Source organism: Daucus carota, chromosome 9 (assembly GCF_001625215.2).
Source record: "Daucus carota subsp. sativus chromosome 9, DH1 v3.0, whole genome shotgun sequence".
Taxonomy (NCBI): Eukaryota; Viridiplantae; Streptophyta; class Magnoliopsida; order Apiales; family Apiaceae; genus Daucus; species Daucus carota.
In genome coordinates, this window is record NC_030389.2 from 42412294 (window position 1) to 42553883 (window position 141590).

Here is a 141590-nt window from a genome sequence, read left to right on the forward strand (position 1 = left end):
AAATTGTTTTTATGGAAGCTCTAATAATTCCGACAACACCAAATCTGCTAAACTCGAAATTTGTGAATAAAATTATGCAATGATTCAAAAAAATATCGATTATTGAGTATTCTGGATTCTAAAATTGTATGTGTTTACTTTTTAAGGACAATAATATATTCTATATATATATCTTATTCACGTGTCTTGTGTTCAATATTTAACAATAAATAATAAAATTAGGAATATTACAATGCCTGAAAATCTAATAAATTTCATTTTTATGTTACTAAGGTATCACTATATTCTAAAAAATCTATAAATTTCATTTTTATGGCAAAAAAAAAAAGGTATCAATATATTCTAAAAAATTATACAGATTTTTGTTGAAAATATTAATATGATATTTAATTTTATAGTAAGTTATTCTTGAACACGTCTTCGATGAGGCCTTGCAACTCACATATATAGCGAATTTAGTTTTAACAAAATAAAAAAACTTTGATTAAAATAATTATAAGATATTAATATTTTTTGAAATATAAAATATATTTTCATTAGATTCTTTATAATGTTGAAACTAAATAATATATGACATGTTTTTTATTTAATCATATAATAATAAATTTCGGCGACGCCTGGCACCTTATTTATACCATAGATTTAATTTTAGCTAAGGTACTTTGATTAAAATAAAATATGATATATTTTTAACAAATAAAAATACACACTAATTTTCTAAAATTTTAATTTTTGTGGAACCTCTATGCATTTATCAAAATTCAAGAACACTCTGCTAAACTTGAAATTCATAAATAAAATTTTTGTTAAATAGTTCTACTCTAACAACTATTAGTATCATTAATATAATAACATGTACCTTATTTACTACCTTATCAAGACCAAGAAAAATTAGCAAAAAAATAATTGATACATTTATAAATATTATATATCAATATTTTAACAATAATTAACAAAGTAGAGTGCGAACTGATGTTAGCGGGCATAATTTTTAAAATTTCGCCTGTAAATGAAAACAAAAAAAGGGAGAAACACATCAACATATGTTTTGATCGGTGTATACCGAAGAATATTATGACAAATTATCTTTTATCCCTAAGATATAAGATGAACAAATCTTACAAAAGATAAGTCCATATCATTTATACTAAAAAGAAAAAATTTAAAAAAAGCCAAAACTATAAAAAATAATATAAATTAATTGATAAAACTTATAAGTACACCTAAAACATTTAAGAGAGAGCTAATAACAGATGATACATCCTAATAATTGCTATGTAAATGCTACTTGACACGCAAAACGAAAAAAAATTCAGTAAAGAAGGATCATATGTATCCTTTCATCATTTTCTATTTCTCAAGCAATGGCATTTCCAGCAGAACATGCTCAACTACCAGGACAATGACTGGGTCTGTTTTCTTTCTCGGCTTCCTGGTTTACAAAAGGCTCTCAATTTACCAGGTTTCCTCTCTTGCAGGCAGCTTGATTCCATTTGTATAACAGTCCAGAGAGGGAACCTAAAACAGCATGTTCCAGAATAGTTTTGATCAAGTCAGAGGCGTGCAACATACTTCCTAATAAATACTATACCCAGAGATAAATAGCTTTAGCACAATATCCAAATATGATGGCAGAACTCAATAGCGATATCACGGACATTGTAATAGGACATTATATGTGAGTCTATGCATAAACAAAAATACAACTATAGGCATGTAAGGCTTTGTAACTATGTGTACACACATTAACTAATTAACTCTCTATAATGAATATTGCTTACCTGAAAAGAAAGGTAAATAAGTACATATATTAAAAAGATACAGAGCCTTTACACTGTCCCCTGCTATTGAAAGTTGATTTTTGTAAGTTCTCAAACTTCTTTAATTAACATTTTGCATTTCAGGCCATAGTAACATATACAATGTTGTCTTTTTCAAGATCTTCGAAACATGTCTCAACCTCATCGCTAATCCAAAATTAACTTGACGTTCTTCGCTATACAAAGGCCAGATGAAGCCTCCTATATGGATGAATATCCTCTTGTACATTGCTAGTAATATCGGCATCCCAGATCCTGTTCCTTGTGTTTGCAGGATACATTAAATCCTAAATTTATTTGCAAAAGGTAGTGATATGCATAATGATTAATTTTTACTTTAAAATTTAAATGAGTAATAAACTGATCTGGGCAGTATCTTTTTAGATATCTGATAGGGCATGTCATATATGTAGATATCTAATAACATAACATGTCCACAATCTTTTAGCAGTACATAAATTAAATATAAGTCTATTTTGGATGGTATAGAATTTTAACCCAGAATTGGTTGTGCATTAGTTGTTCAATAGATGCACCTATCCATCTGTAAAAGCTTAATCATAGGTTCGCTTTTTATGCACTTGTGAAAAGAATGGTTCAGAACTAATGCAAGGAAAAAGGCTGAGATTATAAGTACAGAAAATTCCGAAGTTAACTCACCAGAGTCCCGATATGTATCACATTTAAGGCAAATGTCAAACTCATTAATGTAACTTTCACCTTGGAAAAATTAAGATTTAAATTATTAACGGTTTATTCAGGTTATATATAAGAGAGATTACTTAAGTTGTATTAGATGTTGGTCGAAGGATTCTATAACATGGACCCTCTGGCTAAAACTGCAGAACCCGAAAACATAGACAACAAAATGGCATTCCTGAATATCTAAATAAAATTTACCTTGTCTTGCATTAGATTAAGAAGAGCTTTCCTATTTCGGAGCCTCCTTGCTGAAGGAATGCCCTGGATATCCATAACATAAACGATGTAAGCACGTCTAAAACTTGATTTCTTGGAAAACATAATTCAGTTACTATCTCAAGCTTGTAGTCTTAAAAAGTTCCATAATCAAACATGTTTCTTAGAAAAGAACATCCTCCTACCCGAAATTAGAATTTCAGAAAGCCAGGATCATAAACTGAATGAACAGGACAACTGAATAAAAAAATTCCATATCTATATAATACATATATTTGCCTGAAAACTACAGAAATAGAATATCAATAAATGCTCAATATATGCACTTTTGAGAGTTCCAAAATATACTTATGAAAGGGACACATATAAAAAGAAGATAACACTCTTGATCAAAATGCAAAAAGTAATATCTTACAGGATTATAATTCTTTTATATTAATTACCCAACCAGGTGATAGGTTGATGATGACGATAATCATAATATACCTGATACAATAAAACTCTCAAAAAATTTTGGCAGCAAAATTCGAAAAGAAACATAATCCTGTAAGATATTAAAATCTGAATGTCAAATCCAAAATCGATATTTCATATATGGATTGCCACACATAACTGACCTGGTATTGCAGATTGTGTACTAATACTTGTTAAAGGAATATACATTTTAGTTGCATGAGAGTGAATTACAAAGATGAGTAATCATTATCCATCGAGTTGTTAGTGTACTAATACCTGCCGAATTAGTGCAAACAGGGCCTCTTGTGAAGGAGTTTTCGCTTCGGTTCTGCCTGAGATCACAAAAGGCTAAACTCATATCTGTCACCTAACATCCTTACTCGAATCTCACTGAAATAATCTTCTGCAGCCCAACCATCATTAGAAAGCAATAAGAGGCCAGTACAACCACATCCAAGCATGTTGTAAAACCAAACTCATCTCTAGCGATTATCAAATTCCAAAAAAATCATTAACATCCATAAAAAATATCCTAAAATAAAGCGGACACATAATATCATATATATACACACCCTATGTTATATGCACCACTATATGTTTAATATACATCTAAAAAAATAACAATAATGATGCCAGCAAATGATGGTTCAACAGTAAAACTAAATGTTTCAATTGTTTTCATCCATGCTGCTTCATCTTGAGTACACGGATATTAGTACCCATCGCTGAAAGTATAAAAGTGAAAGTACACCCACAATATCTAAGTGTATCGATGGACAAATATTTCAAAACTGCAAACCTGTAAGTTCCTATCGCATTAGTAAAGGCATGTCATTCATCACCTAATGGACCATGGCCAACCCAAAGCGCTAAAAAAATGTAAACAACACAAAGAACAAACAGTTTAGTTTAGGCATTTTAACAAACACTTTTTGGCGTCTCACTCACTGATACTTTCCCTTCAGATGCCTGTAACATCAACAAAAAAACACATAGTCAAAAGAGATGTTCAAAAACTAATCCATAGTTCTGTATCACTACACAAATCTTTCTCAAATTCCTTGGACATGAAATCAACAAAAATCTTGATAAGATATATAAAATAGGATGCGTAAGAGATATACCTCCATAATAACCATTGTTGACATGAAAGAGCCTGGAATTTGAATTTGATATCCATTAACATAACTGAAGCATTTTTTTTAGATCTGAAAGAGAATGAGAGAAGAAAATTATGGAAGGGTAGAAATACTAAAAATATTACCTTTCTCCATCGGTAGAACGATACAATTATACAAACATGGATGAATGAAACCACAACAGAGTGAAAACTGATGAGCATAATGTCAGCGCCAAAAATCATGGATGCAGTTCCTGTAATCATGGAATTTAACTGTCCAATTTTGAATTCACCGGATACACGATTACTATGATCAGTTCTGATATTTGTGTTTACCCGAATGAAAACGGGTAAACCCGCGGCAGCAGTAAACATAACTTTATTCAAGTCGGGTATGATCCATATTGAAATGGATTATCCAAGGTGCTTGGGAATTTACTTGTAAACCCCCGGGCAGTACTGATAAAAACAGGAAGGAAGGGCAGAAAGAGTAATTTGACAGATGCTTTGTATTCACAAATTAGGATTATATAGATATAGATATATTCAACCTCCCGGATCTCCACTAATTGATAGACCTCAGATTATGACGGAGAAAATTATGAAACCTTGATATATATAAACCCCAACTAGCTACACTATTTTACTATAACACCTTAGCTACCTTTAACAGGCTCATCATCCTCTCGTGAGAGTGTATACTCTAATACAATATTCACCTGCTTTAATTTAGTGCTTAAATGGTTTATCTGACCAAAGCCTTTGAACTTCCTTTAATGCCCATTTCGGCCTAAGTGAAGCCAAATTATCCTAATAATACGTTTTTATTAGTGCTTAAACACATTCTCTTGTCTCTTGTTGAAGAGTCACAACATCATCTTGAGTCACCATGTATAGATTAATTTCAGCAGTTATCTAATCTAATCAACACTCTTGGTTAAAATAATAAAACATGTTATTATTATTTTATTTCATTTGTTTATATTCATATTCTTGAATAATAATCAAATATAAGATTTTAATGTTATTGAATCAATTCATCTCATTATCCCCCAACCTCTAGGAATAACTTCACACATACTTCTCTCCTTGGGCTATATATACATTTTGATGCTAAAGTGGAAAATATAAAAAAAATTGGTTGAGTCAATTATCTTATTTAATATATAATATTAGAACAAAATTCCATGTAGTCCACATATTTACTGTAGTACCGTAGACCACTTATGCAACTATAGAATGGCATAAAAACATTGCAAAATATATGGACTATAATATTAAATAGATATATATTTGTATTTAACCATAACACTACATAATGGAAGGTTTAGAGTATTATTTTTATTCATATCAACATTTGTGAAATATATTATAATAACACCATAAAGCTAATATCTTAATAATTATATTTTAATATAATTTTTCTTATAACCAAATAATATATATTTTCAAAGACAAATCAAAAGATTATGTTTAAACAAATCCTTTATAATATTGTAAACCATGACATGGTATAGAGTTAGGCCCATAAAAACTTAAGAGCTCATTAAAGTTCTTATTCTGGGCTGCTACCTAATAAGGCCTTTCAGACCATAAAGTTCTTATTCTGGGCTGCTACCAACTAAGGCCTTTCAAACCATAAAGTTCTTATTCTGGGCTTCTACCAACTAAGGCCTTTCAGACCATAACCCTAATCCCTCTACCAACTAAGGCCTTTCAGACCATAACCCTAATCCCTCTTATATATTCCCTCGTTGATAGAGGGTTAGCGGCACACCCACACCCACCCTTCAGTTTCATAACTCTAGTTCTCTCAGTGTAAGTGTAGAATTTCATCACCAAATTCTTGATCACCTCTTAGATTACAAATTACAATATATAGTAGTCATCAACTTTATAATAAGATCTTGTCCAATGATATGATTTCCTATCAATGTAAGTTTTCACTTGTTATTTAAATGATTTCATGTACATGGTATAGATCTTAATATATGATAATATCCTCTATAATCATGTTGAAATTATTTTATCTCATCCTTACACCTATTGGGATATAGATCAATGTATTTATAATTTGTTTTCCTAAATCTCTTTCAGAATTAGATAATTTTTGAACAATTCTTATTATGGTGCTAATAATTAAGATTATGCTTTCAGATTTTGGATATACAAATATTGATCTTGATGTCCTTGAGTTGTTTTTGGATCTATATCTCAAACAATGAAGAAGATGCTCCAAGTTCACACTGGTGAGTGAAGATTTGACATCTTTAATAATATTTAATTTTTGTTTTCGATGCATTATCTTAAATTATTTTAATTATTTATTTTAAAATAAAATATAAGTAGTAATTTGAATTCAAAACTAAATAATTTTCAAAATCTAAAATGTTAGTTATAGACTTCTTGATTTTCTTTACTATACTACAATAATATGAATAAGAGATTTTTTATTTTCATAATGTGTTTTGAATAATCTATCGTGGTTCATGTTTCAGAGAGAACATTATGGAGAGAACCCTTAGAACCAAGCTTTTGATACACTGAATAAAGATTTATAAATAAAAACAAGCTTTCTATTTTATTAGAATAAAGATAGGGTCATTTGTTTGGTACATGCAATAATAAGAGGCTACAACCTTCTTTCTCCTCTTTTTATTGAAATCTCCAACACATGCAATATTATCATCGTCTCAAGAATATATGTCATTAGATTTTTTTAAAAATCAAGTATATTATGCAAACTCATGGTATTAAACATAACATGTAGATCCTCAGAATGTGTTTAGTTGCTATTAAAAAATTAAATGATGACGGACCGATGATTATGCCATTTATCATAGTAAAATCATTTTCCCATCGAGGCCAAATTGCTTATAATAATGGATGTTAAGTTATCAACAAGGACTAGCTATATATAAATTATGGGAAACTCTTTTAGACAATATGTGGGTATTGATTTTATATCCTTGAATTTTCTTTTAAATAAAGTAAAAAAGTTGAATTTAATTTGTAGACATGCCTTCATGGTCAGTTTTCTAAAATAAGATTTTATTTTGAGGGTGCATTTACCAATATAGTTAGAGATAACTATTATGTTTTAAAAGTATATTTCAGTATATAGTGAAATCAACAATGTGTAGGTTGTAGTGGGCGGATTGTGGTGGGAGCTGTAGCTACCCGTGCCCGTGTCCTATCAATTGAACCAACGGTCGGTATATTAAAATAGGAAAATCAATTATAATACAACCTCTCCTCCGGTAAATATATATATAATTTATAACGTTATTTTTAAAAGAGTTCTATTTATATTATATGTTGTGTTTATCTTTGCATAAGGTGGATTTTCTTTGGTCATCTATATTATTTTATTGACATTGAAAATTGATAGTTTACCTTTGAAATAATTATTGGGCCCCTCATTTCCTTTCAAATTATCCTGACACAGTTTATTGGTGAACAATGGTCATGTTAATTGTAATGTGATCATACCATGACTTACAATTTTACATGTTGTATACTTCTCAAAAGAGATTGCATATGATTACAGAAATAAATTTATGTCTTATCTCTACATATGCAGACAGCAACAATAATGATGACTTCACTTCCCAAATAGATTGACCAGCCCCTTAGAAGTGTGCAATTCTTCACTTCTATGAGGATATAAATCGGTCCACCACTTGATTCTACGACCTTCAGGAATCCCCAGCACTTCTATTGTACTCGGATAATTTATGCCTTGACTATACCAAAAGGAACAAGAAATGAACATTATACTAATATTTTTCTTGCACCTTGACAGAAATATTTGCAGCCCATACTTTGAAATATAACACCTTTCCAGCTTAACTTCCTTATAGATTTGAGATTCCGCACTAAAACTTCTGCTGTTTGCCAGTTCAAGTACTCAAGCCAGCCTAGATTTATGTAGCCAAGATTTTTACAATTTTTTCCAATTTCTTCGACAATCCTCGGGTGATGTAAATGTGGTGGTACATTGACTAGTGGTGCATAACACATTTTCTCGATGCCCCTCCAGCATCGCATGGCTCTCGACATCCCTTTACCTGTAATGTGTTGCGCACAGGGGAGATAAAGAAATTCGAGTTGTGGCCACCTGAAAATATGTTGAGGTGAGCATTAATACAGACTTCACTGATTACTAATCATCAAGAGGTACTTGTATTTGTAATACTTATGATAACAGTAAAGAGTTCCCAGAAAAAATGTCATGCTGAAACATTTTTCAGTTGCAGCAGGTAGCCTGGCTGAGACGCATGCAATTTGAATAGACTACTGAAAAGGCTGAGATTAAGAAAATTAAATGTTTGAATAGACCATCGGATCGGATGTTTTATACAATGGTGTACAAAACAACATGTTGTAAACTGCGGTAATTATTTAGTAATTTAATAAATTTACTAGTTTTGAAAGGTTTTGAAATAAAAGAATTAGCTTCGACATCTATAATTAAAATGTATAAAAGAACTGGTTGTAATAAAAAGAGTACAGAATAATTCACAACAAAAGAAGCAATCATTTGCTTTCAAATCTACATACAAATGGAAATACAGGGTGTCCACTTAATTAGGCATCTATATATATATAGAGAGAGAGTTGGGTTCAATGGAGACCAAAAACTTTGGAGTCCTTAGAGACAGACTACAAGATCTACCGTTCCTTTTTCTCTCATTCATATCATAAAGACCATAGCCCAAGTGCAAGGTTTTCACAACATTCTCATCTCATATAATTTTGTACTATTATTCCCGGAAAAAGGAATTTTTTACAAGTATTCTTCATGATTTTGGAGTGTAGCACACCAATGTATCCAAAAAGCATTATGATAGTTTCTTCGTTGCAGAAAAAAAATCCTATAATTCATCAATATGAACATAAGGAATTTAAATAAAATGATAATTATATGTTATATTGGGTTGACAAACCGTGTCAATTAGATAACTCAGGATTAAAATCCATAATATAAGAAAAACATCATATTATGCAAAAATAAATTGCATCTTCACATTGTAGTTAATTATTAAACTAAAATTTTGGGCTCCTGCACTTATAATATTAAGCTAATAATATATACTTTTTAATAGTTGTTTTAATGTAATGATTCTTTGACCATGTAATGTCGATCCTAATTTTTTTTATGTATCACTCCCAATATAACTATGGGATCGAGTATTTTATTTTAATACAGAAAACCACAAGCTTTTGATATTGAGTTTTGTCCGATTAGTAGCTAAAGTAGTCTCCATTGCATTCTTCTTGTTTATTTGATTATTGATATTAAAATAGTTCCGATATTTATATAAGTACATGGAAGGACAATACTACATACATGTAGATGTAGGTACATGGTAATGATGAACAACATTATAATACATAGTAGTTTTATAGCAAAACTCGCCTTTATCACCTACAAGGCTACAACTATATTAAAAAACACCTACAATATAAAATACTCAAAGAAATTTGTGTGTTACCACACTATTTATACTCAAAGAATCAAAGAAATTTGTGTGTTACCACACTATTTATACTCAAAGAAATTTGTGTGCAGACCCCTAGCACTGGTAAATAGCGTTTTGGTCACTCAACTGACCGGAAACTTGCAATTGGGTAATCCAACTCAAAAAGCTGTCAGTCACATCATCATACTCTTAAAAAATTTCATTCAGGTCACTGGCCGTTACACTCCGTTAAATATTTAACGGAAAGCTGACTAAGCATCGTGACTGGATTTAAATAAATCCACCGTGGCATGTACAGTCAGCTGAAGGTGGCATTTTGGTCACTCAACTGACTTCAAACTTGCAATCGGGTCATCAAACTCAAAAAACTTTCATTTTGGTCACTTATCATAATACCCGTTAAAAATTGAAAAAAGAAAGAATTAAAAGCTATCATGCAACATCTTTTTTTTCTTTCTTCAAAATTTCGAAACTTGTTAACAAATGAAACAAATACACACACATAAAATCAACAGTTTCACCCACAAAAACTTAATCTTTGTTTATCTTTTATCGTTTTATATATCTTATGGTCATTTTGGAAAAACTTCGTATTTATAAATCTATTGTCATTTTATAATATCTTTTGGTCATTGTGGAAAAGTCCATCAAAAATTTAATGAGTTTTTCCAAAATGGCCTCAAGATATATACAACGATAAGAGATAAACAAAGATTAAGTTTTTGTAAGTGAAGCTATTGATTTTATGTGTGTGTATTTGTTTCATTTGTTAATAAGTTTCGAATTTTCAAGAGAGAAAAAATGGAGCTACATGATAGTTTTTAATTCTTTCTTTTTTCAATTTTTAACAGATATTATAATAAGTGACCGAAATGAAATTTTATTGAGTTTGATGACTTGATTGCAAGTTTGAAGTCAGTTGAGTGACCAAAATGTCATTTCAGCTGATTGTACATGCCACGGTGGATTTATTTAAACCAAGTCACGACGCTTAGTCAGCTTTCCGTCAAATATTTAACGGAGTGTAACGGCCAGTGACCTGAATGAAAATTTTTAAGAGTATAATGATGTGACTGACAGCTTTTTGAGTTGGATGACCCAATTGCAAGTTACCGGTCAGTTGAGTGACCAAAACGCCATTTAACCCTTAGAAAGAATGCTTGCATCTGAACCTAGAAAGAATGCTTGCATCTGAACCAAAAGATAGACCTTCAGTTGAGGAGGTAAAATAAACTTTATTGTTGGAATTTCTCAATTTACCAGAGTTCTCTTAATGCATTTGGTGTTTTGATCTGTGTAGGCTGTTTAGCACGGGGAAATTGTTTGATTTAAAATAAGTATCTCATGAAAACCACTCTAACATGTCTGGTGGCTTATGAGCAGTACTTTCCTAAGAATACCAAACTTCTGCGGAAAGCAGGAGGCAATGAAGCAGGAGGGGTATGGGGAGCAGCTACCAATGGTAAATTGGTTTTTACAAAACGGGGCATGGGTGGCGCTAGACGCTAATAATGGGGATATCAGCATGGTTTGTAGCCAATGAACTATTATATAAAATAAGTTAGTTCATTACTATAGGCTTGTGTATGAAATAGTGGGGTTCTTTTTGTAATTATATAAGTGTAAAAACAGAATTTACTTATGTATATCACAATAGATGTTTTCTTTTGCGTGTATAGATTTAATTTTGTAGTTATCTAATTGACACTCTTGGTTAAGACAATAAAACAGGTAATTGTTTTTTTTATTTTTTTTATTATATTCATATTGTTGAATAATATATATATGTGTGTGTGTGTGTGTGAGAGAGAGAGAGAGAGAGAGATTTTTATGTTATTCAATTAGATTTATCTCATTATTTTCATCATTCTCTATGAATATTTTCAAAAATACTAATCTCATTTGCTTTCTTAGCTAGCTTGAGGTTGAAGGTTAGGTTGCATTTTCATGCTCAAGTGAAAAATTCAAACGATTTTTTATGATTGAGTCAAATACGTTTTTATTATGATTTTTTATTATTTTTATTATGATGAATATTCAAGTGAAAAATACATTTTTGTTAGTGTTCCAACACACATTCTCTTGTTAAAGAGTCACACCACCATCATCGAGTATCATCAAGTATAGATTGAGTTCAATAGTTATCTAATTGACACTCTTGGTTAAAGCAATAAAATATGTTATTACTATTTTATTTCATTTTTATCATATTTAAATTTATATTCTCAAATAATATTCATATATGAGATTTTTATTTTATTGATTCGATTTGTCTCATAATCTCCATTATCATCTAGGAATAACTTCACACATACTTCTTCCTTGGGCTATACATTTTGATGCTGAAGTGGAAAATTTTCTTAAAAAAATTGGTTGAGTCCATTATTTTATTTAATATATTATATTATATAGATATATGTTTGTATTTAACCATAATACTACATAATGGAAGGTTTAGAGTATTATTTATATTCATATCAACATTTGTGAGATATATAATAACACCATAAAGCTAATATCTTAATAAATATATTTTAATATATCTTTCTTGTAAACAAATAATATAAATTTTCAAAACTAAATCAAAATATAATGTTTAAATAAATCATTTATTAGATTGTGACATGGTATATAGAGCTAGGCCCATATAAAATTAAGAGCCCGTTAGAGTTCTTATTTGGGCTGCTGCCTGAGTAAGCCCAGTAAGACCTTCACACCATAACCCTAACCCTAGTCTCTCTCTTATAAAACCCCTAGTTGTCAGAGGGTTAGCCGCACACCCCCTACCCTCTGTATTTGATAAATCTAGATCTCTCATTTGAAGTGTATAATATCATTTTCAAATTCTTTCATCACCTCTTAGATTACAAATTTACAATAGCAGTCACCAATTTAGTAATGAGATCTTCTCCATTAATGACATGATTTTCTATCGGTGTAAGTATTCATTTGTTGTTTAGATAATTTCATGTACATGGCATAGATCTTGATATATGTTAATATGATATGTTGACATAATTCAGTTTCATCTTTGCACTTATTGGTATATAAATCAATATATTCATAATTTGTTTTTCCGAGTCTCTTTCGGAATTAAATAGTTTTTGAACAATTCTTATTATGATGCTAATAATTAAGATTTTGCTTTCAGATTTTGGATATACAAATATTGATCTTGATGTCCTTGAGTTGTTTTTGGGTATCTCAAACAATGAAGAAGATGCTCCAAGTTCACACTGGTAAGTGAAGATTTGACATCTTTAAAAATATTTAATTCTTGTTTTCGGTGCATTATCTTAAATTATTTTAATATGTGTTATTTATTTTAAAATAAAATATAAGTAGTAATTTGAATTCAAAACTAAATAATTTTCAATATCTAAAATGTTAGTTATAGACTTTTTGATTTTCTTTACTGTACTACAATAATATGAATAAGAGATTTTTTTTATTTCATAATGTGTTTTGAATAATCTATCGTGGTTCATGTTTCAAGAGAACATTAGGGAGAGAACCCTTAGAAACATTACCTCATTTCTAGTATTATTTAGGGTTCTGCAGCAGAACTTGAAATGGAAAAAAGTATTAGTGAGGGTTCTGCAGCAGAACTTCAAATGAAAAAAATGTCTTATTTATGTATAATATTTTAAAATTACTTTTGAACACACACAACGATACAAAAAATCATGTATTTTGATTTGAATCCTGAAAATTTATGAAAAATATAGGGTTCTGCAGCCGAACCTTAGTGGTTCCATGGTTCTATTTTAAGGACGGGTTCTCTCTCTTGAGCGCGACCTAATCTATTGTTGTGATAATAATTGATGTTTGCAATATTTCTATGTAAATAAATTTATATATATGTGTGTATTTTGTCTAAACAAGATATATCATTTTTGTAAGAAATTAATGGGCTTGTATTGTATCAGGATTTTTAATGACTTTTATTGACTTTTAAAATCTAGGTGTATTCAATTACAACTTTTAAATACTCTTTAAAAGTAAGGGGTATAGATTTTTAAAAAGTCTTTCAAAGTTTGAGGTATTGAATTACAACTTTTAAGGAGTTATTAAAAGTTAGTTGTTATTCAATATATCAATGACTTTGATGGAAAAATATAATTGATAGACTTTTAATGACTTTCTATGTAAAATTGCATATATTTTTTCAGAAAATTGTCAGGCCATACTTGAAAAGATTTGACATGACTTTATCTTCCCTCAATTAACCGGTCGCTCCAACCTAGGGTTCATCACCTAAAAACCAAGCAGAGCAGAAAACACCTAAAAACCAAGCAGAGCAGAAAAAACAGTGTGATCTGTGCGTGGATTTATCTACGGATGAGGAGGACCAGAAGTTGCAGTTTGATGCCAGATTCATGTTTGAAAATTCTACTGGAGATGCTAGTGCTGCACCAGATTTTTCGGAGGATGCTTATGAAATTCCTGACCCTGAATTTTATAATTTCGATGGCAACAAATCCCTTGAGAAATTTGAGATTGGTCAGGTCTGGGCTTTGTACTCTGATGAGGATGGCATGCCGAAGTACTATGGCCGGATAAAGAAAATTGATCTATTGCCACATTGTAAACTGCATGTGGCGTGGCTCAGTGTTTGTTCAACATCTAATGACATAATGCAGTGGAATGACAAAAAGATTCCAGTCACCTATGGGAGATTTCAGCTTAGAAAGTTGAAACCGAGTGAATACACCAGCACTGCTCCCGTTTCTCATCAAGTAAGAGCAAGAGTAGAAACAAGAGGTAAGAAAGAAGAATATGTCATACTTCCTAGAAAAGGAGAGATTTGTGATTCACAATTAACATTATGTTTATAAATATGATTCAGTAAACATTATTATAGTATATATAATACATCAATGATACCTTGTACTCGATAACTTGGGTATAGCAGAAGATCGAGAGGGTATAGCAAAAGGTCTAGAGGGTTTCAGAAAGGCTATTTATGATTTTAATAAAAGTCTATTAAAGTATTTCAAAGTCATGAATTTGTAAAAAAAAGTCTGTTAAAGTTTTTAAAAGTCATTGTCTCGGGAGTCATGAATTGTTTTTGAAAATCTTAAGAAGTCAAAGAGAGTCATTAAAAGTCTATAAAATCCATTAAAGTCATCCTCCCAAAATTTGTCATTAAAAGTCATGATACAATATATACCAGCCCCTAAGTATATTATCTCTATCTCTTATCCTTGTGTTTGGTCTATGGTATTAAATACAACATTTTATATTCAAGAGGTGGGGTTAAATGCTAAATTATATAATATTATCCAGAGGTCTAGCATATTATACACACCATAATTTGGTCATAGCATAATTGGTCTTACAATAATTACTAAGTTGTTCTATACAGTCTAAACCCGCAATAGACATTTGAAGCATGGGCCCTTCCCAGGGAAAAATGTAGTCTGTCAGCTGGACCTAAATATTTTTACTTTAAAAAGAGTGGGGTTATCTTTCTATTTCATGATGGTAAGACAATTCCTCAGATATCTATCTTTGTACGCAGATACGAAATGAAAAGGTAAAGAGATACTTAAGCTGCATGAAGAGGGAACTGCAGCCTGTTCCTTTCTCCCAAAAGTTCCCAAATGCAGATCGGCCTAGTGCTTCTTTTGTTAGAAAGAATGCTTGCATTTGAACCAAATGATAGACCTTCAATTGAAGAGGTAAAATAAAACTTATTGTTGGAATCTCCAATTTACCATTACTAGTGTTCTATACGTTAATGCATTTGGTGTTTTGATGAGAAATATATGTGCCACAAATGTGAGAAGAAGTATGCATTACTCTCTGACTTGAAGTCTCACAATAAGATCTGTGGTACAAGGGAGTACAAGTGCAATTGTGGATCTACCTTCTCTAGGTTAGGATTATACCACAAATCTCTCTTTAATTTATAGTTTTAATTCTTACCTGCTCATCCAGTTCTCATAAATGTTATTTTGTTAATTTTGTCTTGTTTGTGATTTATTGAACTCAAAGGTTTGTATTGGGCAGAGGAATTTATTTACCAAAGTCCTTCTTTAGAATTATATTTTGTTTGTGTTTGGATATAGATTAAAGATAATATAAACAATTAAATATAAAAATCATTTTCTAATGTTCAATATACCAAATTAATTCAAGGTCTTTGTATTCTCACCTTAGAAAAACGCAGCAAACCAACAATGTGTATAGGTTTGCTCTATATCTCATGTGTTATTTTGCTACATGTAGGGATATTTACTGGTTTTACATAATGTAGTGAAATCAGGTTCATACCTTTACTATTGGTGTGTATATATGAAAATAAATTCAATTTATAATATATATGTTTCATATTTATATTAGTTGGTATATGCATGCATTCGTCAAGTTTGGGTGATCCAAAGTGTAACTCCTTTTTGCAGGCGTGATAGTTTAATCAATCACCATTCAATATGCCAAGTGTTTGTGGGAGAGGTGGCTAGGCACACAACAAATGGCCCCCAAGCAGCAGCATGACTGCTGGAATACATGCAAATGCCAGTAATATGCCTCTTCATCCATTTTGGGAGCCAAAACTTAATATTCCTAGAGCCTATGAATATTCGGAGATTCATGGCTTTCCTAGCAACATAGAACCGTGCGTCATGTTTGATTTTGGCTTTGATGGTGGTGCAAAACCAAAACCAAGCTGGAATTTGAATTTGAAAGGAGAAAGATAACAAATACCTAATCTAGACGCAGACTTTGGACCGAGAGGCACCACTGTTGTTAATTATATTTGCAAATGGTTAACATGTCAATTCTATGTTGGCAAATTTGAGTTTCAGACAACACCGTCAGTTAACATGTCAATTCTATGTCATTCTAAAATTTATTAATTTATGATATCAATAAATTGTATAAACTGAATGATTTGTAATCTTAGCAGACAAGTCTTTGATGATAACAGAGTTGTGCTTGAATTAATCATGTCAGCAATAGGGGCGGACCGTAGTTCAGGCTACGGTGGGCTTTAGGCCGGGTGGTTTAACTACTTTTTAGAATTTTATTACTAATATTTGATCACAGATGAAGCCCAGCCCGGTCAAATTATCTTCTTTGAGCCCAACATGTCTCCGATAACAGTCCAAATGAAGAGAACTGCCAGAGTTATTTAACATTTTTCACTGTCAGTCCACACTGCACATATCTATTTTTACTTTAAAACTGTGAGGTCTTTCTCTTTAACTTCTGTCACTGTTAAATTTTAATAAAGTACTAGAAAAACTTGGGCTATCATTTAAAGTTGAGGCTATCATTTTTTCTGGGGAAAAAAATCTATTTCAGTTTTTTTTTTCTATTTTTTAAAGATCAAGCAAATATAAAAAGATGCATTTTAAAATATTAATTTTATGAATATGTTAAATTTGTGACATAATCATTATAAAATTAAATAAATGATGATCGCTTTAGTAAAAAATGTTTCTATAAAATACTTGGATGGGGTTAAATATTAATTTTGAATTAGTATTGTCAATAAACTTTATGTTCTGAATTTATATAGGAACAAGGAGTGTTAAATTTCTCAGTTTCTTTTGAACTTACTGTTTAAGAAAAAAAGTTCTACCCAAGCGACCAGAGAGTTCTAGATCCGCCCCTGTCAGCAATGGCATCGTCGTGTTTCGAGTTGTGTCAACATGATGACGATGTACATGACCTTAATTAGGATAAAACCCGTATAGTTTATAATTCATACAAGCCTATAACCCTTGCTATGCTCTCTGGTAGTTTAATAGTTATTAATTCATTATATGTGTTTAAATTTATAATTAATTTTAATATGGTGTTGGCGAGATTAGAACCTTAGAGTTACATCAGCATTCAACTGAAATGTAAAAATTTCATTATAAAGTTTCTCATCAATTTGTTTTTTTGATTAAAGGTTATAATGCATTGTGCCGAACTACAAACTAACGACCAAACTCTTACAAACCCTGTTCCGTAGGTTCGCCGAACTGATTAAATATCCGATTATTCAATTAATCATCCGCTTAATATATCCCCGATCAATCCAATTAATCCCCGATTAATCCTTTGTTCCGTGACTTCACCGATTAAGTCTGATTTCTACTTTTTACAACACTGTTTAGCATTAATAATATAGATTAAAGCTCGGGCTATAGTTGCCTTTTCCTTATGAAAAATGTTTGGTGCACATAATTGTGTACAAAATTTTGTACATAATGACATGTGATGGGTTTTAATTGGAACGGCCCCCTGTATTTATACCAACAACTCCAATTAAAACCTACCACATAATCTCCACATCATTATGTACAAATTTTTTGTACACAATTTTGTGCACCTAGCATTACTCTTTACTTATTTATATATTCGGATTTTCTGTGCCCATGAGCACACACTAACAACAACTTTTTACTTAGTTGGTGGATTTTGATCAGCTCCCATCTCATTAATAATAATGCCCCCCCACCTTCCCCCCCCCCCCCCCCTCCTGCGCATGCACAACAATCCCCACCAATCAAAACCCACCACCTATGCAAAAAATAGTTGTGAAAGACCCTTATACTCCCTCTGTCCCACAATACAAGTCTCTTATGAAAAAATTACGCATATTAAGAAAACATTAATTAGATAATATTTTCTCACTTGTACCCCTAATAAATGCATGAATGTAGACTATTATTCAACCTTCATTAATTGTTAGACAACTTTCAGGAAGGGTAATTTCGGAATAATGTCAATATATTTGCATTGGAAATTAAAAGTGGACAAGTATTATGGGGAAAAAAAATTCTTCCAAAAAGACTTGTATTGTGGGATGGCGGAGTATATTACATGATGGGTCCGGTTCAAAATTTAATGTAGGAAGTATCTTCATGTTACCTGCCAGCGAGCTCTAGCCCTTTTTCTTCAAAATAATTTAGTTTAGTTTTACAAATTGTGGATATGAGTTTTAATAGACTACTTATGTCTATATTTTCATTTTGTCATTAATTCATTGATCAAAGACCGCCTTTAAGATGTATATCTTTGGTCATATAGCACAAGCCTTCTTGTGTGAGATATATGTTTGGTCAGTTGGTTTTGATGAAAATTTTGACATATATATATATATATATATATATATATATATATATATATATATATATATATATATATATATAGAATGCTATCTTAAACCTATAAAGCTCTTCTAACTTCACCTCTTTCCATATATTTACCTCAAAACCTGTTCAACTTTTTTGAGTTTGTGTAAGAAAACATTGGTTGTGCTAGTAGGAAAGTATAAGAGAGCAAGCAAGGTCGGGTCCAGCTTTTTTGGTCCCACCAATGTGCCAAAAAAGCAACAAAAAAAAATTGCTATCCTCACTAATTATAGCTAGCTAGGGTTCGTGCTGCAAACCTTTCTAATGTATGCTGCTAAATTGTTTGACCTAGATATCACCTTAATGAGGTCTCCTCCCAAGATCTACATATATGATGTGATGATATTAGGTGCCATCAAGTACCAAAAGTTTCAGAAATGAATTACTAGGAGATCCGTTCTTCGTACATTAGGTTACGAAGTGTTGTTTTTCTTATGTATTTTTTTAAAAAATAGGTTAGACAAAAATTTATTATGGCGAATTGTATTCTTTTCTCACGAATAAATTTTTCTCAACATATTTAATTAATATATAGTACATCCAAATCTAGCTATGACCATTACTTGCTCAGCTTTCTAGCTACAAATCTTAATTGTTAATTGTTAAATCATGTTATACATTAAACACGGGAGACGTCTTGTTATCATAAACGGAAAGAGAAGATGGGCTACTGAAGAGACTGTCATGTTCGGGAAAACGGAAAGAAAAGATGGGCTAAGTTTATATATAGATCTTAGAATTCTAATGGCTCTCCACGAGAGAAGCCTACTTAATAATTTTCATGGTAGTTTTGTTAAATTGTTTCCAGATTTTGGCGGCAGAATCTCAACTTCTGCAATGCATTAAGCAACTGTTGTTTCCAAGTCAAAGAAACACTTATCATCAAGAATTATCGTCCATTTTATTGCGTTGGATTAGTTGATGTAGAAATCTTATATATCTTCTAACTGGAATCATCGGGATATGCAGGAAGTCAAATTAATAAAGCCTTTGTGCAACCTACTTGCATATTCTACGCACAACTCTGATATAAAGATGGAGGCGGCATGGGCAAATATATAATTATATACATCGAGGGATAGACGAGTACTCGAAAGAGATAATCAGGTGGAGATACATGTGGCTGAGCTCAAGAGGCGGATTCAAATCTTGGGGGCATTAAGCAAATTTTCAGAAAATACCTATACAGTTTTAAAATTTGTGGGGACATTTCTATAATTTTGTAAAATTTCAAAATAATAAAAATATATAAAAAAGAATTAGGGGAAAACGTGTCCTCCCAGAACTCTTCCTAGATCCGCCTTTGCTTAGCTTCCATGATTCTTGTAAGAGTACACTATTATTCTCTCCGTACATTTTTCTGACCGCACTACCATTTATTCAATTTTTCTGCATAATGTTATGTTTATGGAAATTTACAGTGGACTATGAGAACTATTGAGATAGTATGATAAATTCAATTTCTTATAGTAGCTCAAAGCTTGTTTCACTATTCTGTTAAACAGTTGTTAGATTTCGTTCACTTGAATTGAATGAGACGAGAACGGTACAGAAAACAGTGTATGATATAGTAATAACTAAGTATGAGTTCATTATAAAGATCGTAGGCAAAATGATGAATAGGAGGCGTGAAACGTTTCTATTATAATATGAGAATTAAATTTCTAGTTCAAATAGTATGGAATGAAATAATTGAATAATGAAAATTATAAAAAAAATTCTCGATTACTTCCTAAACTAGAGTACAGATTTTATTTGATTCTCCCTCCATTCTATCCACTTAAATGCAACCTAGTTTTTTTTTTAAATGCTCGGAAATTTCAATTAGCCAAACGGATAAAAGTAGCTCTTCAGGAACTTTCAACCTGATCTAACTATTTTCAAATGTCACCAATGAGACACTAGGCTAGAGCAAGTCCAATTATCCAATACTAGGGATTTATTTGAGAATGTTTTTAAATATTGTTGTGATAGACAAAAACAATGCTAGTAAAAAAAATGTTGTTGTAGAAATTATATAGTTGTTTAGTGATTTTTTTAGGTATTTGCATATTTTGAGTTATAATACAAAAATAATAATGCTTTTGATGAGGTTGGATCGCGAAACCTATGACAGCTTCCCGCAAACCGCAAAATCTGAAAAGTAACTTTTTGTAAATGCATGAGAGAACTTGCGTTTTCCTAAAAACAAGTTTTGAACTAAAATCCGTTGTTTAGAAAAATTGTTTTCAGATTTACCAAACAATATTTCACAGGCTTTTCCAGAAAAAACTGCTGCAATACCAAACAGCACCTAAAGCTAAAATAGCTGAATTCATTGCTATAATTGAAGACTAAAAATAGCTTTTAGTCTTAAATTACAACTAGTGCTCCAATGCTTAGTTTTATCAAATCTTACTAACTCTTTCGCCAAACTCTTTAATTTTAGTTCTTTAGATGATGTGGCAAGGATGGTTGTAACTATCTAAAACATAAGACAAACTGTCCACCATTTATAGGACTAAGTATAGCTATACAACCAACTGTAGCTAGGGATGAGTAGAAACCGAACCAAAAATTAAAACCTACCGAAAATCCCAAAAACTGAACGAAACCGCACCGAATAAAAACCACACCGACACATTGGTTTTCGTTTTCAAAAATTTTAAAACCGAATACAAACCGAACCGAACCGCAATAATATTTATATTTATTATTATTTTATATATTTAAATATAATATTTAGATTATATGAATTATGAAGTATATTTTGTTCTGGCTATTCTAATTTGCTTCAGTCTTTCAGGGTACTTCGAATTCTGAAGTGTACCTGAAATGTTTATTGATCTGCATTATGTTCTTTGGTACATATGTAGTTATGTACTATTGTACTCTAAAGTCTGACTACGGGTGCTTACTCTGTGTTTCTGCATCTTCTTCTAAGCTAACTCTAGTATGCAAGCATGCAGTAAGTCCATCTTCTCTAGTTTGATACTTTTAGAGTTTTAGTTAACTACTTCTTATAAGTTAATATTGTCCTGGATGATCAAATGATACTATAGTTAGGACCAGCACTGTCTTGCAAACCTGATCAAGAAGCATACTTTGTAGCCAAAAGTTAGAAGAGTGTTTTGAGTTATAGACTTTAATGCCTTTTGAATTGAATATTATGATGTTAACAATCTCTGGTGGGAGGTGGTCCAGAGATCATTGCCGGACTATTCATTGCGCTAGACTTTTAGTGCTCATGGTTTTCAAACCGAACCGCTCCATCTAAAACCGAAACCGCTCATATCTAAACCAAACCGCACCAATGATGTTTGGTTTGGTTTCGGTTTTCAATTTCTGAAACCGCACAATTATGGTTCCGGTTGCGGTTTTAGATGCAAACCGCACCACACACATCCCTAACTATAGCTATACACTGAACTTGCTCTTAGATGTAGATTTTAGAGACGAAATGCCCTCAATGTCATCCAGACTAAAAAAAAAGTAAATTGTTAACCATGCAACTCAAATGCTGCTCCTGTCATGGAGATCAACTTTTACAAGATGAAATGCAGGTACTCATATTGGATTAAAGTGCATCCCACCCATGTGCTGTAATATTTTTGTTAATTAGAAATACTTAAGTATTAAAGAAGTTTACACCCTTTTACTTTCTTCGTCTGACAAGTTTCTTATAACTGGTGCTACATATATTGCCAGTCTAATCAATGTTGTGAAAGCCAGGAAGAAGTGAAGTGATAAACCCAAAAACAATCATTTGGACCTCCTTTACAATGCCCCACCAGCGATTCCCATCATTGCCTATGCCAGGTTCTTGATCGTTCATAACTGCCTGCTGTCCATTGTTCTCGGCATGATTCTCATTCTCGGCTCCAGGCTGACCACCTATCATAAAAAGATATATTCAGATCAGAGTTTTGATTGGTGATATCCTCAACTCATCTGCAACGTATTATATCTGCAATAAGTAGAGCGGAAAGAGCATGCATGTAACTTTCTTTGGTTTGACAGGTTTAATTCAGTCAAATTAATACCAGTAGCCGGCCTAAGAATCAACCTCCTTGCTGGGATCCTAAAAAAGGTTGAGAGATCACACTTGTTGTTTGCAGAATTTTTTTAATATACTTTCACACCTAACCATTCATGAGTTTAATAGAGCTTTAAAAGGTTGAGAGACACACTTATTGGGTTTGTGTAAAATATATAAGTCAAGGTCTATTGGTTACGGAAACTTTAATGTCCATTTCCTTTAAACTAGCATAACTGTATTGCTTTTCTCAAGTAACAAAAGGACTATTGTAGATTATAGCATCCTCTTTCCTTGGAAGCAAAGAGAACCAATTTTATTGTTCATCTTCAAGAAATAAGAAGAAATCTATCCTTCACACTGCAAAATCACAGTACCCTTTTTTTCTAAAATACTAAAAGGAAGATACACTAAAACCAAGGCCTTTGGCCCAATGGTTGCGAGTTGCGACTCCACTCTCTCTTATGAGAGGTGGAAGGATCGAATCCTCTTTCGGCGATGCTAGAGTTAAATCCAAGGTCCCATTCTTGTAAAGCCGATGTGGGGGAGGCACACTCTTATTTGACAAATAATATCAATATAAATGTTTGGTGCGGCTTTGTTTACCCTTAACCTATTGGGCTTAGTCCCCTAACTATTGTAACTCTTCAAAAAGAAAAAGGACAATACACCATATGCTGGGATAATACTGAACAAGCAGGAACCTCGCATAGGTTTTAATCAGGATTGGTCGTAGTCATGCTTTCTGATAATATAGACATACCTGCCAAAGCAGCATCCCCATTGATGTTATCAGGCCTTCCAGCTGCCCTTGGAGGTTGAGGAGGTGCAGCTGCTCTCTGCATACCTTGTGACAGCCATCGAACCAATGGCGCAAGGGCTCCAGTTTGATACCTGCAGGCAACAAAAGTAAAGTATGTTATTACAATTCTTCTGGTGGGCAGGTGGGTGAGGTAAGGAGGATCTGGGACTAATAACTTACAGATATATAAGTGCAGCAAAAAACACAAGGAGGAAAAGCCTCTGTTTCGATCCATCTTGGTTGAATAGAAAGATTACAGCTGCCAGCTTTAAAATCAGAAACAAGTCAATCTGAAATGCAATCTGAAACCTTCTTACTACAACCTGTCTTTGTTGTCCGGGTTGTTGCTGCTGTTGTTCTTGTTGTCGTACTTGGCCTTGCTCCCCACCCATTTGTCCAGCCTCAGAAGTTGGTGCACCCCTGGAACACAAAATACAATATTTTTATAATGTTAGAGTTCTCCGTCCATGTAAAAAGCTCCATAATATTCCTATTACCTAATTTCAAATTGTTGAATATTAGTATAAATTACTAACAGCGTCCTGATACGAAAACAATAAAAGGATCTGTTATTTGTAGAGCTACTTTACTACAGACTTTAATCAAGTAGTTCTATCACCTTTTGAGAAATATATGCACATACGTATATGAGAAATTGAGAATGTCTTACGTTGGCACATTGTATGTGAAGGGAATAAGGGTGGTCGGTGGAAATGCCGACATGGGACCCATAAAAGGATATGTTGGAACAGCATAAAGGCCTCCTCTACGGTTCACTTGATCTTGAGCCTGCTGCAGAGGAGGGATAAGTACTGGGTACATAACTGGAAACATCTGCATACTTTCATTAGGTCCGGGGGAGCCACCTACAGGAGGCACCTGAGATAACAATTAAAAAAATACATTAGTACTACTCTACATAGCCGACAAAGTGAGATGGATTCATGAAGGTAATCCAGATTTACAAAGTACAGATGAGCCGGATTGCACCCAAATATAAAAGCAACACAAGGGACGGATTACATGTGTTCCATACTTCCATCATAAGTGAATTTAAGTAGCTAGTCATTTATTATTATTGTATAGCCATTAGTTCATTAATTTTACTATATTAAGTAGGATTTTTATTTGGTGTATATAATAATTATTTGTAGAATCGGGCCGATCCCAATTTGACTATATTCTTCTATATAAGGAGATTTGGTCATTTTTATTTCTCAGAGCATATTATAATACACTGTAAATGCTCTGAGCTTTATTTCACATGTTCCTCTGGAAATCATCTAACTCTTTCAGTTTTTTCATTTATATATTTAAAGAGATTACGAGCTATAAAACCTATAATAAAAAATTCTGGACAGCTACATGCCCACGCAGTGAAAACCAGAAAATAGATCGAAATAGTCATCTATACCAATTCACCAATATTTCTTAATGGGAATCATAAGGTTAAAATTTCTCATATTAATCAGACTAGCTTTGATTTTCACTGACTGTTTGGTGGCTAAAGACTAGCATATAATAGCTTTAGATTCTTTTAAATATGTCTTTCCCATTCCCTCAATAGACGCGGATGTTATGCTTAAATTATGCCGTCCACGACAAAAAAGTTATAAAACATTCATATTAATATAGATAAAAAAAACCACAGCGTGAAGTAAGCTATCTTATATATATATATCTTCCCTAAACCTTATAAATGCTTCAGAGACAAGTCAACCAACACCGAATGTCATATTAAAAGATCCCGTATATGTCGATTTCTGAAAACCTCTAGCACATTTACTTCATCATAAGAACCCATACAATTTTAAATCATCCTTTTAGATAATATATATATAAACATGTATACTATGATTCCGAATCTCTTACATATCATACAATTTGATGCTTCCGCTAAACTACTAAAATCAATTGCTTTAAGAAACCAAACACCCAACTCAAATTCCGATACTCACATCCTAAAAAAGAACCAACTAACAAACAAAATCCCACCTCAATATTCAATTTCCCCATCCTAAAAAACCAACTTCTTCAAGAACCAAAAAACCCAGCTCAAATTCCGATATCCCCAAACCCCATCTTGAAAAATCGAGACACCAAACTTAAATTCCAAAATTCAGATCACATTACTAAAACAATCATACGAAACAACCAATCAAGATTCCAGAACCCAGATCATATCATCATAAACCCAATTCACTACACAAAAATTAAAATTCTCAACTTTCAGAAATCATCACAAAACATACAAAAACCCAATTTTCTCAATCAATCAATCAATCAATTCTCCAACTTCAATCTAAAAACCTAATCTTGATCTATCGATACAAGTGATGTGTATGTGTGGTTTAATACACATATATGATGAGAATTGAAGATTAAAAAGCATGAAATAAAAGAGAAGTGAACCTGGGTTTGCTCATCAGCTGCAGCTTCTTCAATCCCTGCTTTCATTTTTTTCTTTTTCGATTCTCTCAGTTCGGGGAATGTCGTCTATACTTCCATATACATGTAATTTTTACGTTCTTCCCCCTTTTCTCAATTTTATATATACTTCCCGAAAAAAAAAATTATATATACTCTCTTTTTACATTTTCAATAATTTAAAATTTCTTACGATTTTTTAATATATTAATCTTTCCATCCCGACTATTTCTTTATCCTCTTCTTTTTAAATATCTCATCCATTTTTTTATATTTCAAAACTCATAAAATAAAATAAAATTTTATAATATAAAACGAAGAAATTCAATTATAATCAATTATGCACTATCATTACTAGATTTTAATTCGCACGATTCGTTTTTAATATTATATATATAATTTTATTTATAATTTAATTTATATTACAATAATATACATTTTTAATTAAAAATTATAATTTTTAAACAATTAATAAATATTTTGAGTTAATATATGTTTTTTCATATTTAATAAAAAAAATTATTGGACACGTTAAGTACAATTCTAGTATTAAAACCTTCAAAAATAATTACTTTTTGATGAAATGAATGATAATATATATTTATTACATATATAATAATTGATATTTAGATCGAGATTATTTTGCGGTGAAATAAAAAACCATCAAAATCTAAATTTTATTATTTATATTAAAAAATAATTACGCATCTATATTCTGATCATTTAGTTGTTAACGAAATGAATACTATAACAAGCATCTTTCTCATAAATAAATTTGAACACGGAATAAAAAAAATGTCTAATATTCACAAATTGAGGATCAAAAAATAATTTTTATAAAAATAAGAAATTCTAAATAATTTTGGATAGGCTTTTTAGTCAAAATTAGATGAGCAAATAAAAATGCTGAAGTAAAATTTATTAAAAAAAATTAAAATTATTACATGACATAACAGTATGAAAATATTTACCGATTTGTTTTTGTGGTCAATGGCAAAATTTGATATCTACATTTTATACTTGTATAACATAGATATTTTTAATATTAAAATTATTTAATATACAAAGAAAATTATTTAAAATACATCCGATTATTGTTTATTTTTTCAATCTGACCATTGTAAAACAAAAGTGTTGCATTTTAATTTCACTATGGAACATTTGAAGAGGCACATATAACTCAAGACATGCAATCACACCATCCCCAACCACACACACACCAAAAAAAACCTGAGCATATAACTACTCATCTAATTTACCGAATGACTTTAGGCAATACAAAGTGAAGCTGCAATTCTGAGAACATAGCAATAATATATTCAAAAAACAGTTATTTTTATTTTTATTTAGCAGTAGTTACATTGAAATTCAAAAGCCCCATCTGGACCAATTATTCAATAAATTATAGACTCAGCAATAAAATAACTGTAATGAACAGAATTCTGAAGTTTTAGAAAGAATATGTTTTCGACCCGAATAAAGTAGATAGCAGTAGCACTAATCTTTGATAAATCCTTGACCTTTACACCTGCTTTTGCCATCAAGTCTTTCCTCCAAATTTACGGCAGGAGGTAACTCAGCTGATCAGTCAATGATGAATTGATCATCTTGACTATCTCCTTCAACTCTAGTGTCACCATGCACTATGTCATTCACATGGTGCATGTTCTGCATCATTTGTGAAAGATAGTGATTGCTAGCTCCAGTATGATCAGGAATACCGGCCGAAGGACCAGTCCATTGTGAAACCATGCCAAGCAAATGGCCAGTAAGGTTCTGCTGTTCATGAAGGATCCTAGTCTGAATCTGGCTCATCTCAGCTCGGTGCTGATTTAGTGTCTCGTCAATCTTCTTCTTCCACTCTAATCTCCTCCTATTAATCCTCTCTTCCAACTCAGTCTCGTACATCAACTGTTCTTCTCTTCTTCTTCTGAATCTCTCTTCGCTCTCTTTCTCCATAGATTCCCATTCACTTGTTCTTTGTCTCCTTAACTTCTCCATATCATTAACCCTCTCTTGTCTTTCATTCTCCCTTTGTTCCCATTTCCTCTCACGCAGCTGCTCATTTTCAGCTCGCAAATGTTCTCTACGCTGTCTCTCACGCTCTCTCTCCACTTCACGCTGCTCAAACCGAGTTTCAGATTCTCGTAACTGTCCCAACTGATTCGCAAGAAACCCCCATGCCTTTTTATCTAATCCCTTCAGCACCTTCCGCTTCTTCCTCGTATCCGACCCCATTGGCTCAAGATCTTGATAAACAAACCCATTATCCCCATCTTCCTTCAAAAGCCCGCTATTACCACCATTAAAATTCTCCTCCCCTTCTTCCCCATCATACTCAAATTCCAAACCCAAAACACCATTCCCATCCATCCCGCCACCAAAATCGCCATCTTCACCCTGACCCAAATCCCCAAACGGCACAACATCCATCCCATGACTATTCCCATCAAACCCTTCACCATTCTCATTATTCCCAACCACCATCGAATCATTTCCAACAAAAACAGGTCCTACATCCCCAAAAATCTCCTTATACCTCAAAAAATTCGACCAATGTGTCAACCCCTCAACCCAATCAAACTCCTCACCCCCGGAATCACCACCAACCGATTCCGTCTTCTTAATCTTCTGCTTCACCAATGAATACTGATGCCTCATATTCTGCACTTTAGTACACACATCTTTCCAAGTCCATTGCCAAGGATACGAAATCGGGTCACGAATATGATGCACAGAATTCACATACAAAGAAATGGGCCTAAATTTTTTCTCCCTGGTTTTCATCTTAGCTAAACTTCCATCACATACCATCTCTCCATACTTGTCTATCAGAGTCCTCTCCTCTGCCTCACTCCATTTCTTTCTTCTCGAAGGAGGCATCAATAACAACTAAAGATACAAACTTTACATTCATTCACAACTCAAAACCAACAAATCAAATCAAAATCAACAACCCATATCAAATTCTACGAAAAAAAACGTCAATTACATACATACATATACAATCAAGATTCACTGAGTACTGACCTTGAGATCATGAAATTGTTAAAAATCTTTGATGGGGTGCTGCCAATTGACAAGAATAGAACTGGGTTTGCTCCAATTTTGTGTCTTGATTGCAAAGATTGGATTTTTATTTTTTTTTCTGTGTTCTATGTTTTTTACTGGAAGAGAATGAAAAGCAATTGGGTTTTTGGTGCTAGGGGAGTTTGGAGGCATTTATGGAATTGTACGTGGCAGGATGGTAATAACATTTCTCTGTCGATTAAAGGACCAATAAAATCGGGCCATTGCTGCACTAGATTCCTGGTGTCCTTTAATAAGTTTTCTTATTAAGCAAAAAAAAAAAAACAACAATTGAAAGAAAAAATACAACAATTGCAATACACAAATAAAAGTACTTTTCATGTGACCAAAGAAAAAACTACTTTTTAAACATTGAGATGATTCTATTATTAAAATATCATCAACTTTTGGATTTCAAGAATTCTTTTCATAATACTTAAAATATAAATATTATATTAGATAAAGGAGTATACAAAGTTGGTAACGGGATCTTTTGGTCAAGTGTGTTCAATTATAAAATATTATAAATTTAATAATACAGATATTGATTTTATTTTATATTTGAATAAATTCATAGATTTTAATAATTTTTTCACTATAAGAAAAATTTAATAAAACACAATTTTTTGCATATAATTTTGAGTCGATATCTCTAAAGCCTATGGACCACTTTGTGCTAATATTCAAATTTTCTCCTTAGAAAAAAATTAAGCATTTACTTGAGCACTTTCAAGACTTGTGGTTTGTTCTGCAAACATCTATCGGGTGGTGTCAAGTTTCTGCAACTTTTTAATGTCACAAAATTAACATGTTTACAAAGACAAAGACTACGACCCAGAGTTACCATCTTTTGGGAGGTCTTGGCGTCTTGCTTATCAAAATGGAGCACACACTAACATGATGCATGTGCACGGATCGGATGGCCCAAGTGGGGGTTTTATCCCTATTATTTCCGGACATTCGGGTTCGACTGTGACTCATCGAGAAGTATTACAAAAGATATTCATTTGTAAATCTTACAGAAGGCCACCTTACATGTTCACTGCTACAGAATATACCAAGGTAAATACACTTCAATGAACTATGTAACATACTTTTTTAAATCAGCAGTCAACAATGAAATTGAATATGGTAAAAAGAGTAGCTTTCCATAGCAGACTTTGAAATGGTCAGTCAACTAGGATGTGATTCATAATCTGCTCATTGCTCAATGTTTTTGTGACAATTGGAAGAACAAAGAAATACCACCTATAACATATGCTTAATCATCCATATTTTTTGTACAAATACAAAGTCTCCACAACACAATACCAGGTATGGCTATGGAGCTGCTGATACAGATCATGCTAGCATTATTTTTTATACAAAAAGCATCTGCACAGGAGAGCTCAGTAGCAAAACCTGGATGTCCAGCCATATGTGGAAACCTCACAATTCCTTATCCATTCGGAATTGGAACTGATTGTTCAGCAAACCAGACATTCACAATATTCTGTAACCACTCTATTAGTCCACCGAGAGCTTTCCTCAGTGAAAATGTTAAGCTGGAGGTGCTGAATATATCTCTAGAATTAGGCACAATCCAAGTGAACACTCCAGTGATCACAAATTGTGAGAAAAGAAGTAATGATCAACCATTGATGTCATCTGAGCCGTTTACGTTCTCAGACACTCAGAACCGGCTCACTGCCATAGGATGCGAGACTGTTGCTGTGATATCCCAAGAAGGGCTAAGTGTTGGGGGGTGCCTGACATTTTGCAATATTAGCTCTATAAAAAGAAATAATAGTTGTTTCGGATCCTGCTGTCAGACGAATATTCCCCCGTCTTTGAAGTTGATCAATGCATCTTTGAATAGCATTGATGGGAAAGAAGGATGCGGATTTGTATTTGTTGTAGATCAGAATTGGTTTGGGAGCAGAACGGATGTCTATGATGTGACAAATTTGGAACAAGTTCCGGCTGTGCTGGATTGGAGACCAACCGGGGCCTGTAACTCATTTGGACCGGTCAATTCCTCCACAAAAAGCTCTGTGTGTGGAAGAAACAGTTTATGCACTGATCAAGGCTTGTGTTCTTGTCGTGAAGGCTATGAAGGAAATCCTTATTTGCCAGATGGATGTCAAGGTAAGATTTTGCAATAAAATTGACAATTTTGCGTGTTCAATCATCTACTTCAATTATTACAGTCATAGGTAGTTTAATAATGTACTGAATTATAGTACTTGCTTCAATTAATTGTCCAACAAGTCTTAATTCACTTGCATCAGCTGATGAATCACATTGTCTGACAATATATATTAATGTCAGATATCAATGAGTGCGAAACATATGATTACAACAGATGTCAGCAGACCTGTACCAATACGCCAGGAAGCTATAGTTGTTCATGCATAAATGGATGGGTACCTGAAGGACAATACAACTGCATGAAGACTGATCCTTCCCTTGTTTCTTACAGAAGATTTTCTCCATCGATCTTGATAGGTACATGCTCAAACAATATCTTGAAATAGTTCATGGCTTCAATTAGTATACAGATTACACAGTTCATAGTGCAGTCAGCAGTGTCCCTTAAATATAACCGACAGGATATGTATAAATTTGGTACCTTGTAGGTCATTTAAAATGAATTTCAAAACAAGCTTGAGACATCCGGTTCATATCTCTGTCAATTTCAATTCAAGACAAATTATTTCCAAAAATAAATTATATCAAGTCCAGCAAAAATATTATAGTAGTCATAATGCAAAAATATCTTATGAATTATGGTTTTCTCAAAATTATCAGATTAGCCCTAAAGTATCTAAAGGTATTCACACGATCACAATAGAAATGGATTTTCATGATAAACCAAGTATTCTCATCGATTCTTCATCACTCTTCAATTAGAATGTTATCTCATTAAGGTTGCAGAAATGGATGATAAAGGTATCTAGTCAAGTAAGCGTGCATATGCTAGTAATCTATCCATCTATTGGTCTAGTTTCTTTCATAATTTTTCTGTACTCTTCTACATATCTAAATAACTCACCTATTTCATTAAGATTGGTATTGCAGTTACTTGTACCAGTCTAGGGGTGGTATTGGTACTGGCACCTATGTGTTTGTACAAAGTAATGAAGCGAAGACATAAACGTAAACTAAGGGAGAAGTTTTTCAAGAGAAATGGCGGTCTGTTATTACATCAACAAGTGTCTTCTACTGAAACTAATGTCGAGACAACCAAATTGTTTAGTTCAAAGGAGCTGGATAAAGCAACCAACCACTATAACGTGGATCGGATTCTTGGACAAGGAGGACAAGGTACTGTCTACAAAGGAATGTTGACGGATGGAAGAATAGTAGCAGTGAAAAAATCAAAGATAGAAGATGATAACAAACTTGCACATTTCATTAATGAGATTATAATTTTGTCACAAATAAACCACAGGAATGTTGTAAGGCTCCATGGATGCTGCTTGGAGACCGAGGTCCCTTTACTGGTTTACGAGTTCATACCTAATGGAACGCTTTTTCAGTATATCCATGACCATAATGAAGATTTTCCACTTACCTGGGATGTCCGTGTTCGTGTGGCCACAGAAGTTGCAGGAGCTCTTTCCTATCTACACTCTGCTGCAGCTATTCCAGTATACCACCGAGATATCAAGTCTTCAAACATACTTTTAGACGAAAAGTACAGGGCAAAAGTTGCAGACTTTGGAACTTCAAGATCATTTTCCATCGATCAATCCCACGTGACAACAAAAAAAGTACAGGGTACATTTGGCTACTTCGATCCTGAGTACTTCCGGTCAAGCCAGTTTACAGACAAAAGTGATGTTTATAGCTTTGGGGTAGTTCTTGTTGAGCTCCTGACAGGCCAAAAACCAATCATGGCACCTAGACCAGACGATGAAGGACGAAGCTTAGTAACATATTTTATATCAGCAATGGAAGAAAAACGTATACTAGATATTATTGATTTGCGAATAGCAAAAGATGGCGAAAAAGAAGAGCTGATAAAATTTGCTGAACTTGCATACAGATGCTTGCACTTGAAGGGTAGAAAAAGGCCTACAATGAAACAAGTTGCAGCCGAACTAGACAGTATTAGAATGTCACACGGGTCGGCTACTGCTCAACAGAACTATGAAGATGTCGGATATTCAGTAAGTGAACTCAATGAGGCTTGGGACAGAAGCTCAACGTATACATCTTCCACTGCATATATCAGCTTCACGGTTGATGCAGAGCCTCTTATTACAAAATAGTCATGTTAAACATAAAGGAGAAGTGATTGATCGCGACGACGAGGAAAAGTGTATTGATTCTGTTAATTTTTATATTGGATGGAATGTTAATCTTTGTGTATTCAGTTTAGATCCTTTAAAAATGTTGGTAGAGTTCTGCAGAGTTCAACCTAAATCCATGAGGTGTTTTTTTCGTATTTGTGCTAGATATATAAAAAATGAATACACTTTAGAGTAAGCATGCCATGGATACTTTTCAACAAACTAAGCCTGAGAAACTAACATACTGAACCTACTTTTGTAGAGTTACTGTAATGGCGCTGGTGGTTGAAATCTTCAAACTCTAAAAATCTAACCTATGTAACATTATGAAATGATATTGAAAGTAAAAAGTTCATATAAAATATCTCTTAAATGCACCGTGTAGCGTTCTATTATTATAAACCTAATATTATATGATGTAGTATTTTAAAATGATATTCACGATCATATTTTAGTATGTGATACTTACAACATTTTCGTGAAAAAACACTGTTTTGCATTACATAAAATATTACTCCATCTAATCCATTATATAAATTGTTTGTCTTTTTACCTACAACTTTAGTTGCTTTAATCATAATGCAAAAATTAAAATTTTTAAAATTTTTTTTTCTGAATAAAAATATAACATAAATATTTACTACGTTGAGTATTTGATGGAGTATATGTGTATCTTCCGAGACTTGTGTTTGTGAGGGTTCTTCTAGCTTAAACCCCATCAAGAAGAAACAACAAAGAACACATACCACGATGCATACCATTACTACTCCAACAAGTTCAAATTTGTTACCTTACTCCTCAACTTCACTACAAAAACCCCTTGTGAAAAAACCCAACAATCTTTTCATCTCTACACTCACCACAAACAAAACCATCACCAAGTTTCTTGCAAACCCATCCTATAGAAATCGAAATCGTAATCAAACTGTTCTTGCTTCGGCCTCCGGGCCACCGGAGGCCGAGCCAGAGCAAGAAGAGGGGGCTTTAGGGTCTGCTATTGAGGCTGTATCAGAAATTATGAGGGAGTGTAGTGGGGGGAGTCTTTCGGGTGAAGAATGTTATCGAATGGCGGAGAATTCGCCTAATTATGTGAAAATGTTGGTGGGTTCTGTTTGTGAATTGGGGTTTGATCAAAATTCTGGGGATTTTAAAGAAAGGGTTTTTGAAATGGGGGTGGAGAAAGGGGATAAGGGAATTGTGCCCTTTTTGGAGAGTTCTTTCGAGTTGTCGCTTCCGGCTGCTATGCATATTTCGAGGTTGTGTTTGTCTTCGAATCAGTCTCTTCCGAACCTGGTTGTCAAAGTAAAGTTTGATCATTTTCTGCAACTTTGTAGTGCTTTTTGTTTGGTTTTGTTACTGTTGTTGGCTAATGCTTTGTGTTATAGGTGAATTACTTGAAGGAAATGTTGTTTTCCGATGATGGTGATGAGGGCAGTGGTGATATTGGAAAAGATGCACGCAAGATGATGATGCGGTTATCGATATCTGTGGATGATGATGGTCTGCAACAAACATTGGCCTTCTTCGAAAAGGTTTCTGCTTTTCCTGAATTCTTAGTAGTTTGGTTGTAATGACTTTTATATAGCAGCTTTTAATAAGTAATTAAGAAGTCAACTTTGCAGTTTTCCGTTTTGTTGACTACTACTATGAATTTTCCTCCTAATTACTTTAGAAACAATAGGTGTTGCCGTGTTGGTATGTTGTCTGTTTTGTTCGATATCCGAAGGAAAGAAACGGATTTAACTTCTCTCTGTCAAAACCATGCTTGAAAACAGTATAGATACCTGTACCATGTGTTTGCATTCACCTCTGTACATAATTGCCAATCTCTGATACTTCTTGGCCAGAAGTGGTGGAACAACATTTAGTATTTTCTCTTTTGAATTGGCCAACAAGAAAACAGACTCCCATATGGCTTTTTCAGGACTGCAACCTCCCACTACCTGTCATGAGCAGATTATTAGAGAATATTATAGAGGGGAAGAGGATATAGAGAAAAGAAAGAAAATAGAATAAAAAACAATGATTAGGGAGATTCATAGAGAAGTCTAAGAGGGAGATACGAGAGATGGTGTAATCATTTTCAATTTGTTATATGCAAATTCTTATATAGGGGACTTGTGCAGTATAAATGACTCAAACCATAGACCAGATACTGGTGCCTATACTAGTACATGGTCCTAACACTATATAATTATGTAGTTCAGCTGTTATCAGTAGAGACTGCAACTATCCTGTTTCATTTGTGTGCTACTCTCACTTGTTTGCACACCTCAGATCCCCCTAACCAGTTTCCGGTAACTTGTCTTATTTCTGCCTCAAAAGGAATTGACCTATCATTTTGATGCAGCCCCCGACGTCCAAAAGGCTCTTTACTCATAGCATAAAATTTCATACATTTGTCCCTTTAAAATTTTTGGCATTATCTTGCCTTGGTTTTTCTTCCTTTCCTCGTGTAAAGTGTAAATATTGACTTGTGATGCAGACTCAAGCAAGACGGGGAGGTCTAAATATGCTAGGAGATAGAGATGCATCTTTTCAGCGCCTCATCCACTCATTTCCACGTATTCTATTGCTATCACTGGAAACTCGTTTGAAGCCAATTGTCGAATTTTTAAAAGATGTTGGTGTCCCTAAAAGAAAGTTGAGAAATGTTGTTCTCTTGTATCCACCTATAATGTTTCAAGATGTTGAAAAGGACATTAAATCATCTTTTTTCAAGGTAATTTTTTGTATATGCGTTGCTTTTGATGGGCTCTTTTCATATTTAAACTTTTTTAAGCATCCGGTGGTTAAGTTTGGTTCAGTTTCCCTTCTATGTTAGTTGTTCTTGCTTATTAGTCCTATCCTGAAGTGTCTTATGAAGTCCTAATGTCCTATCCTGAAGTTTGGTTGAGAAATGTTGTTCTCTTTATGTGTGGTTCGGTTTCATATCTTTGGTAGAAATGATACTTTAATTAACGATGTGCTGCATTAAAAAAATTCTAGATTCTGTCAAGTGTTTTGCATTTGGTAGACATATATGTGTATGTGTATATGTATATATACTCCCCCCCTGTCCCATAATAATAGTCGCTTTGATTTTTTGCACGTAATTTGAGGTGCAAAATACATGTACATCCACATATCATTTTTCAAATTTTCTTTTGTTAAATAGAACTATGTAGAGTATATTTCTCTTCAGAAAAAGAAAATCTGAAAACAAATATATGTGGAAGTATGTTCTTTTTACACCTCAAATCACGTGTAGAAAGTCAAAACAACTATTATTTTGGGACAGAGGGAGTATTATTTTATGTTATGGGCATTGTGAGTCATGGTTGCCTGAACTGTTGAACAAGTTCTCTATATGGTTTGAGGGCAATTAATGCAACCAATGCCGAGAGTATGAACCATGGAAATTTAAAAAATAATCAAGTCTATAGTGGAATTTAAATATGGGTAAAGCTTTGGACCCAAACATCCTTCAGCCCTAATTTTGCCTTTAAATGCATGGAAAATGAAATGGCATAGCCCATATGGGGGTATGGGATCTGAATATAATGATTCGTTCTAAATCCGGACACTTCTTTCTTATTGTTCTATCAAATAAGGGAAAATACAAGCGACTTGTTCCAGGAGCAGTGACCACAAACCAGTCCAGGGGCTAGCTTAAATTCCATGGTTATGTGAAAAAGACACTAAGGCAGTGCCTCTCACCCTGTAGTTTAAAGAATTTCCAATTTGCCTTTCAATTTAAGTATTTTTCATTGGGGTGATATAGATGTAATATTGTATGTTCCTGAAGGGAACATTTGTATTATTGAATTATGGTTACTTGTCCAATAGGTTAAACAGTAATTCTATATTGCACTGGATTTTACTGGTCCGGTAAAATACTAGTAGTTGATGCAAGCTAAGTTGTCAGTAATTATCATTTTTGAGGAAGCATCTGGGAGGAACACATTGAAGGGGAACCTTCATAAGTGTATTGCATGTTGTTAAGAGTGCTCTGCTAATGGTACCTTAAGATTTCATTCTGAGCTTGGAGAGCTTAACCTAAATTATTATAACTTAAATTCAACTTAAGCCACAAGGCATTGGCAATTGAGCTTTCTTGCTCAATTATGATTATGTAAACCTCATTAGGAGAGCAGATAGCACGGACGTATGGTCATTGTCCTCCTTAACTAACCTTTTGTCCCCTCTGGTGGAAATATACTCACAGCCTTCTGTTTATGCCGCTGATAACATGCTACAGTTTTTAGCTTTCTAAAATTGTAGCTTAGAGATAGTAATAGCATGTGTGGATGTATTGTTTGTATATGTGTCTATGTCTATATTGAGGTCAACAAGAAAGAGCTTTAATATTGCTGAAAGTCTGAAAGCTCTCTTCTATAGAGGACTTTGGTTCATCAAATCCATCTCAAGCACAACTAGAGCCGCTCCTGCTCCCAAATTTTCTGTCAGCTATCTTTGACATCCTGAAGCTTCATTATTATTATCCTCAACATATTCGCTGTTTGATAACTTAAATTGTACTCTTTCCTAACTTTCGTCAGTCAACTATCTTATTCAAGTCAGTTGTTTACATCCTTTATCCCTGCTTTGAATGTATAACATATAATTTAACATCTTCACTTATACTTCTTTCAGGTCAATGCAGGAAATAAAGTCTTGGGTAGGCTTCTACTCAAGTATCCTTGGGTACTTTCTTCAAGCATTCAGAGGAACTACACGGAAATTCATTCTTTCTTTGATACTAAAATGGTACTTACAAATGTTTGCGTGTGACATAAGCATCTTTGTTCATGCACGAAATGAATCATCTAGCTCCTATGTTAAACTTGAACTTTCTGTTAAAAATGTTTTTCTGGAGGACGAATAATGCTTGAACAAAAAGGATGCTTCCAGAGCAATAAAAGCTTGTACTATACACATTTGCGATTTGTGTCATAAGAAATTTTTATGATCCCTGTAAATGCCATGCAATTTTTCAGATTTATAATTATGAACCACAGAGAGCCCTTTCGTGGGATGAATATATCTTTTTACAAACCATATACCTTGGTCCTCACTACAGTGAAGCAAATGTATTGGGTTATTGACTACAATTTCAGATCTATTAATCAATATTGTCGTAGACAGGCCAGAGCTGTAATATTGATCTTATATCCTATATGGTAGCTTTCTTTTTATCTGGATCTTTTTTCTTTCATAAAACATCTACCTACGTATATCCATAACATCTATGCACAGGAAAATGGAAAATGTAAAATGCAAATAGACGCAGGCATGCATGTGTGTGCAATTGTCTGAGGGTACATGGTGCGCCTATGTAAACTAGTAAAGGAATTGCCACTATCCTAAAATGAATGAATCATAAGTACCAAAAAGGAATATACTAACTGCATCTTTAAGGAGTGATTTTGGAATGTATTTTACATATTGAGTAATTCAATGTTATTGATTTGCAAAAGCTATGTACTTGTGTTGTTTTTTAAATTCAAATTAATTGTATACATAAGTATATTGTGTCTTTGTAGGTACCAAAGTCTAGTGTTGACCTTGCGATCAAGAGTTGGCCACACCTCTTGGGTTGCTCAGTTGATAAGTTAAAGTTGATGGTAAAGCAGTTTGCTGAACTGGGTATTAGTGACAAAAAGTTGGGTCAAGTCATTGCTAAAAGTCCTCAACTACTGCTGCAGAAACCTCAAGAATTTCAACAGGTTCCTTGTTTTGTTACTAGACATGTCATAAATATCGTTATTGTCAAAGTTCTTGTTCTCATTTTTCTTTTCCTTCTCCTTTTATTTGTTATTTGTATTGTTGTTCTCGGTCTTGGTATTGCTATATTTGTTGTTCCTGTTCTCGAATTGGGCCTTGGCTTTGGTCTTATTCTTTTTCTCCCTCATATTTTTTTATATGTTCATTTTTTTTATGGTCTTGGTACTTTTTTGGGCTTTGCCTTGGTTCCTTCAGTCTTGGGTTTTTTCTCTTCCCAGCATCGATCTTGCTCTAGTTACTGGTTTTTAAATTTAGGCTTTGTATTATTCTTATACTCTGTTCTGGTTCTATTATATTTCCTGTTACCTTGTATTGGTCTTCCTTGGTTCACTTAAGTCTTGTTTTCCGTGTTTCTGTTTCTTTCTTTGGCTGTGGCCTTGTTCATGTTTCTTTGCATCTGGCTCGTGTTTGGGTCTTGTTTATTGATCTGTCTTCTTGGTTGACGTCTGGGTCCTAGACATTGTATTGATCTTGTTCACTTGCTTTAGTAATTATCTCTGATATAGAATAGTTTTGATGTTTTCCAGGTTGTAAATTATCTGAAAGAATCAGGACTTGATGAGGAAACTGTTGGTAGGGTACTTGGACGATGTCCTGAAATCTTTGCCACAGATGTTGACAGAGTTCTTAGGAAAAAGATTGAGTTCCTGAATAGCATTGGTGTTTCCGGGGTTTGTCTTCCCTATGTCATCAAAAAATACCCTGAGCTATATGTATGTGACATTGGCAAAGCCTTGCATCCCCGGTATTTATCTCAAGTTCACTAATCACTCATATTTTTTAATTTACTGTTCCATTGTTTAATTATTTAGTTGATGTACACAAAGTATGCTATAACTGCGTTAGGCTAAATTATTCCAAGGACAGATTTTAAGGATTATCACAATATAGAATTATTATTGGTGGTTATTCTTGAGATTTGCTTGAAGTTGCAAGAGATGCATGTTACTATTTGTCTCAATTTTTTTGCATTTATTACTATTGCAGGGTGATGTACTTGATGGAAATCGGGCTATCAAGAAAGGATGTTGCATCAATGGTGAGTAGATTCTCCCCACTTCTCGGCTATAGCATCAAAGAGGTTTTAAAGCCCAAGTCAGAATTTCTACTGAACACAATGAGAAAGCCTTTGAGCGAGGTTGTTAACTATCCAAGGTACTTCAGCTACTCGATGGAGAAGAAAATAGAACCCAGATATTGGGAACTAAGGAGTAGAAATGTGGAATGCAGCTTGAAAGATATGTTGAGCAAAAACGATGAGGAATTTGCTGCTGAATTTTTGAGTATCGAAAAAAATCCTGATCATGTAAGATAAATATAGTCACATCTTTGCAAATGTGACTTTGTAGCCACTTCTGAAATATGAATGAAATGGGTTAGGATGTGAAGTTGGCTCCTTGTTTCACAATAGTTAGCAAATCTAATGATAAGAGTAGGGTTTTTTTTTTTGAGTCCTAACTAGGGGTGAGCATTCGGTTCGGTTAACCGAAAACCGAACCGAATAACCGGAATTCTTTCGATTCGGTTAACCAAACTATATATTTCGGTTCGGTTTTCGGTAGTGAAAATTTTGAAATTCGGTTTTTCGGTTATTCGGTTTTTCCGCGGTTAACCGAAATACCGAATGGTTAACTGATTTTTTATTATTTAATAATATTTTATTAGTATTAATAATATATATTAATTATTACGGAGTGTGATTTTATTATTTGTTGTTATCTGGTGTATGGATTACAGAAGTGTGTCAATTTACATATCGATCTGCCCTCCTGCTTAGAGTAATACCAAACAAAGAGTTTAAAATGTCCTGCGTACTTTTAGCTTATTAATTACTTATGGCGCATGGATTATTATAAAAAAATATAAGTTATCGAAAAAAATACCAAAAACTCACTTAAAGCTAGAAGTTAGTTTGACGTTTCAGTGATTTAATTTTCTTAAACTTTTTTTTGATAAAAATTACTTATTAGACATAAGTTACTCATAAATCACTTTTTTTGTTATATTTTTAATAACTCATAAGTCATTAATAAGTCAAAATTATCCAAACATACATATACAATTTTTAGCTTATCACACAAATCGCGTTAAGTCATAAATTATAAACTCAGCCAAAGACTCTTACCGGCAAATGATAATCTTCAAGGATCTGTTTTTCTTCGGTTCTATTCCTATTAAACTATTCTTTATTCATGTCATTTGTTTGACATTTATAATTATCTCGACCACTTTTTTTTAAATAAGCAGACATCTCGGCCACATTTGAGTTCTACCGGAACATCAGCTTCCAAACTGTGTCCGGATGATTATAAAAATTTGCATACTTTCTCATACCCCATTTCTAATCCTAAACTATACATTTGTTTTAAATTATATCATATATAATTTTAAATTAATTTTTATCATAAATAAAATAGTTATGTGCGGTATATAATTAGCATGAAAATCATAAACATGACTTTAAAGTTTATAATATTTGTGAAGATTAATTGATATTAAAATTGTGAAATATTTGTGTTGATTTTTTATTATTTCTTTTTTTTATTTATAGTATTTGTTATATAAATATTGTTCATACTCCTTAGTTTGCATATTTGCAAAAATGTTTTGAATATATTCTTTATTTCTCAAGAAATTTTATTCATTCATAAATTTTATTTGTACTCTTTCAAAAATTTATTCATCAATAAATTTACTCATTCAGAAATTTGATTCAGATTTGATGTTTGATCTATATTATTTATTTTATTATAAAATAGCTAATATAATAATGACAAGATATAGGGGTATTATAGTAATTTAAAGTATATAATCAGGCTCATCAAACCCTACGTTGTGGTAGTGTATGTGTGAGTATATATACACACATAAGATTTGTAACGCCGCCACCAACATCATTCCTCATATGATACTTTCTTTCTATTCTCCCTTTTCTTTTTAATCTAAACTCTTTAATCCATCCCTTTTTGATTAGTTCCTCAATAGCACCACCACCAACAATCATACGATTAATATGTTACTGTGATGTTGTAATTTTTCCATTATTGATGTTTTCACAGATATGTTTTTGTTATGCTTGTAGTTGATAATTGTTACTTTGCCTGAATCAGGTACGTTTGTTATCATGTAAACTTATTCATCATATATCAAATACAGATGATTTGATGAATGGATATCATTTTCTTCGAACTAGATTAAAAATTATCTATATTAGACCTGAATGTGATCCAGATAACGCACACACATCTGAGAGAGGGATATATAATGTGTGTGTATTTTTATGATAATATTTGATTTGCTTCTGGGTTTTCGATCGATTGAGGTGTTTCTCAAATCTCGGATTTTTAATAAATCGAAATTCTGGATTGCGGTACAATCTAAGAAATTATAGTGGCTTGTATCAAGATTTTGATTTTGTATAATTCGATCTAAAGGTTATTTGATACATGTTTATGCATGTATAAATCAATTTGATTTGATATAATTTGTATATATATATCTATAAGGTGTTTAACTTGTTCATCAAAAATTTCGCTGCGAATTTCACATATCATTTTAATTTTTTTTCAATCTGTACAGTAATGTAATAATTCATATGTTCACAGGAAATAATGAAGAAAGTGCTCCAAAATATCAAGTCTTCCCAGAAGGTGATTGCGAGAATGTGGCGCGGGCACCCAAAGGGACGTGGGAAACCATAAGCAGCTATTTATAAGAGATTAAGCCCGAGTTTGTGGACTCGATACATTTTACAGCAGCTGCAAGGAGAAGAGGATACCTTCGTAGCATTCTAATTAATGGAAGGTTCGAAATTCTCCCGGTCCTTTCTTGGACCAAATATTGGTGGCCGGAATGGGATAAAAGAACCAAGTTCAATTGTATAGTTATGAATAATGGTTGGCCAAACGATATCGACAACATAGCTACAGTTCTTAATAATTCGGGACCTGCTCCACCCGAACACATTAGGAAAGATGTGCTTCGACGTTGTAGAAGATATAACTACGTTTGGGTCGGAAAGATTAAAGGTACTCGTCTAGAGTCGCATGAGATAGAGTATATAATGGGATATCCCCATGACCACACTAGTATATGAGAAAATCTGAACATATGTAATTTTTCCGATATTCTAATGATATTTTTGTGCATACGTTTTTTGTAATTTTGATTATCATATGATCACACCCTTGGGATGAGTTTAAAATTGTAACTTATGACTTACTTGATTTAATATTATAACCTGAGAGTTTAAAATATATGTTTGGATTATTTTGACTTATTAATAACTTATGGGTTATTAAAAATGTAATAATAAAAATAACAATAAAATTGATTTATGAGTAATTTATGACTTATGGACAACTGTTATAAAGAAAACTTAAAAATTAAGTCAATGAAAAAAATATCTTAAACCAACTCCGGGATTAAGTCAATTTCTAGCTTATTTTTAACTTAAAACCCATTTCGACTTATTACAAAAGCATGCATTTTTCAACTGAAAACGAAAAGGACTTAAAATCCGGGTTCTAAGCTCTGGCAAACAGGCTCGATGTTAGCTACTTGGCCGGTGTAAATAAATCTGGAATGTAGCCTTATATGCACGAGATTTGGTAATTGATTATATCCTCTGAACCTAGCATAATTTGTAAAATGAAGCCTTTATGTGCACGATATTTGGTATCGTCTGAACCTAGCATAATTCGTGTTATTTGTGTAACTCGATAGCTAAATGCATATATTCTCAGTAAAAATTTAATTGCAGGTACCGAGCGCTAACAGTCTAACAAGCAAATGGTGATCTTGAATAGATCTGTTTTTCTTCAGTTCTGTTCTTATTAGGTTCAATAAAATCAAACCTACCTCCTGCTCTTGATTTCTAATGGGCACCGAATGAATTGTTGAATCGACATCTTCTTTATAGTACCTTGGGTAATGCAATCCACCAAGTAAGCTTCTGACGAATAACTATTTTTGTGCAATTTTGTTTGGGCTAGATAGATGATCTTACACTGCTTGGAGACAATTTGATGGCAGATGGCAAAGATTATGAACAACAGACATGATGACTCGTGTTATCAGGTGCGCAATCAATCGTTAAATCATTCAGAGAGGTGTTCTAGAGAGAGAGCAAGAGAGAAAGTGAAAAAAGTGTAAAACTGAACTCATATGAGTGGTGAGGAAGTTATATAGTTTGTTACATTATGTAACAAACTCCAGCTCAGTAATGACGTGGACATTACTCTCCAGCTGGCACTTGTACATTAGGCTCCATGAAGCCTGATTAGCTAGGGGGTATGTTCTTCGTCATACAATTTTTTTTTTCTCGGATTGTTCATCAAGAATTTATACAATGATATACCAACATACTCCAAGAATTTATTTATTAGAACATCTAGACATATGTCATGTTTGCGATACTCTGTTTTTCGTAATTTTGGTTATGAGTCGGTTAAACTGAGTTTAAAATTGTGACTTATGATTTGACGTGATTTAATATTATAAGCTAATAGTTTAAAATGTCTTATTCGAATAATTTTAGCTTATTAATAATTTATGGCTCATAGATTATTAAAAATATTAATTCACTGAATAGTTTTTTCAGTGACTTAATTTCTTAAAACTTTTGTTTTTGTAAAAATTACTCATTAGACATAAATTACCCATAAAACACTTTTATTTTTATTATTATATATATAATAACTCATGAGTTATTAATAAGTACTCAAAATTATCCAAACATATATCTTAAGTTTTCAGCTTATCATACAAATCACTTTGAGCTCAGCCAAAGGTACTCTTACATAACAAAGCAATTCATGTTATGACTTATGAGACCTGGTGGAGCCAAAGGTACTCTTACATAACAAAGCAATTCATGTTATGACTTATGAGACCTGGTGGCTGACAGGAATGTGTTCATGGCAACTCCATGAGATAAAACACAATACACAACATCAGTATTTGCTTACTCTGGACAAGTGAAGTTTTAGAAGTGTGTGTGACTTTAATTTAATTGCTGGTAACAAGCATAGGAGCATCTCCAACGGCGTTGGCTATAATCGTTGGCTAAATGGGACCTATAAGACATTAGAGCATCTCCAACCATGAAGACCCCTTGGCTAAAAGATGAGTTGTCATGCCAAAAATAAAAAATTTAGCCAACCACTTCAAAAATTCACACTCCAACCATAGTGACCTGTTGTCTATAAATTTAGCCAACCTCCTATGGATGGCTAAATTTGTCGAACCTCTACAGACCTGTAAAAAATCTGTAGGGTGATTGCACATTATTTATTACCATATTAAACTGATATATTCTATTTATAACAATCTAAACATTGATAACATGCTATTTTCAAATTATAGCCATCCAATATAGCCAATACCATCGAAGCACAATCTCTTACAGATTCAACAAATTTTACATAATGCGCTACAGGTCCAATTTAGCCAACGATTATAGCAAACGCCATTGGAGATGCTCTTATGCAAAATTTGCTGAACCTGTAAGACATTTTGCTCTAATGGTATTAGCTATATTAGTTGGCTATAATTTAAAAATAGTATGTTTTTAATATTTTAGATTGTTAAAATAGAATATATCAGTTCAATATGGTAATAAATGATGTGTAATCTTCTTACAGATTTCCTTAGAGCATCTCCAACGGCGTTGGTTATAATCGTTGGCTAAATTGGACCTGTAAGACATTATGTAAAATTTGCTGAACCTGTAAGACATTTTGCTTCAATGGTACTGGCTATATTGGTTGGCTATAATTTAAAAATAGTATGCTATTAATATTTTAAATTGTTCAAATAGAATATATCAGTTCAATATAGTAATAAATGATGTACAATCTTCTTATAGATTTTCTTACAGACCTGTAGAGGTTCGACAAATTTAGCCATCCATAGGAGGTTGGCTAAATTTATAGACAACAGCTGAGCATGGTTGGAGTTGAGGTTTTGGAGCTGTTGGCTAAATTTTTTTATTTTAGGCATGCCACCTCACCTTTTAGCCAAGGGCTTTAGATGGTTGGAGATGCTCTTACAGACCTAGGTTCGACAAATTTAGCCATCCATAGGAGGTTGGCTAAATTTATAGACAACAGCTGAGCATGGTTGGAGTTGAGTTTTTTGAGCTGTTGGCTAAATTTTTTTATTTTAAGTATGCCAACTCATCTTTTAGCCAATGACTTTCAATGGTTGGAGATGCTCTAAGATGTATTAGAAACGATCCAGCAATTGATTTAAATTCGGTTATTTATTTCGATTTTCGGTAATAACCGAAATAATAATTTCAGTTTCGGTTATTAACCGAATAAATTTCGGTTCATTTTCGGTAGCAAGTTTGTACTCATTTCGGTTTCGGTTAACCGAAAAAAAAATCGGTTTCAGTTAACCGAATGCACACCCCTAATCCTAACCATCCATTATATACTAATCAGGCATTTCAAGGATTTCAACATCGCTATGCTAGGAAAGCAACTCTGGAGACTAGCTACTAATCCTAACAGTCTAGTGTCAAGACTGTATAAGGCCAAATATTTTGCTACCTCAGATGTTTTGCATGCTCAATTGGGTCATAACCCGGGTTTCGTATGGCGGAGCCTCTTAGAAGCGAAGCAATTACTTGCTGATGGTATACGGTGGAGGGTGGGAGATGGCTCCTCTATTCAAATCTTGGATCAACCTTGGCTGTTAACAGATGTGAATCCTTACATCACGTCGTTCCCTGAACCGTTGAAAGGACAAACAGTGAAGTCTCTAATGTGTGTCAACTCCAAGGAGTGGGACTTAGAAGTGGTACGTGGTGTACTTAATGAGAGAGATCAGGAGCATGTTTTAGCCATCCCTCTTACAGTGTCGAGTTGCGACGACAAAATGTTCTGGAGACTGGAGGCTTCAGGTAATTTCTCGGTGAAATCAGCTTACAAGTTACTGCAATCTCAAAGAGGTATATGGAATGTTGAGAACTGTGATAAAATTTGGCAAATGCTATGGCATATAAAGGCTCCTCCAAAAGCCCTGAATCTAGTATGGAGAGCCTTGTCAAATTGTTTACCAACATTAACTCAACTCCAACAAAAGCGAGTGCCAATCAACACAAGCTGTCCTGTTTGTCACCAGGAGGAGGAATCAATAATACACTGCCTGGTAACATGCCAATTTGCTCATCAAAGTTGGTTGTTACTCATACCAGGTATGAATTCTCTCGATACATCATACTTTAAAACTTGGTTGTTATCAGTGTTTGGTACAGTTGACTCCGGAAAGCATGCTGAGGTCATTACGCTATGCTGGGCACTTTGGAGATCACGGAATGATCTCATTTGGAATCAAAAAACTTCATCGGCTATTAAAACAGTAGCAGCAGCAAGGCGATATCTTGTACAATGGAAAATAACTCAATCCAGGTCGTTTACAACTCCTCTTCATGCCAATGTCAATGGAGATGGAGCTAGTATTTGGGTTAAGCCTCAACCGAACAAAATCAAGATATCAGTTGATGCGGCTGTTTTTGAAGACCGGGGAGAAGTGGGTTTTGGATTAGTGGCCAGAGATTGTCAAGGAGACCTCATTGAAGCTAAAGCAATTTTTCATCCGAGCATCATGTCACCAATCATGGCAGAGGCGATGGCGTTTAAGGAGGCTCTAAGCTGGATGGACCTTTGCAAATGGCATGAAGCTACTGTGGAATCTGACTGTCTAGGCGTGGTGCAAGCAATCAGGAGCCAAGTAGTCATGCGATCCTATTTTGGATCGATTATTGAGGAGTGTCGTAGGATACTTCAAAGGTTGAACAACGTTAGCTTGTTTTTTGTTAAACGATCTGCTAATATGATAGCCCATCAGGTAGCACGGGAATCATATTATTTGTCCGGTCGTATAATCGATAGGAGTTATGTTCCTGGTTCGATTCAACATTGTATTTCCTTGGATTTGAATTCATAATGAAATCTTAGCTTTTCGTCAAAAATATATACATACATACATATATATATATATATATATATGTGTGTGCGCGCGCGCACTCTTAACATGCTAAATTGACTCAACTTTGACTCATATTAATAAATATTATATAATTACGAAAAATTATAAATTATACCTCTAATATATCTCTCATTTAGTCATTTTAAGTGATTTTCAGATTTTTAAAATTTTATAAGTAATTTATTATTTTAAGTCAAAATTTGGTCAATTTGACATGTAAAAACGCAGACCAATCAATAAGTGGACAAATAATTTGGAACCGAGGGTGTAAAAGAATTTACAGGAGAAAGCATAAAGCAAACCTAGGGAAAGGAAGGCAAAGCACAAAAAACCCAGAAGAAACGCAGGCTAACATGCAAGTGTAACTACAGAAAAATGGAATGAACAAGATTTAAAATTTGTTTGCAAACAAAGAAACAAGTAGCTGTGCCAACAAACGATAAAAACTGAGCCCCATAGCCACAAGCCAAACTAGGAAAACCACCATTGCTGCCTTTCAATTACAATCTGTCATAAGTCGGACTCATTCTTAATATTTCAGCTCATAAACCTAACCACTCACAATCGGAGCTTGCAACTACAACACCGTCGTAATGAATACCTTGTCTGAAAAATATAGCACCATACCTTCCTATTCATATATTGTATATCATTGGTTGTGATTGTAGAGTAAAGGATATCTTCATACTTAACTCGCAAGTAAGCTTGTACACTATACAACAGATCATAACTTCTAATCATTCTCTCAGTTATAGCTCCACGCTGTGACATTGATAAGACTATCGAAGCTTATATGATCTTAATTACTCAAAGAACCATAGCATAATGCAAATAATTTAAGGGGATGTAAGACAAAGCACAAAAACGACAAAAGCAAGGCAAACAAAACAGCAGACAAAAAATGAAAGAAGGAAATACAGGGTTGGAAAGATCCTTGCAAATTGAGAAGATTGCACCAACAAACAACAATGGCAGCTTTTGTTGACTAGAGCCCACTGAATCGCCAAATTGAGATTCATAGCTTTCACTTGGAACATGACGAACGAATGAAAAACCTCCATTACCGTAGTACTACTAAATTGAACATAACCTTCTCAAAGCTATAGCTTCATGTCAAACCACCAGATAACATGATCATGGGTTATAACCCTAATCATACTGAGACTCATAGCTCCCAACTATGACCCAGTCACAATAAATATCTGGACTAAAAAATGTGGTAGGAATTCTTAATACGTATGTGTTTGTACATCATTGGTTCGGATCTCAGATTAAAGATATTTTCACCAACTCCTTTGAGGGAGACACTGACGGAACTAATGCCTGTAAACTAACCACAGAATTATCAGGAGACACTGAAGGAACTACGCCTGTAAACTAACCACAAAATCATCATATTTGGGTTTACATTAAGCTATCATATGCTCAAGGAAAAAAGAGATTCAATCTAGACTTAATTTTTTTTTATTAATGATATAATATTCTGGCATCGAATTTCATAAACAAAACCATTACATAACTCTTACAAGCCACCAATAAATCCCAATCAGTATGGCTCTCAAAATTCCCACATTATCACAATACAGAACAAAAACTAGACCGCCAAACAATCAATTATAAGCAAAATGCTAATTAATAAGACAAAAAGACGGAATCAACCATGCCTTGCTTGGAAATCCTTCATGAAAGCAACCAACTTCTCAACGCCAGCCAAAGGCATAGCATTATAGATGGAAGCACGCATCCCTCCAACCGACCTATGCCCCTTAAGTTGTACCATCTTCTCCTTAGCCGCCTCCTTAATAAATTCAGCCTCAAGCTCCGACTTCTCAAGAGTAAACGGAACATTCATCAATGACCTCACACTCTTCTCCACCGGGCACCTATAAAACCCCTTACTCCCATCAATAGCATCATACAAAATCCCGGCCTTCTTCACATTCTTCTTCTCAACCTCCCCTAACCCCCCTTGCGCCAACAAATCCTCAAACACAAGCCCACACATATAAATCCCATAACACGGAGGGGTATTGTACAACGAATTATTCTCATCATGAATCTTATAATCCAACATCACCGGTGTACTCCCCTGCGCCTTCCCAATCAAATCCTTCCTAATAATCACAATGGTAACCCCCGACGGACCCACATTCTTCTGAGCACCCGCGTAAATGATCCCAAACTTACTCACATCAACCTTCTTGGAACAAAAATTCGAAGACATATCAGCAACCAAAACACCCCCCTCATTCCCAACCTCCGGATAGTCCTTAAACTCAACCCCATGAATAGTCTCATTGGCACAAATATGCAAATACTTGGCACCCACATTCTGCTTCAACTCACCAAAAGCCGGAATCTTCGTATATTTCTCCGATTTCCCACTCCAAATCAAATTGGGTTTACAATACTTGGACGCCTCCTTATAGGCCTTATCGCCCCAAGATCCCGTAACAATAAAATCAGCGGAATCATCCGGCGCGCAAATATTCAAAGGAATAGCTGCAAACTGAGTAGTAGCGCCTCCTTGGAGGAACAAAACGGAGTAATTCTCCGGCACGGCCAAAAGCTCCCGGAGATCCGCCTCGGCCTTTTGGATAATAGCGGTGAATTCCTTCCCCCGGTGGCTCATTTCCATGACCGACATGCCGGAGTTCTGGTAGACGTAGAGCTCCGATTGGGCTTTCTTGAGGACGTTTTCGGGGAGTGTGGCCGGCCCAGCTGCGAAATTGAAGACGCGATCTGAAGAACAGGAGACAGAGAGGCGGCGGGGCGGAGCTGGGTTGGTGGGGTGGGCGGAGATGCGGCGGGGGATGTGGGTTTTGAAGAGGGGGGTGAGGGGGGTGGTGGTAGATCCAGACATGGAAATGATGGTTGCTGCCATTTTTTGGATCGCTAGAATAGCAGCCTCTCTCTCTGTGTGTTTTTTTTTTCTCGGCGAGATGTGAGTTTATAGTATGTTGGGAGTGAATGCTAAATAGGGTTGGTGGGGATGGTGGAGGCCAACTTTTCAAATCTTGAGTATTGTTGTTTAGTGTGTTTTTCATGTTGGTAGGTCAATTCACGTTTCACTTCTCTAGATCTTACAAATTTATTTATATGTATTTTATTATTATTATTATGGGTCCAGTTCCCTTGCAAACAGTTGCCGGAGAGCAATTATCCAACAATCAGTCTCCCAGCCGTTGGATCAACGATCCAACGGCTGGGACAAAAGAAAAGTTTTTTTAGTATCCGCGCTTTTTTACCGCGGATCGAGGGGCTTCCGCGATATTTTTAAGCGGACACATCGGCCAATCTGCATAACACATATTATGAAGAGAGATCATTGTCGATTGTAGAAGATGTAAGATTGAGATTGGGGAAATCAGTAGGCAATCGATTCCGATCAAATACACAGGTAAAACCGATAAATCAATATGTGATAATTCTTCTTGTTTATACATCAGCCATGTATGTTCTGTGCGTGTTTTGAGCGATGGTGGTGATAGGTCGGAGTTGATGGCGGTTGGGGTTAGATCACGGCGTCGCGATGAGGATAAAGAGTCGGCAATTTGTGAGTTTCACGCAGAAATTAGGGTTGTGTGCAATGAAGATGCTTCAAACAGGGGAGGTTTGGTTGATCCGCGTATAATAACCGCGGTCGGTCCGCGTAAAAGTAAGCGGACACCAGCCCATCCGCGGAAAAAAAGCGCGGATACTTAAAAAACTTTTCTTTTGTCCCAGCCGTTGGATCAACGATCCAACGGCTGGGAGACTGATTGTTGGATAATTGCTCCCCGGCAACTGATTGCAAGGGAACAGGACCCTATTATTATTATTATTGTTGTTGTTTTCGTTGGAATCCAGATTATTTATAAATTTACTATCATATTTATGTAATTATTTTTTTGAGAAAAAAAGTATAATTATAAATATTGTAAATATTGAGGGTTCGTGTAGAACACAACAATAGTTTCTCTACAATATCTAATCATCAAATGATTAGGATCAAATTTTTGTTTTGACAATATTATTGTTAATTATTAATCCTATAAATATTTAAGAGTTTCAGCTTCATCCCAAAAAAAAATTTTTAAGGATTATTTAGTGTGTTTTTTAGTGAATTTAAGATTCCATAAATTGGAGGTCGATTAATGATAATCGTAACCTCCAATTCTTCGCTAGTCATTCAACAACTAGTTTTGCCTTATAAGATAAAAGATAAGAAATTTTTTTAATCTAACGGAGCTTATTTCTTACCTAAGATATAGTTTTTTTAATAGTACTAACACATTTGTCCTATATAAGATCCAGATAGTACTAACACCATGCAACCAAAATATACTCCCTATGCTTATTATATATAAGTAAATAATTATTATCACTCAAATATGAGTGAAAATTAAATTTTTTAATAATTTTAAGAAAAATGAAATTAGATTTCAAAACAGATTAAAGTTACTCTTTGAAAAAAAACAGATTAAAGTTACCTTTTAATAATTTGCAATCTTTTAATTAAGAGTGCCACTCGGAAGTTCAATTCCTGAGGCAAACAATATAGACTCTTCTTTGTCCTTCCCTTCAGTTGTGCCCACTGAGCTATAAACAAATGCCCCCCTGAACTGAACAATATATCTTGGATCGAATTTCAATTTCCAGCATCTTCGAAGACCAAAAAAATTAAATTAAACATATGTCCATAAATCTAAGCTGACACAAAAACTCTGCCAATCTAGCAATTAAAGGAAAAAACTATTTTCAGAGTTTAAACCAGAACCAAAGGGTATGTCATGTTATCATGTAGTACAATTTTCCTTGGCCTTTTTGCAGCATTCTTGCAGCATTGTCGCGTTTTCCTTATCGCGTGATTGAGTTCTAATCTGAGCTCTAGAACTACTAAATGGAGCTTCTGCAAGAACATGAACTTCCACTGATAAAGAGCAAAGTAGAACTTCTACGAGTACTTGTACAGATATGAACACTTCTTCAGAATTCAGAACATGAGTAATTGCATATTTCACTTCGTTAACACTAAAGTATTCAGAATCAGAACACATAAGTATTCTTACTTGTCTTAAACATTCGCGCTATTCACTGTCTATACCCATGCAAGTGTTTAGCCCAGCGTCTTGCCATGTAAGGGTCACGATAATCCCAACCTCTCGTTGTACTAAACCTGCCATCTACAATAGCCCCACCGCCTGCTATGTCCTCGTTTCTCTCTCTTTTACAATCTAGTCCAACTATGATTTCCCCTGTCTGAATGCATTCATCTGCCCCATTATTAATGTAGCTATATTCCACACAAACATGTCCAGCCTCCATCAGATTTAGTGGGATTCTCCTTTCCTCATCACCTCTCAGTTCACCGAGTCTTACTATCTTTGAATTGATTCTCAATTGGATATCTCTGAGAGCACCTCCAAGCACCCTGGCAAGAAAATTGTCAAATTCATGTATGACGAGACCATGCAAAGTGCCAAAGCCATATCCAACATGAAAACGATGGATTGGTATATGGACTTCCATGTCAAAGCCGTGATAAGATCTTGTTGGCCCGCCAGACAAATGCAAAATACACGACTCCAAGTTTTCATGGGTGCGATCCGCTAGTATCTTTACACCTTTTTTCAGTCCTTCTATAGGTTCTGCGTTCCCCATATAATAGAGACGATCAATGACTTGCAAAGCTGTTCGTTTGCCACAGGAAGTCATGCGCCTAAGGGGGAAGACTCGAGCTGCAGCAGAAGAGTAAGCAACAATGGCTAAACGATCAATGGGTCGCATTGAGAAAACCACTAACGCCATGTATTGCTTCATAAGCCTTAAATTGGACCCACTGGGGCTTATTACTAAGACCATGTCAGTTGATGGTTGATGAGCTAGTCGCACACATAAATAGGTTCTATTACTGGAAAGATGAGGATACGGGCTCTGTCCACTTGGATCAAAATGATGTGGTGAAGTTGTCAATAAGGACAAAGAGCTATTCATGTGGGGTTGTGTTGGAACTCCACAAAGATGGCACATATCAGACATGGGAATCTGATGCAAGCATGTGTGAGGGCTAGAATGAGTAATTGGTACGGATATAAGAGTCAGATCAAGCCGAGGATGATTCACTGAGTGCTCAGGCTCTATAGGGTCATCATCATTATAGCGAGCAGTGTGGACGAAGGACCGCCGGTGGACCCGAAAAGAGGCTATGGAGTCATCTAGGATTTGGAGGACGGGATCAGTTTGATTGGCAGTAAGCGAGAAAGGTGCAATTAGGTTGCGCGGTAGCTGAGTCCATTGCGCTCGACATATGGGACACGTAACACCCCCATGTCGGACATTTGAGGAGATGCAAGTGAAGTGGAATGCATGAGAACACTGAGCAGTGAATATGGCTTGGCCTGGACTATTGGCTGTGTTGTAACTCAGGGGATCAAGGCATATTGCACACAAGTTCTGCCATAGAAAAAAGGGAAAATGTAAATTTAAAAAAATTTGAACTGTAGATCACCTGTACGATCTAATGATAATAGATTATGCTAAATGAAAATGCAACCAGGCAATGTAAGAGTCAAGTTCTATCTTTTCTTTTGCAGTTTTTTGTTATATCGTTTTAAGGAGAAAGAGTAGTTTTGATTTTCAAATAAAAAGTGACTACTTAATTGACATTAAGGATGATTTATACTTAAAACCATAGAGAAGGACCACTAAATTGATTAGGCAGAGGCCACCAGGGAGAAAAAGGGATAAATGGAAGTTATTGTTGTTTTTATGGCTTATGACAAGGCAGTTTTGTGTCATGCTTAATTAACGAAGACAATAAGAACATTAGCCTCATTTAAGGGTACACATTTCTGCATTCACATTTGAAATCATCATATTAAATAGTTTTGATCGGAGATTGTATAGTAGTTACAATTTAATTAGCCAATATTGATGGTGATCTGCTCCATATATATTTCGAACACAAAGGCCAAAGAGTTGGAAAAGCTCTCGTAAGACTATTGAGTAATTTGTCAGCAATGAAGATTATCATCAACTTAAACCTACCCATAAGGACCCCTCCATCTCCACCAAAGATGCATAATCAGGCACGCGCCACCAGGGAGAGAAAGGAAGAACAAAAAGAAGGGAAAATGTTTTTTGCTTTTAAGGCTTAATACATTTCAAAGGAGAAAGTCATGTATTATGTAACCCCCCACCCTACCCTGTCCCCCTCTTCATTGAGACCAAAATGGATCTGAAACAACTAATCGAAAAACTAAATGCACATGAACAAATCAATTTAACTACATTGTATACACATCACAAAATTCATACATGAATAGGCACATACAGATGCACTATCTTTTGGATGGATGTACATTTACTTGATGTAATCCCAAATGCAGCATAATGAACATAAAGATAATGTATTTGTATACAAGGTATAAGTTGATCAAGTACCTTAGGAGGAGCACTAGTGTTGCAGTTGGGCATTTCATCACTAATTGCCTCAGAATTCTTGATTACCTAAGCAAAACAGAAAAAGAGAGTAAATAACTACAAAATGACAAAACAAAGAGAGATGAGAGAGAGAGAGAGATGACAAAACAAAGAGAGATAAGAGAGAGGGGGGAGAGGGAGGGAGAGAGAGAGAGAGAGAGAGAGAGAGAGAGAGAGAGAGAGAAGGAGGGAGGGAGGAGGGAGAGTGGGAGAGGGAGAGAGAGAGAGAGGGAGGGAGGGAGGGAGAGGGAGAGGGAGAGGGAGAGGGAGAGGGAGAGGGAGAGAGAGAGAGAGAGAGAGAGAGAGAGAGAGAGAGAGAGAGAGAGAGAGAGAGATCATACATTAGTAACAGCAAGGGGTGGAGGCTTAGAAGGAGAGAAATTAGAGCAAGGCCCAGCACCAGCACAAGTCTGGAACAATTTCTTGACAGCCCTCCTGAGTTTCACCACCATTTCATCAACTCCCACTCTCTTCTCACACTCCTTAACAAATCTCTCTCACCACAGTAACACCCAACTCATGCTAGCCAGTGGCAGAGAATAAGTGACAACAATAATAGGCCTTATACAGAATGGAGAACGCAGAAGGACAGTACTGAGTGCACACAGATGTGTGTGTATGTATATAAAGGGTAAACAAAAGAAAAAGGAAAAGAGACAAAAGAAAAGCGATTCTCGAAATTTTGTGCGGAACAGCAAATTCGAGCTGCTTGTGTAAGAGTGTCCCCATTCGGACCCATCTCTTTCTTTTTGGTCTTTGATATCTAGTCAGTCTCCTGTTTGCTTCCTGGGTCCCACTTTTATTATTTCTTTATTTACTAGTATTAGTTAATTAATATTTACTGTGGGTTGCTTCTGCAGGATCAGCACTCGTGCTGGTATAGTGTGATGAGTGGGCAGCGGCAGGTCATGTTTAATTTATTGTACATCACCGATATACCGGTCCGTCTGTTTCGTATGGAGCTGTAAGGCTCGAACTCGTTTAAGTGGGATCGACTCGTTAAATGAGCTGAATTAGGACAAAAGTTTCGTCTCGTTTAATTAAACGAGCCAGTTTGACTCGACTCGTGAAATTAGACGAGTCGAGTTCGGATAGAGGTTTAGACTCGATTAAGTGTAAAATTATACGAATTAGCTCGCTCGACTCGTTAAAGCCGGCTCGACTCGACCCGTTAAATTTTATGAGTCGAGTTCAGGCAGAAGTTTAGCCTCGATTAACTAATCGAGCCGGCTCGCTCGACTCGATTAAACTTGATTCGAATTTGACTCGGCTCGAAACTCGACACACCCGATTCGAATTACAGCCCTAGTTTCGTATAAGGGGGGGTGAAGGTTCCGGTATAAATTTTATAAATAATCTTAAGATTTTACTTTTTCTAAAAGAAATTCAAAAACAAAAAAGTTATAAAATTATACTTTATAAAAATCTTAAAATAAGTAAAATTAAAACATATACAATATAAGTTCATAATTTATTTTTAAATTTCACCATTTTTAAAAAAATATTATAAATTATTAAATTAGAGTTTAAAAAAAAAATACATGTCAATCCCAGTTTTCAAAATAAAAGAGTATCTACAAATAACTTTTTTAAGAATCTAAAAATATACTCCCTCCGTCCCCCTCAATTCTTTACATTGAGTCTGGGCACAGAGGTTAAGAAATATGTATAAAGTAGTGGAAAAGAGGTGGGTGAATCGGTGGGACTCATTGATTTTTAATATATGAAAAGGAAATAGTAGAGTAAAAATAGTGTGAAAAGAAAGAAAAAATAGGAAAGTGGTGAGACTCATCAGCTATTTTAGAAAAATTTTGTAATGTAAACAAACGGGTGGGAAGTTCAAAAGAGAAAACTGTACAAAATATAGAGGGACAGAGACACTACTATATGACATGCAGTGTTAGGATCAAGGAGGGATAGACACCTACTAGGTACAAGCTACTGTGATGCGGTGCATCTAGCTGCAAGGCTATATAAATTGAGCGCAAGGTATCTGATGGAGTACCCGATTGTTCCACTGGGGAAGCCTATAAATTTAGTATATAAACAGACTGGACACTGACTTTATTAAAACAAAACCACCAGATGATCAGGACAAGTCCCAGACGTCCAGGAACGAATAAAAATATTGGAGTTACTTTTATGTGTAATTTAATAGCATATGAGTCGCAAAATATGAGTATATCTAAACTAATATTGAAGTCTATGTTCAAATATACTGCTAAATTAAATTAAAAATAGTATAAGATTTCTAACTTATGAGTAATTTATATAAGAGTTTATTACATAAGTCATAAAAAATAATTAATTTGTAACATCGCCATTAACCCACTAATTTTGTACATAAACAAGAGAACAGAGGATGTCTGGATCATGAGTTAAAACGGAAGAAGGACATGGAAATGGGGTTATAAGCCATTTTTCGTTTTAAATTGAAAAATGTTTGTTTGTGAAATAAGTTTAAAAATCGGTTTAAAGTTAGACATAAATTAAATTCAGAATTAGTTTGAATAAGAGTTAAAATCAGTTTTATTTTTATTAATTATGACACTTTTAATAGCCTATAAGTCATCAATAAATCATAATTATCAAAACAAATATTTTAAACTCGCAACTTATCACATTAAATCATGTTAAGTCATAAATTAGAATTTTAAATTCAGCCGAACAAGCTTGAGAATCAATATCCAAGAGGAATATGAGATATGATTTATAACATTTATTCATAAAATTACTAATTCAAACTGAAATTAAAATTCTAATTCTCGCTAATCAAACACAAACGTCTCCTAAACGGTCTTTTTAAAAGAAAAGTCGCCGTAAATCGACCGTTTGTTGCATTCCGCAGATCACTTGACGCAAGATTGAGGATTAAGGCTCTGTCGGGACCATATGAACTAATCCCGATAAAGCAAAAGTAAAGTTGGTATTTTTATTTTGCTAAACATGCCCAATTTGTACTTTTCTAATACCCTACAATAAATTTGATTTATTTGATCAGATAAAGTGTCACTTATAAGCACCAAAATATTTGGATATAAAGGACCCTCTGGATGAATTTAAAATAAATGTTTCTTGCTTAAAATAAATAAGTGGAGTAGAAATTAGAAACAAGTTAAGATTTATAGATGATTAAAGTGTTTGACAAATAAGTAGAAGTCCTGAAATAAAAGATAGCATTCCTAATTTTTTATAGGTGCTTCTTGACTTTTTATACAAACAATACGAAATAAGTGCTTTTAACTTATAAATCCAGAAGCCGGCTTTTAAGCCGTTACCAAACAGCCCCAAGAATGGATGAAATCCTCGCTCATGTAAGTTATTTGAGATTATTTTATTAGCACAACTAACAAAATAGTGTAGTTCTACTCAAAAAACAAAATAGTGTAGCAAATTGTATGTTATATCGAGGCCAAACAAAATGTCTCAACAATTTTGTTGTCAATCCAAACAAAATTGTTTAAATGAATAAATATTAATATTTATAGTGTTTTATATTGAAAATGACTTAAATATGATTTTATCATGACTCAATTTTTTTAGCTCGGTCCAAAGATTTTGTAAATGTTAAGATCGAAATTATACTTTAATCTAAATTATCCGGATAACAAATGAGATTTAACATTTATCACATCATCATTCAATTTTTTCACGTTACGAGAAAATATTGTTTGGAGTTTATGTTGGGTCTCCAGCTCTATCAAAATTTTAAAGATAATTATGTTCAGCTGCAATAGAGGTGATCACGGTCTGGTTTAAACCGCAAAATCCGCATGAATCAACCCCATATTAATCGAAATCGAAATCTGATCCAAACTGAAATCGAAGTGGGGATCATGGTTTCGGTTCTACTAATTTAAAAAATCGTGGTTTGTGAGTTGGTTTCGATTTTATATTATAAAACCGAATCGCATATTATACATATACAATATAAATATTTAATATTACATATATATATATATAATATTAATTTTATATTAATTTTTTAGTTTATACTTGCTGGGCTGTTGTTTAGTTACTTAACTTATCAATACCAATTACAAGTCATATCAATTCAGTAATCCACGACTTCGATTCAACTTTATGCATTTTATTAAATTAAAGTTTGTATTTTAATTTAACTATGTGAAACCATGCAAATGGAGACAAAATAATACTTTATTTTCTAGTATTATTCATCAATACTCATCTCTGATTATAAGTCTTAGTCATAAACCGATCAATTCGCTTAACCGAACCAAACCGCACCGCTTGGTCCGGGTTAATTGATTTGCGGGTCACGGATTGGTTGAGATTTAAAAAAACCGCTAATGTGTGGTTTGGTTCCGGTTCTACCTCCAATCCGAATCAAACCGGACTACGATCACCTCTAAAGTACGGTATTATCCCACCGTTGAAAAGTTAAAAAAACTTGAAACGCATCGGAGGGAAAATTCTAAAATGCCATAATAATTCCGTAAATCTTGCAGGGGTATAATTTCAAACTAGTCTTCTGACTACGTACTTATTTGTTGTTGACTGATTTACTTGGAAGAAACTTCCATATGCACGCTTTTTGTGTTTTTAACAAGTTAACCTGTTTTTTCGAGGAAGAAAAGAAAAAAAAAGTTAAAAACTGAGTGTAAGTTACAAGTATTAAGCTTTGCCAAAGTGATAAGTTGGACTAGCAAAGCTTAAAGTATTTGAAAACATTCGAGAATTTCGAATCTCCTTTCCTCTTCTTTTTACTGACTTGTTACGGTCCTGCAATGACCAGTCTCATGATTCCTTTCTCTTTCAAATTCCTTGATGTCAAAGCATTCGGTTCATTCTCAAAAATAATCTCGAAAATCAGATGACCTAATTTAATTAAGTGTTTGTCTGGTGTGTGGCATGAACATATGCTAGGTACTAATATTTATAAAATTAGAGTGTTTTGATTGGTGTAAATACAAAGGTAACTCAATGGAAACCATCTATTATTGTAAATAAAGGAGGTCCATCATTATTAAAGAGGATAAGTTAATAAAAACCATCCAATTTCATAACTTTAGTGTTTAGTGTGTACCGTAGAAAAACCGTTTAATAAATAAGATGTAGGACTAAAGCGTTCAAAAAAAAGATGCAGGACTAAATTTTATGGAACTCATTTTTTATCAGAGATTTACAAACTATAGTATATATTATGCAAGTGAAATGTTGTAACGTATATTATTGTGCAAAACATATTCGGCTTGTAATATATATGTTTTTGAGATTTTTAATAAAATATTGGTTTTCATATCACTTTTTTTCATAAACTGTATATATAATAATTTTATAAATCAGAACACGCAAACTGATACCTCTCCCTTAACCCTAATTCTCTCTAGAGTCTAGCCTCTCTCTTGTCGTAGCCGCCTGGGGCTTCCATCGGTTTTCACCGGTGGAAAGCCCCAAATCAGTTAATTACTTTGTTTTTCCTATAGTTTTCGAATAATACTTCTTCTCTGAAAATTTAGATCGAAGAACCATCATAGATTTCGATGTTTCTCTTCCAAGTGGGTGGGTTTTCAATCCGATTTCCCTTGTTTTTGTGGTTCTGTTCCAGATCTATTCTCGGGAAGATTCTTAGATCTAAAACCATCGGAGATTTCGCTGTCTTTCCTCTCTGTTTCAAATCGGGTGGATTTTCAGTCTGATTTCTCTTGTTTTTGTGGTTCCGCTCCAGATCTAAGATTGTTTTCTCTCTCCCGTGAGAGTTTTGTTTTCGCTTCTTCATTGTAAGCGGGTGTCTTGATTTGATGATGAAAGTTTGCATGGAATCGCAGTTCTGGTCGATAGCTCAAACGATAGCTCTATGAGGGCATAATGAAGAGAGTACCGGTGATTCAACGAGGATGCATGAAGCGGGTATTTGTATTTGTATATACTTTATCTTCAAAATATCGTTTAACTGTCTCTTCATGAGAACAGGCGATTGCAATTTTCAGTTTGTTCGACTCGATCATTGGTGTAAATGTCGTATGGCTTTCTATTATTAGATTAACACCTTTGTTTCAAAAAAAAAAAAAACACGCAAACTGATTATAAAATTTGTGGATAATCATTTTAAATTTTGTAACGTTACCAGAAAGATGAGGGATTAACTTTCGAATTTGAAGCTTTCCTTGTCACTAGGATATAGAGCTTATTGCACTTTGTAGCCCCACACTTTAGCTGATTAGAAAATCAAACCCCACACTTTGAAACGTGATAGCTTGTAATCCTAAATTTCATTTAGCTTTCGGTTTGTAACTCTGGCCCACACATCCGTTAAAAACAATCGTTAATTTTAACTGTTTGAGAGGTAACAATGTGTATATTAGTTTCTAACAACTATTTTACCCCATGTGACTTCTCAAAATTTATGTATTATATTTTAAAATTATTTCTGAACACACACAACAATATATATTAAATTACAAATAATTTTTAAAATATGTATTTATTTTAAAATTTTAAAATAAGTTACATCGTTTATGTAAAAATAAATAAATTTTCATATTCTAAATCTAAATACGTATTTTAAAAATTGTTTTACATCGTTGTGTGTGTTCAGAAATAATTTCCAAATATGATACATATATTTTGAGGGGTCACGTGGAGTAAAATAGCTGTTAGAAACTAATATATTAAAGTTAACGGCTGTTTTAACGGATGTGTGGGCCAGGGTTACAAACTGAAAGCTAAATGAAACTTAGAATTACAAACTGTCACATTTCAAAATGTGGGGTCTGATTTACTAATCAGCTAAAGTGTAGGATTACAAAATGCAATAAGTTCTTAGATATAAGGGTTTGTCTAGTGTGTGCCCATGGGCACATGCTAAGCACTAACATTTATAAAATTGGAGGAATTTGATTGGTGTGGTGGTTGTAAATGCAAGGGGGGCCATCATTATTAAAGAGTGTAAGCCAATCAAAATCTCCCAAATTTATAAGTTTTAGTGCTTAGTGTGTGCCCACCATAGAAAAACCGTAGATATAAATAGGGCAGTATAATGTGAACGGATAAGTCTTAACCGTTTTCCGAAGCGGGTGTTACTTGAGCGGGCCGAGTCAAATCCATGTAAATAGCAATAATATCATAAAAAATAATCTGATTTTTTTTTTAGAGGAATAATCTGATTTCTTATTTAATTTTTTTTTTGAAGTATTTAAATTATTTTACTTCAAAAATAAATTAAATTTGAACAAAAAATGCAAATCATTGAAAACATAATATTTTTTTAGTAAAAACTACTACGTGATATTAAATTATATCAATAACTTCATCTATTTTAGCAGAATGTTTGAATTTGCTCTAAAGAACTTGTATTGCGAACTAACTTCGCCAAAACTATAAAGAGAAGAATGCACATTGAATTTGTTCTTAGGAACTCGTATTTTATATTTTTTTTTTTAACGTAGGAACTCGTATTTAGGCCACCACCTTCTATATTTTCACATAAGAACATGTATGGAACTAAAATTCTTTACGAACTAACTTAACCAAATTTATAATACGAAGAATGACATCTCCAATTCTCCTCAGGTGTGAAAATAAATCGATTTAATTCTGAAATATAATAAATATCTAAAATGAGTATGAAATATTACCAAAAAAAAAAAAAAAAAACTTGAAGCAGAGAACCTTTTCCACTTCATGGAGTTGGAGCAAAACTAGGGAGATCGCAGCCATACTTTTTCAACGTTAATCTTTGACCTCATCTTCTGGGCTCCTATTGGACTATTGATCTATCAGGCCCAACACAATTAGCGTGGTAAGATCAAACTCCAGCAAAACAAAGGCCGTTATAGAAAGTCTCTCAATACTTCGTCCGTTATCACTATGTGATTTAAGCGTTTATTTTGACTTGACAGCTCAAAACATGCAAAAAGTACACAACCAAAAGGCCGTGTTCTGCATCCAACTAATTATTTTAATTTACAGTACTAACTGCAATAGCTTGTGACAGAAAATTATCACGAGTGGGGACAACTTTATTTTAATAATAAAAGCAATTCTTGTGTGGGGATGTCAACTTTAATTAATAAACCACCTTTTTGTTTCTTCCACCAATAATATTTATATTATTTCACCCCTTTCCAGCATTTCACAATGATGGCCACCATAAATCGGAAATTGAAATTAATCAGTTATACTATGAATTCAACATTTATTAAAAATATATCGGATGATTTTTCAATAAATCGAGAATGTTTAGTCAAATCAGACTATTTATCGGATGATTTTTCAATAAATCGGAAATATTTAGTTAAATCAGACTATATTCAGTAGATTATAAAAAATATTTTTTAAAAATTGATCGAAATTTTTTATGTAAATCGGAGATGTTGAGAACACTGGTATCACCGAATAATTGAAAGAAAATGCATCATATAAACCACATGATAGGCAGCTCAGCGCCAGCCATGTCTTCACCAAATCTGAAATCCAGGACCACCCTCATTATATTTTATCATCCTCTGCCTCATCATGTCCACGAGCCAAGTTATTGTATATACATTTATATACTCTATTACAAGTGCCATGAGCCATGATTTCAGTTCTGCATTAAACTATATCAACTAGAAAACTAGACTCTATTCGATATTCAAAAAAGATATGTACAGACTTTAAGAAAGATTCCGATGAATAATTGTAAAGATTTCTACTTCCACATTGCTGAAGATAAATCTAGACAAGCAAAAGCTCAATCAAAACAGACTTGAAAGTAGCATGCATATATGGTTACACTGAACCACGGCGAACAAACTCAATCTTGAATTTTTTTACGGGACACTACAGATGCAACCGAGGAAGCAGGCGGACATATACAGGCTCTCAATTTGTAAATTACATACAACGTAACAATCATATATATTCAAAACTAGCGTCCAAACATTTACAGATGTTGGTTCTTTCTCGGATCTACGAAAACTGATGATGCAAAGAATAAATATATTACTTATCAGGCAAGTTAAATTCCGGAATATACCACAAATCATGGGACACTAACTTGTTTTCTAAGGGGCTTATTGCAATTTGAAGGACACCTGACAAGGAAAGATCTGTTTACCGTTCACGGGCTCAAGTTGCATTCTCTCAAGTATAGCTGATCATAATTAATGTATTTAGTCCAGTAGGTTTTGAACTTGGGAATACCTATCTCCAGCCATGGTTTCAAGTTGCCATTGTAGTGCACAACGGCCGCTCGTTCGATATCCTTTTGGCTAACATTTGGATTATAGCCAAGTCCCAGTACATGCCAAGAGCGATCAAGAGGAAATGTCCGCTTCCAGAAGGTTATCAGACCAGGCGGTAGAGTACCCAACTTCCATAACTGTCTGTCATGATTCTGCACAATACATTTCAAACAAAGAACTTTTCGATGAGCATAAACCCAATTATCATCTACAAGGAGAATAGAAAGTATAGAAATACATCTGTAAAAAAAAAAGAGTATAGAAATACAGTGCAACAGGACCCTTTAGTTGGCGAAAGTTTACATAGGGTTAAATGTACAGTTAAAAGTAAATTCATAACTAATCCAGCATGTATTCTTACCAAATTCTGCCATGAATGGTAGACCTCTGTGATGTTTTGCCTTCTCCATTCCTCCAAATCAAATACATTCATCCCAAATGCCCATCCACAAGCGCGAGGATCAAAATTTTTCGAAATAAGAGGGTTCGAGAAATTAAGATACCTATCAAATCGATGGAAACTTTCTCCACAAGTTTCAACCACACCAATTACTTTTCCCTTCAAATCTAGAGACCATATCCTGGTAAGATCTTTCTGAACTACAACATCATCATCTAAGAACAACACTTTATTCAGTTTTGGGAAAATTTCTGGCATGTAAAAGCGGAGGTGATTCATGATTGACAGGTATTTTGGATTTCGGAATTTCATATTTGGATCAGAATCAGCACGGCGATTTTTGAAGTAATAATCTATCATTGATGGTGAATTTAACTGCTTAAGGACAGGACTGTAGCTTGCATTTAACCATGTAAACTCTTCGACATGCTGAACTTGTATTGTAGCTTTCCCTGGTGGGTTTATCAAAAACCACATCCTCATTGCAGCATAATTAAGCCTATCCGTGACAACATGGAAGACATGATCGGAAGAATCCTGCAGTGGAGCACTCGTTAATATCAAATATATAAACTCGGCATTATTGAAAACATTCTGTCATTTTAACTTATTCACATGACTAAAGGAAACAAATATATAAAATCTAACAGTTAAATTGATCATTTAAAGTCATTGCTTTCACGTGATCCAGAATTGTTAAAAGTGGATTCCCTGGTTAACAAATCAATCACCTTGGCATTAGATACAGTTGAGTTCACAACTACTGCCGCTGCCAATACATTGTCTGAGAATAGCGCATAGTGGTATAGCCTGGGGTCTTCTAGTTTCTCCTGATTTGGGAATTGTCTTTCAGAAGTATTCAATGTGAAGTACTCAGTTGTAAGGCGCAATGGGAGGCAGTGAAGACCTTTGGGAAGTGTTTTTGCAGTTAGGTGTGTCAGAAACAAGGCCTGCTTCTTGTGGACTCGGAGCTGCTCTTCTGTAGAGTGAATAATAGCACGAAGCTTCTTTACCACAGCAGAACAATCATCTTGCATTTGCCTGCCTTTAACCAATGTCTCCTCCATCGCCTTTAACTTCTCGACAGCACTTTTATTATCCAAAAAACCAAAATAATATGTCAAAACGAGTACTTAGGTTTGATTAGGACAACAATTGACAATCATATAGTTCCGCATAAAACCAAGCACTAACTTGCTTGGTTATACCCTTAATAAGACTGTATACGAAAATGACATTTTAATATAAGGAGAAGAATATTACTTTCTTGGCAACTCAGAATCCTTGGTTGAATCCCCAATTACTCGTTGGACATCCTTCATTCGCAGCCGGAGTTCCCTTATAAAGTGGGGGTTGTTTCTGGTAGATGCAAGAGAAAGATACACCTTTGCTCTAATTAGCTGGTCTTTAAGATGTCGAACACGAGCATCTACGGGAACTGTTGGAGCATTCTGCTTTTCAGGTTTAACCTTAGGCGCTTCTCTGGAGCTAACTTTCTTTGAGGTTTTGGCCGGCTTTTGCTCAAATTTTGGATCCTTTATTAAAAAAGAGATATATAAACATGATATAATAGGCCAGGATGAAAGTAAACTTGAATACAAATTACATGTGGCAACATGGAAGAAGAAACTGCAATGTATCAACGACACGTAAACAGAAATGCAGGTCTTGCTGCAGAAGCTTCTGACAATAACATGCAGTTTGAAGTTCCAAACTAAATTACCTAATTTTTTGGCTGTAATATGAATAAAACATGGTATATAATTGCGACAGGACAGGAAGACTTTTACTCGTGACACATAAAGATGATTTAAACAAATAAAATCTGATGTTTGTAATTTGTGAATTGAATATATATTTACAACCACAAATATGGAAGGTCTTGTACCACTATCGATGCACTTGCACATTTTACATTGCTTCTTGAGAGTGAGCATATTCAAAATATTGATCGACATCCTGTATGCTCTCAAATAAAGCTACATACTCAAATCTTTGGATCTTCATAGTGACTTATAACAGCTAAATATTCACAATCAATTATAATACAGGAGAAATCATTCTTGTTATTTAGTGAAAAAAGACTTTGAATAAGTGATCAGCACCAAAAACTTACCTCTTTCTTTGTGGTAGTCGTAGTCAGAATTACCTTCTCTTGTTCAACAGGGTCATTTTTCTCAACCTCCAAGGGTTCATCTTTGTCAACAGCCTTACTTTCCACCTTCTCTTCTTCAATTACCTGTCTGATAGGGTTTTCATCCTTCGCTTCCTCGTGGTTGTCCTCTGCAAGCCAGTAACATTAATTTCAAAACTGAACAGAAGTGCTGCATTGCATATTTCTCAAAAGTAAAAAAAAAAACCACGAACCTTCAGTAAGTTGTCTAGTTTTGCGAGAACTTTCTGAATTGTTTGCATTAATTATTCCAGGTTCTTGTTTTAGTACTGTTAGTGACTCCTGCAATTGCAATAAAAAAAAAATTATAATCTACATAATTGGATCCAACATCTAATTCAAACTTAGATGCTATGGGGCATTACAATTGACTTCGATTAAATAGCAACAAAAGCAAAATCAAAAAATGGAATCACACCTGGGGAAGCACATTCAAAGGCCTAACTGCCTGCAGAAAGAAGCAAAAGTGAAACTCAAAATTAAATCCCATAGCAAAATCGGAACTTTATGAGGTATCCTATATTGCAATTAACATTATAAAATATGATTAAAAAAATGAGAGACTCACAAAGGTGGAAACTTGGTGAATTGAAGTATTATCAGCTGCATCACAAAATCAAACCATAAAACAGTAAATAACACTAAACAAAAAATTGCATAATTACAGTCCATACATCAAATCCAATTTCAAAATGAGAATCGAAACTCGAGAACTGGTGATTGGTCCACTCAAGTCCCTAATCACCACTTTGAGCTCCCCAAATCACCAGTTCTCAGTTCTCATTCAATTCGAGTTCTCGAAAATCTTAAAACATGGAGAACAACATACGAATTGGGTCCAGGATAAAGGAGGAGGATGAGGGGATAGAGAAACGAGTGTCGGTGTAGAGAAAGATGGGAGAAAGCACAGTGATGAGCATCAGCACCAGAATCACCATTGTTTTCCACCTCAACAACCCCACCTTCATTTTCATCTTTTGATCCAAATCTTGACCACCCAATTGAAAATATTGGATGTTTATCACTCTCACACACTCAAACACACACAAAGTCTGCTCCTTTACTCAATCTGCCAAGACCCTTTTCCTCTTTTGTGGGCATCAAGATTTAACAGTGTTTTGTGGGTATTTGTGAGTGTATATGTTTGTGTATAGAGCAGAGATGAAGGGGAGAGTGTGTGTCGGCTACAACAGTGAGAGAGAGAGAGAGAGAGAGAGAGAGAGAGTCAGAGAGAGATGAATATGGTGATATGTGGTGTGGAGGACAGATAGTGAAGCTGTTTGTTCCTTTGTTTTCTTTAATTTATTAAATTTGTTATTATTATACTCGTTGGTAATTGAATATTTGGAAAATAAAATATTAGAGCTTATAGACAAAATATATATTTTACAAAAACTTTTGAGACAAAATAGAATATTGTGGCAATAAAATTGAAAGAGAAAGGACACCCAATACATTTACAATTTTATTGAGTAGTACAATTCTCAACCTTTATTTAACAGATAAGGTGGGCTTGTTTGATGTAATTTTTTTAATTTTAACTGAATTATACAATATTAGTGTAATTTATTATTTTAAAATTTTCTAATTTATTAGAAAAATTCTAATTATTTTGCAGTTGACCTTTAAATTATTTTAAAATTATATCAATTATATTTTCACTAAGTCAAAATTCTCAATTTATTAATTAAACTTGATAAATTCTGAATATCGATACACAATCTATTAATTTCACATATTTTTATTGTGCAATTTTAATCTTATAGGAGTAATTGTTATATAAGGTGCACAGAGTAGAAGGGTAGATGTATTGATGAAATGCAGAAAATACAGTTGTCAGTGTCATCCCAGCTTGCATTCTCTTATGCTTGCTGTATTTTCAATAAATTCACAATATAATTATTATTTAATTAATTGTAGTGGGGGACCTACAGCCCACAATGAAGCCAATGAATACATACACAACGTGAATACAATCACGCAGGCGAGGCCTCAAATTGCGCCTCAATTATTAGATGAAAGCTTGTACTCCCTCTGTCCCTCTCATTTGTTTACAGTTACTATTTTGGGATGTCCCTCTCATTTTTTTACATTACCATAAATAGTAAGTTTTTCTCATCATTACACCCACTATCTTCCCCCACTATCTCATATTTAACAATAAAAACTACTCCCTCCATCCCATTTTAAGTGTCCACTTTGCAAATTTCACACATCTTAAGAAACAATTAATGTAATGCTTTTATTATTATCTTCACACACCTATTCACCTTGGTTTTTATAAATATTAATTACGTATAGCACCACTCCTAATGTGTATTTGACCTTTCTTCATATTGGAATTAGTTGGTTGTATTTAATACTATATTGAAACTAGTGAAAAAATTGCATGGGTTAAAGAGTATGACACATATTTTGGGATTTTTTTTTTTTGGCAAAGTGGACACTTAAAATGGGATGGAGGGAGTACTATTACACCCAATACTTTCCTCTACTATCTCAAATCTATTATTAAATATTGATAGGTCCCACCACTTTACCCACTTTTTATCTAACTTTACTCATTTTTCATACAATTGTCTTGATCTCCGTGTCCCCCTCCAATGTAAACAATTGAGGGGGACGGAGTGAGTAAATTACTACTTCGACTTCTCTGCACTACCAAAAAACAAACATATATCCTCGCCCTTTTACTTCAATCATACATCACTTGATTTTGAATATTCGGCTTATATCTGGACTCGGTAGACTGCACATTTCATGTTCTTTTTCCGCGCACATAAATTTGGTATCGGTAGTCTCTACGTTCACGGTTTACACATGTTTTGAAATTATACTTTTTAAATTTTGTATTAAATTCTAAACTTCAAATTTTTATTCAGAAAATAGATTTTAAAAAAATATTATGAAATTATACTTTATAAAAGTCTCATAATACGTAAAAAAAAATTAACGTAAAGAACCTACCGGTACAAAGAGATTATATTCTGTTTTTTCTGCCCACATAAAAAAGACGGAAATTCATTATCAATCAAAACATCAATCTGATGTATTTTTAATTTTTTAAACGTATTTTAAGATGTTAAAAATTTACATCTGAGTATAATTATTTTTTTATAAAACTTATACTCTTTTTATCCCACTTATTTTTATACTCCCTCCAATTCAAATTAGATGTCCACTTTAAAAAAATCACACAATTTAAGAAAAGTGGATGTACACAAATTAATTACATTAAATGATTAAAATATATGGAGTGAGATTGATCCCGAAAATATAAATAAGAGATATGTGATGTAGAATTGACTTTGAAAATATGATTTTGCATTGAAAGTTGAAGTAGACAAATAATTTGAAACAAAAAAATTTCTTAAAAGTGGACATGTTAACGGCAGGAGTACTATTTTTCTCACTGTTTGACACGTATCTTAATGGTCATATAAAATATATAGACGGAGGGAGGCTGTTTTGTTAAAAACTTCTCAAAGTTCACAGGAGAATCTTGCTGTTAAAAATCAAACTGACTACCATGAAGCATGATGCTTGATAAGACACATTAAACGGCTAGATTATGATGCCCCACAAACACAGAATCTATCGATCAGAGTGACACCGTAAGTGGACTCTGTAGACTCTGTACACTCATCGTTCTCGTGAACAAATAGTAAAATTTAATCCATATCAGGCTAGCTAGTTAACTATACTTGACTACTCCAATTGTTAAGAGTAATCAGTAAAATTCTTCAAAACTCTAAAAAGGAAGCTAGACAATACTGATACAAAACAAACTTGAAAATAAGTACATTTTACTTAAGAAAAAAACCAAAATTGATACTCAATTCAACAAAGTTAATGTGGAAGCTGGACTGCAAAAATCATTATGATGAGGAAGATATCCGTGACAAGTGACAGCCAAAACTCAGGTACTTTACAGATGAACTCACACACATGAAGCAAATGCAGAGCAAAGTGGGTGTTTGACACGGACTTATAAGCCCGGCTTCTGAATTATAAGTTATAAACACTTATTCTTACTGTTTGTGTAAGAAGTCGAGAACTACTTGAAAAAAAACTATTATTACTAGCTTTTGTCTCACGTTTTCTACTTGTGTTTCCAATACATCAAGTTTAAAAGTAATTACGTTATGTAACCTAAACGTATCTTAATTATTCGTCAACATCATAGAACTCGAGCCACTTCCTCGCCTTGCATAACTTCATCAGAAAGTACCAACCAATTGCACCCAATGTCATCAATCCGCTAATCAAATAAACAACTTTGGTAGCAATCACCATAATGAACACCAGAAACACTGCTGGAACCAGACACATAATTATCAATCCGGGCAGCCTCATTGGAACCCTAAACGGTCGCTTAAGCTGCGGATAAATGTACCTTAACCAGACAAATGACAGTAATTCCAACAGCATTCCCAGACCATACAAGAAATTAGCCGCTCCAATAATATTTGTAAAATCAAGAAACGACACAGATAATATTATAGCAGTTGATAACAAGATCCCGACGTAGGGAGTATTGAACCATTTTGATCTCCTGGCAAAAAATTTAGGCAAAAATCCTAACTCCGCCATCCCCAGTAACTGATAAGAACTCGAACTCAACTGGGCCTGGAACAATCCAATGTTGGACAGTACAGCACCAACCTCAATCCAATATTTCAACCACACTCCAGAAATCATCCGCGCTGCATCAGCCATATATCCGCTATCCCATTCGTTCTGATCAACGTGACCAACACCAGTAACAGCCATCAGGGGAACAATGTAAGCTGCACAAGTCAAAATCACAGCAGAAAGCAACGCGATTGGAAACGTTTTTTGTGGCTTCTCAACTTCTCCAGCCATTGTGCTCACATTATCCCAAAAATTCAAATTCCAGAACAAGGTATTGAAATAAAGATTCCAATCTTTTTTCACGCTCTTTTGGCCTAAAGAAATCCAATTTTTGGGACTAATTTTCGGGATAGCCATAAGAGACATGATAATAAAGGGAAGCAAAGACACAATGCCTAGAAAAACCGCGACATGGCCAACAATATTCAAGCCCGTAAAATTAATGAAACTGAGTACTAATGTCGAAATACACATTGCCAGGTTTCGGGGTGAACCAGAGGAGAAAACAGGGAACAACTTCTGCACATAACTGATACCAAGAGCAGGGAAAGCTGCAATGTTGATGACAACGCTAAGAAACTTCAATGTCCCCATCAACGAGCCAAAAAAGGGTCCGAAGGCACGATGAGCCCATATAACGTATCCGCCATTGCCAGGAAAAGCAGTGGAGAGTTCTGCAGTGATCAGAGCTTCCGGGATAGACCAAATAAATGGAAAGATCAGGAAACCAAGAATGGCGAAAAGGGGTCCAGCTGCTTTCACTGCTGGCTCTTCGCCATAAGGCCCGCCAGCAACTTCGAAGTAGATGAGAAAAATCAGGGGGATGAGTGTGAGCTTCTTCAGGGGTTTTGGTGGCGGTGTAGGGGTGGTTATTGGGAGGACTTGCTGGTGGTTTATGGCGGTTTCTGATGGCTGATCACCAGGTGAAACATCCATTGTCATTAGAGCAAATCAGTGCTATTAATGTACAATGTTGTTAAAATTAAATTCATAGAAGTGTGTTTATATAATGATTTGGAGTTTGTGTGGTTATGGTATATAAGGATTTTTGATCTTCGTTTTAGTATCGGTAACGCATTGAGGTTTTCGAGTTTGTGTAGGACTCAAAAACATGATCACTTCTATTCAAATTCTAATAATGAACGTTAGATTTTATTATTGTTGTTTCCAGGAGTTTCGTGACTTCCAGGACTCCACATAAAAGTGGCTGGTGTTAGAAAATCACACGATCCTGGTAAGTTTTTCCGGGACTCAGACTCATCCGAGATTCGGGTTCGATTCCTTGCGACTCCAATTTAATAAAGACATGAACACAAGTTTATGCCCCCAAACTTGCACAAACTTGCTCGGTACAAACTTGCTGAGTCAGAGTGCACTCTTGGTGGTTAAGATGTTCTTGTTGTTATGCTTGTTTGGCCCCCATTTCCAATTCTGGAATAGGGTTCAAGCTCTGGTTTCGACTAGGAGAATCTCCAAGAGATTAACTATATGATGTTCTAAGCTGTAATCTAGAATTCTTCTTGTGTAGAGTTACCAGGTAGAAGCTTGGCTCCAGTTAAAATATCTTCACCTCCCCGGCAGGGACGAAGCCAGCAAACATCTTTAAGGGGGCCAAAAAAAATTTCTTCCATACAGTAAAATTTTTCATCAGTAAAATATTCATTATAAAATAAATACAAAAATACTAGTAAAAAAATTATAGTAGAGCTTTGCGTTATTTTAAATCAGGAAATCAAATTTATAATTGTGTCAACAAAAATATTTAGCTATTTATCTTTAAATATATTTAAGTATAAAATGGTCAGGAAACTCATCATAATAACTCTAAGTTATACAATAATCTTTATTTAGCAAGTAACACACATTAAACAAAATTGTATTTTGACAATATCTCAAAAACTAAATATTACGTTTATTATACTTACTTCTTTTCAAAAAAAAATTGTTTATTAAACTTACAAAAAAAATATTATGCTTATTTAGAAGATGACAAGTTATAATTTAAATAAGTAAAAATATTACCTGGATGATGAAATTTAAATTGAAGATGAGTAGATCAATATTAATATTAAATAATAAATCGATAATGCATTGTAATATTCATCAAGAAGAATATTTTTAAGTTTTGCTAAGTAATCGAATTAGCTTTCTCTTATTATTTTTTTTTGCTTAAAATTTTAAATACATAATTTCATTCAAATAAAAAATATTTTAAAAATAATAATTTTAAAAATTAAAAGTACAGAACCAACCAGGATCAAAGTACCTGATCCTTCTTTTCTTGATAAATTGGAAATATATATAAACTAGCGGGAAATAAAGTGTAGAGGTAGAATTCATTAATTTTTAATGTACAAACAAGAGATATTGGAGTGAAAATGATATGAAAATGAAAAAAAAGTGAAGAAATTGTGAGATCCGTTGAATATATTTAATATTCAATCGTTTCGAAAATCAAATTCGCCGCTGCACAATTAAAAAAATTATGAGACGTGTCATATCCTGGCGATGCCACGGACATACCATACGGTGACTCACTCTTCTTCCATCTTCTTCTCCTCCTCCCCCTTCTTCACTCTCCAGCAAAAACAATACTTGCACAAACAAGTAAACCCCCAACTCATCTCTCATGGCTACCAACAACCAAAACAACAACCAACAAGCTCAACTAATAAATCTCCAAAAACTCCCTCATCTCTCTCACCACACACAAAATCTCGAATCTCTCCCAAACCCTCTCCAAACCAATTCATTCTACCACCCCAACCAAGACTTCTACATCTCAGATTCCGACGTCATCCTCACCCCCATTGCTTTCGATCTCTCCTCCCCTGTTTCCTTCCTCGCGTACCACCGGGCCGGACCTCGCACGCGGGTCATTTTCCAGCCGAACCGGGTTCGAGCCGCGATTGTCACCTGTGGTGGCCTCTGTCCCGGTCTCAATACTGTGATTCGAGAGCTTGTGGTTGGATTGTGGAATATGTACGGGGTTCGGGATATTTTCGGGGTGAAGTCTGGTTACAGGGGGTTTTATTCGGGTGAGGAGCCGCTAAGGCTTGATCCGAAACTGGTGCATAATTGGCACAAGAGAGGGGGGACTGCTCTCGAGACGTCTAGGGGAGGGTTTGATCTTCACAGGATTGTGGATGCCATTCAGAATCGAGGCTACAATCAGGTATAGACAGTACTGCTTCCTTGGTGTTGGCAGCAAAAGACCTTTATTGTCATTTTCCGAAAAAAATACCCCAACCGTCAACTCAAAACGCAATTTCGTATTGTGTAGAAAAAAACTCAACTTCAAGTTGTGTTTTCCTCAGAAAATCAAAACACGACACAAAGTTGCGTTTTGAAGTGATAGTCAGGACCATTTTTTTAAAAAATGACATTGAGACCCATTTGTCTTTAAATTAGTGACTTTTCGGGCATTTTCTCTGCATTATTTAGGTTGGTTCTGATTGGCATTTTATTAATGTGACTCTGTATTTGTAGTATTATTTCATCTCGATTTTGTGCATATTTGAAACCTGGAAGTAAATTAAATTGGTGTGATCTTTGTGCTTATATTAGGTTGTTGTAAATATATATATTTGTTAATGTTATATATTCAAATGTTTTTTTTGTTTAGGATGTCTAACATAGGTATGGGAGTAAACTAATATTATATAATTCGAAATGTATTCGTCGTCAATCTAGTCTTATGATTATAGTTGCAATAGGTTAATAAATAAGTTTAGCAATTTATTTGGTAGCTTATGATAAATGCATTCATGATTTTTTCTTTTGTATTTTCTCAATAATATTCTCTATTTTAATCCAAGTGTAATACTTTTTTATTTTGTCAATCATATTATTTGTTTATATTATAGATTTAAATAAGTATTATTGTTTATTGTTTTTTGGTTAGTCGTATACTTACTAGCCCTTAAACCTATCACACGACCAAGTATATAATTCGAAATTTATTATTTTTAATTTAATTTTTAACATCATTTTATTAGTGGTTTAGTTTTTTGTTGGATGCTCGCATTTTTTAACGAGGAATTTTATGATAATGTATTGAAGTTGGATTAACAGGTGTTATCAATACACGTCTTTGATAATTGAATTGATGATTCTTTGATTTCACTGTCCGGTACCATTACCACCAGTCACACTTATGTATATTGAGAACTATCAGACTTTGTTATTTGATTATATGTATGTAATGAGGTGCACACATTCTGATTTTTGTATGCAAGGTTTACATCATTGGAGGAGATGGCACAATGCGAGGGGCAGTGAAGATATTTGATGAAATAACTCGTAGGAAACTAAACATTGGAATTACTGTACTCCCGAAAACAGTTGATAATGATGTAGGTATCATCGATAGATCATTCGGGTTCCAGACAGCAGTGGAGATGGCCCAACAAGCTATCAGTGCAGCGCATGTTGAAGCCGAGAGTGCAGTAAATGGCATAGGCCTGGTGAAGCTGATGGGTCGTAGCACAGGTCACATTGCTCTATTTTCAACTCTGAGTAGCCGTGATGTGGACTGCTGTTTAATTCCTGAAAACGAATTTTATTTGGAAGGTAAAGGAGGTTTATTCGATTTCCTTGACAATCGACTTAAAGAGAACAGTCATGCAGTTCTTGTAGTAGCGGAGGGAGCTGGGCAGGCTTTAATACCTAGAACTGATGCCGAGAAAGAAGAGAAGGATGAATCTGGTAATCCAGTTTTCCTAGATGTTGGTGTGTGGCTGAAGTCGGAATTGAAGAAGTGGTGGAATCGGGATCATCCTGGGGAGTTATTTACAGTGAAGTACATAGATCCAACGTACATGATACGCGCTGTAACTGCAAATGCAACCGACAATCTGTACTGTACCCTGCTTGCCAATGCAGCAATCCATGGAATGATGGCAGGTTACACAGGGTTTGTCACTGGCCCCATCCATGGGAATTATGCATATATTCCGTTAGATGTGGTAGCGAAAGCCAAGAACGAAGTAGACACCAAGGACCATAAATGGGCATGGGTGAGATCTGTAACCAATCAGCCCGATTTTGCAAGAAACTAGAGATCCAGATTCCGTGCTTGGTCTTCTAGTGGCTCACAAAGAAATAAAGAACCTTAGTTTCTACTAGTTCATTTGATGTCAGTGGTCATTTGATCCTAGCATTGTTGAGGCTGCTAGTATAATTCAGTAGAATGTTTTCTGTAACAATTGGAGTAAAGTTTGTTGACTAGCGGATTCGAGATCAGCTGAGATTATATGAGAAAATTTACTGTGATAAAAATGTGAAGTGAAGTGTTAAAGCTTTCAAACTTCATTCTAGAAAAATGCTTTACTTTGAGTTCTTATCTATTCTTATCTATGTATAACTAAAAGATGTTGAAAGCAGTATATAATGTGGCAACAATCACTGAGTTGGTTTTGGATTATATGCTCAGATTTCATCTTGTGCAAGAAAAATAGACTTATCTAAATATTTTTGGATTTTAAGTCATTTTTGACTATAAGCTGAAAATTGTCGGACTTTAAACTATTTCCGATTTCAAGCTGAATATTTGTCTGTTTGTGTAATAAGTCAAAAATCTTTTTAAAGTTAAAAATGCAGCATCAACAAACTTTTCAAGCCTAAAATATATATGAAGGCAAGTCTATTCTTCTTCAGGACAGGTACAAACATACTACAAGTCTTATCTTGTGAACTCATAGCATTCAGTGGTAGTGTCAGCCATAAAGCCTGATCTTAGTGGTTATCCTCATATCACATTCTGGGCAAACCAAGAGATCTTTCCCACATTCATAACATGCCTGCAGGAGAAAAATGGGCTTAGAAATCGACACGTAAAGTGAAAGGTACATTAATTCTGTGATTGAAATATATGTTTGTGGGCACCTGATGTCCACAGCCAAAGGCAAGATCCTTTATATTGTAGGAGCATATAGGGCAACCCTGCGAAAACATAGATGAAACAATGTTAAGCATTGTGTGTTTGAACGTATAATACATGCACGATTTGTTTTATCTCCTTGAAGGTTTACCTGGCTGTGCAGAATGTTCTGTGTTGAAGGCGGTTGAGGAGTGTAGTACATCCGATCACCCTGCACGACAGTAGGTGATTGCATATAGTTCCAGCCTGAGGTAGTTGTGCTGCTGTTCTGGATAGGTGGAGGTAAGGCGTGTCTCCGTGTTGTATTTCTCTGGTTACTACAAGGCATTAAAGATAATTAAGCAGAAAAAGTGTTAAAATGGAGTAGTTTTTTCTTACTGTCGGAAGAAAGCAATAAAGTGAAGTAAATGCAGTGATGATACCTTAAGAGTTGGAAGTCTAGTGTGGCCTTGTACTGTGATGGTATTTCCATTAGTGCCGCGAGTGCAAATTCTGTTTCTTTCTGGGAGAGGGGCACATTTTTTGACATAATCTCTGTGAAATTCACAAACTGCAAAACAGAGGAGCAACAAAGTCACTTCTATGTAAATTGAACCAAAATTATCAAGGACTCTATTACGACTAAAATTCGTGACCTGGAAATTGTCAAAGGCTCTGGCAGGAATGTTGTCATCAAACTGCACCATCACATCCCAGGGTCCATCTCCAACGCCAACCAGTATAATGGACAACGGGTATTTGCTACAAGTAATTGAAGACGTAACTAGCTTTTTTTTAATCTTCTGCAGAGTTTTGCAGGGTATATGTAGTACTCACCTTGCTTCGACAATGGCAGCAATTGTGCTTTGTTCTTGAGGGCTTAGCTGGCCAGGATTTGTATCAACGCTTCTCGTCACCTACCATGTCACATCGAATACTTACTGTCAGGCTTAGCAAGAAAAGAGATAACAGAAGGGAATTAAAAGAAGACTGCGGCACATAAAGCAATTGGAAGTTTGCCTACACCTGTCCATCAGCGATGATTAGAAGAACATGGTATTGTCCTCCAGTTTCATTGACAATCCCTATAGCAGTTTCAATTATTGGAGCAAAGGATGTTGGTCCTGTGAAAAATGCAAACAATTAAGGTTGTGTTCACTTGGATGGAATGGAATGAGGGGAGAATGGAATGAAAAATTATATAGAAATTTTATGGAGAAAGAAGAAAGTGTGAGCTAATAGTGACTAAATATGAATGAGTTAAATTTTTTTGTGATTAAGATTGTAAAGAAATATGATGTAGAGATGGAATGAGCATTCCTTCCAAAACATGTGGGATGGAATTCTAGTTAAAATAGTAGTAATGGAATGATTGAAGGAATGAAAATTGTATACATTTTTTTGATCAACACCATTTTTTAGTACAAAATTCATTCCATTCTCCCTCCATTCCATTCACTCCAAGTGAACACAATTTTATACCGAGAAATCTGGGCTGGATAGGCTGAGCAGTGCACAAATTAAGGTAAAAAGCATTATTAAAAATATTTTTTTGCTTATTAGAAAGCACAGTCATCTGTTTTTCTACTTAGAAACCGTTGTCTGTTAAACGAACCAGCTAGACGAATTTGTGGTACAATCTCTCTGTAACGAGTGAGCGCCTCTTCGAAGCCAGTGCAAGGCTTATCATCTGGAAAAAAGCTGAAAACTTCTTGATCATGTTAGATGCTGCAAGGGAAATCAGGTAGACTGTGACTCCACATATCAATTTCTCAATATTTTCTGTGTAATGTGTAAAATTTGCAAAAATTAGACATACCATCACCAAAACCATAACAAGGAATGAGGTTATCCTCATCAAAAACTGACAGTGTTCTTCCAATGATTGATATAGCCTGTTCATATGGATTCAATGAATCGCCAAGGTGATGCAAGCTCCTACGCTGGTAAGATCGTGCACCTGTCCACTCATTGCTCTTGGTAAAATCTATACCCACAATAAGATTAGAAGATTCCAGACCTGCTCGAGCTAGAGCTTCTGTCACCTTTAATACGATATGCACAGGGTAAAGTTTAGTACTAAACTCAAAATTTAAGAGCCTAATACTATGCTGAAGACTACAGTAAGTACCTGCTCAAGAGAGCTATAATCATCACCAATTCTTGCGTATCTTGAGTTGGCCTGAGGAGTTGGCTGGAAGTGAGGTCCAGAGCCTTGGCTTCGAGTTCTTGATTGTTTGTTTCCCATTCTTCAAACTCCCCGACTGCAGCAAAATTCTTCAATCTGTTTATTCTACACAAAACAGACCCTCAAGTAATATATCAAGTTGCAGAATTTATGTGGTTCTAATACTCAAGTAATACTCTGAGAAGAAAGTGACTGGCTGCTCAAAAAATATTTTAGTTGCTTAACTAGTAAGACAAGGAAACAGAAAATTTCTTAGAAACCATCCAGGTCAACTGATCCAATGTTCAGAAAACAACTTTACTACTGGCTTATTCTATCTTGGTGAAAGCTCAGGCAGTTGAATAATTTCTACTAGAAGATACATAAGTTAGCATTAGTTATACTTGCCTAGAGATGTTCCAGTTCTTCTACAAACCGTTTACAAATTACCTGTCAGAGTACTTCAGATCAGGATGCACCTCGATTAAGCAATGATCGATCAAATAATAACCTCGCTGATGAAATATTTTTTGTATCCCGACATATTATACTATTTTTTTATTTTTGATAAAATAATAAACTCAATAACGTAATATTTTTCCTTGATCGTAGTGCTATTAATTTTAAGAGATTTAACTACATAGACATGTTCTTGGATTAGAAATTCAATAAATCATTGAGAGACAAACATTCTATATTTATTGAATAGGATCAACTTACACACAAAAGAGAATCACCAATCATAAATTGGAAGTAATTTTCAAATGAATTAAGTCAATGATAGCAACATAATGAATTTGAAACCCCTCAGCCTGAAGGAATGAAGAACAATTCCATGAAGAATATATTATGCACTAAATATCAACTTACACACAAAACAGAATACCAATCATAAACCGGAAGTAATATTTCAAAAATTAATATTCAAACGGTTTTCTAATATGTGTCCACGAGCACATGCTAAGCACTACTAAATTTTATAAGTTTAACTTGTTCTAATTGACTTCTATTTTATAACAACGATGATCACAGGTACGCTGTAGACAAACCCATATTCGAATGACAATGAAGTCAGTGATAATAACATAACGGCTATGAAACCCCTTAATCTGAAGGAATGAAGAACATTCCACGAAAGCACATGTACAATACATTTTCACATTCGTTTCTTTGAAAAGTCTTCAATTACTTGAAAATATGTTGACAAGAACAGAATTACAGTATGAATTTTTAAGGAAATGCAGATTTCCCGCATAGTCAAACTCCAAGTGACTGGAAACTATTGCTAAACCATAGAGAATTACACGATGATTCAGTAGTACCGTAGTCCAGACAAACTATGAAGATGTCTGGGGAAGCCGGAACTTATAAGTTGTGCAATCACCTAAAGCGAAGGTGTCATTAGAGAATCTACCGTGAGCTCTTTTGTTTAAGTAACCAGGGTATTTCTGCTGGTAAAAGGGCATGGTCTCGTGTAATACCAGGCCTAGCTTCTGCGCTTTTTTCACCAAGTCCCATTTGTCGTAGGGATCGCCATTCTTGTGAGTGACATGAATTTCTCCTGAATCCTTCTTCAACAGAGCCTTTGCGTTCCTCAGAAACCCTTTCACCAAATCTTTGTTCATTCTGTACAGAACAATTACATGAGAATCACAAAACAGAATAAACATTACACGACGTAGTTTGACAAAATCACAAAACTACCACACCCGCGAAGAAGCATATCATAGTTTTATTGTTATAAACCTACAAATGGTGATGAACTTACTTGATCTGGCAGCCATTAGCCTCAGGAAAGCGGAAACCAACGTGTGGGAAGTTATAAACAATCCGATCAAACCTCTGAGTAGTGAGAAAATAATGATCCTTCATCTGTGTAGCATCTAGCCCCGAGAGCACGAGTCCTCCCATCTCCTCTAGCTCCCTCACATTCGCAACTGCATCACTGTACTTCTTCCCCAGATCCCCTGAACAGTTAAGTCAGTACAACAAATCAAACAAACTGACATAAACACACACACACATAAACTCACTCCGGATTTAAACGGATTAATAATAATCAATGGATTTTAATGAAGAGTAATGAGATTTTGATCTCAATTTTTTCCGCTAATTTTAATTGGGTGGTTTATATGCATACAGCTAGAGCCTACAGGAGTCTTGTACGAGTGGAACAACCATACATCATCAACTAGATTTTCTAACAATTTTGAGATAAAAGTATCATACTGTTGATGTAGAGTCCTCGGGACTCAAAAATCTCATGAATTACGGAGGAATTTCTAGAAAAATAAAATATACCGAACAATATCACAAAATCCATCATTTTATAAAAAACGCTACTAACCAAGAGAATCGAGTGAAGTGGCCACAATGTTGTGAGCAGAACGAAAAGCCTTGGCCAAAGAAACAGCAAAAGAATAGTTTCCTTCTCCAACCAAGAGAATCCTCTGTGAAGAAGAGTAATGCTGTATCCATTTCTCACTTCTTTCCACTTCTTCATCAGACGATGACAATGCCTCCGACCCATTTGATGATTCTTCATCATCATCATCATCATCATCATCTTGATCTTCAGAATCATCATCATCATCATCTTCATCTTCAGAATCATCACCTTCTTGATTTTTTTCTTGATCAGAATAAAAACCTTGACATATTTTCAGTTCAAAAGAACCAACAGAATCTCCATCACAAAAATTATCAAAATCTCCAGCTTCATCATCATAAACATAATCTAGATCAGAAAAACAACCCCAGTCCGCTCCAGAATCATCCATTTTACAAAATTAATGACTTTTTGAAAATAATACAAGTGCAGTTCTGCTTTAGTCCTTTGTCTCTTCACTTTCCACGCCCATTGACCCTACCCTCAGTCAAATCTTGCACTGTAAGCCCAACCCTAATTATTTTCTCCTGTTCTCCACTTTTCTAGCATCTTGACAACTTTTTCGTTATAAAAATTCCAAATTTTAGATAAAAGTTAAAATTATAGTATCTTCTTTATTCAGTTACTAATAGTTGAGTTTCAACTTTTTTTAACATCAGTAAAATTTTATTATTTTATGGTGCGTGAGTATATAAATTTCCGTTGCACGATTAAATATTTTTAGAAACTTAATGCATGATTCTGTCCAAGATGATGGATTGAAAATCCTCCCTGTAACTGGAAAGATAACTACGACATTAAGTTTTGGAAAGAACAAATTTATCTACACATTGTAGTCTAAATTTTGCAGACAATTAGAAACAAATATGCCCCAGCACAACTTCTGTAACTTCCAGCTTTCACAGAACGACTTCTTGCACATTAAAGCAAATTTCGCCTGCAATTAATCAAATATAGTCAACTTGTTAATAATGTTTTTTTTACGATAAACGGTATCACTCCCTCAAAAAATGGAGTATTTGTCTTGACTTTTTAGCACACATTTTAAGGTGCTTTGATTGCATAGCTATAAATATTATTTTAAATATTTCTTTTTATGAACAAAAAATTTTGATGTAAAATTCTTATTCTGAAAAAAAAATTAAGAATAATATTTTTAACTATATAGTCAAGCACTTTAACATATGTGCCAAAAGTAAAAAAAACAAGTCAAAAAACAGATATTTATGAACATAGAGTATTTCAAACTGTGAGACCCGCATAGCAACAAATTAGTCCATGTTTAGATGAAACAAACGAACTTGGACATTTAGGCTGCATACCATGATTTTCAGGTTTAGATGTTATGCTGAGCGTCTTAGCTTCGCTAATTCTCCCAAGGCAGATTCAACAGGTCCCCGCAGTTTATTTTTCTTGCCCTGAATAAAGAATAACATCCAAAATTTCTTACAACATAATCTAATGTAAAACCAGATGAGCTCATAAAGTTTGCTTCAGATATCACCTTGAACAAAAGAAATTTCCGGTTATTAAACCAAGAAGGACCATGTGTTGTATGTATGTACAAACCAAATACTAAAGAAAACTTCTCTTTTTTACCAGGTGATACTAGAGAAAACTTGTAGTCTGAAAACTGCAACCACCACCAAATAGCAGGTACAAATACTATATTGTCTAGTCTCACAACAAATTAATGATAAAAGTATCCTACAAACTCATACTCCCTCCTTCCCATTTTAATAGTCCACTTTGCACAAATCACACATTAAGAAATATCAAATGTGATATATTGTTATCACTGTCATGTACTGGTTATACAAAAATACTACTAAGTTTTCATTCATTCTGTTAAAAGTCGACATAATTTACATTGTAATCATGAAAATTGTGTGGGCTAATAAATGTTAACATTGAAACTTGTATAAAATTTGTATTGGACAAAGAAGATGGACAAATAATATGGGAATTTTTTTCTTAACAAACAAGACTATTAATATGGGAAGGAGGGAGTCTGATATAGAGGGACGATACATTCAACTTGTGAACCTTGTGAAAGTAGATTCTGAAACAGTTGATAGCTACATTTAAGGCTAGACACTACCATTAAAAAAAAAAGTAATTGCTCTGAAATTGAAGGGGATGTGGATATCATATTTAATGATATTATTAAACATATAAATATCAGATGAAAATGTGATCATCTATCAAATAATTACTGGAACACTTTAAGTCAGATAAGAATGGTACTCAATTATTTGTCAAAAAGATTAAATAATCAGTCCAGAATTATTAGGGACGGAATAATCTAACAAATCGTCATGCAGATAAAGTTCACAGTTGCACATATTATCTGAATACTAAGACCATGGACCACCCTCATACTTGGCAATTTTATATTAGCCTAGGCATAGAAGGCTGGTTCAACTCCACCATATGCGACATCTCACTTACAGATAGTACTATAGGGACCAAACACAAAACAATACAATTGCAAACCATTCTTTCTTAAGTTAAACGTCCAGTTTAGGTTAACCTTGTGGTAATATAGTTATAGCATTTATTCTAACTCGTGTACATTGTCATTTTTTTCATCTTTCTTTTTCTATTGAGTTTCTGCAATCAAAGACAGTCTTCAAAAGTAAAAACTTGAGAGTAGTTTAACTGAAACCTTTACAATAAAAAAGAGGAAAGTTTGTAAAGTAATTGCAATAGACTCAAGATAACTAATATACCGATAATATACTCCCTCCATCCCCCTTTTCTTGTCCATTGATTACAATCCACCTTTTATTTAAGATAAATCATAAATCAAATCATTTATTTGTGAATGCACTGATTCACCAGTTAGATAGGTCTTTATCCCCACTTTTACCCTTTTTTTACCCCTGTGCTACATCAAGTAGTATCAAGAGCCACCATTCTTGCACATCAGTGTGCCTTCAGTTGGATTAGTGGAGGTTGTTTTGTGTGTTTTCTGTCTTGTTTATTATTGTATTATGGTCAATTATGTGAACTGAGACATCCATGCATACAATACAGGCTTGCATTCTTAAACCCTAGCTAACTAGTACGACAACTTTAGTCCTAAGAAAAAATGAATGGGCATACCTTCAAGGATGGAACAAGCGAAAAAACCTCATCAGCAGATTCTGGATGAATATTAGCAATCATGCATGCCTGCATATATAGTGTGATATTAGAAACATTACATAAGTCATGAATAAACTAGGCATGTGACAATGAAGCTCATAGTCATACCTCGCTATCTGCAACACCATGGTTTTTCAAACGTCTGAACTTTGAGTTAATGAATTTGCATGACATACATCAAAATCATTGTATAGGCTAACAGAAGTTCACAGACCATAAACATTATATCCAGACCCAGACACACTATCACTAATCATATGAATTGTCATGCTGCTTTAAATTGATAATATATCTTGATATGTTATGCTCAATCCTGCCAGTTGTCATGTGAAGGATAATGACCAGGCGGAAAACACTCCCATTTACTTTTGGATTGTCATTATACTTAAACATAGTTAAAATAAAAGCATGCCTGACAAGGGAAGGACTTCCTTTTTTTAGGGAATTGGGTAGTTTTGTTCCCGTTTACCCAAAGGCATTAGAATAAAGTAGTATTAATTTCTACTGAGGTGCGCAAAGTTAATGGAGAAGTGTTTCTTCATTTAGGTTTTGTCAGTATTGCACCCATTGTAAAACAGGGACCTCATTATCCCATCTCCTAGTATTTTATCCTATCTCAATTAAACTCACTTGTGTTTTGCATTGGTGCTTGAAGAATTTGGGACTAAAAGGTTTGTGGGACAAGTTATTAACAAAATACAGATGGAGACTGCCCTCTCATAGTCCCAAAAAATCATCATAAACTTGAGGCCTAGTCTTTAATCTTTACCGTGGAACTTAACATCCGTAATAACTTTGCAAATATGTTAGCAAACAATTCAAGCAATCGGAAGTTACTTCAATCAAACTATTATAAGGATACTGAAGAATTTCTCTAACAGCCTGTGGACTCGTATAACTATCACTGCCTCTCTTGGCAAGTTGAAGTCCTTTGTCAAAAAAGCTGAAAAACAGTAAAACACTTCAGAAATGAGATGGATTACTAAAAAACTAGGAAGGGGGAAAATTGATAAAATAATATTACAGATGGAATGTATTCGCTTCAAAGGGAAAGTTAAACTTTAAGTTATGCCTCACATTGGAATTTTTATAGTCGGATCTTCAGAGAGTACAACCATCTGCTCTTGAATTCCTTCTAAAATTTCGGCAGCTTCACAGTCAGTCAGGCATGTAACATTTTCTGGGAGATCTGCTTAGACATAACAGGTATATTAATGAAGAATTGAAACATGGTAGAAATCTAACAGCATCTAGCATATTTGAATCCTTCTGCAATAAATATTGGACCAGTTCCAAGTTTAAGTTATTGCTTAAAAGAATGTCCATACCCTTTTCAACTCTAAGTTGCACAGGAGGGGGTGTTTTTTTCTCTGGCTTCTTACCGCCATTTGCTACTTTATCTCCCTTACCCCCCTTCCCTCGGAGATCTAGAAAAAAATTGTCAAACAAGAAAAAAGTACTCAACATTGAATGTCAGTACTCCAGCTGTGATTATAACTATACAAGACATAGATATAAGAACAGAAAAGATAACAGGGCAAACCGTTAGTCATCGGGGATTCACCCTTTCCACCATTTCTTGGGGAGAAATTGAGGTCAGCTAGTAATGAAAAACATCACAAGGAAAAGTTAATCAGATAAATGTATTAAAATTGGTTAAATAGACATTTAGTGCTTGTTTGGTCTCCTTCTCAGTATTTTCAAATGCAACCAAACAAGCACTTAATTTAAAATTATCTGCAACAAATGGATATAAAAACAAGGTGTAACCTTCAAACTGAACATTCACTCCATGCTTAGACTTCGCTGAACCATTGTTCGACACTGATTCAGAAGAGGTGTTCGTTTAAACAATTTGTACTTCAGGTATTAATAAAGCTCCAAATAATTAACCAAAAGAACAAAATATATAAACATATGGATATCATATGTCCATAGACAAAGATATTTAGCATGACTCTGGTCAAAGTTACATGCAAATAGATGACAGACCTTTCTCTTGATGAGCTATGACAACAAGAGCTATACGAAGATATACACCAAGTAACTAAAATAAAATCCCCAAACACTTCACTATGAATCAATTGACACAATTTTATGGTTTAGTAATAGCAATCTTAACTTTCCCTGGTGGTTCCACAAAAACTGTCAGTTCATACTATCTAAATACGATCAACCCAACCACTCCCCCTAAAAACATTCACCTATAAACCACCCTCCACCAAAAAGCATATGCAAAGATACTACATACCTGCGTACCCTCTTCATTCTTAAAGAATCTATTTTCATATTACAGTCGACAATGACAATCAAAACTCAGAACCATAGCAATATCCAAAAGGGCTCAAGACAAGGACTTCTCACAGTTAGCTCTCATATGATGTTGTAAATCAAACCATTTTTATAGTCAAAAGAAAACTATACAAACCCAAAAAACATCACACAACATCAGCAAAAATAGGGCAAAACGCAGCATTTTTATGGATTCACAAAAAAAAACCCAAACAAATATCAATTAAGAATCAAATTTAAAAGATGAATTAGTTCCACGCAAAGAAAGAAAATGGTTTCTTGATCAGGAATCACAGAGCAAACGATATACACAAGTGCATGTCACAAATACACAAATACAACCAAGATTTGTAAGTAAAGGGTATGCATGTATGTAAGTATATAGAGAGAATAGTCGAGTTACAAGGGGTTTTGAGGGATGATTTTCTTGGTTTAGGTACAGAATACCCTTTTCCTCCTTTGTCACCCATTCTTGATCAACCCCTCTCCTCTCTCTCTCCCCCTTCTATCTCTCTCGTCTCTCTATCTCTCTCCCTCTTTCTTTGTGTATACACACACAAACTGTATGTATATATCAGACCCCCTTCCCTCTCTCCACTCCCTACTGAAAGTAAAACCCCTCAGACTCTTCGTATTCTATTCCTTGGTTATTTACTTCCCCAAATTATATTCCTTTTACGATTTCGTCCTGTGTGTTTTATTTTCTTAGCATTTCTGATCTCGGGTTTATCAAATTTATTTCAGGGTCATTTGTACATAATAAATAAAAATTCACTAGTAAATATGATCCATCAAATTTGGATCATCATTTACATCAGTATCAGGGATAATTTGAAATAATATGCCCCGGATCTATAAATTGATTTTGATATTAAATCCTTATTTTTCAATATATTTAATGTTACAAGGATCAAGATAAGTCAATAACTATTAATTTTTCTTTTTAAATAGACACCAAATTACAATCAACAAATTTTTATAAAACGTCTTTCAAGTATTTAAATTTTATTTGTGTAAAAAATAACATATATTTATAATTTTTCTTTGTTTAATAATTAATTTCAGCATTTTGAGTGTTAAATGAAGAAAATTTGTGGAATATTCTTTGGAAAGACTCCAAGACGCAACGTATTCTCATTTTAATAATTAGTTTCCCAAATTTAGACACATGAGTAGCCGCAAATCTTCTTAAATCTGAATTACACAGATGCAACATCACAATTCACAAATAATATTAATGAAAATTTTATCATTCATCATTTTGAACACCTTTCTAGAAGAATTAATTCTTAATTTCATCATCATTGTATCTTTTTAACTGGTAGTAATATTATTCTTGTTATTGTAATAAACACAAGCTATTTATTAATTTATTAAAAGCTTGAATTAGGAAGTTTGTACAATATGTTTGCACTTTGCACAATTTAAGAAGTTTTAACAAATGTAGGAAAAGTAAAAAAATCAGGTTAAATAAAAGATGCCTTCATGCATAAATTGTGGTGTCGAAAAACATTTCAGACATTACTCCATGACAATTTAATTGCCATCCAAAAGTCATCTTTTAACAGAACATTTCAGACAATTTAATTTCAGACTTAATTGCCTAAACAAAAGTCCTTATATTTCTCCATGACAATTTAACAGAACAGTTTTCATTTGATCTTGCCTTCTCGCAAAGCTCAAGACAATGGACCATGATCAAAATGGAACTAATAACAATGATAATGATAAAACAAGGTTGCAAAGTTATCTGAAGGATCAGTTTGAAATGTTGCTGCAAGAAGTAAATAACTTTCAAAAGACACATGTGCCTGCTCTGGAACATTCATTTGACACTTCTGGTTCTGTCATAAGGTTTGCTGATGATCCGATGTCGTCTAAGCACTCGGATATTTTACATGAATACAACAGGCTGTTACAAGACTTTCATGAGCTTGAATGCACAATGATTCCTGACCACCAAAAGGATACAATGTATGTTACTGACTTAACTGATGCAAACCTTCTTGGAACATCTCAAAATCCCGAGGCAATGATGGAAAAGAATGAATCACAAAATGTTGCTACTTGGGGCCTCAATGATGCTATTGGAGTAGCACAAATGACGGATTTCATAGGTGGCTGTGGCAGCTCCCAAGGCGGAGGCACAGCAACATGTATTAATAGTAGTGCCAGTGGCATTGGCAGTAGAGGGGGAATGCTTACATCACTTGTGAATTTTACAAATGTGTCGAGTTTTGGCTTCATGGGCAGCATTGAGAATGGTGCAACCAGCAGCATTAGCAGAATTTCTTCTTGGCGACAGGGTGGAGTCAGGGAAATGCCTAAGCGTCGTCAAAAGAGAAGGAGGAGGTATCGAGGAGTCTATCAGACTGAAGAAGAGGCTCTTCTAAAACAAGAGCGCCTTAAAATTAAACAGAGGGCAACATCAGCAGAAGCATATCAGAAAAAGAAGGTAGATTTTCTCTGCCATTGTATTTTTGAGCAGTAACGTAGCCTAATAAGTAGTGTCTGAACATAAATGTATACTCAGATGTAACAGATCTGACATGTTATGTTTCCTCATTTCAACTTGTTTTTTCACATTAGGACTACATAATCCGGCTGGAGGAACAAGTGCAGAGACTTCGTGAGCAGAACAAACGCAAAAAAAGATCACTGATGGTACTTACAATCCTGTTCCACAAACAATTTCCATTATTTAGTGCAAATTTGCAAATTTTTATGCACACTGGCCAGATGTGTATTTTAATTTTTTTGGCTAAATATGTTTTTTCTTAACCAGTAAAATTCTAATTGATTTGTAAATATGCTCCTGTTTTTTTATCTTTGCAGCTTCTGAGAAGCAACGTACTGGTAAATCCGCCTCTAAGGCCACTGAAGAGAACGTTCTCAGGACCCATATAGTGCTCAGCTTAGACACTATAGAGTGCTACCTCGAGCAGCCCAAACTATCATGATAGCTTAGTACTATAATCCTCAATTTGAACAATTGCTGCCTTTTACATGTCACGAACACTATGTCCTTTAGGTCTTTATGTATATACTTGTACTATATCTTATGTTGCTTTTCTTATAGATCCTTACCATTAATCATACATGATTCAAGCTTATTGTAGTTATAGTTTTGTTGGAAGCAGACAGCAGAAATTATTACTAGATACCTAATGCAGTAGGATACAACAGATTTTTGTATGATAAAAAAAATAGCCGAGTAATCATCCGGTCCACAGACCACAAGCATATCTTCTTTATGAGCATATCTTGCAAGTTGAGAATGTCTTCTTTACTATAATCCTAATCCAAATAACTTGAACCGTGTGAATTGTCAGACATCTGAATTCACATTACAACAAGAGATCAGTCGCATGTACAATGGTTACACCAGACTATGGACCAAAAGAAATGAATGTGTAAACACCTTGAAACTGAAAGAGCAAATACAATTATATTTACAAATGTGAAAGTATGAAACTCCGAGGCATTCTGAAACAGTAATATTACAGTTCTGCAAAAACCACCACATGCTCTGCTCTGCCATCTTACACAATACACGACATTACAAATGCTGAAGGGCATTCCAACAGGCCAAAGACATCAAGACTGAAAAGATGATGCATTATAATTCACCCATGCCCACAACTAAATAATGAGCTCCTGAATCCTAAAACAAGCTTCAATCTGGATGGGAACACTAACCTGGAAAATCACAAATCTACTTTTTCGATGCATACTCCATCTCAACTACACTGAACATGACCTTAAGACGCTCTTGCATATTTGAAATAATGCTCTTTGTGAACCTGTTCTTTTGTCTACTTCTTTTTAACCATGAAATACCGAGAAACGCTTGAACATTGCAACCCATGGATTTGGAGGGAAAATCCTCAATGTTGTATCTTAGGTGAACCTGCAATATTTAGAAGACATGACATGCCCATCAAGAAATGAACATCTTCTCTATGGTCAAAAGGTTATTTGATTTATTGGAACTCATACATTGAAATAATCACCAAGTGAGATGCCGTGGAATGTCATGACTTCTTCAATGAGCCAGCCATCTTTATCAGTAAGGCGAGACTTTTGTTGAGTGCTTGTCACCTCTCCTTTGTACTGGGAAATTTGTTTTGATCTATAATAGACAGTCCTCACGTATACATCTGCCTTGTCAGAGTGCCAGGGACTATGAGCATAATTAAGACAACCAGCTGTTTCCATAGCCTTCTGCTCCAATTCATTACCACTGAATAATTCCATAACAGACTTAATCTGAAAACCATCAACAAAGGATAAATTTTGTACTCAATATTGGCATGTATACCTCGATCCAGTGAAAATATTGATTGCAACCTGGTCATACATAAAAATCATACTAGCTAACATTTGAGGATGCATTTGGACACGGTATTAGGGAGAAACAGAGAGGTGGAAAGGAGATGTTTTTATTCTTATTCTGTATTTTGAGGGTAGTATTATTTCTAATTTTTGTTGTTCTAGTATTACTGTCACATGGACGAATTTTTACAACTAAGTAAATACTATTCAAATTTTAAATCATATATCCTATGGTTCATTAAGATACAAATTTTAAAAAAATTTAGACAAATAGTGCCTCTGCAAATTTACATGCATTAAATCACTAAGGCAACTCCATTACCCATATATTCACTGAATTTTTCAATATCATTAAGAGTTAAACTTAGACTGATTAGTGGTTATCATATTTATTTAGGTGGTTTGGAATACCATAAATTACAGTAATACTTGGTATGTTTAAATGGTTATCTGATTCACTTGTTTATCATTCTGATTTAATTATAGCAACAGGTGCATCCAAGTTTCCAATTCTCACATATTGGCCTGGACAAAATTGCTGCCTGTTATTGTCCTACTACTGATGTCTTCACCTAGCAGGCCCGCGATTTCAAGAAAATATGTAGGCACATAAATGCATTATAATGTACAAATACAGGCGAGAGAGAAAGGGGAAAGCACTTACAGGAACTGGAATAACAGAATAATAAAATAAGGACAGGCCAACGTCCCCAAGGCCAAAAAATGAACCATTCTCCTCGCTTTGATGGGATTTTGTGTCCGAATCTTCTTCAGATGCTTGAATAGGTTTGCCAACAGATTCTTCTTCAATTATATGGAGATCTTTAGCTCCATCTTCCTCTTGAGCTATTTGTACCTTCTGCACTGGTGTTAAAGATTTTGCCTTCCATAGTGCCTTAATTATCCTATTTATTACAAATAATTCAATGTATTTTCTTCTAGAGATGTTCATGACTTGGATGACAATTAACAAAAACATTATACAACAAATATATTGCATTTCATATCTTCAAGGACCCATAGCGACATAAAAACAAGTATAGTCCGTAAATAAATTGGTGGGGCTTGCCAGCCTTGCCTGTGGTGCATTTAAGTGTCCCACGAGAATAAAGAAGAAAACTCATAGATTCTTCTAATTGATACGCGTCTATTAATAAGTGGCCTTTATTTGGTCTAGAATTGAGAAAAGCTCACAGAATCAACTTGCTACTATAATTCTTTAAAATAAAGAACTCTAAATCTTTTAGTTTCTACATAAAGCTATCGTCCTGGTTGGTGGTACTGCCCAAGGAAAAAATTGTTAGTGGATCGCAAGTAATTAATATAAATGAAACATTAACCATATATATTATATATAGGCTTGTGCTTCGTTCTCTCTAGAATGCGACCCTCAATATGGTTTCTTCAAATTTACTGGGAAGGGGGAAGGTAATTTTAGGGAGGGGAGGGGGATCAAAATTCATCTTCATCTTATATTGTGGAATATGAAATAGACAAGTAACAATATGAGGATATCTAGGAAACATCATAATTTATGATGATAATGTTCTTGTACCCCTGGGGTGAATTCCTTACCTGTATGCCACATTATAAGACACGAAAGATTGAAAATGGAACTTCAGTCTGCCTTCAGCGTCATGAGTTTTTGCTCCATGTTTTGCATCAAGACCCCTGCCAAGCCGTAGAGTCATGACAATAATTGGACTAACTATCGATGAAAAAGTAGGTGGGAACACCTCAATGGTTTCTATGTCTTCCCAGAGAAATAAGAATTTCGTCTTATGTCCAAAAAGATCAGAATGAAATCCGACTATTCTTGCAGACAAAAACAGACGACCCTGCATAAAATGTACAATTGTGTTGCCAATAAATTATAAGAATCATCCATCGAAGAAAACAGAAAATATGAAACGTGCATCATTCATCTTATATAAACAATAGCATACACATTTAGCATTATACATGTCTGGGTTTTACTATACAGTCAATGCATCAGTCAACAAATCATTGCATCATCTTCTGACACTTAAACAGAACAACGCGACTACTTTACAGTACCTGCAGAGGCATTTTTCGTTTCAATTGACATGTGAAGTCATTGATTAGAAATTCTTCTGTTGGGAGTTTGAACAGTTTCTGAAATGCTAAATTTGTTTGAGGAGACCGCAATTTCATCTATTCAAAATACATGAAGAAAATTAATAGGGTAGGCTAAATAAAGATGAACATAGTCCTTAATATCTGAAATTTATAGCAGACTATATATAGCTTTTTACCTTCTTCCCCACTTCTCTTTCCATCTTACTTAGATAATCTTTAACGACGTCACTACCCCTTGTATCATTCAGGAAAATTTTTAGATGCAATTTTGGCTGACATGCCTGAGCCAACTTCCCTTCAACAGGAACCCACACATCAGATAGTTCTGATACCTTACTTTTTACAAAATTAATTTCAGCATGTCCCAGGGATTTGGATTCATCAGACGGCCCATAAAAATCATAAACATCCGCATCCAGCACAGATGGAGGCTCATTCATCGCATCAAATTCAAATACTTCTGCAATATAACATGGTCCAGCAAAACATCAGTCACAATTTTGGAAGCTATAAAAGCTATAAGGCCATCAAACTATATTAAAACAGCAAGGTAAAGATTTACTAGACCTGATAAAAACTTATAACTAACCATTCCATCGAGGATCAGATTTCTGAAACTTAATTGAACTGGATCTGGTTTTACCATTGCAGCTGAACACCACATACGGATCAGACAACCTAATTGCTGCCAAATTAATTCCTTCTAGTAGGACAACAGTTAGAGACCACCCTTCTCCCGCTGCTGTGATACCATGGTCACCTATATCGATGAAAAATGTACACAAGATATCAGGTACAAAACGGTCAAGATTGCAACAACCTCTTCAGAAAATTCACCTTTAATTTCAAATAATAATAAAAAAAAAAGAATAGACAGAACTGTAACTAGATCCTTCATCACTGTTTCCACTTCCTGGTAAAAGGTATATAGTCCTTGCAATATTACTTACCTGAAACTATATTTTATTTACCAAGTGATGATTTACTTCACGGAAAACTAGTAAGAGACAATCACATATATGCTACTTAGTGAAAAAGACAGCATGGTAATATGCTACTTAGTGAAAAAGACAGTATGGTAATATGGCCAACCTTTATGTGCTCTTGCCTGTATGAAACGCGATACGAGTGCCACCAGCCGTTCTCCTTGAAGAACTAATACTCCAGACACAATCACTTCACAAAAAGAATCCGGCAAGTCTAGCCCAACAATCTCGAGCCCTGTTCTACCATTGCCTAACAGGTGGATTAGCACATACAATCCCACAATGATGGTGGTTATAACCGTATAGTTATTAAGATAATGGATTGCTAATTTCCAATCTGATTGGGGCTCCAGATCTAGAGATGCCAATGCTTGTTCCTTTCCAGAAACATTGTTCTTTGTATCAGCTGGATTTACATTCTGAGCTAATACTGTGGCAAACTGCTCAAAGCTATCCTTTATACCTTGTCTTGCACCATTTTCTATCATACCCTTCATCATAGTACTCTGCACAAAATTCATCCGCCATGATATAACAAGTTGAGACGATTGTTCTCCTGAAGGAAGTTCAGGCCCTCGACTGATGTTGTAAAGCACTTCTGCCCTAAAGCAGGATCCGTAAGGAGCATCTGGAGTGCTTACACTACTTAAAACTGCAAAACTTTTCCCATCCGCTTTTAAGTAAGTCTGCTCCTCAGTGGCTTTCAAGGCCTTAACTAATTTAGTTGCAGCTTTTACACTACTCATTACTCTTTTAAGGGTCTCCCCGCCGTTTTCAAATTTCCAAGGACCTATCTGCAGTTCTGTAGTTTTCTGTACATCCGCTAAAGATTTAAAAATAGTTGCTTCTTGCGAAAAGAGTAGAGTGTTCAGGTCAGACGAAGCAATTGCATAAATTTGGTCTAGAACTACCCCTCCAGCAAGATTGTTTGGCATTTCTCTTTCTTGATCTCTAGTTTCCATGGTTTTCATCATTTCTTCAAAAGAACCAGATGATGATGGCTCTTCAGACATTTCCCCATGAGCCTCTGCATTGCCAGCTTCAGGTAGCTCTGATGTATCATTAAATTTACTAGTGGTTCTAGCGGATGAGCTTTTAGAGACGGCATCATGGTGTTTGTTGGATGCATCATGATGTCTATTAAAGATTGGACCAAGTATGCCATCAAATGATGATTGTTTATGGTGTTTTTGTGACTGCTCCTCCTTGACAGGGAAGATTTCGTCAAATTTGAATGAAGAAGGCAGGCTATTTAAGCTATTTAAAGATTTTGCAGATGAACTGCTTGTAAGAGTTGGCATTTCCTCAAGACTGCTTGTAAGAGTTGGAAATTCCACAAGAGAGTTGTTTCGTGAGAGACATAGACTAAGACGAATTTCACCTGTTTAAACATATAAAAACATAGATTCAAAGTCTATATCTGTTGGGAGGCAACTATCAATTCAAAAAAAAAAAATCCCAAGAAACTAAAAATATATAAAAATCATGTGATAAGCAAATCCAGTCAATAAAACCCATGTAAGATTCTACTCTGAATCAGTAAAACTTTACACATTAGGAGTGTGAGCAATTGTAAATACTTCCAAGAAGGCTTCAAAAAAATCACTTATTTTTATAAATTTTAAGGTCAGCTGAAGACGAATCCTAGGCCATCACTTCTGGTTCCGCCACTGTATAATCACAAACAAAAATTGACACCCACCACTCACAAAATACAAGTTATGCATTTGATAAGAGAAAAATGAAGGCTTACCACATTCCTTAATCTTGGACTTTTTATTCTCAGTTTTCAGGGTGTACCATGTAGTGCTTAATGACTGCCCCTCCCCATCAAAAATCCGAGAAAGGGGCAATTTAACAATGCCAACAAAATCATATCTGCAGAACCTGTCTTCATCCAACAAATACACCTTGAGCTCCTCCTTCAAGTCATCGACACGAAAAGAAAACTCTTCACACCATGTAGGATTCACAGATTTCTTCACAGCTTTAGTTTTATACTTCTGTTTTCCTAGTTTTAGCTTTACAAATGGACAACTAAAGCCATATGAATCCAATGCAGGTATGTTTCTAGCTTCGATAACACGAACTAGAAGCTTCATTTTCAAATGCATGATGAACTTGACTCAAGGCTTATCTTGCATGCAATTTATACAAAATGCAAGAGGGAGATACATGCAAGATTGTACATATGTCTATCAAGAAAGATGGTGGAACATCACAATGTTGCAGAGAATGATGATAAAGATTGAGCCTTTGGACGGTTTGAAGACTATAGTAACATGATCATTTCAAGAATTGCCAAGAAATGAATGAAAATTTATTTAAGAGGAATGGTAATTTTTTGAAAAGGCCATGATTTTAGAAATAAAACAACGAAGGATTTGTAAGAACAGAAAACCCAGAAGAAATCTGTATGAGATGGTAAATAACAAAAATTTGAGCGGATGGAAAAGGGGGGAGCAGATGTTGAAATTGAGAACTTTTATTATTATGCTGACAAAACAATCTTGATTTTAATATTTTATAGTTAAATAGATTTAAGTGTTTTATACTTATTGATGTGCGAAAAAACAAACAATAAGATATATACTTAAAATTACTTAATAAATCACTTAAAATTTCGGTTTTGATAATCACTTGTCGAGGACTGATTAATCAATAAGTAACTCCCCATCCACATCCTGTTTACCGGTTTTAGGTTAGGATTTCAAACTGATAAATGTATATTTGGTTAATAAGTAAAAATTGTTGAATGGGTTTAACTCAAGTTTCATATGGGAAAGATAAAAGAGATTTGTGCTGTACTCCGTTACTATGAGGTCTTTTGGAAAAAATCCGAAAGCAAATTTGTGTGGGCTTGGCCACTAGACCCAGAGCGGACAATATCATATTAACGTGGAGTTAACGGGTGTTGCGCGACCCAACAAAAAGTTGGTTTAAGCTTGAAAATAAGTTAGAAATTGACGTAAAGTTAATTTGAAATACTTTTTTCAATTAATTAACTTTCTAAAACTCCTTTTAATAAGTATTATTTATAAAATATAAATCATTTATAAATCATTTTTATTTTATAGTCAAAATTACCAGAATTATCAACATAATTGAACTCAGAACCTAAGCCAAACGGCGGTGTATCTGGGCCATCGATAATCTAATCCCATGTGACCAAAAGCAGAAAGTTGGGAGTAGTGGATTCCTTTCAGACAAAGTGAATCAATTCTAATGCAAGTGAAGCAGCACGTGTGTATTGCAATAAAAATACTTTAAAGGGTAGATTCGTAAGGCAGAGCCTCCCCTGTAGAATCTCTCTCACACACACCTACCATGGATGATGCAGCAGCAGCGAGGGGAGAGAAGCTTTCATCTGGGAATGTAAATCATCTCATTGATTCTGTTGATTGTTTTCTCTTCGACTGTGATGGTATATATCTTCCTCTTCATCCATTCTTTTGTTTCCCATTATAATCTTGTCATATGTAAATACGCGAGTGATGGAACCAGGATTTCGAACTAGGACTGATATTGTAACAGGGTTCTGAACATTGGGTAGTGCTTAAATTTTGCGAGGTGTCCAAACTAATTTTAATTTTTTTTTTTTGGAAGGGAGTGAAGGAGAACTAGTAGGTTATGTACAGGATTTCGAATTAGGACTAATATTGTAACAGGGTTCTAAAAATTGGGTAGTGCTTGAAATTTTGTGAGGTGTCCATACTAATTTTAATTTTTTTTTGGAAGGGAGTGAAGGAGAGCTAGTAGGTTATGTACATGATTTTTGCTGAAAAATTAAAAAAAATTCGGACCAAGAATTGTGTTTCGGGTTTTATTTATAGAAGGTGAGCTTTTTGTAATATGCTATTCTGCCTATGCATTTAGGTGTGATATGGAAAGGCGACACCCTGATTGATGGTTCGAAAGAGGCATTGGACATGCTTCGATCCAAAGTACTGCTTTCTACTTTTTGCTAATTTCGCTATATACTGAAGTGTACATTTGTTTTTAGTGAATAGTGTTATGTTTTGAATTGTTAGTGAATTATAAACTGCATTTTATGGGCAGATTATTTATGGTATGGTAAATTCATGAGTATTTCGTTGTATTTGGAAATTGGAGGTCTGTAGACAAACATGACCATCGTTTTATAAATATAGACAATAATGTGGTATTATGTATGTAGGGAAAGAAGCTAGTATTTGTTACTAATAACTCCAGAAGGTCAAGAAGCCAATATGCCAAAAAGTTCCTTTCTCTTGGAATTCCTGTCACTCAGGTTTTCAATTGTGCACCCCCTTTTTTCTCTGAAACTTCACAGGAACATTTTCACTTACCTAGTACATTTATTTTGCAGGACGAGATATTTTCTTCATCGTTTGCTGCTGCTATGTACTTGAAACTAATTGACTTTCCTCCAGCCAAAAAGGTCTGTTTCCTTTGATCTTCTGGCTATACTCCCATGCTTATAAGTTATAAGTTTCACTACTTCAACAAATTGTTTTTCATTGTCAAGTGCTATATGATCTTGAATTTGTTATGATGGTGTTCTGTTATTTAATGAAACACTGCAATATGTTAGTATGGGATGTTAGCCGAGAAGGCGAGAGCCAATGTTTTGTGATAGATAGGGACAAGAAATACAGTCCAAAACTATGCCCCAGTTATATGCCTTGTATGGATTTATATTGCTGCTGAAGAAACCAAACCAGTTTGGATATTAGCTATCCTCGGAGCCCTTCATGACGCATTTTCTTAATCAAGTTTTGCCTTCATTGCTCTCAAGAACTCTATTGTAGGTTTCTGCTACTATATAGTTTGATGTTTTAACTTATTATTAGCATCTGAGTATTGTCTTCACTGAGTACAGCAAAAGGACGCAAAAAGAAGCTCATCTGTTTTATATTTTGTATATCATTCAGAATTTCAGATGTCATAAGCATAACAAAGGACACTTGCATCTTTTTATCTACTTCTACTTCTTATTATGCCTTATAAGGTATAACAAAGTCACGTGGACCTTATTTTACTCTACAACATACTAATACTACATTACTATGATCTATATTCCATGACATGCATTGACCATGAATATTTTAGATGTACACTCACTCTGGCACTGAACAACCACTTGACACAGATTCTAATTTTATAAACATTCTCATATTTATCAGCATGTTTCCCTTTTCCCATTTTCTTAGCCATATAAATGACTTACTCAGTCCGAGAAATTCTCTGTTAGAGTCTCTCTTGGCCAAATTTGATATTATATTGCCAGTTTTAGTGGGTGATGCTAATCTCCACCCTCGAGATATTTTTTGTTATTGATTTGTTTTATTTTGTTACAGGTTTATGTAATTGGTGAAGAGGGCATATTGGAAGAGTTGAAGCTTGCTGGTTTCACTGGCATTGGTGGCCCTGTAAGATCAGCTATTTTACAGGCTGATATACTTTCAGTTGTTGATTTATATTATATTTCAGATCATAATTTAATATGCTTTATTAGCTTTTGGACATTTCACATAAAGTCATATCCGAGAAAATTCACACACACACACACATATATGTGATATATATGGCCTCCTTTTCTTTGCTCGCGCCCATAAATTTTCGTAATTGCTTCTGTAAATAGTTGTTATAACTACATCTGATTTTCCCATAAATATTCAGGAAGATGGGAAGAAAACAGCAGAGTTTAAAGCAAATTCTCTCTTCGAGCATGATAAGAGTGTAATGTAACATCTTGCCATACCTTTTCAAGTAATTATTTCATTTAGTTCATTTGTTTTTTCAGATTATTCTGCCTGCAATTAAGGATAATTTTATGTTTGATTTTTACAGGTCGGAGCTGTTGTTGTTGGATTAGACCAGTATATTAATTATTACAAGCTTCAGTAAGATTACCAGCCTACATTCCTCTTCCCTTCGATTGCTTAGTTTAGCATTCAAGTTTCTGTCAAGGTTGTTCTTGTACTGGTATCTAAATTCTAAAACATATAGATAACGACTTGGTGAGCCTAGAAACTGTGTTTTTTAGTTCACAGGCCTCTTAAACTATTATAGACATCTTTACAATTTAAAATGAATTCTGTCTTCTGGATGAGTAAATAATAATTAAAAGCATCCAATTTCTTATCATGGTTCATGAATTTCTTAATGGCTTTCATTGTTTTGAACTTCTGATGCTTCATTCTACAAGTACTTTTGGTAAACATAAAAAGTTAACAAGGAAATATAGAAATTCTTAGTCGACTGCTATTAATAGGAAGCCTAATTACTCTATTGGAAAGATGAAAACTTACTACATACCATCTGGATAAGTGAGATGATCTCATACTGCTCGAACATCAGGCAGACAAGAATGCAAGTAAAGCTATAAAAGGTTAATTTTGTGTCTTGTCTAGGTAACTGTTTAATGTGGTGGTTTGTGGGCTGCAAGTGTCTGATTACTGCTCAAGGAACCATGTTTTAATAATGATAGTATGAACAGAATATGTCTTTCAGGTTACACGTGCCAGTATGCCACAACATAAAGGAACTCCTGAAACCTCAAAACTGCAAAATGCAAACTCATCCATTGTTGTCATATGTCAATAGTTTTGTAGTACTTTATTCTTGGTATATTGGTGACGTCGTGATAATTTTCAGGTATGGCACTCTTTGCATACGTGAGAATCCAGGATGCCTATTTATTGCTACTAACCGTGATGCTGTGGGCCATATGACTGATCTACAAGAATGGCCAGGTCATCTAGCTCAGTAGCTCCTGACTTATAGTTTATGAATCACCATAGGACTCCGTAACTGGAATATTATTATTATTTTTTTTGCTAAATTGTAACTGGAATATTTATACCCCTCTGCCTTCTCATTTCAGGTGCTGGATGTATGGTTGCTGCAATATGTGGGGCGACTGAAAAGGAACCAGTTGTAGTTGGGAAACCAGCAACCTTTATGATGGACTTTTTGCTAGAAAAGTAAGCAAAAAGTTTCTACCTATTTTCCAGCAAAAAGTTTCTACCTGTTGCATTAACGCAATATAGAAACCAAGTTAGAAACAATGAATGTCATTCAGACTTGTTCTTGCTTCTTTGAGAAGAAAATGACCCCTTTTGGGCTTGATTCATAATATTTAAACAGAACAGGATACTTTTTTGTCGGATTAAACTATATTACCATTCAAATTTATGATTTTTTAATGTGTTGAGGATTTGAATGTCTTGAAAACAGATCAGCTGAAGTGTCACCATAAGCCCAAAGTGGAGCACTTTTTTTTTTCCAACTTTCTTCTTACCCCTTTCTACTACGCATATGATTTTGCAGGTTTAAGATTTCGACCTCAAGGATGTGTATGGTGGGTGACAGATTGGATACTGATATTCTATTTGGACAAAATGCAGGATGCAAAACTCTTCTGGTTTTTTCAGGTCCAGATCACTTCTGCAGCTAGTCTTTATTATTTTTAAGAAAGCCTTTCCTTGTACTTGGTTTTGGTATCCTCGTTCAATATTTTGCACACAGCACTAGCATCTAATATTTTCAGAAGCTAAATGATTTAGACTAATCTTATTGTAATATTGACCTAGCTGGTGTCATTGCAGGTGTGACAACTCCATCAGCCTTTCACGACCCATCAAATCATACTCATCCAGATTATTATACAGACAAGCTGTTTGACATTGTTAGTTTGATGTAAACCCCACAAGCAATTACGAATTATTTTTATATTCAGATTGGCTTCAGCATTTTGCTGCAAATGTATTTATTGCGCATACAATTAAATGACGCATAAATGTTTACAATTCGGATGGACAACTTCCTGAATAAATGTTGTCAAAAAAGGCCTCTGGTTAGAATCTTTTAGATTATTCGGATACTGTTTTCTTAACAATTCAGAATGTGTGTTTTTATGATTGTAGCATATGCAAGACCTAGTGGTAAAATCTGATCCTTATAATCTGTTTGAATGCAACTGGCATCTTACACAACTTAACTGTTAACTGAACAAACAAAGACATATAAAACAGTAGCAGCAGGACAAGTCAACAGATTCATAATCTATAACTGGCATCATTCTCTTTCGAAAGAATCCATCTGCAGTCAGGACAATAGTTGCTGGAAATGTTCAGACATTTGAATTGTATCTGTAGTCTGTATGTATAAGAGTCTGTGGTACAATACATATGGCAACATTACACAAGGAACCAAACAGATGATGCCAGTGTCCATTTTAGTGTCACTAGAATACAGGACAGCCGTCGACGACTATACCAGGGGCAGTCGGACAGCTTGCCAGAGGACAATGATCGTCTAATTCCAATCCCCACCAGTTCATTCCATTGATATCTCTAACCTGCAATGTGAAATAGCAGAGAATGGCCATGAATGCAACTCCAGCATCTAGTCCGGCTGACAGGATATAGTTGTGCCTAGCCCACCAGGCTTTGTATCGTCTGTACACGACAAAATTGAAGAAGAGTCCCACACTGATCCAGCAGATGTAGTTCACAGCCCTTGCTGGGGGCATAGCCCCTGCTCCTGATATTAGAATTGGCATGTTTATGAGGCGAATCCATTTTTTCTCCGGGTATATCTTGGAAAGGATCCAGACTGGGAATGGTGCAAGTATGCCAAACAGAAAGAAGTAGTTCATCTTTGAGTACAGCCCCAGATTTCCAAACATACGCTGAGGACCAACAACTCCCCATATGATGGAGGCATTGTAGAAAACGTCGTCTCCAGGGCATGTCCACGGGCTTCCTTCAGGCAATTTTGTAGGGTCACAGATGAACTCTATCGTTGTCAGGAGCCACCAAGATGTTCCAAAGTAAATAGAGGATGCTATTACTGTTCCGACTAACTGCATAACAAATTAACAGAAGAATTAGTCCTCTGATCATCTATGGTACCTGCAGTTTCAAGAGCCTATGAATTATAATTCTGTACCTGGACAATGAACATAGACTTGGGGGGAATCTTCATGTAATGGCCTAGCTTGAAATCACCGAGGAACATAATCGCTTGTGACATACTTATGTAGCCATAAGTTTTGAAAGCCACATTGGCAAGAGGTTTGCCAGGATACATGTAACCAATAATAAGTTCTGTAATGACATTCAGCCCTGGTTGCTGCACAGAGATATTTGACATATTTAAGCAAATAAGCATTTGTAGATAAACAGAATTGCAGATTTGATGATTTGAAATATACTTGGTTTGTTGTAGCTGTGATGACTCCAATTGGCAAGGTGAAAACAAGAGCCAGAGATATTGCCAATAGGACTCCCCAGTAAGGTAGTTGAAGCTGTCTTCCAAAGCCCTCACAAGCAAGCAGAGATAATGCAACTACAATGATCAAAATTGAATAGAACCACCATTGAGGGACAGGATCATAGTTCTTCTTCATCAACCTAGTGTGCACATCTCCGAACTTGTCTTGAACAGATGCTCTTGTTTGCTTCCATATCGATCTGCAGATGACAACCGGGAAGTTATTCCACATGAAACACGAGGACTTAGATATCAGTACTATCTAAAATTAACGAAGAAGACTAAAGTACCTCCCGTGGAAGAGTGCAACATGAGACAAGGTGGCGGCCAGTGTGGCAAAGCTTATGCCATAAGCATACACGAAGAAAATGCTGAGATTGATCTGGCTGTAATCATCATATCCCTTTTGGTTGAAACTGAAGGTTTTGGAGTTAAGAACGGTTGATACGTTGTATTTATTACCCTCGGAATCAAACACATGAGAAGAGTAAATTGGAAATCTCTTTGCACCATAGGCATCTGTCCAGTAAGCAATAGGTATGAGTATGTAGACCACAATTATGAAACCAGCCATTATGTTCATGATTGCAAATCCAGGCGTGGCCAAGGGACTGCCTAGAAAACCAGCAACTGTGGACCAATCAAGCGCGAATGAGCCAATGCCAAGTCCCTTAAGGCCGGAGCCAATCTGTTGTGCTGTGACAGAATCCTTCCAAATCCAGCACACAAATGAGAGGGCAGTTATAGAGGGAAACAGGTAGTTAGGAACTATGTAATATGAGAAGCTTGACACAAGAACCATGAGGAAGAACTGCAGCCTAGTCAAGCCTCTTTTCGGCCTCTTTTCATCTTCATGTAATGCTCTAGAAGTTTGTGAAAAGCCATGTTAGTATACAAAAAAGAAAGAGATAAGATATAAGATCTGCAGAAGTAGAGCAAGAAAGAACCTGAAGAGAGAAACTTGAACCAGATTAGAAGGCCACCACATGTAAGGAGAATCAACTAGAAATTTTCGGAAAACTCCAGCCCATCCATATCCAAGCAACTGTAATTCCCAGCAAAAACACAAATCCAAGAACATCATTGACCATTCAAGTTTCAAAATTTCAATAATTACATAAACTATAAATTCACCTGAGTGGTTTGAGTTAACAACATAGCTGCCATGGGATGAATTTCCCCATGATAAAATGCTTTAACAATAGTGATAATTCCCACTGCATACACAGAATTGGAACCAGAATTGGCAAAGATAGTAATCAGAACATGCTCTTTCAAGTTAAAAGGCCCTGGATTCAGTGAAAACTCCCATCTTGTTCCAGGAAACCTAACTGGTTTCCTTGGCAGAGTTGCTGCCATTAGCTTCCCCAGTGGAAGAACCACAATCTGAGCTGAAACAGATGAAATGTACAGAGGATTCTGTCGAAACCCGAAAAACTGATTCAAGAAGGCCAGGACTCCACATGAAATGATCCCCAAGAACCATGTTCTGAATGTCAAGCAAGGCAATGTTGGATCATCTGTTATTGGCACAGTCAGCCTCACTTGCTCAATAGGACTATCATTCACCTCCTCCACCTTATCTGCACACAAAAAATCCCAAAAACATAAATCTCAACACAATGTCAAAAAAATCACTTCTTGATAACTCAAATCAACTTATAAGCAAAACCATCCTCACCATCCATCTCAGCAACATGATTATCACTTTCCTTGGCCTCAAACTCAGTTCCTGAAAAACCCATGTTGGATCAAGAACAAGTCCACAACCACCCAATACCAAATGAAAGATAGCTCTTGTACTATATACTGGTTACTAGTTTTTTGACACACACGGCACACTCTTTATGCATATTTGAAAATTTGGAACAAATGGTAAACAAAATTTAAAAATAATATATTAGAACAAACACAAGTGCAAGATTAAAAAACTCAGACATGCATCAAGTAAATTAAGGATGAAGATATCATGAGTGCGGACTGAACAAAGAAACAAGAGTTACAAGACAAATATTTTACATAATGCCAACTTTTACATTCACATATAATCTTATGATTATGTCACATATACATAAGTGTGTGCAAGACCAACTATTATTGTTAGTACCGTGACATCTAATGTAACATGGTACCTTATCCCTTATTATATGATTATATTATATACATTTTTTATAGACATAATTCTAGTACTTAACATAACAAGATATATGGAAAATTTATGGAAAATACTATATTTTTTTAATTATTTTATGATTTTGCTATTTTTCAAAAATATTCGTGAAAATACTGTTTGTAACTGAAATCAACTATATGTTCAGTTCTAAAAGTTGGTGATTAATATTTCTTGTTCTGTAGCTCGTCGAGTTGATTAAATTTCGATTATTAATAATCATTTAATTAATTCCGATCAATTCAATTAATTTTTGATAATTTTTGTTCCGTGTATGCATTAAGTTTGATTATCACTTTTTACAACCTTGACTATATGTAAAAGAATTTAATACGGTTTGTAATCTAAAGCATTTTTTTCTTTGAAATAAACTGGAGTTTCTTTTGATTGCATTGTAGGCTGATTTTGGTTGCATCTGATTATATTTGGTTGCAATATAATAAATTTGTAAAAAGATTCAGAAAATAGTATTTTTGTAATCTTTGAGCAAACAAAAGTATTTTTGCAAAAAGTTAAAAAAAATAAAAAAAGCCAAATATATATATATATATATATATATATATATATATATATATATATATATATATATATATATATATATATAGGCTCATGATCAAATAGAAACCATTTTTAAAATAAAAACTAGAAACCAATACAAGTTAGTGATATTCGCAGTACAATTTAGTGATATTCTCTTTATGATTTAGTGATATGTGTTGCAAGAATTAGTTAAAACTTGCAGAAACAGCCCAGAATCTCCATGTATGTTCGAAAAACTGCTCAAATCTCCAGATCTGTTCACGTTTTCGATTCAGATGGTGATGACGGTGGTGGAGATGGTGGAGGTGAAGGTAGAGATGAAGGAAGGATGATTGTAGCGAAGGTGTGGGTGACTTGAGGTAGGGGATTGGAGCGTTGCCGGAATAGTGGCGGCTCCGCCGCGTTTTGAAGTTGAGCCGATGTGGAGAAAGAAGTATGAACGGGGCTGAATGAGGTTGAAGCAGCGACCAAGATGGGGTTGGTGAAGATGGAGGTGGAGATTGTGTTGTTAGAGAAATAATGGAGATGGGGATGGAGGAGGCGGGTGGCATAGAGGTGGTGGTGGTTATGGAAGAGGTGACGACGGAGGTGGTGGCAATGGCGGATGTGGAGGTGGGGTTGGTGGAGATAGAGGTGGAGATGTGGTTGTTTAAGAATTTAGTGGTATCTGCTTTAGGATTTAGTGATATTTCAGCTTGGTTTTTAGTTTCCAGACTAAGCAGGTTTCTATTGGAGTAAAACTCTATATATATATATATCAATTAACATAGACCTTCGTAAAAAGATACTTAGATTGAATGGAAGCATTGTTTTATGAATATGAATCAACTAAATTAATGGTAGACTAATCACACTTGCTTCATAACTTTAATAGAAGTGGTTAGGAGAACTGACTTTGATTTCCAAATCTATTATTTTTGAGCTAACATAGTTGAATTTGTTTTCCTTAAAACACTGAAAGAACAGCCGTGTCTGGGGTTGTCAATATTTGGTATGATGCATTGACAAGACATCCCAATTATTCATTTGTATGTTTTCAACAATAGAGTTTTTTAAGTCTGAGTCTGTGTTCAATGAGATCGAATGAAATAAATTTTGTACGGTATTTCCAATACAATTGATTATAAAAATGGTTAAAATTTTCATTTCATTCCTTCTGAGTGAAAAGCCGAAATCTACATAATTCGTTTTAAATTATACGTTCAATATTGATTTTTGTGCGCAAACAATTCCATATTTAAGTAAATGTAATAAGTTACTTTTATAGTACTTTTAGAATCTGAAAAGTATATTTTTTAGAAAATTATTAATGTTTTTTTATTATATTTTTTTCGGTTAGCTGAAATTTTAAGGTGTTCATAGAAGACCTGTATAATACTAATATAAAGCTCGGATCGCTGAGGAGAGATCACCTGGACAGGGACGGTCTCGGTCTCGGCCGGCTACGAATAACATCGACTAATTATAAGCAGGGTAGACCTTATCCAACACACAGCTTCAAAACAGTTAGATTTATATTTTAGATCTGGATTAAAACGTTGTTTTTTACCGATCCGCTATAATTTTCTGCGGATCAGAGCTTTTCTTTTCCGCGAATATTTAAAAGAAAAAAACTTCAATCCGGAACCTTCAAATATAGATCCGACGCTCCTGACAATGAGTGTTATATAAACGGTTCGTGAGAGACGGTTGTCATGAGCACGTAAACAGTCTATCATAAAAATAATGAAACAGAAGATTAGTCGAATCAACTCTTCGTTTAAAATGGAACAAATAAAAATATGTTTAAATGAGTGTTAGCATCGTACGCAAGACGAAGATCAGATATATAGGGATAAAAAACACACACAAAACTATACTTAATTAGTGTGACGGACCAAACAGAGGAGTATAATTCCACATCAACAGAAAAGCTCGAGTACATGCATACTATAGTTATAAAATGTTCTCTACAAGAATACGAACACATATAAACAAAAATTAAAATTTTGCTGCATTTGATCAAAAAAAATAAAAATTGCTGCATGAATTAAAATTGTCACCACATATACGGCCAACAAATATATTATGCACCAACAACAATATTCCAAAATCTCCAATTTATTGGGAAAAAAAAAAGAGTTGACCAATTGTTATAATTTTTTTGTTATTTATCAATTATATTCTTATTTGACTAAAAAAATCGTTGTAATAAAAAATTTCTGACAAATTTTTTATCGGTATTATTAAGCATTACTTTCTATTTGCAACCGGTTAATTGTATTAAGTAACCAACTCAGCTAAAATCTTAAAATACCGAAAAGAACATTTATTAAGATGATATTATATTCTAAAATTTTGCCTTCACGCCGATAATTAAATACAAGAATAGATTTGAAGATCAAAAGGAGTTGAATATGTGTTTCCCGCATATCTAAGTTTCAATATCATGTCAAGTGAATAATTCTCCCACAATCTCAACATCTATACAATACTATAAAAAGCCAACATAGGTATAATTCGTAGTCGTACAAAATTTTGGTTTGGTACTCTCCTCTAAAACTAAAAGTCTACAAGTAATATCTATCAAACAGTTCTATATACTAAAAACACTCCTTATGTATATTAATATCTTTTTAAATATAATTTATAATTAGTTAAAAAAAAGGTCAAACTACTGTTAATAACATATATTAATATTAAAAATTACTTATAGATAAACGTATAACTAATTATAAATATACAATTTTGAATATCTTTTGTCTAAAATACATATAAATAATTAAAGACGCTACTTTTTAATTATAACGTATTCTACTCGAAATTTAACACTTACGTATTCTATTTCATTACAAACACGATGTATGAAAAAAAGCCAACATAGGTATAATTTGTAGTCGTACAAAATTTTGGTTTGGTACTCTCCTCTAAAACTAAAAGTCTACAAGTAGATATCTATTAAACAGTTCCATATACTAAAAACACTCCTTATGTATATTAATATCTTTTTAAAATATAATTATAATTAGTTAAAAAAAAAGGTCAAACTACTGTTAATAACATATATTAATATTAAAAATTACTTATAGATAAACGTATAATTAATTATAAATATACAATTTTGAATATCTTTTGTCTAAAATACATATAAATAATTAAAGACGCTACTTTTTAATTATAACGTATTCTACTCGAAATTTAACACTTACGTATTCTATTTCATTACAAACACGAGCCATTACGTAACATATGAAGATATATGAAATATGAAAAATTTGATTTAAATTGAATAATAAACTGTCACATATTAATATAGAAAAATATTTATAGATAGATAATAAATTGTGAAAGCTAAATTTCCGTTAGAAGATATAACGAGTTGGTTAATATAATTTAACTAAAATCCAATCCATCAATACTAAAATACTAATAAAATGGTGTTAAGAATTAAATTATAATTAATAAATTACGTATCATATACCCGCCCGTGCTTTGCACGGGGTTAAAGGCTAGTATCAATAAAACAACACGCACAGATAGAAGTGTTCATCAGTAATTCAATATCATATTATATTCTAAGACCAGCGATCATAAAATAGAGAAGTTGGTACCCCACCACATGCATGCATAAAGAAGAAACATTCTCGAGTCGATTCGTTGAAAGAGGTTGCTTGATAACTTGTGCTCGCAGTAGGATGCCCTAAAATCTGTCCCGATTGCTAGACAATGCCTTGCCATGCATGCCGCGTTGTACCCGAATCCGGGAAGCAACGTTGTTTAAAAAATTTATTAACTAGAAATAAATTACTCCTTCCGTCCCATTTAATTCTATACACTTTCCTCTTTTGGATGTCCCATCTAATTCTATACATTTCAAAACTTTCCCAAAATAGCAAATTTTTATAATATAAAAAACCCACTTACCCACTACTTTCAACTACTTTTTCAAATCTATCAATTATATATTGATGAGACCCACTAATTCACCCACTTTTCTTCCTCCTCTCACTACTTTATCTCACTACTTTATACTTACTTTATACACTTTTCTTAATCTTCGTGTACAACCCATATGTACACTTATCAGAGGGACGGAGGGAGTACTTAATAAAAAAACAAAAGTGAAGCGATCAATCCTAATCAAGTGTAATTAACTCCATCACTATTAAGTTATAAGTAGTTGAGCATTTGTAATCACATACTTGTTTTGTTCGAGTTATTTTTACATATACGTATATATGATTCAGCACTTAGAATTACACTCTTGTTGTCTTCCATTACACAAACATAAACGGCCTAGAGACTTCATTATCTATGATCGGCACCAATGACCATCACTCATTTGATGTCGACTACAAGTTGCCCATTTAAATTTATTTCTTTGAGAGCCCGTTTACATTACCTTCTCAAATTCCACAAAATGCAATTAACTCTTTTTTAGCATTGTTCTAAAAAAACGTATCAAACGATTAATTTTGTACTAAATGAATGATTAAGCGTTTCTGAAAATAAACGGACTATTAAGCGGTTATTAAACAGACTAGTAAACAAATTAAGTGTTTTTAAAAATTACAAAGTTAGTGTGTGATATATATACTAATATGCATGTTATTTATATATACAAAATCTAATTTTTAAGCAAAATGAACTAATTAATATTTCCTCTGTTAGAATATATTAGTCTCTTGAATTTTTTCCACCTATTTTTAGGACCTTGACCGCATAAAAAGTGATTTAAAAAAAGATATTTATTAATATACCGTCAAATGTCAAAAAATATATGAAGAAAAAGTCAAGCGACTTATATATTTTAACAATGAGCATTCCGCTTCACATAATTTTGTTATCAAAACATGGACTGATATGGAATGACCCGGGTTCCCCGGACCCGGGGCCCACTCTAGGACCATGGTCCTCGAAAAGCACAGCATCTCGGACCCTACTTGAGTACATCACCCGGGATAGGAATTGGACCCGGGTACCCTCTAACCACACCCCTCGACCGGGGTCCAAACATGTACCAGCCGACACTTACTGCACAAGGCGCAGACTGATACAATAGGACAAACATAACGGTCAACTACTGGCGATAGAGACAAGCCAAGGAACATTCCAAAATACTACTCCTACGCTGACACCTGGACACGTGTAGGGGATCAAACCTCTACACGTGTAGGACCAGGATTCAGGTACGCGTCCCTAAACCCTAATCCTTGGCCTATAAATAGACCAAGGACCAAGGGCTTAAGGGTTACACTCTTTTTACACTCATTCATACACACACTTGCACTCAGCATATACTCAAACACTCTCAGCCACCAGCAACCACCAGCCAAACACCTTCACCCACCATACATAGATAACACTTTCTCTTATCTTTATCCTTCCGAAACCCACGCTTACTCTCACGCCGGAGGCGCTTTGGGGCCAAACCCCCCCGCCGGCGTTGTTTTGTAGGCTCCCATCCAGCAGCTACACCACGGAACCACCAGTCACGGCGGAGGAAGGACCGGGATCGGAGATTGGCGTTATCATTTGGCGCTAGAAGGAGGGGAAGGTGTCCTCTGTCCTGTGGTCACGGTGCCACTGGACTCATCTTCTTCAACAAACCCCCGAAACGGGGGTCCAAATCACACCAGTAAGCTTTCGTAAAACACCCAGCTCCTCAAAACCTTCAGCCATGGTTTTTCTTGATGTGTGCATGATAGCAAACCCTGCCTGAGCAAAACCCTAATCTTGTCTGTAGCACATAAAATCTTTTGTCTCACACCTGGTCACATTTTGTCACTTCACTACTTATAGTATTTCTGAAAATAGTAAGTTGACTACCTGTACACACTATTTCTGTCACCCTGTCACTATCTATACTATTTGCAAGCATTGCCACCTAAACAGCAACCATACACCCTGTGTGAGTTCTCGAAACCATGACAAAAAGAACACGCTCCCACCTGGGTCTTCCCCAGAACCCGGACAACCCTCAGACAGACCAGGACAACCCGAACCAGGATCATGCCTCAGGACCTCTTTTCACACATGTGAACCCGGAAGAGAACCAAACAATCAACCCCAATGATGCACGAGTCACGATCGAAGCAAACCAGTACAAGTACACCGATGTCCCGGTCACCACCCTCCACCTGTCCCAACTCACCAATCTAGAGTTGGCTGAAGCCATCCGGCAGTACCACGATCGCCGGGAAAGCAACCGCAGACTTGAGGACATCGGCGAATCTGAGGACTCCGGGAACAGCCGTCAATCCCGGGGTTCCGTCTTCGACCGGATCGGAGACAAAGCCAAGAAAAAGAAACAGAAGGATAGTGAGGAAACCCGGCTAAGAATCTTAGCTGAAAGGAAAGAACAGATCCGAAAAGAGGAAGAGGAAAAACTTGAACAAAAAATTGCCATCCGGATGCAACTCGAAGAAGAGAAATTGATAAAAGGATCCCGGTCCAAGCGCTACCGGAAGGAAACAACACTCGAGCTCATCTCTGATGACGAGGATGAGAGACCGGGGCAAACCAACCTCAGAGACATGATCAATGAACTCAACCGGAAAATCGGAAATGATGCCGGGCTTGAAATTGGGGGAACCCTGACTCCCTTCAGCCACTCCTTGGAATCCATACCCCGACAAAAGGGCATGAAACACTACAACTTTGAATCCTTCAATGGACTGGGAGACCCGGAAGAACACCTGCACTACTTCGAACAGATAGCCCAGATCTACTACTACAATGATCTGACCAAGTGCCGTTTCTTCGCTTCCACATTCAAGGGAGGGGCACAGAGATGGTTCAGCCGGATCCCCTCCCGGAGCATCGGGTCCTGGAAAGATTTCAGGGAAGCCTTCCTCAGAAGGTTTCGAGCAAACAAGACACACGAACTCCATATGTGTCACCTGGAAACGGTTCGCCAATATGACAATGAGGCACTCTCGGACTACATGAAACGTTTCCAGGAAGCAATCAACAAAATTTCCAACCTGGATGAGCGTGAGGCTCTGAGCATATTCCGGAGGAACCTGGACCCGGAACAAAATGAGAGATATGTGGTCGAATTGATCAACAGAGAGCCCCAAAGCCTGGCAGCTGCCTATGCCATGGCCGCAAAATTCATTAAGGAGACCGATGTACTCCAAGCAATGAGGATGACCCGACAGGGCAGTTCGAAAGGAAAACAAGTCGAAGATAGACCCCGGAAAGAATATCACCAGGATAAAAAATTCAAACCCGACAGACAGACAAACTTCATCCAGCAATCAGGTTCCAAGAGGACCAGCCAACAGGGATCCGGGTCCAGGAGTGACCCCGGTCCAAACAAAGCAACCAGGGAACCAAAACCAGAGCCCGAATGGACCCCCCTAAACAGATCCCGAGAGGACATACTCAAAGAAATCAGAGACAAACCCTTCTACTACCCACCAAAACCTATGCAGACTCCTCCAGAGAGCAGACCTGCTAACAGACATTGTGACTATCATGGCACCCACGGTCACAAAACAGAAAACTGCATATCCCTCAAATATTTCATTGAAGAGCAAATCAGCAAAGGCAACATGGGGCAATACATAGCCCGGAACACAGCAAACAAGGGAGAGGGATCGGGGAAACAAAAGAACATTGTCAACGTGGTACTGGGCGGATCCTGTTCCCCTCCTCCCAGCCCGGACTCCTGTCAAGAAGTCATGTCCATCCAGGCCTTCCCCGAACAAGTCATTTCCTTCAGCAGCAAGGACTTCGAGGGTGTTACCCGGGGTCACAATCAAGCCTTAGTGGTAACCCTTGACATGGCCGAAAATGAAGTGAGGAGGATCCTGGTAGACAACGGCTCTTCAGCCAACATTCTGTTCAAACACACCATGGATCGGATGGAACTAGGAAGCATCCGGATAAACGACTACAGGGAGGATCCTTTATATGGATTCGGGAACAGCATTGTCCCAGTCCTTGGAACACTTTATCTCCCGGTCCGATTCGGAACTCTCCCGAACCAAGTCACCCACACTATCAAATTCTATGTGACGGATACACCCTCCCCTTACAACGTGATCATCGGTCGCCCAGGTCTGAACAAGATCGAAGCTATTACTTCCATCCCACACCTAAAGTTCAAATTCCCAACCCCGTTCGGGGTGGGGGAAGTCAGAGGAGATTCGGCAACAGCTGGGATGTGTTACAGCCAAGCCTTGGTCATGGCGGAAACACACCTGGACAACAAGAGAAAGGCCACCGTTTTCCAAAAACAGAGAAGTAACAAGAAGCATCGACCCTACCCGAGAACAAACCCTAAGGGTGAAGTCCAGGTCATCGATCTTGACCCGGGTAGTCATAACCCGGGAGCAACCAACCCTGATCCCGAACAAAGCAACCAAAAAGCAACCGTGAGCTCCGCTCAAGATTTTGTGGAAAAAAACACTGACGCCCGGATCCAGCAGATGATCTCGGCACAAGAACTAACCAAGGTTGAAGCTGCGGTAGAGACCGAGTCGGTCCTGATCGAAAAAGACAACCCGACAAGAAAAATCAAAATTGGAAAAGGCTTGGATACCGTTTTTAAAGAAGAACTCATCCAATTACTTCGGAGCTACGCAGATGTTTTTGCCTGGAGCCCGGACGACATGCCCGGGTTGGACGAGTCACTAGCAATGCACAGCCTGGATGTGGACCCCAAGAAGAAACCAGTCAAACAAAAACGAAGAAATTTCGCACCAGAAAGGCAGAAGGCAATAGATGAGGAAGTTGGCAAATTGATGAAGGCGGATATCATCTGCGAGATCAAATACCCGGAGTGGCTAGCTAATGTAGTCATGGTAAAGAAAGCAAACGGAAAATGGAGGATGTGTGCTGACTACACAGATCTGAATGCGGCATGCCCGAAGGACCCTTATCCTTTACCAAGCATAGACCAGCTTATTGATGCCACATCAGGACACCTGATGTTAAGCTTTATGGATGCCTTCTCCGGGTACAACCAGGTGAAGATGAACCCAGCAGACATAGCCAAAACAGCCTTCATAACCCACCGGGCAGTGTATGCCTACAAACTGATGCCTTTCGGGTTAAGGAACGCCGGGTCCACATATCAGAAAGCCATGAATGAAATCTTCAAAGATCAACTTGGAAGGAATTTGGAGTGCTACGTCGACGACATCATCTCCAAATCCACTTCGGTCCCGGGTCACATTTCTGATCTCAAAGAATGTTTTGAGAACATGAGAAGGACTAAGCTAAAGCTCAACCCGGACAAGTGCACCTTCGGAGTAGAGGCTGGAAAGTTTTTGGGTTTTATGGTAAGCAACCGGGGTATCGAAGCCAACCCGGAGAAGATCAAAGCTATACAAGAGATGCAACCACCTCGGACTCAGAGGGAGGTCCAAAAGCTAGCAGGGTCCTTAGCGGCACTCCGAAGGTTTGTCTCCAAACTCGCTGAAAGATGCCTACCATTCTTTGAGTTGTTAAAAGGGGCAAAAAACCAGAAATTAGTAGAATGGAGCCCGGATTGCCAGAAAGCCCTTGATGAGATCAAAGCATACCTGTCCAAACCCCCAATCCTGACAAAAGCCTTACCCGGAGAACCTCTCTACCTATACCTGTCAGCCGGTCCCCTTGCCGTCGGGGCAGCCTTAATCAGGGAAGAAGCCGGGCAACAGAAGCCTGTCTACTATGTCAGCCAAGTCCTCAAAGATGCGGAGACCAGATACCCCAACTTAGAAAAATTTGCGTTTGCACTGATCACCGCATCCAGGAAGCTCAGGCACTACTTTCAAGGAAGAGAGATCAGGATTGTTACAGACCAACCGCTAAGGAAAATCATTCACAAGCCAGACATCTCTGGGAGACTAGTGAACTGGGCAATTGAACTTAGCCAGTTCAGCCTAACCTTCCTACCCCGGACAGCAGTCAAAGCCCAGGTCCTGGCAGACTTCGTGGTGGAATGCAACTTCCCTGAAAGCCAGACAACTCCCATGGAAACTGAAACAGAAACCACGGTACAGTCTAACCCGGGGTCTTGGATACTCCATGTCGACGGCTCCTCAACAACCGAAAGATCAGGAGCCGGGCTAATCCTGAAGAGCCCGGATGGGTTCACCATCAAAACAGCAATCTCCTTCGGTTTCGCAGCAACCAACAACCAAGCGGAATACGAAGCTCTTCTAGCGGGGTTGAAATTAGTCCGGACCCTGTCCATCCGAAATCTCACAATCTACAGTGACTCCCAGATCGTGGTCAGGCAGACCAATGGAGAATACCTTGCCAAAGACCCAATTCTGACCAAGTATCAAGCCTTGGTGAAAAGCTACCTTACCCTGATCCCCGGGTGCAAAGTTTTGCAAGTCAACAGAGAAGAAAATGCTGAAGCAGACAACCTCTCCAGGTTGGTCCAAAATTCGGCGGATCTGGACAGCTCAGTCTATTTCGAAGAATTACACAAGCCAACGATAGAGCAGGAAGAAATCTTTGAAATCAACAACGACCCTACCTGGATGACTCCCCTGATCAATTACATAGAGAAGGGAGAGTTACCCGAAGACAAGGGGAAAGCACAACGGCTGAAGGCTAAGGCGGCCAAATTTTTTGTCGAAGGAGGAACACTCTTCCGCCGGACCTACTCATCCCCAATCCTGAAATGCATAGGTCCGGAGGAGGCCGAATATTGTCTGAGAGAAGTCCACGAAGGGATCTGTGGAGATCACATGTCGGCGAAAGGCCTGGCATATAAAATCATCCGGCAAGGCTACTATTGGCCAACTATCCACCAGGACGCCGTGGAGTTTGTGAAAAAATGCAAGAACTGTCAGCTATTCAGCAACGTGCCCCGGATAAGCCCTGTCCTACCCTCCTCAGTCCTATCTCCAATTCCTTTTGCTGTTTGGGGGATAGACATCATGGGACCCTTTCCCCGAGCCAAAGGAGACCTTAGGTACTTGCTAGTCTCCATCGACTATATGACCAAGTGGGTCGAAGCTAAAGCAATGCGGACAATCAATCAGCAAGATGTCATCCGGTTCGTGGATAACATCCTGATGAGATTCGGGCTACCAAGAGTCCTGGTCTCAGACAATGGACCCCAGTTCATAGGGTCGGACTTCGAAAGCTACCTGGCTGAAAGAGGCATCAAACACAAGAAATCTTCAGTCGCCTACCCTCAAGGGAATGGCCAGGTAGAAGTTACTAACCGGATCCTATTAAGAGGAATTGAGAAGAGGTTGGAAGAAAGCAAGAACAAGTGGCCAGAAGAACTACCGCACGTTCTCTGGTCATACCGAACCAGTCCACGGACAAGCACCGGAGAAACTCCGTTCAAATTGGCCTATGGAACGGAGGCAATGCTCCCAATCGAAGTCGGGTCACCTTCCCACAGAGCAATCAACTTTGATGAAATTGCGAATGAAGAGGGACTCCGGGTCAACCTGGACTTGGTAGATGAGGTCCGAGACCAGGCAATCGCAAGGATGGAAAAATACAAAGAGAAGACCCGGGATCACTTCAGCAAAAAATCCCGGGTTAAGAACTTTCAAACAGGAGACCTGGTCCTACGAGACACCGAAGCCTCTGATCCAACCAACACTGGCAAGCTGATGCCTAAGTGGGAAGGCCCTTACAAAGTCAAAGAAGTCCTAAGGCCGGGCACCTACAAATTGGAGCATATGGACGGGTCAGAAGTATCCAACACCTGGCATGGTCTTAGATTGAGGAAGTTCTATCAGTAAAATCAACGAGAAGGAAGGATCCTAGAAGACAGCCATATACCCCTAAAAACAATCATGTACTTTTGATCATTATCAAAGCTGTGTAATCTTCTGAATATCAATGAAATCTTTTGCTACTAATGAATTTATATTGTTATCTACTTAGAAAATTTCTAAGGCAACCAAAAACATGTAAAGCAATCAACCCGGGAAAGATCTACCCGGGTCCATCCATTTCATCTACTTAGAAAATTTCTAAGGCAACCAAAAACATATAAAACAATCAACCCGGGAAAGATCTACCCGGGTCCATCCATTTCATCTACTTAGAAAATTTCTAAGGCAACCAAAAACATATAAAACAATCAACCCGGGAAAGATCTACCCGGGTCCATCCATCCCATTTACTTAGAAAATTTCTAAGGCAACCAAAAACTCATTAAAGCAATCAACCCGGGTCCATCCATTTCATTTACATCGAAAAATTTTCTAAGTACAAACGCATTAAAGCAATCAATCCGGGTAGAGGTTGCCCGGGTCCATCCATTTCATGTACTTGGGAAAAATTCTGAAGGCAAATACAGTCAAGCAGTCAACCCGGGTAGGTGTTACCCGGGTCCATCTATTCTTATTTACTTAGAAAAATTTCTAAGTGCAAACATGTTACAGCAGTCAACCCGAGTAGATGTTACCCGGGTCCATCTATTCTTATTTACTTAGAGAAATTTTCTAAGTGCAAACATATCCTAGCAATCATGTAAAGCAAACGAAAGCATTCACAGGCAAATATGACAAGGAAATATTTGTTAGGAAACAGCAAAAGCAACCATCCATAAACCCGGGTCTACATAGACCCCGGACAAATATCCAAATCCAAGCAGAAACAAATTCAGCCTTACAAATGATTGTACTTCAAAACAAGAAAAAAGAAACTAAGCCGAGGGAACATCATCAGCAGGAGGATCATTGGCAGGAGTCTCATTGGCCAGGGGTTCCGAGTCGGCAGAGGAATCAGAGTCCACCTCCTGATCCGGGTCCACATAGGGTTCGGGCTCCCCCCCGCCTGCAGAAATCTTATTCTTCGCAGCGATGTAAAGGTCGATGAAACTCTGGGCATTGGCACCCGGGTCGGTCTTGATATGCTTTTCAGCCACAGTCCAACAGCGCATGACTTCGGCGGCTGCAGCCTTCGCCAAAGCATCTGCATAGGCTGTGGATTCCTGAAACTCGGCAATGACCTCTTCAGGAGCCTTCCGGGTCTCCAGCTGCAACTTCAGATCCGCAATCTCCTTCTCCAACCCGGACACCTTTTTGTCAGCCGCATCCGCCCGGGTCTCAGCGTCTTTGACTCTCTGCCCGAGCTCGGCTTCCTTACGAACTTCAGCCTCCTTGACTCTGGTAGCCAAACTCGATTCCAACGCCTCCCGGGCTGACCTCTCTATATCGAGATCCTTCTCCAACTTCACTGCTTTGGCATGATTAGCGATAGAGAAATCTCTTTCCTTCTTCAAGTTAGCCAAAGCATGGGTGTTAAACCCGGCCAAGCGACCACCGAGCTAACAGAGAAACATCAGACCCGGGTCAGCAAAACCAGAATTATAAAAAACAAGGAAGACAAAGCAAAGTACGAAAGGAAACTGAACCCGGATAGGAAAATTACCTGGCCCCACAGGTCCCCGATTTCCTTGAAATTCTCGACCAGACCCTGATCTTCCATCATCTCCCAATCCTGGTCAGAGGGGAGCTCGGACATCAATCCAATCACTTTCTTGACCGGATATTTCCCAAACTTGGGCGCCGGGCGGGAACCACCCTCGAGTTCGACCCCCAAGTCCACTACCTCCATCGCAGACTTTCCCGGATCCCCTCCCGTCATATCAATCACTTGCTTCTGAGAAGAATCAGTCTTCTTCTTCTTCCTCTTTGGCTCCAGGACCGGACTCTCCACCTCCAGGGCTTCAGAATCCAACTCCGGGTCCCTCACCTGCAGCTCTGGATCCGGAGTCGCACTCGAGTTGCCAGTCCCCTCCGTCTCCTGACGAGAGGACCCGGACTCCCCCCTCTTCACAGCCCTCTTCTTCTTTTTTGCCGACTTATCCTTCGGCTGAGGCTTGGGAAGGGTATGAGCTCCCCCCAAGTTCCTCAAAGCGGCAGCAAAGGAGTCGTTAGCAGACATATCTTTCCAGAGATCCGGGTCGAAATAGGGAAGACCTGCCAAAGAACCAAAGAACCCGGGTCAATACAAAGAAATATGGCAACAAAAATTATCTAAGGGACATACACATCACAAGCAAAGAGACCCGGACAATACAGCAACACAAGATTACCAACTAGAAGACCCGGACAAAACAGGAGCAGACGTAAGACGAAGAAGACCCGGACAAGACTACAAAAGTGAAATAAAAGACTAAGGAAGAGATGCAACTCACAGCCGCTCTCATGCAATTTGTTGTGCTGCATAAACGTATCCCGGGTCAGCTGAAACCCGAGACAATTACAAAACTCGACCAACTGAGCCCGGAACTCCCCAGTAGCTCCGGGCGCCCCAGAGTCCGTCTTCACCTCCTTATCATCTACCTCTATATAAGGCATGAAACCCAGGTCTAGGCCCTTCAGCATGAGGACCTCGCCGTTCCAGCCCTTCAGTGAACTTTGATGCATAACCGGGCTCACAAACCCGGTTCCCAGACCACACTCCTTTGAGCGAAAGCGCAGTTCATATAGGGGCTTCACCCCGGACTTCTTAAACTGAAACAGCATGCGGAACAGCCTCAAAGTGGGATAGTAATTCATCTTATTGCAAGCCCACAGAAACCAGGTCATCCACTTGACCGCGTTCGGAGTCAGCTGCATCGGAGACACCTTCCACTCATATTTACATAGATGTTTGAAGAAAATATGCCATCGGGGATTCCACCCGGATCGAAGATGTTCCATCCACACCGGGACGAAACCATCTGCAGGCCGGTGGTAAATCATTTCCCCGGGCACAGGCCACCTCCACTCGACTTCCGGAGGCAATTGGAAAGCGGCCCGGATCATTCGATCGGCCGCGTCCGGAGACATTTCCCTGATATGGCTCTTCAGCGGGAACGGAGCCCGGATCCCAATCAGCTCCCGGAACTTTTCATCAAACTCCTCCTTACTGTAAGGTCCCAACATCCCGTTTGGGTGCTTACGCCTGTAGAATCCGGACATGTTGGTGTAAAACCCCTTCTCCTCGACCAGGGGAGCCTTGGTAACAAAGTAAGACTTAGAGTCACACCAGATACCTTCCGGGGACATAATAACCTGCTTCCCGATCGTCTTTGTCACTTTTTGGAACTCGGACACCACTCCCGAGGAAGAAACTTCTCTTTCAGCCATCTTTACCCGAGCACGGTGAGCAAGAGTATGGACCTCGTCGCACTCGGTGTCACTAGAAAACTCCCCGGGTACAGCTGAGTAAGCAACGATCTCTTTCCTTGGCGGCCTAGGGATCCGGACCATAAACCTAAATAAAAAAGGCAACCCGGGTCAGTTTTAGAATTCACATATGGTTTACAGATTTTAGTTGGGTCCGGATCCCATCCTAATCCTATGTAGGAAAGCATCAAGAAAAAAGAAACGACCAAGTACAAGCAACACTACCCGGATACCAACTACAGTAACTCACCCGACTCTACCCGGGTCCTCTCCTTTCCCCAAATTTTCGTAAGGAGAAGAATACTACATACGAGACAGCTATCCGGGAGACAGCTATCCGGGTCCCACATACACACTACAGCACAACAAAATCCCCCCAAGTACGAAAATAAAGCAGCCGTGCCCTAAATCTACCCAACCCGGGCACAACCATACGACCCGGGTTCAGTTCAAAGACAAACACGATCACAGCCTACGAACACCTAAAGCAGCCGTGTCCTAAATCTACCCAACCCGGGCACAACTACATGACCCGGGTTCAGTTCAAGCCCCCGAAAACCCAGAAGCCACAAACAATTTCTAAAGTGTTTCGGAACAAAACAAAGATCAAAGCACAAACCCACTAAGTTATACACATATACATACACATTTACAGGCAAGAACACAAAACCAAAACCCAGAAAATCCACATTCAAAAACCGAAATCTAACTTCACAAAAACACCCAAGAACATCCCACAAAAACCCAGATTAAAGCTTCAACCCCAAAACATAAAAACCACATCAAGCCCAATCATGCATTGCAAACAACACAGTTGATACAAACTACTTACGCGGCAATAAGCACAAAGGATCGGAACACAACCACGACAAAACACAAACATTTCGAAAGAAAAATCTCATGCAAAGAACAAGAACACAATACACTGGAAATGGAAAAAACGAAAAGGGGGAGACTTACAAGAGTCGACGAGGAAGCAGGAAAAGCAAAGAAACGGCCGTCCCTGAACTCCGGTAAACCACGGCGAAGCGCTCGAAAAATAGATATTGACGGAAAAGAACAGAGAAAATCAGAGAAGCAAAAGTGGAAAATGAAAAGTATGAAGGGAGCCCGTACTTATAGTCACATCTCGTGACACGTGGCAATTTCCCATTCGACAAAATTGGTAATTACGGCCGTAATTATTACAAACCCCTCAAAAGACGTGCCTTTTCAAGTTTCAAAATAAAGAAACTGTTAAGACAAAAACCCCTTGGAATTCGTCGGGGAGAGCTGCCGATTCACTTACTCCAGACCCGGGTATCATCACCTTACCCGGGCCCACTTGCCAAGCAGGGCAGGAGAAAAGATCACCACCGATACCCGAGTCCAGAGCAAAGCACAACCTATACCCGGGTCTACCCAGACAGGGCGGCGTCGGCAAAACTCCTACCTCTACCCGGAACCATCCAGACAGGGGGGCAAGCACAAAGACCTAACTTTGTCCGGATCCACTCGGCCAAAGCCACAAAAGCAGGAATTCCACTCTACTCCCTCACATAGAGGATCTATATAAGGGAGTGGGGGGCAAATGATATGGAATGACCCGGGTTCCCCGGACCCGGGGCCCACTCTAGGACCATGGTCCTCGAAAAGCACAGCATCTCGGACCCTACTTGAGTACATCACCCGGGATAGGAATTGGACCCGGGTACCCTCTAACCACACCCCTCGACCGGGGTCCAAACATGTACCAGCCGACACTTACTGCACAAGGCGCAGACTGATACAATAGGACAAACATAACGGTCAACTACTGGCGATAGAGACAAGCCAAGGAACATTCCAAAATACTACTCCTACGCTGACACCTGGACACGTGTAGGGGATCAAACCTCTACACGTGTAGGACCAGGATCCAGGTACGCGTCCCTAAACCCTAATCCTTGGCCTATAAATAGACCAAGGACCAAGGGCTTAAGGGTTACACTCTTTTTACACTCATTCATACACACACTTGCACTCAGCATATACTCAAACACTCTCAGCCACCAGCAACCACCAGCCAAACACCTTCACCCACCATACATAGATAACACTTTCTCTTATCTTTATCCTTCCGAAACCCACGCTTACTCTCACGCCGGAGGCGCTTTGGGGCCAAACCCCCCCGCCGGCGTTGTTTTGTAGGCTCCCATCCAGCAGCTACACCACGGAACCACCAGTCACGGCGGAGGAAGGACCGGGATCGGAGATTGGCGTTATCATGGACAGTCGAGCGAAATCCTTGGGACTCCTTTACGATATAATTATATGATCAGCTATATATGTATGGCGATAGCCGTACGCACATTTCTTTCACCATTTTGATCCAGCACGGAACAAACACAAGAAAATGTAGGGGTGATCGCGGTCCGGTTTGGTTCGGGTTGGAGCTAAAACCGGAACCAAACCATACATTAGCGGTTTTTTAAAATCTCAAACCAACCCGTGACCCGCAAACCAATTAACCCGGACCAAGCGGTGCGGTTTTTGATGGTTCGGTTAAGCGGATTGATCGGTTTATAACTAAGGCTTATAATTAGAGATGAGGATTCATGAATAATACTAGAAAATATAGTATCATTTTGTCTCCATTTACACAATTTCATATAGTTAAATTAAAATACAAACTTTAGTCTAATAAAATGCATAAACTTGATTCAAAGTCGTGGAATACTGTATTAATATCACTTGTAATCGGTATTGATACGGTATGTAACTAAACAACAACCCAGCACTTGTAAAAAAACAACCACCCAGCAAATATAAGCTAAAAAATTAATATTTTGAATATCTATAATATTAAATATTTATATTGTATATATATAAATATGCGGTTCGGTTTTATAACGGGCTGGTTTAATATAAAACCGAAACCAACCCACAAACCACGGTTTTTTAAATTAGTCGAACCGAAACCGTAAACCTCATTTCGGTTTCGGTTTGGATCGGATTAATATCGGATTGGTTTATGCGGATTTTGCGGTTTAAACCAGACCGTGATCACCCCTAAGAAAATGATTACTCTCTCCGTCTATACACTATTTTTTGGCACGTTTTTTAAGTATTACTCCGTAATATAATTTTAAATTATTTTTTTATGAATAAAAGTTTGATATTTAAATTTTTATTCGAGAAAAAAAAATTTAGAAAAATATTATAAAATTATACTTTATAAGAGTATCAAAATGCGTACAAACAGTGAACGCAGTATACTTTTGTTTGGACGAATTTTTGATAGAGAGACAGGGTGGGCTGTGCAACCCCGTGACTAAAGAGGACATTTTCACACTAGCGAAGAATCATGAGTGTTAGTACAGTATTTTTGTTTGGTAAAAAAGGAGATAACAAGTTGAAGAAGTGGACAAAGGGACCATATCACAGCTGATAAGGAAGTGGGATCTTTTGTCTCTTTCTTAAATTAATGGCTCTTCTGAATATTCAACGATAGTGTATCTACTCAAACGTGGCTTAGATATGGAATATTCTCTCCTTTTTTTTAAATTTAATATTTTGATTTTTGACATACAATTTTAAATATTTTAATATGATGGTAAAAACTGTTATTTTTATTTTTATTCAGAACAGAAATATACTATATGCCAGTATTTCCATTTACTAGGGAAAAAAGTTACTAGCCTTTTTAGACTCATACATTATTTTGTATTTTCAAATTAATTTAGAACATTCTAGATTTGTGCCCTCAAATTTGGGGTGTTCTCTTATTCGACGTGGATTGTGCATTAAAAAGTCAGATGAATACTGAATATATATAAGTGGGGTTTGTTACGGCTTAAAAGTCGAGCTTCTCATTTTTAAGTTAGAAGCACTTATTTGCACTGTTTGTGTAAAAAGTCATGAAGTGCTTATAAAAAACTAGGAATGCTAGCTTTTGTTTCAGGATTTCTGCTTATTTCCTAAACACTTTAATCACTTATAAGTCTTAACTTGCTTATAACTTCTACTCCATTTTTTTATTTTAAGCCATAAACACTTATTTAAAACTCAGCCAAACGGCCAGACTAGGTTTGTGTGGTAGCTAAACAAAGTGTAACAAATTAATTATATAGTACACACATCATCCGGTAAGTACTGTAATTAATTATATAAATATATTTCGTACATGAATACTTAAATATGATTATTTCTTTATACAAACACACTTGAGTAGAGCCGGCCAAACGGGCGGTTTGGCTCGGCCCGAACCGGACCGAACCGTCGTTTAACTCGTTTTTTCACGTGCCGGTTCAAACCGGCACGAATCGGCCCGAATCGTGGTCGTCAGACGAGCCGGTTACGGTTCCAACATCTGTGATTCGCAAACCGTGACAAACCGGCCCGCAAAAACCGTTCCAACCCGCCAAAACCGCTCGAACCGTGCAGACCCGCCAACCCACCGAACCGCTCGAACCGCTCAGCCCGCCTAACCCGCCGAACCGCCCAGACCCGCGTAACCGTGTAACCGTTCAGCCCGCCAACCCGTCAACCCACCCCTCCCCAACGTTCACCTGCTACTCTGCTACTGCTCTGCTCCTTCCTGCTCGCCTCTGCTCCATCCAACGGTAACCTGCAAGGCTGCAACACTGGAGACTGCTGCAAGGCTGCAAGAATGCCGTTGGAGACAACGGCTAGAAGCCACCTCCACCTCTTATAAATACCGAGCAGTCGAGCACCTCCACCTCCATTGTTCACGACACTTTCTCATTCTCCGTTTCTCACCTACACACTGTTGTTACTTCTTATTTTAACTCTGAATTCACAACTCCCAAGTTCCCAACTGCTCAAGGTTTTCCGGCATAATTCAAGCTTTTCCGGCACAAAATCCGGCGAGGGGTACTTTTGTTTCGGTTAATATTTTCTGTCTTAATTATGGAAGAAGGTCGGGGTACGTTATCCTCTCAAGATTCTACTCAAAGTCCGGTCATGCCGCCGCCCCGAAGACCTCCACCCGTACCTGCTGCTGCACACCCCGGCGACGGCGAAGGTATGTTCGATTTTTTCATAATAATTCGATTTTGTTTTAATTTATTTTAGTTTTCAAATTTAAATTATACTTTAATTTGATTTCATTTTAATTATATATTAGTTTTTACATGATTTTGAATAAACTGTTAGTTTTTGAAATTTATAAACTGTTATTTTTTGAAATTTATAATGTTAGGTCCTATAAACTCACTATATAATATGATATAGTGATCACAATCTGTAACACAGTAAGACAATATGAGAAATTGGAATCAATAAACTCTTATATTCACAAAGCTTTTATGGTTACAAAAACTCTCTCAGTGATTTATATTGTATCACTAAGAGCTGCTAGGGTTCTTAACAATGTACTCGATAACTCAACTCATCTAGAGTAACCCTAATCTGTGTTTATATAGACACAGTTACAGAATCAATCTCTGATTTGATATCCTATAAATCAGCTAATAAATCTATCAATCAAAGATTGCTACTGTTTTCTGTTTGGTTTCCATAGTCAGCAAATCACTCCTCCGCTTCTATCCTTCCTTGAAGTATATCCGCTTCTGAGCTCTTTCCACGTGTAAACTCTGACGAGTCTTGACTATGTAAACTCTGATCAGTCTTTATCAAACTCTGTCAGACTTTACTAAACTCTGTCAGACTTTACTAAACTCTGATCAGCTTCCAGATTAAACTCTGATGATTCCTGTTCTAAAACAAACTTTAAGAACATTAGTAATCATCAATTATATCTAACAATCTCCCCCAACTTGTGCATAAATATGTTATGTGCAAGTTAACAGATAATTGATGATGTCAAAACATTTAAGTCAAATGCAACAGAGTTTAACTATATAACAGAAAACTTTTAAAACTTACAGATACTTTACTCCTTAGCTGCATAGACACCATTTGCTGTCTGTAGATACCCTCTGAGGAGTTCTCTTTCAGCTTCTTCAAGTACTGTAATCATTTGTCTCTTGATCTCTCTCAGCTCTGGATCTGAAACTCCAGTTTGATAAATTGCAGCTCTGAGATCATAAATCTTGTTCTTCTTCAAGTCTCTATCCAGCCTGATATTGTAAGCTTTATCAGACTCTTCATTAAATGCAAGAGTTCTGATTCCACCTATTGTTTCAATCTTTGCTGAATTTTTCTTCATCTCAACCAGCTGTCCCTTATGATTGAAGTATTTAAGAATGAAAGGTCCAGCATTTTTGTTTCCTGTAATACCCATCTTTCTTCTGATTTGATCCTTGAGCAGGTTGGAGATGTGTTGTCCTGACTTGTTTTTCACTTGAAATATGTGTGATACATATCTCAATTCCTCCCAGTGTTTAGCATATAGATCTGCTTCAAGTACTCTAAACACTGTTCCATCAGACATGAAGTAGATAAGAATATTATCTCCTCTGTCATTCTTCACCAACTGGACTGAATCAAGTTTGTTCATTTTGTCTTGCAATACTCCAGTCTTGGGAGCACAGAGAGATGAGGGGTCATCTGGTCTTGATCCTATACTCTGATCAAATTTTTCATATTTGGATCCCAGCCCTCCTTTATCTCTTCCTGCCTTACGATGAGAGATTGGTTGAATTGAGCCCTTTTCAAAGCTTATCTCAGTCATCAGAGTAGGCTTTGCAAATCCAGCCAGTGGAGTAGTTGTTGGTTTGAACACAGCTTGAGCCTTGTCAGAGGTTGTGTCCTTCTTTGCATCCTTATTAACATGAGCTATGTCAGAGGTTAATCTTTCTTTTTGAGGTTCTGCAACATGAGCTTTGTCAGAGATTGCAACTTCTGTTTTCGTTTCCTTTACAACTTGATCTTTGTCAGAGGTTGTAGATTTCTTTGGAGTGAATCCTCTCTCAAGATGTTCATCCACTTTGCTTTTGCCTTTAGATGTATACTCATCATCAGAGTATATCTTTTTGACAGACAAACTCTGATCAGCAACAGTGGCTTCCTTGATCATAATTCCCTTTTCTTTTGGTCTGGCAGTTGATTTTGCAGGCTTTTGGATCTTTCCAGAGTTTATAGCTTCAACATGTTCTTTCTTCAGCTCAGCTTCTTCTGCAGCAATCAACTCCAAATCCAAATTGGCTTCTGGATTTTCTTGTTCAAAAATCAATCTAGCAAGCTCTTCATCAGTCATGGGTTTGTCTGATCCAGTCACTGGTCTTTGCTTAGATCTAGATGTGAAATTATGTGTTGGAGCAGACTTTGTGCTTTGCTTAGACTGTTTCTGACTGTCAGAATTTGAAACTCTTCCACCAGTCCCTGCTTGAAATCTCTTGTGCTTTGTGAAATCATCAGCATCATCATCATCATCCTTCTTCTTCCTCTTCAGAGTTTGAGTAGTAGACTTGCATTTGACTTGAGCTACTCTCTCCCCCTTTTTGACATTATCCTCATCAGGAATCAGAATTGATGTGATCAGAGAAAGTGAAGATTGAATGGCTTCAAGCTGCTTGGACATCTTTTCTTGATTTGATTCAATCATGGTCATCCGTTTGTCCAGAGATTCATTGGCAGTCACCAGCTTCTGTACATTCTCTTTCAGAGGTAGCATGGTCCTTTTCTTTTCCAGTTCATTTGTCTCCTTAATATTTGCCACCTCTGTTCTTAGACTATCTATTGATTTAGATGTCTGAGCATGAGCAGGATGAAATGTCTTCAGATAGAGAATTGTGCCTTTGAGGCTTGACATAACATCAGAGTTTGAAATTTTGTTCTCTGCCATAGAGAGAAAATCTTCAGCTTTTGCTGGCTCCAGAGAATGTTGGTGGCTCAACCAGAGTTTATCCCAGACTTCATTTGGTGGATCAACCTGAAGATCCCTGGGAAGTGGCTCAGAGTCTGTATTCAGAGTTTGTAGCCTTGCATTGTACTGGCTAGTAGACTCCCACTTTTGTTGTGTCAGAGGGACTCCATCATGTTCATCCTTGTCAGTATCTGAACTATCATCAACATCAATATCAGCATCAGAGTTTGCTTTGCCAGTTTCAGGAACAGGATCAACAACTTTCTCCACAGTATCTTGAGCAGATTTTTCTTGAGCTGCAGACTGTGATTTGATAGGCTCTTCACCAGTCTGAGCAAGAGACTGTAGAGCTTCCATAGCTACTCTGTCAGATTCATCAACTACTTCAGACCTGTAGTTTTCTGGAGCTGTATCATGAACTATGGCACCCTCTGGAATTTTCATTGGAGAATTATGAATTGGAGTGGAGGGTCCATGATCAGATAATGGAGTATGAGGATCAGATATGTTTGCTCCAGCTTCAGTTGTAACTGGTTCATCACACTTTATTTCTTCATCTACTTCAGAGGATGAAGTAGATGCTGTAGGAGATGGTAGAGGAACAGCATGGATAGGAAGCACCATCAGAGCTTGAGAATGTTCAGTAACTGGAGTTGATGGTGTTTGGTCTTCCTCAACTGTGAAGTCTGTGATTTCAGTAACTGGGACTTTTGCTCTTGCAGGCTTTTGAGCCCTTCTTTTGAATCTGGCTGGCTTCTGAGGACTAGCTTGAACAGGTTCAGAGTTTGCCTCTTGGGCAGGTTCTAGATCATCATATTCATATGCTGCAACAAGTCTTCTTCTTTTCTTCTGCTTTTGAGGAGTAGCAGCTTCAGTGTTTACTGGAATATCAGTGTTTGTCTGCTCATCAGTGTTTGGTTTCAGAACATGTGGAGCAACAGAGGTTCTTGTTCTTTTGGCAGTAGAAGGGGCTGCATCAGACTTTGCAGCCCTTTTGGACTTGGATGCAGAAGTTCTGGGTGCTTGAGAAGAGACTGGAGATTGTTGATTTGCTGGAGGCATGTTCAGTCTATCTCTAATTTGAGCTGGAACTTGTAACGGCCTGAGAACTGGCCTCTTTTCATCTTTAGAGATGAGATCTTTGAAAGCCCTTTTATGCAACTTAAAAGGTCTGATCTCATCATCAAATGCTACCTCTCCAACAGATGCATTGAACAATAATTGGCAAAATCGAGAAAAATAGACAACGTTACGATTTTCATTCATTCTTTCACCAATATTTCGAATAACTAATCTACCATAATCGAAATTAGTAGAATAGATCAGAGAATACCCAATTTGTAGCATGTCCATGGGTATTGCATCCCAGTTGGTAGATTTCTTCTGGAAAGCCCTGGTTATGCAATCAAAGAAGAAACTCCACTCCATCCTTAGTCCAGGACGCTTCAGTTGGCCCAATTTGTCCAGAGAGTCATAGTAGCCCAAGTCAGTCATCATGACTCTTAGATTTGCATCGCCATTTGTGATGTAATTTGAATGTTCAGGTAGGTTAAGAGCTTGACGGACTGTGGCTGGAGTTACAGCATACTCCTCTCCTTCGTAAGAGAATACAATGGATGGAGATCCATTTGTACCACCATTGTCATAATGACCCGTCCTCCAAAAATTTATAATCTGACTTCCAGAGAGTCTGGCAGGAGCTGTAAGGGCTGTGGCCAGAGCACTCTGTGCCAAGAAGCGCTGGAAGGGATGATAATCTCTTGGGGCTTCAGTAGTGTCAAGAATGGCTACGTAGTTGTTGGGGACAAAGTCCACACCTGCATGGGTAAATGTAGTAGTTGCCATTTTATCAGAGATTGTGAGTAGAGAGATGTGTTTGAGAAAATGTGTGTGAGAAGATTTGAATTTCAGAGAGAAGAGAGTAAGAGTTTGTGTGTAAAGATTAAGTGTAGAAGTGAAGAAAAAGCAATAAAATCTGATGATAAACTCTTCAGATTTTGTTTAGCTGTACACGCTTGGGCTCTTTGTTCACTTGGACACCTGTCAGATTTTAACTGGTAGTTGAATGTTAGTGGGATAGAGAAACGAGAGTGATAATCATGAGCGCAGTAAAACATGTGCAGTAATAAATGCTGATTACACGTTCTCCTATTTAAAATGTTTTTCATGTAAACCCACTAACAATACATCCGTTTGAAATACTCCCTTCATATTCTCTGAATATTTGTACTCCTGAAATGTACAAGATTTAAAAATCAAGATTAAATCTCTCGAATTTTAAACTCTGAGATTTACATCAAAGAAAATAAATTTCTAAGTACCTCAGAATAAAGACATGATTTTTAGAAAATTCATCAGAAAATCAGAGTTTGTCACAAAATCCATAGCTCAATAATGTGCTTGTGACATTATGTGTGTGATTTAACATATTAAATCAGAGACTAGAGAATTTCACAATTTCGTAATTATAAGGTAGACAAGAATATTTTATTTAAACTCTCAAGACATAGACAAACGATATACTCTGATGGAGAAATATATAAAATAAACCAACCCCCTTTTTTTTTTTTTTTCAAAGGACGCTTTTCAGTGTAAATGAATCACGACCTTTAAATATTATTTTGCAACAGTATTTCTCCAGTAATCAGAGATTGTGACTGGTCACCATAGATTACAAAATCTTGGCAATTACTTAATACCAGTAAGTGCTTGGGTCTTCCCAGTCACTTTCATATATCTAAGATCTCAAAGGAGTACTATGCTTATTTGCAGGGGTATTTATATGGCATCAGAGTTTATAATCACTGTCTAATTTACTGAGAGAAAATGCAAATTAGTCAGTCTCACTTATAATTAAGATATGTGAAGTAATAGAGTCTCAATGATATCAATATGCATATAGTGTTAAGTAGTAGCACAAGATTGAGATCAAGATTAAAGAACTGAACTGAGATTCATGATTACTAATTCATATCATGCTTCATAGTATCTTCACAGGTTTGTTTTCTCAGAGAAATAAAAATGAAATCATTAATCAAGATTCAGAGTTTACAAACATCAGAGAATATCGTCAGAGAATGACGATCAGAGAATATCATCAGAGTATAACACACAGAGTATATCATCAGAGAATGTCATCAGATTTTAACAATCAGAGTATATCATGGCAAATTTGTGAGCAATACATATGGTAATTTGACAATTGAAATTTGAAAAATCTGACCAGTATGTTTACTCAGTTCCTGATATCATTCCTAGCTCATTTACCAGTCTAGTGAAGGTTGCTTCACTTAGTGGTTTGGTGAATATGTCTGCTAGCTGCTGTTCAGTAGGAACAAAGTGAAGTTCAATGGTTCCTTCCTCCACATGCTCCCTTATAAAATGGTATCTTATGCTGATGTGCTTTGTCAGAGAATGTTGAACTGGGTTTCCTGTCATAGCAATAGCACTTTGGTTATCACAATAAATAGGAATTTTAGAAAAGGATAACCCATAGTCCAACAGTTGATTCTTCATCCAAAGAATTTGAGCACAGCAGCTGCCTGCAGCTATATACTCTGATTCTGCTGTTGATGTTGAGATTGACTTTTGTTTCTTGCTATACCAAGAGACAAGTCTTCCACCCAGAAATTGACAACTCCCACTTGTGCTTTTCCTGTCAATTTTGCAACCTGCAAAATCTGCATCAGAGTATCCAATTAGACTAAAGTCTGATTCTCTAGGATACCATAATCCCAATGATGTGGTTCCCTTGAGATATCTGAATATCCTCTTTACTGCAATCAGATGAGGCTCTCTTGGATCTGCCTGAAATCTTGCACATAGACATGTGGCATACATGATGTCTGGTCTACTTGCAGTCAGATAAAGCAAAGATCCAATCATTCCTCTATAGTTTGTGATATCCACTGATGCACCAGTGTCTTTGTCTAGTTTGGTTGCTGTTGCCATAGGAGTAGTTGCAGCTGAACTGTCTTGCATACCAAATTTCTTCAAAAGATTTCTGGTATACTTGGCTTGATTTATAAAAATCCCATCTTCAGTCTGTTTAACTTGTAAACCCAGAAAATAACTGAGTTCCCCCATCATGCTCATTTGGTACCTAGACTGCATGAGCTTGGCAAATCTTTGACAGAGTTTAGCATTAGTGGAGCCAAAAATAATGTCATCAACATAGATTTGAACTAAAAGCAGATCATTACCATGATTCAAATAAAACAGGGTTTTATCTATGGTACCTCTAGTAAATCCACTTTCAAGAAGAAATTGAGTCAGAGTTTCATACCATGCCCTTGGAGCCTGCTTTAGTCCATAAAGTGCTTTGTCCAACCTGTAGACATAGTCTGGATGTTTTGGATCCACAAATCCTGGAGGTTGTTCAACATATACCTCTTCATCCAGTTTTCCATTCAGAAAAGCACTCTTGACATCCATCTGAAATACCTTGAATCTTTTGTGAGCAGCATAGGCCAGAAAGATTCTGATTGCCTCCAATCTTGCAACTGGGGCAAATGTCTCATCATAGTCAATACCTTCCTGTTGTGAATACCCTTTTGCTACAAGCCTTGCTTTATTCCTTGTGATGACACCCTCACTGTCAGTTTTGTTTCTGAACACCCATTTTGCACCAACTATGGATCTATCTTTAGGTCTTGGTACTAGGGTCCATACTTTGTTTCTCTCAAACTCATTCAGCTCTTCTTGCATTGCTTGTATCCAGTCAGCATCTTGAAGAGCTTCCTCCACCTTTTTAGGTTCTGTTTGTGACAGAAAGCAATGATGTAAACACTCATTTGCTGTAGCTGTCCTTGTTTGCACACCTGCTTCTGGATTGCCAATTATTAAATCAGGTGTGTGAGATTTTGTCCACTTCCTAGCATGTGGAAGTTGACCATTTTCATCATTGGATCCTCCCCCTTGATCCATGCTCTCCTGATTCTGTTGATTATTCTCTGTAGCTCCCCCTAAGTTTGTGCTATCAGAGTTTGAATCAGTATTCTCTGATGAGTTTGGGTCAGCATTCTCTGATGAGTCTTGGGTAGAGTCTGGAACATTTTGATGCTCCCCCTCAGCAATTGCTTCATCATTATGAACTTTTAAAGTTTCACCAGAGTTTGCTGTATTTTGGTCACAGTCAGAGTTTGACTGTTCATCAGAGTTTGTTGAATCAGAGAATATTTCTTCATTTTCAAAATGCAGTTCTTCATGATCATCCATATCTGCTAAGCCCATAATTCTTTTGTCATCAAATGACACATGTATGGATTCCATGATCACCTTGGTTCTCAGATTATAGACTCTGAAGGCCTTTGTTATCAGAGGATAACCTACAAAAATACCTTCATCAGCTTTTAAATCAAACTTGGTAAGCTGTTCTGGATGAGTCTTTAATACAAAGCATTTGCACCCATATATATGAAAATACTTCAGATTTGGCTTCTTTTTCTTCACCATCTCATATGGGGTCTTGCCATGCTTATTAATCAAGGTTGCATTTTGAGTGAAACAAGCTGTTTGAACAGCTTCTGCCCAGAAATAAGTAGGCAATTTAGCCTCATCAAGCATAGTTCTTGCAGCTTCTATAAGAGTCCTGTTTTTCCTTTCAACTACACCATTTTGCTGTGGTGTACCAGGTGCAGAGAATTGTTGCACTACACCTCTTTCTTTGCAGAACTCTTCCATTGTTGAATTTCTGAACTCAGTTCCATTATCACTTCTAATGATCTTAACTTTGTCTTCAGATCCATGATCCAGTTGTTTCACATGATCCATTAGATGCAAGGTTGTTTCATCTTTAGAGTGAAGAAAATATACCCAAGTGTATCTGGTATACTCATCAACAATGACAAGAGCATATTTCTTCCTTGCAATGGATGGTACATTAACTGGTCCAAATAGATCAACATGTAGAAGATGATATGGTTTCTTTATTGAGAATTCAGTCTTACTCTTGAAGGATGTCTTTCTCTGCTTGGCCTTTTGACATGAATCACATAATCCATCAGATGTGAGTAGTGATTCAGGGAGTCCTCTCACAAGCTTTTTCTTTATAAGCTCATTTATGGAGTTGAAATTCAGGTGTGAGAGCTTCTTATGCCACTTCCAACTTTCTTCTGCAGAGATTCTTGTAGATAAGCAAATTGCTTTTCCTTCAGAGTTTGTAGGCAGGTGGATTTCATAAATATTTCCATGTCTGTGAGCAATCACTGCCACCTTGCCTGTTGACTTGCTTACTATCTCACTGTGTTCTCCATAGAAATCAACATGATATCCTCTGTCACAGATTTGACTGACAGAGAGTAAATTGTGTTTTAGCCCTTGAACAAGAGCTACATTTGATATGATGACATTTCCAAGATTGATGTTGCCATATCCCAGAGTCCTTCCTATGTTGCCATCTCCATAAGAAACACTTGGGCCAGCCTTTTCCACAAACTCTGACAGCAGGGCCTTATTTCCAGTCATGTGTCCTGAACATCCACTGTCCAAGACTAGAATATTCTTCCTGTTGCCCTGCAATCACAAAGACCACTAATTGTTAGTTTTAAGGACCCAGACTTGCTTGGATCCCTTGGCCTTATTAAGTTTGTTAGCTTTTGCAGCGGAATATTTATTATTATCAGAGTTTGAGCTAACAGACTTTGCAACAGAGTTTGTACTAGAAACAGAGTTTGTACTTGCAGAGTTTTTATTAACCTTTAAAGAAGGTTTCAATTGATAATAATCATAATACAAACTATGATATTCTTTGCAAGTATAAATAGAATGCCATAAACTACCACAATGAAAACATGGATCTTGTGGTTTATATCTAATACTACTTTTTCTAACTCCAGACTTTGTAGGTAAAGAGTTAATGTCCTTGTTTTTCCTGCAAAAATTAGCAAGATGATTAGTATTACCACAGTTATGGCATGTCTTCCTAGGTGCATTTGGAACAGGCATGTAGTTATTACTCTTGTCTATACCAATCTTGCCATTTCTATTTTTCCTAGGCTCCTTGTTTTTGTCATCAGACTTTACCTCTTTAAGCTTATGTTTAAGCTGTTTCTGAGTCATCAGTCCTATGTTAACCTGTTTGGGTTTATCAGATTTTAAATTGTTGTTAATCTCTGATTTTGGTCTATTCTGTTTAGACTTAGAGGATTCAGCAACAAATTTAACAGGTTTAACCTTAGGTTTTTGAGTTTTAACAAACTCTGTTTTTGATGACTCAGCTTCTGAGTTATCAGTGTAACCTAGTCCCTTCTTCCAGTTTCCACTACCTAAGATATCCTGAGTAGTTTTGCCTGAATTAGTCCATGTCTTAATGATTTCCCTTTCCTTAGCAAGTTCTGATTGAAGAGATGCATACCTCTTTAATAATTCATCTTTGACAATGACAGCATCATCTCTTTCTTTCTGAACTTCCAACATCTGAACTAATTCTTTTTCTAGATAATCATTCCTTTTCTTTACACTTAGAGTTTCAGATTTTAATCTTTCATTTTCTAAAGTCTGATCTCTAAAGCTGGTATGCAAAGTTTTAAGAAACAATCTTAACTCAGTTATATCTTCAGTATCAAAGGCAAGAGTAGAATGAGGTACCTTTGCAGTAGATTCAGAGTTGTTGTCAGTGTTTGCCATCAGAGCATAATTGATTTCTTCTTCTGAATCAGATGTATCTGTCCAGTTTCCTTTCTTGGTGATAAAGGCTTTTTCTTTTTCCTTCTTGGCTTTCTTGCATTCAGATGCAAAGTGACCCTTTTCACCACAGTTGAAACAGGTATACTTGTCAGCTTTTCCAGCTTTCCCTTCCTTGCCCTCATTCTTCTTGAAGTTCTTCTTATCATAAACTCTGTCAGAGTTTCTGTCTTTCCTTGAAAAACTTTTGCCTTTGTTGAACTTTTTGTAGGCCAATTTCTTGAAGCTTTTCACCATCAATGCTGCTAACTGCATCATTTCATCATCACTGTCATCAGAGTCTGAGACATCAGAGTTTGAGTCATCAGAGTTTGATGACTCAATGTCAGACTTTGTGACATGAGCTTTTCCTTTGTTCTTAGCAGCTACCTCTTGTACTTTCAGAGCAACAGACTTTGATTTGCCTCCATGACGTTTGCTTCTTTGCTCCATCTCAAGTTCATGGGTCTTCAGTCTTCCAAAAACATCATCAAGAGACATTTCTCCAAGATCAAGATTGTCTCTTATTGTGGTAACTTTCAAATCCCACTTTTCAGGAAGAGCCAGAAGAAATTTGAGGTTTGAGTCTTCAAGATCATATTCCTTGTTCACCAGAGATAAGTCATTCAGCAGTTTGACAAATATGTCATACAGATCTGTCAAGGACTCACCAGACTTTGAGTCAAAGTGTTCATACTCCTGTGTAAGGATTGTTTTTCTATTTTTCTTTATGGCCTGAGTTCCTTGACATCTGGTTTCCAGAGCATCCCAGATTTGTTTAGCAGTTTTGCACCCAATCACCCTATTAGACATTGCATTGTCAAGGGCACTGTGCAGAAGATGTTTCACCTTGGAGTCTTTACCAATTGACAGGATGTCCTCAGGGGTATAATCTTTCTTTTCTTTTGGAACCATCTTCTGAGGTTCATCAGCAAGCCCAACAGAGAGCTTGGTGGGCATATGTGGTCCATCAAAGATCCTGTCAAGGTATTCTGGATCAACAGAGTCTAAGAATATTATCATTCTCTCTTTCCAGACTGGATATTCAGATGCCTTAAGGATTGGAACTCTAAAGGATGAAGCTTGTGATTTTTCAGACATGATTGTGATTAAGATCTCACTGTAGTAATCTTAACAGAGCTGGCTCTGATACCACTTGTTAGGTCCTATAAACTCACTATATAATATGATATAGTGATCACAATCTGTAACACAGTAAGACAATATGAGAAATTGGAATCAATAAACTCTTATATTCACAAAGCTTTTATGGTTACAAAAACTCTCTCAGTGATTTATATTGTATCACTAAGAGCTGCTAGGGTTCTTAACAATGTACTCGATAACTCAACTCATCTAGAGTAACCCTAATCTGTGTTTATATAGACACAGTTACAGAATCAATCTCTGATTTGATATCCTATAAATCAGCTAATAAATCTATCAATCAAAGATTGCTACTGTTTTCTGTTTGGTTTCCATAGTCAGCAAATCACTCCTCCGCTTTTATCCTTCCTTGAAGTATATCCGCTTCTGAGCTCTTTCCACGTGTAAACTCTGACGAGTCTTGACTATGTAAACTCTGATCAGTCTTTATCAAACTCTGTCAGACTTTACTAAACTCTGTCAGACTTTACTAAACTCTGATCAGCTTCCAGATTAAACTCTGATGATTCCTGTTCTAAAACAAACTTTAAGAACATTAGTAATCATCAATTATATCTAACATATAAACTGTTGAAATTTATAAACTGTTAAAAATTTATAAAATGTAATAATCGTTAGTTTTATAATTTAATTTGATTAAGTTTATAATTAATGTGCGTTTTTTGTGATTTAGGTGCTAGCGGGAGCGGTGCTAGTGGCAGTGGCGCGGCTCGTAAAAAGAATTTAAAGTCACACGTATGGAATTATTTTTCGAGACACCCGACGGATGATCCAACACGAATTAATGTGCATTGTGAAATTTGTATACAACTTGGAAAAAATCCCGAACCTTTTAGCATGCAAAAAGGAGGTGGCACGGGTACTCTTAATCGCCACTTAGTGGAAAAGCATAATATTACGAAAGCAAGCCACGAAAGTGGAGAAGCACGCGGGGGATCGTCTTCACAACAAACACAAATCGGTAGTTTCATGTCTTCAAATCCCGGTGGAGGTATGCCGTTCCATTATAATAGAGAAAAAATGATTAATGATTTTGCTACTTATGTTACATTAGATGAGTTACCTTTTTCACATGGTGAAAGCCCTAACTTAGAACACATGATGAGAAATTCAATAAGTCCGGCTTTTAGGAAAATCCTAAGAAACACCCTTAAACGATACACCCAAAAACAATATTATCTTGCTAGGGGAGAATTAATTGAATTCTTTCGTACTTTTAATGGCATGGTCTCGCTTACTAGTGATTGTTGGACTTCTAGTCAAGGTGAGCCTTATATATGTGTTACCGTTCATTGGATAGATTCTAATTATGTGATAGAAAAAAGAATTATTACTTTCGATGTAATGGACGAGTCACACTCCGGATATAATATTAAACAAAGGATATTAGACACAATTAACGAATTCAATTTGTTTAACAAGGTATTCACAATTTCTTTAGATAATGCTTCTGCTAATAAAAAATGCATAGATTATATTAGGTCCGAGATTCCTTTAGTTTTAGATGGTCAATTCTTACACGTTAGATGTTGTGCTCACATCATAAATTTGTCGGCTCAACAAGGTATCTCACAATTAACAAAATTATTAGACCTAATTAGGAAAATGGTTAAGTACTTACGTATTGCAAGTATATTCCGAGCTAGATATAAGAAATTGTGTAAGGATAATGGTTTAAGAGCTGAAAAATGGGGTATCGACACACCTACACGTTGGAATTCTACGCATAAGTTATTAAATAAAGCGATTAAATATAAGGTTGTCATCACTGAATTATATAATTCGGACCCTAACAACCAATACGAGGGTGGTGTAATTACCGAATTGGATTGGCGATTGGCTATTACTGTACGTGATATTCTTGATTGCTATGCACATGCTACTAAAGTTTTTTCATATGTTTATGAACCGAATGTGCATCAAGTTATTATTGAATGTGTTAGTATTGTTACCACTTTACGTGAATATGAAGAAGATCGACATTTTAGTGACATTATTTATGATATGAAAGTGAAATGGATTGAATATTTTTTAGATTTCCCATATATTTATGGTATTGCATGCCTACTTGATCCCGGTGTTAGACAAGAAGGTTTAGAAAACATGTTAGAACATTATTATAAGGTGTTAGGAGTTTCATATGATCATGTTTTATATGTTACTAATTGTCTCAATTTATTGCATCGTCTTATAGACATGTACCTTCCAAGTACTGAAACCGCTATACCACCAAAGACAAGTTCTTCAAATAGATTTAATAGTAAAATGTTAGGAATAATAACTAAAAAACAAAAGGTTAGAATTTCTACTACGTCTGCTCCTGTGGCTTCGGCTTCTACTACTATGCTTAGAGAATTTTTTTCTTATAACTATGAATTAGACGAAGATTTTGAAATATTAACATGGTGGAGAAGTCATGAGATACAATTTCCAGTTTTAGCTAAAATTGCAAGGGACGTATTAGTAGTCCCTGCCTCTACAATTGCATCGGAGTCGGCTTTTAGTGCAGGTAGAAGAGTTTTGGATGAGAAAAGATC

General features: G+C 36.0%; 16 protein-coding genes and 2 long non-coding RNA genes across 24 annotated transcripts; 5 read left to right on the forward strand and 13 right to left on the reverse strand.

Annotated features, from left to right (window-relative positions):
- Window positions 1-1179: 1179 nt before the first annotated feature.
- LOC108200322 (uncharacterized) lies at window positions 1180-4671 on the reverse strand. Of its 4 annotated transcripts, none has more exons than XR_001802652.2 (5): window positions 4459-4671; window positions 4319-4350; window positions 3471-4163; window positions 2721-2783; window positions 1180-1518 (listed from the first exon to the last, which is right to left on the reverse strand). It is a non-coding gene; the product is annotated as an uncharacterized LOC108200322 (long non-coding RNA). The 4 variants fall into 4 exon arrangements; XR_010287743.1 differs by having other exon boundaries at window positions 3471-3676; window positions 3994-4163; window positions 4319-4667; XR_010287744.1 differs by having other exon boundaries at window positions 3471-3597; window positions 3994-4163; window positions 4319-4666.
- A 17724-nt stretch (window positions 4672-22395) lies between these two features.
- LOC108202561 (uncharacterized) lies at window positions 22396-26317 on the reverse strand. Its single transcript, XM_017371019.2, has 5 exons — window positions 26164-26317; window positions 24422-24630; window positions 23932-24171; window positions 23713-23843; window positions 22396-22807 (listed from the first exon to the last, which is right to left on the reverse strand). The coding sequence occupies exons 1-5, from the start codon at window positions 26206-26208 to the stop codon at window positions 22623-22625; spliced, it is 810 nt and encodes a 269-aa protein (XP_017226508.1). The 5' UTR covers window positions 26209-26317; the 3' UTR covers window positions 22396-22622.
- Window positions 26318-27494: 1177 nt separating this feature from the next.
- LOC108202560 (uncharacterized) lies at window positions 27495-29377 on the reverse strand. Its single transcript, XM_017371018.2, has 2 exons — window positions 29209-29377; window positions 27495-29070 (listed from the first exon to the last, which is right to left on the reverse strand). Exon 2 carries the CDS (start codon window positions 29059-29061, stop codon window positions 27763-27765), a length of 1299 nt encoding a protein of 432 aa, XP_017226507.1. The 5' UTR covers window positions 29062-29070; window positions 29209-29377; the 3' UTR covers window positions 27495-27762.
- A 1080-nt stretch (window positions 29378-30457) lies between these two features.
- LOC108202559 (wall-associated receptor kinase-like 8) lies at window positions 30458-33679 on the forward strand. The gene is made up of 3 exons (XM_017371016.2): window positions 30458-31374; window positions 31558-31734; window positions 32308-33679. The coding sequence occupies exons 1-3, from the start codon at window positions 30564-30566 to the stop codon at window positions 33501-33503; spliced, it is 2184 nt and encodes a 727-aa protein (XP_017226505.1). The 5' UTR covers window positions 30458-30563; the 3' UTR covers window positions 33504-33679.
- A 513-nt stretch (window positions 33680-34192) lies between these two features.
- LOC108200422 (transcription termination factor MTERF5, chloroplastic) lies at window positions 34193-40678 on the forward strand. Its single transcript, XM_017368561.2, has 7 exons — window positions 34193-34826; window positions 34910-35056; window positions 36010-36246; window positions 38160-38273; window positions 39050-39232; window positions 39818-40035; window positions 40278-40678. The coding sequence occupies exons 1-7, from the start codon at window positions 34275-34277 to the stop codon at window positions 40603-40605; spliced, it is 1779 nt and encodes a 592-aa protein (XP_017224050.1). The 5' UTR covers window positions 34193-34274; the 3' UTR covers window positions 40606-40678.
- Window positions 40679-49735: 9057 nt separating this feature from the next.
- On the reverse strand, window positions 49736-51320 carry LOC108200165 (phosphoserine aminotransferase 2, chloroplastic). The gene has a single exon (XM_017368213.2). The coding sequence runs from the start codon at window positions 51169-51171 to the stop codon at window positions 49942-49944; it is 1230 nt and encodes a 409-aa protein (XP_017223702.1). The 5' UTR covers window positions 51172-51320; the 3' UTR covers window positions 49736-49941.
- A 1567-nt stretch (window positions 51321-52887) lies between these two features.
- Window positions 52888-56373, reverse strand: LOC108200451 (probable E3 ubiquitin-protein ligase EDA40). The gene is made up of 3 exons (XM_017368606.2): window positions 56093-56373; window positions 55713-55778; window positions 52888-54722 (listed from the first exon to the last, which is right to left on the reverse strand). Exons 1-3 carry the CDS (start codon window positions 56201-56203, stop codon window positions 53361-53363), a joined length of 1539 nt encoding a protein of 512 aa, XP_017224095.1. The 5' UTR covers window positions 56204-56373; the 3' UTR covers window positions 52888-53360.
- An 8221-nt stretch (window positions 56374-64594) lies between these two features.
- On the reverse strand, window positions 64595-68802 carry LOC108202663 (probable galacturonosyltransferase 4). Its single transcript, XM_064084317.1, has 9 exons — window positions 68342-68802; window positions 68081-68115; window positions 67931-67960; window positions 67707-67794; window positions 67456-67622; window positions 66603-66874; window positions 66071-66428; window positions 65301-65876; window positions 64595-65091 (listed from the first exon to the last, which is right to left on the reverse strand). Exons 1-9 carry the CDS (start codon window positions 68484-68486, stop codon window positions 64816-64818), a joined length of 1947 nt encoding a protein of 648 aa, XP_063940387.1. The 5' UTR covers window positions 68487-68802; the 3' UTR covers window positions 64595-64815.
- A 2563-nt stretch (window positions 68803-71365) lies between these two features.
- LOC108201664 (probable polyamine transporter At3g13620) lies at window positions 71366-73288 on the reverse strand. Its single transcript, XM_017369952.2, has one exon. It carries the CDS (start codon window positions 73087-73089, stop codon window positions 71680-71682), a length of 1410 nt encoding a protein of 469 aa, XP_017225441.2. The 5' UTR covers window positions 73090-73288; the 3' UTR covers window positions 71366-71679.
- Window positions 73289-74674: 1386 nt separating this feature from the next.
- LOC108200576 (ATP-dependent 6-phosphofructokinase 2) lies at window positions 74675-77433 on the forward strand. The gene is made up of 2 exons (XM_017368782.2): window positions 74675-75322; window positions 76386-77433. Exons 1-2 carry the CDS (start codon window positions 74777-74779, stop codon window positions 77205-77207), a joined length of 1368 nt encoding a protein of 455 aa, XP_017224271.1. The 5' UTR covers window positions 74675-74776; the 3' UTR covers window positions 77208-77433.
- A 250-nt stretch (window positions 77434-77683) lies between these two features.
- LOC108202610 (E3 ubiquitin-protein ligase RGLG2-like) lies at window positions 77684-80315 on the reverse strand. The gene is made up of 10 exons (XM_064083973.1): window positions 80139-80315; window positions 79827-80052; window positions 79623-79735; window positions 79034-79131; window positions 78845-78924; window positions 78664-78769; window positions 78451-78578; window positions 78180-78345; window positions 78034-78090; window positions 77684-77948 (listed from the first exon to the last, which is right to left on the reverse strand). The coding sequence occupies exons 6-10, from the start codon at window positions 78712-78714 to the stop codon at window positions 77865-77867; spliced, it is 486 nt and encodes a 161-aa protein (XP_063940043.1). The 5' UTR covers window positions 78715-78769; window positions 78845-78924; window positions 79034-79131; window positions 79623-79735; window positions 79827-80052; window positions 80139-80315; the 3' UTR covers window positions 77684-77864.
- On the reverse strand, window positions 78841-80255 carry LOC135146787 (E3 ubiquitin-protein ligase RGLG2-like). Its single transcript, XM_064085478.1, has 4 exons — window positions 80139-80255; window positions 79827-80052; window positions 79034-79131; window positions 78841-78924 (listed from the first exon to the last, which is right to left on the reverse strand). Exons 1-4 carry the CDS (start codon window positions 80253-80255, stop codon window positions 78841-78843), a joined length of 525 nt encoding a protein of 174 aa, XP_063941548.1.
- A 911-nt stretch (window positions 80316-81226) lies between the features above and the next one.
- On the reverse strand, window positions 81227-83020 carry LOC108202608 (uncharacterized protein At4g26485-like). The gene is made up of 3 exons (XM_017371085.2): window positions 82522-83020; window positions 81943-82141; window positions 81227-81800 (listed from the first exon to the last, which is right to left on the reverse strand). Exons 1-3 carry the CDS (start codon window positions 82952-82954, stop codon window positions 81512-81514), a joined length of 921 nt encoding a protein of 306 aa, XP_017226574.1. The 5' UTR covers window positions 82955-83020; the 3' UTR covers window positions 81227-81511.
- A 282-nt stretch (window positions 83021-83302) lies between these two features.
- LOC108202609 (DNA-directed RNA polymerases IV and V subunit 4-like) lies at window positions 83303-88650 on the reverse strand. The gene is made up of 10 exons (XM_017371086.2): window positions 88409-88650; window positions 87484-87537; window positions 87257-87313; window positions 87042-87140; window positions 86791-86902; window positions 86576-86656; window positions 85822-85855; window positions 85672-85740; window positions 83886-83981; window positions 83303-83500 (listed from the first exon to the last, which is right to left on the reverse strand). Exons 1-9 carry the CDS (start codon window positions 88473-88475, stop codon window positions 83907-83909), a joined length of 648 nt encoding a protein of 215 aa, XP_017226575.1. The 5' UTR covers window positions 88476-88650; the 3' UTR covers window positions 83303-83500; window positions 83886-83906.
- Window positions 88651-90320: 1670 nt separating this feature from the next.
- Window positions 90321-90997, forward strand: LOC108202336 (uncharacterized). The gene is made up of 3 exons (XR_010287495.1): window positions 90321-90460; window positions 90595-90669; window positions 90841-90997. It is a non-coding gene; the product is annotated as an uncharacterized LOC108202336 (long non-coding RNA).
- A 430-nt stretch (window positions 90998-91427) lies between these two features.
- LOC108201939 (C2 and GRAM domain-containing protein At1g03370) lies at window positions 91428-97528 on the reverse strand. 3 transcript variants are annotated; one of them, XM_064084100.1, is made up of 9 exons: window positions 97180-97528; window positions 95533-96807; window positions 95030-95200; window positions 94617-94900; window positions 94399-94515; window positions 93916-94178; window positions 93005-93245; window positions 92005-92274; window positions 91428-91915 (listed from the first exon to the last, which is right to left on the reverse strand). In XM_064084100.1, exons 1-9 carry the CDS (start codon window positions 97526-97528, stop codon window positions 91721-91723), a joined length of 3165 nt encoding a protein of 1054 aa, XP_063940170.1. In that variant the 3' UTR covers window positions 91428-91720. The 3 variants fall into 3 exon arrangements, with proteins under 3 accessions (XP_063940170.1, XP_063940168.1, XP_063940169.1); XM_064084098.1 differs by lacking the exon at window positions 97180-97528 and having other exon boundaries at window positions 91428-91608; window positions 91705-91915; window positions 95533-96792; XM_064084099.1 differs by lacking the exon at window positions 97180-97528 and having other exon boundaries at window positions 94617-94643; window positions 94803-94900; window positions 95533-96791.
- Window positions 97529-98555: 1027 nt separating this feature from the next.
- Window positions 98556-103285, forward strand: LOC108202800 (phosphoglycolate phosphatase 2). The gene is made up of 11 exons (XM_064084381.1): window positions 98556-98850; window positions 99303-99370; window positions 99604-99696; window positions 99775-99846; window positions 100766-100837; window positions 101088-101147; window positions 101259-101311; window positions 102066-102163; window positions 102295-102394; window positions 102741-102844; window positions 103019-103285. Exons 1-11 carry the CDS (start codon window positions 98754-98756, stop codon window positions 103111-103113), a joined length of 912 nt encoding a protein of 303 aa, XP_063940451.1. The 5' UTR covers window positions 98556-98753; the 3' UTR covers window positions 103114-103285.
- Window positions 103286-103352: 67 nt separating this feature from the next.
- Window positions 103353-106583, reverse strand: LOC108202799 (oligopeptide transporter 1). Of its 2 annotated transcripts, XM_064084380.1 has the most exons (8): window positions 106369-106583; window positions 105822-106270; window positions 105635-105732; window positions 104978-105550; window positions 104693-104887; window positions 104629-104644; window positions 104364-104546; window positions 103451-104277 (listed from the first exon to the last, which is right to left on the reverse strand). In XM_064084380.1, exons 1-8 carry the CDS (start codon window positions 106430-106432, stop codon window positions 103657-103659), a joined length of 2199 nt encoding a protein of 732 aa, XP_063940450.1. In that variant the 5' UTR covers window positions 106433-106583; the 3' UTR covers window positions 103451-103656. The 2 variants fall into 2 exon arrangements, with proteins under 2 accessions (XP_017226826.1, XP_063940450.1); XM_017371337.2 differs by having other exon boundaries at window positions 103353-104277; window positions 104629-104887.
- Window positions 106584-141590: the final 35007 nt, after the last annotated feature.

Excerpts from the sequence above, each read along its gene's own strand:
- LOC108202663 (XM_064084317.1), bottom strand. The coding sequence starts at position 68,486 with ATGAAAATGAAGGTGGGGTTGTTGAGGTGGAAAACAATGGTGATTCTG. Across the intron at positions 67,795-67,930 it reads CTTTGAATGTGCTTCCCCAG|GAGTCACTAACAGTACTAAA; the intron begins GTGTGATTCCAT and ends TTGCAATTGCAG. Across the intron at positions 67,623-67,706 it reads AACTAGACAACTTACTGAAG|AGGACAACCACGAGGAAGCG; the intron begins GTTCGTGGTTTT and ends ACTGGCTTGCAG.
- LOC135146787 (XM_064085478.1), bottom strand. The coding sequence starts at position 80,255 with ATGGGAAACAAACAATCAAGAACTCGAAGCCAAGGCTCTGGACCTCAC. Across the intron at positions 80,053-80,138 it reads ATTATAGCTCTCTTGAGCAG|GTGACAGAAGCTCTAGCTCG; the intron begins GTACTTACTGTA and ends ATCGTATTAAAG. Across the intron at positions 79,132-79,826 it reads TTGTTATGGTTTTGGTGATG|GACCAACATCCTTTGCTCCA; the intron begins GTATGTCTAATT and ends CATTTTTCACAG.
- LOC108202800 (XM_064084381.1), top strand. The coding sequence starts at position 98,754 with ATGGATGATGCAGCAGCAGCGAGGGGAGAGAAGCTTTCATCTGGGAAT. Across the intron at positions 99,371-99,603 it reads TGGACATGCTTCGATCCAAA|GGAAAGAAGCTAGTATTTGT; the intron begins GTACTGCTTTCT and ends TTATGTATGTAG. Across the intron at positions 102,164-102,294 it reads TGATCTACAAGAATGGCCAG|GTGCTGGATGTATGGTTGCT; the intron begins GTCATCTAGCTC and ends TTCTCATTTCAG.
- LOC108202608 (XM_017371085.2), bottom strand. The coding sequence starts at position 82,954 with ATGGATGATTCTGGAGCGGACTGGGGTTGTTTTTCTGATCTAGATTAT. Across the intron at positions 82,142-82,521 it reads CACTTCACTCGATTCTCTTG|GGGATCTGGGGAAGAAGTAC; the intron begins GTTAGTAGCGTT and ends TTAACTGTTCAG. Across the intron at positions 81,801-81,942 it reads GCTAATGGCTGCCAGATCAA|AATGAACAAAGATTTGGTGA; the intron begins GTAAGTTCATCA and ends TGTTCTGTACAG.
- LOC108202560 (XM_017371018.2), bottom strand. The coding sequence starts at position 29,061 with ATGCCTCCTTCGAGAAGAAAGAAATGGAGTGAGGCAGAGGAGAGGACT.
- LOC108200165 (XM_017368213.2), bottom strand. The coding sequence starts at position 51,171 with ATGGCAGCAACCATCATTTCCATGTCTGGATCTACCACCACCCCCCTC.
- LOC108202799 (XM_017371337.2), bottom strand. The coding sequence starts at position 106,432 with ATGGGTTTTTCAGGAACTGAGTTTGAGGCCAAGGAAAGTGATAATCAT. Across the intron at positions 105,733-105,821 it reads TGTTAACTCAAACCACTCAG|TTGCTTGGATATGGATGGGC; the intron begins GTGAATTTATAG and ends TGGGAATTACAG. Across the intron at positions 105,551-105,634 it reads GTTCAAGTTTCTCTCTTCAG|AGCATTACATGAAGATGAAA; the intron begins GTTCTTTCTTGC and ends ACAAACTTCTAG.
- LOC108200451 (XM_017368606.2), bottom strand. The coding sequence starts at position 56,203 with ATGGTGGTGAAACTCAGGAGGGCTGTCAAGAAATTGTTCCAGACTTGT. Across the intron at positions 55,779-56,092 it reads CACCCCTTGCTGTTACTAAT|GTAATCAAGAATTCTGAGGC; the intron begins GTATGATCTCTC and ends TGTTTTGCTTAG. Across the intron at positions 54,723-55,712 it reads ACACTAGTGCTCCTCCTAAG|AACTTGTGTGCAATATGCCT; the intron begins GTACTTGATCAA and ends TTTCTATGGCAG.
- LOC108202610 (XM_064083973.1), bottom strand. The coding sequence starts at position 78,714 with ATGGTGCAGTTTGATGACAACATTCCTGCCAGAGCCTTTGACAATTTC. Across the intron at positions 78,579-78,663 it reads GAGCCTTTGACAATTTCCAG|TTTGTGAATTTCACAGAGAT; the intron begins GTCACGAATTTT and ends TCTGTTTTGCAG. Across the intron at positions 78,346-78,450 it reads CTAGACTTCCAACTCTTAAG|TAACCAGAGAAATACAACAC; the intron begins GTATCATCACTG and ends AATGCCTTGTAG.
- LOC108201939 (XM_064084100.1), bottom strand. The coding sequence starts at position 97,528 with ATGAAGCTTCTAGTTCGTGTTATCGAAGCTAGAAACATACCTGCATTG. Across the intron at positions 94,901-95,029 it reads ATCTGATCCTCGATGGAATG|AAGTATTTGAATTTGATGCG; the intron begins GTTAGTTATAAG and ends GTTATATTGCAG. Across the intron at positions 94,179-94,398 it reads AACGAAAAATGCCTCTGCAG|GGTCGTCTGTTTTTGTCTGC; the intron begins GTACTGTAAAGT and ends CATTTTATGCAG.
- LOC108202559 (XM_017371016.2), top strand. The coding sequence starts at position 30,564 with ATGGCTATGGAGCTGCTGATACAGATCATGCTAGCATTATTTTTTATA. Across the intron at positions 31,375-31,557 it reads TTTGCCAGATGGATGTCAAG|ATATCAATGAGTGCGAAACA; the intron begins GTAAGATTTTGC and ends TATTAATGTCAG. Across the intron at positions 31,735-32,307 it reads TTCTCCATCGATCTTGATAG|TTACTTGTACCAGTCTAGGG; the intron begins GTACATGCTCAA and ends TTGGTATTGCAG.
- LOC108202609 (XM_017371086.2), bottom strand. The coding sequence starts at position 88,475 with ATGGGTGACAAAGGAGGAAAAGGGTATTCTGTACCTAAACCAAGAAAA. Across the intron at positions 87,141-87,256 it reads TGAATCCCCGATGACTAACG|ATCTCCGAGGGAAGGGGGGT; the intron begins GTTTGCCCTGTT and ends ATTTTTTTCTAG. Across the intron at positions 85,856-86,575 it reads GCTGTTAGAGAAATTCTTCA|ACGTTTGAAAAACCATGGTG; the intron begins GTATCCTTATAA and ends CTCAAAGTTCAG.
- LOC108200422 (XM_017368561.2), top strand. The coding sequence starts at position 34,275 with ATGCATACCATTACTACTCCAACAAGTTCAAATTTGTTACCTTACTCC. Across the intron at positions 36,247-38,159 it reads TTAAATCATCTTTTTTCAAG|GTCAATGCAGGAAATAAAGT; the intron begins GTAATTTTTTGT and ends TACTTCTTTCAG. Across the intron at positions 38,274-39,049 it reads CTTTCTTTGATACTAAAATG|GTACCAAAGTCTAGTGTTGA; the intron begins GTACTTACAAAT and ends GTGTCTTTGTAG.
- LOC108202561 (XM_017371019.2), bottom strand. The coding sequence starts at position 26,208 with ATGAAAGCAGGGATTGAAGAAGCTGCAGCTGATGAGCAAACCCAG. Across the intron at positions 24,631-26,163 it reads CAGCTGATGAGCAAACCCAG|GTGCCTCCTGTAGGTGGCTC; the intron begins GTTCACTTCTCT and ends TTGTTATCTCAG. Across the intron at positions 22,808-23,712 it reads TGGGGATGCTGCTTTGGCAG|GTGGTCAGCCTGGAGCCGAG; the intron begins GTATGTCTATAT and ends TTTTTATGATAG.
- LOC108200576 (XM_017368782.2), top strand. The coding sequence starts at position 74,777 with ATGGCTACCAACAACCAAAACAACAACCAACAAGCTCAACTAATAAAT. Across the intron at positions 75,323-76,385 it reads AGAATCGAGGCTACAATCAG|GTTTACATCATTGGAGGAGA; the intron begins GTATAGACAGTA and ends TTTGTATGCAAG.
- LOC108201664 (XM_017369952.2), bottom strand. The coding sequence starts at position 73,089 with ATGACAATGGATGTTTCACCTGGTGATCAGCCATCAGAAACCGCCATA.